Source organism: Coloeus monedula (assembly GCF_965178545.1).
Source record: "Coloeus monedula genome assembly, chromosome: 8".
Lineage (NCBI taxonomy): Eukaryota > Metazoa > Chordata > Aves > Passeriformes > Corvidae > Coloeus > Coloeus monedula.
In genome coordinates, this window is record NC_138788.1 from 35019438 (window position 1) to 35163616 (window position 144179).

Below are 144179 nucleotides of genomic sequence, written 5' to 3' on the forward strand. Positions count from 1 at the left end.
CCACAGAGCCCAAGATGTTCAGGTTCCACGGCCACTACAGCTCACCAGCATCATAGCAGAGCTGAAAAAAGCTTTGTAATGTGCTATGGAAAGTTCTTACAGCAAAGGGAACCGTGGGCAGGTGAAGAAATAATCTTTTAGATCACCTGCACATGAATTTTCAGACATCACCTGTAGGTATCTGTGTCCTGCCTCCTCATGTTCTCAGCAGAAAAACAGAAAACAGAAGAATCATGCAGAGGCAAAAACTCTTTGTCAGGCTCTGGGTCTGTTTATCCAAAGTGTGATGAAATATCTTGATGTGGGTTTGCAGTTAGGGGAAATGGTTTTGTTCAGCTTCAGATACTGGGGTGAAAACTAAATCTTGAAATAAAATCTCCCAAATATTTTCTTAATATTTTTTTCCTGTGGCTGAACTAATAATATTTAAGAAAATAATAAGGGACCTCTGGCAAAAACCAGCTGGTAACATGCATATATATAAAATCTTCTACTAAAAGCTCAAGGGTGAGATTTTGATTTGACTGATGACCTGTGGTCCAAGGGGAATAATGTAATACATTCCCTTTGGATTCCTCTGGGAAGCAAAGGCACCACATGAGCCCAGGTTTAAGGATCCGCCATGCCCAGAAGGTGAGATAACTCCCATTTCTGAGCTGAGCTCACTTGTATATTGCAATATTCCGTTCATTCAGTCTGCAGATACAGACCTGCCTTGTGCATCTTAAAACTGATATTTGTCATTAGTCTAATAGCAAGGCAAGAGTTTCTATGTCTGAAGCCCCCAAAAATCCCAACAATTTGATTTGTCCTTTTGTGACATTTCCTTATCTGCGAGTCAGTCCTGAGTCCGTATTTGTTTCTCTGATAAGGAGCAGTAAAATCTATTCATCTTTATAAACACAAGGAGGCTGAGTTAGTATTTTAGGGAAAATTACTGAACTGCTCCAGAACTAAAGAATGCAGCTACTTTGCTTTTCTGGTGCTATAAAAGGCTCTGTGCCTTTTACACATTCTTCCTTCCAGAGTTTTAATAAGAAACAACTTTACTGACAGAGTAATGGCACAGAAACCCCACTCTAACTGATTGCTGAGCAGTAGCCATAGCAGTGATACCTTTTCATAAGCTTAACAGCCAAAATTCAGTGAATCTCAGCCCATGTGGCTGAGGTAGCTGGATATTATCAAATGTGAGGTGTCAGAAGATAAAGATGATTGAAAAGAACCGTAACAATCACTGGTGAAACCTGTAAACTCTTCAGCCAGGATCTTCAGTGGTAGTTTGATGCCCTAACTTTAATGGGAATTGGCAGTAAGATGTTCCATAGCAAAATGTAAGTTTTACAAAGAAAAGGAAATGAAGCGGAACTTTTAAAAAGCAGTACATAATTTAAAGCCTGGAAGAGATGCCTTATAATGAGAAACTTCACATTTGTTCTGCTTTACAAAGTGAAGATTGAGAGCCTCTTGTTTGCATCAAAAACATCTTTGCAAGTTGCAGAGATAATCAAGTTATCTTTAATCTATTCTATATTTTGAAAGGGGAGAAGTGACCTTACTGGGCTGTTCAGCTGGCAAGTCCATGGAAAGACCTGCAGAGCTTTTCTCCTGAGTCTGATGGCTGCTAATGACTCTGAGAAATGCACATATGAAACCTCCACAGAGCCGAGGAAGCACAAGCATTTCAGAACACTTGCACTGAGGTCCTTCATTCCTTTCCTATTGCCATCCCAAGTGCACTTTCTCCACTCAGGGCCTCTCTTTTATGCATCCCATCTCTCCCACCGGGCTGTGTTTCTCTGTCCAAAGGGACAGTATTTCTGAGGGTGTATCAGGATGATTTTACTAAGGATCTCAGGGAGTTTCATGGCTCTAGGCTGCTGTGTAAAAGAGCACAGTGTATCACCTCCCACTAAATATTCTTTTAAAAGTTGATAGAAATCTTTCTTCTTGAGCTAGAAAATGTGCTGCACTGCTTCTCAATCCCAGCTTGTCCAAACATTGTCCCTCCGGTATATATTGATCAGAGCTGGTATCCTGATCTCTTGACTGCTATCAGGGAAAAGATAAATCTTAAGATGGATCAAAGTATGATTGTAAACAGCATTTTTTTCTATCAAGGTGCCTCTTTTCTGGCTTGTGTAAACAATAAAACTGCTTATGTGTTGTAATTGATTGTAAGTAGAGCTGACTTGAACCATTCATGCTGTCTGAGTGATTAAAATTCTCCAGATGGATCCTCAAAATGCAAAGGTCATATAATTAGTCTCCCTTTAAGTGAGAAATTCTTTCTTCAGGGTCTATCTGCAAATAGAGTGGAGTACATAACATGGGTATCTCTGCAGAGTTCAGTTCAGTATCTTCATGCTGTAACACTTCCCAGGTGAGGAGAAAGGTCCAATTTAAAAGACATTTTATACTTAATAGTGAATGTCATATGAGCAGCAAGGACCTTTATTATGAAGTTTTTAAGTAACAAGCTTAACTTTTTATTCTGTGTTTTTAATCTCAGTTTCTCTCCTTTGGTCTGTATTAACTACAGATGCATTTGCTACAAGAAAATATGACTTTAGGAAGATGCCAGATTTTTATTTTGCTTATTATAAGTAATGGAAAGAAATAGTTGCTAAATTATTTAGATAATCTGGATTGCATTATTAATTGACTAATGAAATTATTTTGAAAATATAGAAAAGTCATTGTCCCTTCTGCTCTGTTTTTCCAAAAGCTTTTATTTTGATTAATTCACCAGATGCTGAATCTAAGTGTAAATCTAAACCACGAGTTTCATCTTGTATTTTCTGCCTCTGATGTATCTGTAGATGGTTGAAGTTTTTCTCATACCTAGGACACGTACACACACTCTAAAGCAGAACTTGAGTGCAGCTTTTCTAATAATGGACTTTATTTACATTCAGACCAGAAGAATAATTTTAGCTAATGTTTTCTGGGATGCAGAAGGGCTGAGAAATATTTAATTGACAAAATTTCCAGCAGAACTTTGGGATGATGTGTACAGCAGTGTAAACACAGGCAAAGTGATGACAAATGAAAGCTTAGCCTTTTGAGGTCTCATGGAAGGCCTGGATTAAGGGACTCTTCATTTAGTTTTGCACCACCTCAACATCCCTCACCACATTTTCCTTTTTCACTGTTGTCTTCTCCACTTTGTTACCTCACAAGTGACTCTTGCCTACCAAATCACTGTCTTTAAGTTTCCCTCTAAATGTTTTTAAATTCATTTCAAAACTCTAACTCTGGTGGGGTTGAATTCTACCTTAGATTCAATTCTAGATGCAGTTTTCTGTGGTCATGGAGGGAAGTCTTTATTTGGATGCTGAGGAGTGTCAATGGCAGATGTACAGCAGTGGTTACACTCTGGTTTTGGACTCCTTCAGGCAATTTTCTCTATAAATGCCAGGACTCTCACTGTGGCCAGAAAGGATTTTTTTACCTTCAGGAAGGCTCCATTAGGAGCTGAATTCCTTTAAATTATTGTCTCTTTTTACAGATGTCCTGCTTTATAACATGACTAATTCAATCTCGCTTAAATGTAAGAGTAACCTCATCCTAAAAGCTGAAAATCTTCCTCAAAACTGTCTTATGGTTTTAAAGGACCATACAATTTTAGCAAGGCTGTTCTATTAATAATTTACTGTTTCTCTCTTTTCTTTCAGAGTTATAGCCATTGTCTTCTTTATTTCCACCTTTTGTTTCTCTCTTTCTTTTGAGCTGTCTGGAAGAAGGAGGAAAGCTTGTAAGGTATTATTAAACCCCAGCTAGGGTTGTCTATCCTGGACAGACAGACTCAAATGTCAATGTCACCTTTCTAAATTTTGTTCAGTGGGAATTCTATAAAGAACTGAGTTTAAGACATCTGACCTTTTAGTCATTGTATTTAACAATACGGACATCTTTGTGCCTTTTAAAATGCACATGAAGCTTCTGGTGTTCAACAAGTATCCTAAATAAATATATATGAATTAAAAATGGAAATCAAAGAGAAAAAAGTGGTTGGCTTAATCCTTGAGAACTCAATTCCAGCATTTAACCAAGGATAAACTGACATGCCACCAAATGGAGAGAAATAAGGAACTTCTGGAAAATTGAAAAGTTTGGGGGAAGCCATAGCTAAAGATCCTTATAAGTAAAAAGTAAAGTTCTGATTTTTAAAGAAAATCTAAAATCTCTCCCTTGCTTTCAAAATGCATGTAAGAACATATCAGCTTCAATCAGCATTTAAGTCTAGGATTCCTTCCCAAAATAATCCATAATGTCCATTTTAAAGTAGAAATAAGTCTGTGCCAGTCAATGAATAGTAAAATCCTAAGGGGTTTTTCTGCGAGCTGGAGGTTTTCCCTCAGCCTAATTTCTTCTTTCGTTGACCTGTGAGACAGTTAAACATGGCTAAAGGAAAAGTGTGAGCCTGCCAAAGGGGATGGCAGGAGACAATCCATGAATGACAATACGGAAGAACTGTGTGTCCTCAGAAAGAGTTCCTGGCCCCAGCTGGACGATCCACAGGGAAACAGGGACATTTACAGCAAATCTTTGATCCTCACTGGTCATTCTCTTAAGCTGTCCCTTCTTCAAGAGTGCAAGGAAAGGAACAGGATGCTCTTCCCTCATTAATGAGCAAGAAGCTCCTCCAGGTGCCCGGAGGGATCAGCAGCTTCTCTCCCACCAGATACAGAACTGAAGAGTTTTCCAGACTCCAGCTGTCCCCACAGCTGATTTCCCAATTCCCCAGGTAGACACAAAGCAGATCCCCTGTGCCAGGGCTGCTCCTTCAGGCTGAGGGGTGAGCTGCCTTCTCCGCCACTTGGAAGAAAGGATTTGGTTTTCCCCCTTGCCCAGCTTTACATGCACAGTTTTACCTACACACCTCTCTGCTCGATCCTGGGAAGCAACAGAGTGTTGTTTCCAGCCAGTGGTCTGCACTAAATAAACCCTCTGCTGCCTCTGGAATATGCTGATAAATTTCAATCAATACTGAGCACGGAGTCTCCACTCCTCGATGGGAGCACGTTTTTCACGTGGCAGGCACATTGCTGAGGCTCCAGAGGCTGAATCCCTGTCTGATGGCCAACATCTGGGCCATCCTTTTTTACAGGCAAACATTCTGGGTCATCATAAACTGCACTAATCCCCCTTGTTGAAATTTGCATTTCTAAACCAAAGAGGGCTCGTGATGCATTGGTCCTGTCACATGTTGTGGTGTTTAACCAGGGGGTAATTAATTGGCTGACTTGCCATCCGTTAGGGCAGACAATTTAGATTTACCAGCAGAAACAAAGTATCCAACAGCCCTGCTGGGGTGGAAAGCATAGGGAATTCAGGGGATAAGAAGAAAAGAGCAAGGCTGAAGCAAAAATCAAATTAGCACTAAAACCCTCGTGCTGAAAATGGTGACAATTAGAAGGAGCAAATTGGGGAAAGGAAATTTTGTGCTTCAAGCAGGCAGAGCTGGGCACAAAGGCAGAGGAGTGGAGAAAAGAGCAATGTCCCTCACACCTTGTAATGGGTGTTCATGAGCTCCCTTCTTGTGAGGTCTGAAATGGGGGCCCAGTGGCTGGGCTGAGGGCTCCCCTGATCCCCCAGATATCCGTGGCTTGAAGACCCCCAAAAGGACACCGCTACGACCCCCAAAGTGGCTGTCACTGCTGAGCCATGTCATGGCAGCTGCACTGCCACAGCTGTGATGGGCAGAAATCTGGTCCAGTTGGTTTAAAGCACCCAAAACACAAAAACAAAAAGAAAGAAATTAAATAATCCCATTGCTCTGAACGCATTCCAGCAAAAAACACCAGCTGAGAGATCTTGTTTCTTGGAAAAAAAGCAAAAAATAGAAACACTTTGTTTTGAGCTCAGTTTCTCAGCCCACCTCTCCTCCTGCCCTGGCATGGAGCAATACTGCCCCTGCAGACTGCAGAGAAGTGAGAACCAGCACCTCTCTACATCCATCCCTCCATGCTGCTGTTACAGTTTCGGAGCAATTTCTACCCTGAAGGTAAATCCTGTCAGTCTGTCCATCAGCCCAGCCACATGGAAACAACTGCAGATTATTAAAAATATCATGAGCTCGCCAGCTTGGGGACCCAGCGGGCTCCGGGGACTCTCTGGAATCAGTGTGGAAGAAAACAGCAACTTTTGTCTAAGTGGCACAGCTTTTACAACATGCAGGGAACAGTTCTTTATATCTACTGTCAACCTTGTGCTGCTCCGGTCATCACTATCAGCCAGCTGTGCCATGGAACGCCATGGAATGCCATGGAACACCATGGAACGCCATGGAACGCCATGGAATGCCTCTCCCATGCCAAGGGACTGAGGTGTTGATCTGAGCCCTGATGATTTCCCCACAGGCACTCAGAGCAATTCCCAGATGTATGGTTTGCTCCTTCTTTCCCCCCCATGTGTCACAAAGCTGCAGAGTAGAACCAAGAAGGTTGTCTCACAACTTGTCCCACCGCAGGAACTTTGTGGAGATGACACTGAGGGAGGGGAGGGCTGTGTGTGCTGACATTATTGGGTTGAAAGATGCTTTGATGGGGTTTGGGAGGAAGGCTGGGATCTTACTGAAACTCATGGTGGGAAGGTGGGAATGATATAGAATTATATAAGCCATATTATTATATAGAGTTATATAATCACAGAGTGGTTTGAGTTGGAGAGGACATTAAAGCTCATCCAGTCCACCACCCCTGCCATGGGCAGGGACACCTTCTGCTGTCCCAGGGTGTTCCAACCCCCATGTCCAGCCTGGCCTTGGACACTGCCAGGGATCCAGGGGCAGCCACAGCTGCTCTGGGCACCCTGTGCCAGGGCCCCACCTCCCTCACAGGGAACAATTCCTTCCCAGTATCTCATCCATCCCTGCCCTTTTGCTGTGGGAAGCCATTCCCCCTTGTCCTGTCCCTCCAGGCCCTTGCCCAAACTCCCTCTTCAGCTCTTTTGGAGCTCCTTCAGGTGCTGGAAGGGGCTCTAAGGTGCTGGATGGGCCCTAGGGTCTCCATCTGAATTAATAAATAAGGGTTAGACAAAGTAATTTTCCAACTCTGCCTCCATTTTCTTCTCTGTCCCATCCTCTGGTTAAAATGCTTTAATTACAGAAGTCAGGATATTTTTCCACTTGGCAAATGAGGGGAAAATGGGTCAATCTCAGGGTCAGAAATGAGGGAAGGAATCCCAGCTGCCTTTTTGAAGAGTGCTGTGTTTGAACTGCAATCTCCTGCTTTCCCTGGCAATGAAAATCCCCCTCAGTAGATGGTGGCAAAGACTGCTGCTGAAAGAGGCTCAGTGAGATGCTGACTTCAATCTCTCTGCTGAACATTCATTCTTTTATGTAAAAAAAAAAAAAAAAACAACCAAAACGAGTGTGCTTTGAAACTGCTGAATGCGAATCCTTACCAACTTAGACTTTTACCCAGGTGAAACAGCGAGAAACTTTTCAGTCTGGTCATTGTTCTTTTGCCTGGGTGACTTGTCATCTGAATTTTTTTTTCTTCAGAAACATCAAAATCAAGTTCTTTTGGCCTGTCTGTACCTTATATTCTAATATAAATGCTTTACTGGAATGATAAGCTGGCAGAACTCTGTCTTGGGACACAGCCCATGCAGTCCACAAGCAGAGTTACCTTTACAGGCTTTGAGCCAATTGTAAAAAGAGAAAACTAAAAATATGTTATTGGAAACACCTATTTTTAATAAAAATCATATCTTAATTGAATAAGAGATTATTCATATGATTCCACTTCCAGAGGGGATCAAAAGCACATGTAAAAATTACAGAATTTTGATAAAATTGCCAAAGCCTGATGTTCACTGGCTTTATATATCCCTTTTTTAAAAAATCTGAAGAAAATTACTATGCAACAAAAATTTCCTCTTAGTTTAAGACGTAATTCAGGAAGTTATCGTGGATTGACTCTCAAAGTCGCCTTCCCTGAAAAATGTTTATTCCATATTTGGCTGGTTTTCACTCTTTGTCTCATTTCAGTCTCACAAAACCGAGAACACAAAGTTGAGGGACGTTGTTTGGGACTTGGACAAGAAAAACAGATGCAATAGAGTTTTTTGATCTGCTCCAGTTAGAAATGAAATGGATTGTTCTCTATTTTTTTTAATTAGTGTGTCTGAACAATTTTGACTTTTTGGGACAATACCAAGCCAGAGTTATTCAAAATGTTCCCAAGATCCAACAGAGTAATTCAAATTGGGGTGTCCTATTTACTGTTCTCTTGGAGGAGCTGGAATTTTCTGGCTGGTTTGACTTTTCTTTACCCTCCCAACTGAGTGGCAAAGGATGAGTCTGAAATGTGTCTGGCAGATCCCAACCAGGATGGGGACCCAAATATGCAGAGTAGGCAGCATTTAAAGGCAAAGATATCACAATTCAGCAGGAAAATGTCACCAGCAATTAATGGCAGAGCTTTTTCAATGGCACAGGGTGCCCAGAGAAGCTGTGGCTGCCCCTGGATCACTGGAAGTGTCCAAGGCCAGGCTGGACAGGCTTGGAACACCCTGGGACAGCAGAAGGTGTCCCTGCCCATGGCAGGGTGTGGAATGAGATCGGATTTAAGGACCCTCCCAACCCAAACCACTCTGTGAGTCTGTATCTAGAATTGTCAGAAAAGGAAGATACATTTTGTGTGGGAGTATCCCTGAATTCAAACACTCTTGGTGTGGATACGAAAACCCAGCGAATCAGTAACACCCCCAGAACACACTCAAGAGGATAAACTTTCTTTTCATGAAGATCCCTGTCCATACTTTAGAAGTTAAACCCATTGTGGCTTCATCACACAATATAAACCAAGGAAGGCAGAGAGTTTTTAAGTTAGAAAATGTGTTTTTCTTATCCCGATATTCTCAGGGTAAGGATTACCCTGGATCTGTTTGTTGTACTTTCTGCTCCACAGGCTGGTCTCTGGTGACTTACTGAGGAGTATGTCTTCTGAAATAAAAAGCTTTTTCTTTAAACAAACTGTGGCATGGCTTTTCATCCAGCTGACAAAACAAAACAGAGAACGTTTTCAGCAGTGTGTGGGACTGGGTTCGGGGGGCTTCTGTTTACATGCAAGAATTACTTGAGGCAATGAATCAAATTGCTGACAACTTGTGTTGTCAGGACCCTACAGTTTCTTTTTCTTTGTGTAATAATATTTACTCTCGAAGGACCTGCAACTACAGCCTCAAAATGTCAGTGTAACAGATAAATTTCACTTATGAGATACAACAGACACTTCCTTTTTTCCTTTACCATGAGGCTGTGGTTTCTGCTTCTGATAACTTTCCTCAGTTCTCCCCCTACATTCATTTTTCTCCACTAACTTCTGTAAGGTTATTCTTCATATTGATCAGCATGAAAAAAATGCACATTCTGAGGCAGAAATATTATTAAAAAGCTTTTGCAAATCTCAAACCCGGCTCATTTATTTTATTTAAATAAGAACAGATTTTTCTGAATTTGCTGCCATTTCTCGGTAATAGCCCATGGTGCATTAATAAAATGTGTTTTGTTGCTTGCAGTCACTGTAGGTTTTCCAGAGGTTATCCCAGTAATAAAAAGCCTGTTCCGATATGTTCTGTAAGTGAAATAAAGAAAAAAATAAGGTCAGCCCAGCAGAGAGGTTTCAGTGGCATTCCTCAATCTGTACAGGTTTGAATCCTGATCCTGGTTGGTTGCCCTAAAAAAGGAACCAAAACCTTCCTCAGTTTGACCCCTGCAGTCACTGAGGTGCCCAGCAGAAGATGTTGCTGCCTGTGGAGAACAAGCCCATGGTGTGACCCAGCTGTGGTGTTACAGTGCTGCAGTCAGTGACACGTGTTCCATTGATTTCATCTGGATTTTCATCAAAAAGAAGTAAAAATAGTCCAGTTTTTTGATTCCTGAGGAAAAAAATTAAGATGATTAACCTTAAACACTAATAAAAATGCTCATAAAAAAGTGCCATGTTGAGTCCAGGCAGGCTAAGCAAAGTCATTATGTCGCAACCAAGGAAACAAATTCAGTTTTAAAAATGGTAGAACCTGTGTTGTCATTAGTCCTATTATTGTTATCCCTGGAGGAAAGAGGGAATAAAAAGTTTAAAAGATCCTAGTATATTTCTTAATGTTTTCATGAGTCCTGAGTCACAGGTTTTTTTTTCCTGGGTTGGAGCTCTAATAAGAGGGTAATTTTCGAGTTGGCTGTGTGTCAGGAGTATAATCTTTATCCTGCTTTTTAGAACAATTAACACTGGGAAGGCTGTGATTGTGTTATGTGCTGTTCCACAGTAACTACTGCAGGAATTCCCAAAGACAGTATCCTCAAAACCCCACTGCTCTGTTTAACTAACTCATGTGCTATTTAACTAACTTAGAGTGAAACCATGTACTCAAAACTCAGGCCATTGTGGTTGTAGCTCTGGTTCTGAACAGTTGAAAACTTCAGGTACTTTATTTGCAGTTTTTTTGGATTTTGTGGCGATTTAAATAAACAATTTCTCAGTAATAAGGTCTCAGTCTGTAGCTCTGTCAAGCATGAGGCAGAGTGGGGTCAGGCCTTAAAGTGGTTTTCATTAGAGATTTCAGTTCAGATTTTAGATCTTAATTCTATTTTTTTTAATTAAAAAAATTGGATCAGTCACATAATACTCAGGCAACACCTTGGAAATCAGTGAAACTGGTCCTATATTCAACAGCAACACAAACTTCTGCTTCTGTGCTTGTTTCCAGCTGCAAAAGGAGTAGATCCACAGATCATTTTGTAGAGGGTTTTGCCAGTTCAACCATGAACCAGTGCAAGGAGACAGTAGATTTCAGGAGGATGTGTTGAAATGTTGATTTCTTCCTTTTCTTTAATGTGTATACTCTTGCTTTAATTTTTAAATCAAACTTTGAAACTTCTAACCAGACATTTGACTTTATTCCTTTTATTCTTCATGTAAGCCATGTTTTAGAAAAATGTATGGCATTTTATATAGAAAACACATGGAAATGTATATTCTGAAATTATATGTACCAGTACAAAGCCCAAAATAAGTGTAATATAATTGATTATGGGAATTAGTGTTAAAAGGGGAGGAGAAGTGGCAGAAAAAGGTTGGGATAAACAAGGAAAAGTTGAAGGAAATAAGAAGAGAAGGGCAGAAACACAACGAGCTGTATTATTTCCTTAGGGTATGGGAATATCCCCAAGCCTGGATCTCCAGCTGACACAGATCTGTGGCTGTACATTGATAGCAGCTCATCAGTGTCAACACAGATAATTCAGGATTTCCCTCCCAGACTCTCAGCACGTCCCTCACCACCTCCACCACCCTTCAGGAGGTTGCTTGAGGGACTGGGAATGAGCCTGTGACAGCAGGGAGCAACGATGAAAGTTAAGGATTGGGGTTTAATGGATTTAAGACCCCTGGCCAGTGCTGCTCCCTGGGGAGCTGTAAAGTCACTTATTTGTGTATTTGTCCCACTTGCTCTCTGAATGGTGTCCAACTCACATGATGGCACCTGGAACGCTGACAGCATCTCTCTGTACATTTCACTTCACCCATACAATCGCTATTCTACAAAATTCTTACCTGTTTCCTTCCAAACTATCAGAATCAGCCTCATTCTGCTTTGTTGAGCTTAGCAAAAGTAAAGAGAAAATTTTCTTGGAATAATGAACCAAAATAATATCATATTTTATAAAGGCAGTTCCAGTCCTGCCATCCAGGAAATGATAGCTTTATGTAACAGGGCAAGGGCTGGCTTTTGAGTAGAAACCATAATAAATGCATTAAATAAAACCATGTGGTGCTAATTGATTCAAGGCCTGCTCTATTTTCCTGTGCTGGCACTTCCTCCTCCTTTAGTTCAGCACAGATTTGGTATTTCCTGAGAGTCTCAGGTGTTAGAACAGAAAATGCATTTTTATTTGTACGGTGTTTGTCATGGTAAAAGCATAGAAATGTGATGGTTTAGGGTCAAAGTGTGAGCAGAATCTTGTGAAAATAGATGAATGCAAATGCTTGGCTTTCGAGGAACTCTACCTGAGTAACCAACTGACCTGCAGCAATAATGAGGCAAATAATGAGGTCAATAATGAGGTCAATAATGAGGCCAGTCGATGGAGTTTGTTCACGGCCTAGGCTTCCAATGTTTGCCTTGACCTGGCAGAGGGCTGGAGATCAGCCAGGCACCAGGAGAAACACCCAGCACTCCCAGGAGCCAGCCCAGAGAACCGCCCTGCACACACTGTGCCAGACACGGGACATTTTATTTCAACTCACCTGGTAATGAATATTTTCTTTAGAGCTCCGTCAGCTGAACTTATTTAATGTGTAAGAGTCTCAACTTTCTTTTAAAAAGAGGTTCATTTCTAGGCTATGTGGCTGAGAAGGCAAACATGAACATGAAGTGGGAAACAGGAAAATGCAAGTTTCGGAAAAAGCGCTAATGTTTTATTTTAATCTCACATTTCATGGGTGTGAACTTTGCATTTTTCAATATATGGCATTAGCAGCAGCTCGTGTTTTATAGAATTTTCTTTTTCATTTAATTAAGCCTGAATGATCTGAGAGTATAGAATTTTTCTTGTGACCAAACGGTTTTTAGAGATTTTCTTTTGTCTTGTAGACCAACCATGGTCCAAGAATGAAGAGCCTTGTGCAGGAGTGCTCAGTAAAACAGACATTTATTGGTACCTGTACAGAACAAATGTCCTACAGATGTTTTGGCTGAATCCCATCCTTTGTAGAATGGTGCAGAGCACAGCCCACCCCAGGCTACAGCTGGTGATGAGTGAGATGAGGAAAGAGGCAAACCTTGGGAGGCAGGAACTGATTCTTTGTCCTTATCAAGTGAACTCAGCTGTGATAAGTGCACATGTGGCCTGAAGGTGTTCCCCTCTGCTGATGGGCGATGATGTGCCATAACTGGCTCAACTGCACTGATATTATATCAGCTGTATCACCTTAGAAGGTGTCAAAGACTCCTGAAATGTCTGATCCACAACATTCCATCATCCAGGTGTCCATGATCCTCAACATGACATCATCCAGTTGAAGCTCCCTGCCCCAGGGGAGGTACCTGGGAGTTCCCCCATGCACCTGAGTGATATAAACCCAATAGAGGGGCCTGGGGCTTTCTGCTCACTGCTTCTTTGGGATTTCTCCTCTCCCCCTGATGGATCCAGACTGCAACTATTGCTTTGACCAAGATGTCTAAACTACAACAACCAAGTCTCATTGCAAGGCTTAGAGGGGGTGAGATCTTTCTACTCTTACCCTTTCCTTCTCTTTCTTCTACATTTTCTCAAGTGATATTTTTATGCTTTTATATTGTCATAGTCCTATGGATAACAACAACCAAAACAGCTCCATACATGTTTTCCTGGGCAACCCAATTTTTCTTCAGTAACCCCTCCATGTGTAATTTTACAAACATCGTTCAGTGTCATTTCACTCTAATCTGCCCCGAGGGCTCTATTAACAGAAACCTGGGTTATTCTTGGCTTTTGGGGTGGGGTAACAACCTTGTAGTTGGTAATGCCTCTCTCCCACTTTGTGTTAGCCCAACAAGCAGCACTGCAGGGCCCTGAGCAATGGAGGAATCTGACTCGTTTCAAGGATATTTGGGAAGGATGAAAAAGCACACGTAGGAATCAAAGCAGTGTGGAAGACCCTAAAGTACTTTAGCAATAGCAGCCCAAAGATTTCTTATTCCTTCCTTAAAGGCTTGAAACACATTTTGTAATTTTGGAAAATGACATTTTATGGAATCACAGAATGGTTTGGGTTGTCAGGGACATTAAAGTTTATCTTGTTCCAATCCCTCTGCCATGGACAGGGAAACCACCCACTGGATCAGGTGCTCAGGGTCCCGTTCAACCTGGCCTTGGACACTTCCAGGGATGGGGCATTATGTAACTGGGCTTTATCTCTAGACTGAAAAACCCTCACCACAAACAGTAACTTTTGTTTTATTTCCTTGTAAAGGAAAAACCTGTTATTTTCACTAGGGAGGTGAATGATGAGTACAGAGAGATCAAACCTTCTTTAACATTATTATGGTCTTTTACAATCTCCTCTTTATTATATGAGAGTGTCTTTATGGGAATTATAAAAGAGCCCTAGAACAGCAAACATTTCTTTCACTAATTTTCTTTAATAAGAAACTGGAAAAGACTGCTTGGGGTCATCTACTCACATCCCATAGGTTGCCATATCCCAAGGTTGCCATATAAATGGATGCTCAGTTCTGAAGGGTACCTAAAAACCCATCTGAGGTGATCTATCCCCTACAGCCTGCACCACTTATCCCAGAACACATTCAGGACCTCAACTCAAAGGTCTTGTTAAGAAGTACCCCAGAGAAAAAGAATGAATGATCTAGGAAATTCCCAGTTACTTTTGTTTCCTGCAAGAGCAGCAGTATTGCTGCTGGATAATACTCCCAAAGGTGTCTATAAATGTTCATAAATTTAAAGTAAATTCTTGAATTTTTCTTTTTTAATCTACTTTTCTTTTTTTCCCCCCAGACAAGCAATTTGTGATATCGCAGTCTTTTCTTATTTATGCATCTGAAAAGGCCTTGTAGATGAAACAACAAGATCCCAAGGCCATATGAAATTTTGATGAGGCATTTTCTTCCAGGGGTGAGAAGATTGAACATTTCACCTGAAAGTGCCTCTTTTACTGAAACTGGGCCACTCCAGCCCTTCAACTCACACAGCCAAGACAGCAGCCCACGCTTGGAGTTTGGATTTGCTGGTAAGAACAAATTCCTGGTGTGAGAAATACCCCTCCAGCAGCAGCCAAGGTCCTTTCCAGCCGCCAGCTGGCTCCCAGCAGGTATGCTGGATGCACATCTGTTTGCCCAGGACCTGCTGAGCTGTGACCTGCCCTGGGTGGAACAAGCACTGAAGAAAAGCCTCCCACAGCTGGGGCTGGCTGCTCCTGCAAGGCAGGGTTTGTGCATCCCACCCTCACACGTCGGTGGAGAAGAAAGAAGTGTCTTTTCACCAAAAGAAACAGCCAGAGGAGGCCCAGTGCTTCAGAGAACTTGTGTTGCTCTCTCCACGGGTGACTTTGGCGTTGTCCCACCCTCCCCTGCTGTCCCTGTGCAGCCATCCCATGTTCCCTGCAGTGCACAGCTGGGTTTGTCTGCAGGACGGGTGTCCCTGCTTATGGGAATGTGGTGGCACCATCTCTTGGGACTTGTGACATTCAGGCTTCAGCTCTGCTCTGCAAGGGTGAGTTTCATTTCATTTTCATGCTGGAACAAGGGAAAGCAGTTATTTTCCCAAATATATTTAATAAAATATAAAAATAAGATGGTAGATGCTGGGAATAGGTGCTGCTGCCCCTTACAGTCATATTCAAATTGACTTTAAACATGTAAAATTATTTCTAAACTGCAATGAACAGCACTACACGTACATTTTGGGCATCTACATTTCCTGTAGTGACTCAGCTAGAGGTACTATTCTTGAATAATATTCACAGGGCTTTGCATCTCAGTGTGTGCATTTTCCTTATCCTTAACACGGAGTAACTTTGAAAAATTGTAGTTCAGGGAAAAAAAATAAAAATTATACTTCAATATCCTTCCTAATGTGTTAGAGTGCATATGTTACATGGGCAGTGTCTCTGACCGTGGTGGGGGGTTGGAACTTAATGGTTTTTGAGGTCCCTTCCACTTTGGGATTCTGTGATTCCATAGAAAAGCTTTGGCACTATGCAAGTGTTTGCATCGACCTAACCTGCAAACATGAGCCCTTTGTGTTGCATCTGCTCATTAAAACTGGGCTGGTGTGGAAATGCTTCAAAGACAACCAGGAACCAGCCCAGCTTATTCTGGGAAGTTGTTTGAATGGCAGAGCAGAAAATCTGCAGCATGTGTGTGGAAATTGGTTGCTCTGGGGAAAAGCAGGATAAATATGTTAAGAAACCCAGGCCTGAATGGGGCTAAATAACAATGTGCATGTTTCAAAGTATGTAAAATAATTTTATACTTAAAAAAAAAAAATCAGTATTTTCTTGGTTCTTGGACTTAATGACAACCAGTTTTTGGCTACCCTCACAAAGCTTTGTGAACAGCTCCGTGTATCAAAACAATCTCAGGATATTGTTCAAGCTACTTATTCTAATCAGTTACATTCCTCATATCCCTTTTTGCCTTGTCCTTTTAAAGCAACCAGAAGACAAACACTGGGCTGGCTCCTTGCAGCAGAGGAATTTCTCCCCATGCCTGGATGCAAACCTGACCAAATCCTCTCCACTGTCCTTCAGTGTTCTCACCAGGAGCTACGTGTGGTAGGATGGGTGGCCTAAGTTACCTTTTTTTTTTCCCCCAGGCTATCTCATGAGACAAGGGACTTTTGGTGATATTTTACTCCCAGGGAAATATCAGTTTAGGTGTAAAGCCAAGCCAGCATTGCTGGTTTGCCAGCCTTGAGGGGAAGGCCAGGTGAGCCCAGGGCTGTCCTGTTAGAGGCTTCCTTGAGGTTTGAGGAGGATCTGGGATGGCAAGGTCCTTAACACCTTCTGAATCCCAAGGAAGTGGGGGATAGCTGCAAAATTATCTTCCTTTCCTTCAGGTTTGGTGACTACAGCCATGAGCTGGGTGTATTATTGTCTGTGGGAAAATCCTTGATGCAGCATTCTTGGAAGTAAAGAAAATACAGAAGACACAAAAAAAAAAATCTTTAAAAAGTAGTCCTTAGAGCAATAACAGATTTTTAAACACCCACAGGTGAAGGCCCTTCAAATTTTAAATACTTACAGTGTAAAATGTCTGATATATCTGCCAAGACAGCAGTGAACAGTGAGCAAACATCTTGTGGTAGCTGGTTCTCTTTGCAGCTGGAGTACCAAACCACTCTGGCACAAGCCTCAGTTTCTCTAAAATGAATCAGGTACCCTCACCAGGGCTGCTCTTGGAGCCTTCCATCCCTCTCTGCCCTGAGTTCTCCAGTTCTCCAGCATGTCAGTTCCTCAACTTAAGTGTTAAAATTCCTAATTTCCTGGCTCTGGCAGCAGCTAACTTCAGCAAACTCTGCCTCCTGCAGTGCTGGACACCTACAGCTTCTGCCTCGTGAGGTTTTACCATGCTCACACCATACACCTTTGCTAGCCCAAGTGCTTCGAACCTCCTGGCTTCAGAAACTCAGTGGTTTGATTGTTTGCTGAATTGTTCTCTTTCAAACACCTGCCTTAGCCCCTGCTGCGCTGCCTTCACCCCTCACCCCCCTGCTGTCTGTAATTCCACAGCAAGCTGGACCTCCTGGGATGTTCATTAAGTAATATTCACTGCTGTGGCACAGATAGAAGGAAAGGAAACTACTGAGAAGCAGCCCAATGTAAATGTATGAATTCAGTTCTCAAACACAGCGGCACAGAAGCTCAGGCATGGTTAGAATATCAGAACTGCTCTCCAGCACTGCCTGCTGAAGTGAAATGTTTTTAAATCCAGTTTCAGGAAGGCACATATTAACCATTGCAATAGGCCAGGCATCCTGCTCACTTGGTTTGGATTGGGAACAAGTGTTCCAGGATTCACTCTGGACTGTGTGACACAGCACTGTCAAGGACTGACTCATATTTGCCAGTTTGGTAGGTGTTATTTAAATTTTTTTCAGTCCAAGAAACTTTTTTCATGTGTTAATAGTACTACTGAAGCAAAGAAATGCTTCAGCAGTGCTTGGTTTGGTAATATCACCGTGAGGCACCAGAGCACTTAGCAAATGCTGTTAATGATTCCATGAATACTGAGCTGACTGCTGAGTGTGCCACTGTCACAGGAGGAATTTTCAGTGGGGATGAATTGTTCGTGTGTCCGTTTCCTGATACATCCTGATACAGGACAATCAAATATTGCACTGAAATGATAATCTCAGAGAAGCTGGGCTTACATTTGCCAGTCACAGCAAGGAAATGGGATTTTTATTTGGCACCTTCAAAATTGCATTGAGGTTTGAGAAGGGATTTGTGTTCAGCAGCGTGGAGCAGAGCAAAGTTCTCCCAGTCCTGGTCAGTTCATGCAGGAGAGAGAGTGGGATCATGATGCCAATGGCTCTGTGTGAGGAGCATCAATGCCATGAGGGTGGATTTGATGACCTTAAAGGTCTTTTCCAACACAATCAATTCCATGATTCTATACTGTGTGTCAATTGTACTCTCCCAGTGCTGTTTGTGTTATGTTTTGCATGAGTTGTCTTGAGTTACATATGAGTTATACTGGTTCTGTTATATTGTGTGTGTTTATGCTCCATAGCATGAGAACCTATTTCTCTCCACCACTTGGTGCAATTCTGGTGAAATCTCTGGGTTTTTTGCCCACCAGACATTCACTATCAGACACGTCCCTCCTTTTTCCCCCTTTTCCACCTTCCAGGTGTCCTTTGCTGCAGCTGCGCTGCAGGACCGGGAGCTGGGTCTGGCTGTGGCGCTGGATTTCCAGCTGCAGCTGCATTTCCAGCTATGCCCTGCCCTCTCGTGGCGTGCTGCCGGCCCAGCCGTGCTTATTTCTTGCTGCTCCTACACCAGAGGAAAATAAAAGATTGCCTGGTGACCCCTCAGAGCTGCAGCTGGAGGGCTGGGGTGGCAAAGTGCTGCACCCCACCTCTCTGCTCCCCACGTTGCCTCTGTCGGCAGCAGCACACCCCAGCACCTAAAATCAACGAGTTTTCCCCTAAACAGCCCAAAACGAAAGGCATGTTTTTGCCACCTGTTATACATCCTGCCCTTTTATGGATCCTCTCATCTAAAGCCTGCACTCAGGGACAGAGATACCTGAGAAATCTCTAATGCCAATCCTTTCCTCTTTTTTAGCCAGAAATGCAGCTTTTAGACTCCTTTTCAGACTCTTAATCCAGTCAAGCACCTTTTGTTCTTTTTTCAGACCTTCCTCTCAATAATTGTTCCATTCCCTTCCACAGGTTTGCTCCTTCCCAAGTTCAATGAAGCATTCAAGTCTTGTACAAGCCAGGCAGAGGAGGTGAGTAACCCACATTTCTATGGATCCCATCCCTGATGCTGAATTTAGACCTCTCAGTGCAACAAGCAACAAAAGCAAAGCCTGCAGTGGGCTCAGCTGATGCCTTTCCAGTCAAGCCACCATCCTTTCCCAGGTGATAGGATTACTTTGCTTTCCTAAGCCTTTTCATATGGTTAAAAAAATCCACCTTTTCATCTTACAGCCAGACATCCCTTTCTGCTTATTTGTCTTATTTCTCCTGGGGGTTTTGGCTCCCTTGCTTGGCTTTACTTTCTTCCATGCAATTTTGTGTCCTCAATTTGTTCTCAGCATTCCAGGACTTCACTAGACTCAGCTACAGGATTTCTTTCTTATTTTCCCCCTTTCTCCATCCCTTTCTGCAGCTGTTTTACCACATCTTTGCCTCCTTGCCCTGTAGGAGTGCCCAGCTTGTATTGATGGACAGAAGTTTCAACATTCTAGCGGAGGAAATAACGTGTGTAGAGCCAATTAACCACCCAGACAGTGCAGCAGCAGCAGCAGCCCCAAATCTTTGGTGTCTGAGACACACAATGTGTTCAACAATCAGGAGGTACTGGGTTTAGCTTCATCAAAAGCTGAACCCCAAGTTATTTGCAAGTCACCTGTGGCTTAAGTCTCTGTAGCCTAAATTAAATGAAGTTTTGGGAGCTGCTCTGGAGCTGTTCATCTACTGCAAAGCTCTGAGTACCAGCAGAACCCTTCTCTCTCTTCATTCCCATTCATTAGAAGAGGAAGAAATAATTTTCTTAGTGTGTGAGACAAACCCAGACTGAGGAAAGAATTGGAAATCTGCCCTGTTTTCCTTGAGGAAGGTGTCCTGTGCAGTTGCCTTGCAGTGCTAGCGCTGCCCTTTAGTGCAGTTTCACACAGTAACTGTTTCTTCAGTGACTCAACAGCAATTTGAAATCTCTTGAGTTGTATTTGCAGCTTTTTTTCAGTAGATCTTCCATGCCTGTCCAGCCCAGCTGAGGCACCATCACATCCACACCTGCTGGAAGGGGAAGTTTTTCACCCAGCAAAGGGATGTTCAGAAATGATGAGGGTGATGGAAAGCGCCTTTGCTCTGAACTGTGATGAAGTGATTACTGCTTGTGTCTCTTTCAGACCTTATTTTCTGCTAATTGTGACAATATATTCACAGCAGGCCTCGAATTTTAATGGCAGCTTCCAGCCTGGCAGCCCATTAAGCCCCTGCTATGCTGGCAATCATTTTGAGGGTCTTTCTATTGATGGAGGCTGTGCAGAGTTTTCACAGGAGCTGTGACTTAAAAGCATCTGTCCCCACCAGGACACGGATGAAATCAGCAGAGTGAACAGCTCCCAGCCTCAGCTGCTGGTGACATCTTTCCCTGGATGAGGTGGGGGTCAGTCTCTTCTCCCAAGTAACAAGGGACAGGACGAGAGGGAAAGGTCTCAAATTACAACAGGGGAGGTTTAGATTGGATATTAAGGAAAAATTCTTCATGGAAAGGGCTGTCCAGCCCTGGCACAGCTGCCCAGGGCAGTGGTGGAGTCCCCATCCCTGGAGGGATTTAAAAGCTGTGTCCATGTGCCACTTTGGGTCGTGGGTTAGTGGTGGCCTTGGCAGTGCTGAGATCTCTGACTCGATCTCAGAGGTCTTTCCTAACCTAAATGACTCCGTGATTCCCTCATGCTGAGGCTGTGCCAAGCCAGCACTTCTCCACACGCTCCCCAGCTCCTGAGCTGCACCGGAAATTTTATTCCTGTGATCATCTGAGAAGAAGTGGAAATTGTTTCGTCTTTCTGCACCTGCTTCTTATTTTTTCAAAGCAGGAAAAACCTGCGTGCATGGCTCAAAGCACTGCCGGGGTTGGCCACAAGATGGTAATGCAAGACAAGAATTCCTGTCGGGAACGATCTGCTCATGGAACCATGAGCGTGAACCATAGAATTGTTGAGGTTGGAAAAGACCTCTGAGATCTCAGATCGTCCCACAGCACTGCCAAGGCCACCACTAACCCATATCCCTAAGCTCCACATCCACAAGTCCTTTAAGTCCCTCCAGAGATGGTGGCTTCACTGCCCGGGGCAGCCTGTTCCATGCTTGACAACCCTTTCAGCGAAGAATTTTTTCATGATATCCAACCTGAACCTCCCCTGATGCAAATTGAGGCTGTCCCCTCTGGTCCTATCAAATTTCCCCTCAACTGTGTGAGGGGGATCAAGCAGGAATGACTTTTTATGACACTGTTGTGCCTTGTGTTTAAAAAAAGAGCATTTGGCTCAGTTGGAAAATGGATTAATTTCTTGGCAGAAAGATACATTCAGAACTGCAACAACTTCACCATTTATCCTCAGCTTGCTAGGCTGAGGCCCAGGGCCTGGGGCCTGGACTGAGCAGATAACAACACACCATTTTCCGTGTCAACCACTGCCTGTTTTCCTTCGCAGGAGATCCTTTGTTTTCATTGTACTTCTTCCAGACAGCCAAGATGCTTGGCCCAAACACTCAAGGTCTTACAGAAAACACATTTCACATTCTTCTGCAGTAGCAGCAAGAACATTTGGAAAGAGCCCTTTCCTCAGTGCCTTTGCTCTCAGGAAAGCTGCATCTTTGTCTGATTAGTTTTGTTCAGCAGAGATAAGAGCAGAAGAACAGTATGAGACATGGATTTTATGAGGTCTTTGCAAGGAGCTGCTGCTATGCCTTGGCACAAAACACAAAAAATTGAAACATATTGTCTTGATATGAATTCCAACTTCTTGGCACATTGCCCTTTTGGGGGTGTAGTTCACCTCAGTGCTACAGTGACTAATAACAATAAAATTGAATTTTTTCACAGCTAGAATTGACAGCAGAAAGGTAAGGGGAACTGGAACTTGGGTGAACTTGTCCTGGGTAGAGATTTGCTGTGAAGCCATGGAATGGCTGTGGCTGAAGGAGAGGGGCTCTGACACCCAGCACTGCAACAGCACTTGAGAAAACGCTGTTTTATTTCATTCAGAGTCACCAGATCAATTTTATTTTTCCAGCCTGAACCTAGAGAGTGATATCCTTACCTCCAAAACACCTTCTCGACAAATATTTGCTGCTGTTTGATTCCTAGTCATGCTACAACCCAACAACATAAGTTTGCAATGTGATAAAATCAGGAGATCCTCTTTTGGAGACATAAAAGCAGCCTTGTCGAAGACTTCACTTTCAGAAGGACCCCAGGCATAAACAAGAGTGCCTGAGCTGTTCAGTGCTCAAGTTAATGATAAGGACAGATGTATTAATTAATTCTTAGGACTGGTAAAATAATATCATTAGATCATGGCTGTAGCTGACAACTAAATGGAAATATTTGACCGTGGCAGGCCAGGTTAGAAAACATCTGTGTAGAGTTACCCTGACCACACAGTGTTGATTCCAAATCAAAGCACATCTGGGTGAAATTTTTGGTGTAAATAAGTTGTTGATGAAATTTTTTACATCTGCAAATGGTGGCAAATTCATTCTGATTTTCTGTTTCATGGTCCCATGACACTTTTTATTTGTACTGCTAAAATAGTCCATTCTCAGCTCTCCAACCATTTTTGGACTGTGAGCATTTCTGAACTAGAACTAATCTGTTCTGGTTGTTGAGAATACTTCAGTAAGTTATTTATATTAAGCTTTTCAAACCCCAGACTGAATCCTTTTTCAAGCAGCACATTACCAGTTCACAGAGAACCTAGAAATGGTCTTCTGTTGCAAAATATCTCACATGTTACCAATCATATTCCCATTTGAAATGTTCAGGATTCATCAAGTTTTCAGCATTAATTCTCAGCTTAGAGACACATAAAGTGAATAATATGTCCCTGTGGAAGGGAATAGGGAGAAGTTACTTTTAATATTTGTAAGTGTACTCGTGAGTCCATCAATAAAGCTGCATTGTGGGGTCCAGCATCAAGGTTGAAAGGACACATGAAGCTAATCAGAGAGGATTCTCTGGGGTTTTGATAGCTGTCAGCTGAACAGGAGCTTCTTTTGACTCACTCAACACACATTCAGGGAGGAAATGATCAATAGGCAGCATTTATATTTGTCTCTTAAAAAATCCCTCACTTAGGTGGGACTTCCACCTGCAGAAAGGCTCCAAATTATAGCTGACGGTGACCTAACCAGATGTGTTTGAAATCAAAGATTGAATTGCTGCACATCTATATAGAAATCCGACCATTTTAGTCAAACAAAACCTTTCAGGTATCTCAAAGTTTCTCCATAGCTTTCAATTTTTATTTTTTTTTTACTCAAGTCTGCCTATCTCGACCTCTTTAACCAGATGTAGATGTTTTTCCTGAAGAGCGAAACACGTAACATACACCTGTTCTGTAAGGTACTGAGCTTCCTGCCCATTTATGATTTTAATAACAAAATTTCATATGGCTTTTAAAATGCATATTCCTTCACAATGGAGAAGAGAAATCCTGTAGAATTTAGCAGAAATATCCATAAAAGCTCTCCATGGCCAGGAATGGACTTTTAATAAAGCCCATTCTCACTGGGAAAATGTGTGATATGAATAAATGATACATATTCATACTTACATGAACAAAATGAATTTGTTATGCTAAACACCAAATCAGCCTGTTTGGATCTCAGCTATCCATTCTTACCTGGATTATAAAATTTTCTTTTACAAGAACTGCGGCTAGGAAAGTCCATTTATCTTGAAGATATAAATTAGATTTGGAAATTTGTGTGAATGCACTTTATCTTTCTTTCAGATTTAAGGAAACACACTTAGTGGAGACCATTTGTAAATAGGCTGACAAAAAGAAACAGAATTTTAGGTTGAATTCAATTAAAAATTTTAATGACTAAATGACATTGATTGTTTGAAAAGAAAATGAGTGAATAACATATACTGAAAATGAGATTATAAGCGTAATTGTAGGAAACTGATGCTAACTCTGTGTTGCAGCATCTCAGAGAAGGTTAAACTTCAACACCCCTGTGGAAGAGTGTAAGACATCATCTTTGTCCTAATTCTTGTCCACTCCTTTGCAGGGGTGAAAGAAGTTGCAATAAACTGATTAAAGCAAGATGCTTTCCATTCTCCCAAGGAAAACGTGGTAGAGCTGTTGAGACATGTGCTGACTGAAGGTGAGGCTCTCAGCTCATCCATCGGCTGCTCTTTGGAATGGGGGAAAAAAAAATGTCAATATCCACACACAAAAATAGAATTTAAAAAAATAAAAACTCCTTTAAGCACTGTAGTTGTGGCACGAAATGTACACCTTATGTCCTCTTCCATAAAAAAGCATCATCAAAAAGAACTTGTGCCAGTTTTGTATTAAAAGGCCTATAGAAATCTCTTAAAATTGCCTTGGTGGTTGGCAGCATCGGGCCCAGGCTTCTGTCTTCAGGTCTTCGGGTGTTTGATGCAGGACTTTTGGTAATCAGAGCTTCTTGTTTCTCACTCAGAGGTCCTGTGGGAAAAGAGAATGTTATCTTCAAATATTTCCCAAAAAAATGCCCATCCTAAAGAAAATTAATGACTAAATTAGAAGGTTTGCCATGGGGAGAAAAATGTGATTTTTGTTAGCAGCCACGTTGTTTCAGAATATTGAAGGCAGGCTCAGATTAGTAAAATTAATCACTTCTGGTAAATTTGGAAATAATACATTTTCCTCTCCCCTTAATTAATCAGCTCTATAAAAAGCAGCATAAATCACTCTTAGAGGAAAAGACCTGTTTTCAGAAAAAAAATGATTGAAGAAAACTTCCCATCCGTTTTGGAGTTGCAGGTATTTTATGCTGCTATTTCGTTTCACAGTGTGAGTTGACAAATACCTGACAGAAACTCTGCAAGCTTCACTCAGCACTCAGGTAAGCCCTTGTTTTGTTTATTTTGGAGGCTGGCAGTGGGATCAAAGTGGACACAGGTGTAGTGATGCCCCCACTTTGGGAATAAATGTGCATCAGCAAGATAAAAACCTACAGAGTTTTCCAGCACAAACCATATTCAGGAAGCAGATGCCAAGCTTTTCATCTGTTCAGTCTGCTACATCCAAGCTTTCTCATCATCTAGACCAATCTTTGGACCAGACAGACAATTTTTCAGCCACATTTTCATTCTCTTGCTGCTGTCAAATCAACATTGGGCAACGTTTTGTCTGCCGGCGTTTCTCTGAGGATTAGCAACAGATGTCTCAATCAACACAGCAAAAACACAATTTCCCCCTTCTCCTTGGCTACAAGCACAACCTTTCATCATGCTCAGATTTAGGTTCTGGGCTAAAATTGTGTGGGGTACCTTTGCATCCCTGGAAGCCTGTGGCAAGCAGGCCCTGAGTGCCTTCAGAAGCAGGACTGCCTTCTGTATGAGAAGATAAATCCCTGCATTCTGAGTGGTCTGGAATTTTTTTTCTTTATATAATCTAAGATCTTCTAACACCAGGCATTTGAGAATTTAATTTTGCTTGACTCTAGGCAATGAGATTAATGCATCCTTCAAGCCAGATTCCTTTGCTTCTCTTTTTGTCTCTTAAAAAGGCAAAAACAACCTAAAAGAAGAAGGATAATAATGATTTTGCCTGCTTAAACCAGGCAGCAAGCACCTACCCAGATCCAGGAACTGGAACACCATGTGCATGGTGTACCTCATGTTTGATGCATGGTCCTCCAGGCGAAGAACAAGTATCTGATCTTTGTTAAAAACTGTCAGCCAGTCCAGGAGATACACAACGTAGAGCCCAACTTGTAACCTCACCTGTAAGCACAAAAAAATCCAAGTTAATTCACCCTTACAACACTTCTAGCTGTAAGAAAAACAGCACTCACCTCTATCATCTGGGCAAAATATCCCCAAAATGTGTTTTTGAGGAATGGCAAAAAGAAAATATGTGAACGTTTTGTATCTTCCTCTTGTTTTCAGAGCAGCCAAAGGAAATCTTTGCAAATGGCTTTTCTACAGGGGAGAGATGTCATTTGACCAAGGGCTGGGCTGTGCACTCGCTGCACCAGCCCCAGGTGTGTGTAAAAGCGTTGCACAGACACAGTTATCTGTAGAAGGATGCTCAGACACCTCACATCCAAGCTCCTCTGTGCTTGAGATGATCCAACCTTCACGGAGACGCTGAGGGCTCTTGGCTCCCAGATGAACAGCCATTCAAGGGAAGATGCTCAGTCTTTTCACGTTCCCAGTCCCTAGGGCTGCTTATTCCAGTTTGGTTTCACCTTGGGGACGTGGTTTAGGGCTGGGCTTGGCAGCGCTGCATTAAAACTTGGACTCAACGACCTTAAGGGTCTTTTCCAACCTAAATGATTCCATAACTATCAGCTGCACCAGGTCATGCTGCCACGAGCAGGACAAATATTCAGACTTGATATCAGGTATGAGATTTGGGTGCATTTTGCTGCATCCTTTGATTGCAATAATTAGGTTGAGATCTCAGCTGCAGCAGCGATGATGGTGCCTTGTCTGAGTACACAATGACAGAGCCAGACTCTGTCACACCAGAGAGGGGAAAGGCAGATTTTCAGTCTCTCCTGCCCTAATCTCTGGTTTTTTTCCCTCCTCAATTTTACATAACAAGTTGAAACATAAAAAGTGTAGCCTGGTGTTCTTAAAAAGTCCAGCCTCCAACTATGCTTATAAATATTTTTCTAAATCCCTTCAGGCTGAGAGGAACATGAATCCCAAGTCTTAAGCATCTTTCATAAAAGAGACTTAACATCTTCAGCTCACTTTGCCACAGAGCCAATGAAGTCAGACAACAGCCTCTTTTACCTCTGACACTGCCCCATGACCTACAGGGCTACCTAAATTCCTCTAAAAAAGCCATATTTTGAATTATTGCTGAATTATTATTATTATCCTGTGTGATTCTGATGTGTGTCTTTGCCTGATTATAACTTGAGTCTCCATATTTAGCAGGCTTCTTTATGGATGTGCTGCACCAGAATTTGGAACCTCTTATTTGATTAAGACATCAGGCTAAGATGGGATAATTCTGGAAGGGCAGCATCCCAGCCCTCAGTCAATGCCTCCTTCCACTCAGCACTGGGGCAAACTTGTGGTTTAATGTTTATTTTCTTACTCCAGGATCTTGTGAACAGTCTCTCCATCTCCCTTGTCCACTCCTTCAGGTGCTGGAAGGCCACAACTGGGAGCACCCTGGTCACTGTGCCTTTCTCTGGGTAATGTTCTTTCCACTGATTCCAAGTGCCAAACACCCCTTTCTTCACCATCAGCATCCAGCAGCAGCCACGATGCCCAGGGCACCTCTCTGGTTTGAGAAATACATTAACAAATAGCAAACCCATTTTTTTCCTGGCAGAGTCACAGAATTAGCAACCTAATGAGCTCACCAGGGACAGCAATCCTCACTTTTTCAACACACAGCAAACCACGAACACAACAGATTTAGCAACTTGGCTGAAGAAGAAGCTAAAAAGGGCCGTTGAGGAGCACAGTTGGCATGTGGGTTTTATTCAAACACCTGCTCGTGGCTCTATGGAAAGAGGCCTCCTCTGCTCATTTCCAAAAGCATCTTCTTCAGAGGGCTGCCGAAGACAACAAACGGAGATGGGTTCTGCACCCTGAGGATGAACGTAAGAGGAAAATCTTTCCTTCTGGTTCTCTCTCTGCCTTTCTCTGCCACACTGGAAGGAATACTTTTGTGTGAGCAGATGGCTGGAAAATTCAGTGATGCTGCCCAGCAGCAATTGGTGTCTGAGGGAGTCCTGGCAGCTGCAATCAGAGATCAGCAGCTCCAGTCTACCTGGTGAGTGAGAGCAGTATCCTGTTTGCTCTGCTGCTGCGGGGCTCCAGCCCGTGGAATACACTCTTGTACTGTTATTTTATCCACTGGATGAGGCAATAACTTTACCCCAGAGGCAAAGGAAGGAACTATTCCCTCTGAATCCTTTACAGCCTGAGCAAATAAAAGAGGATTGACTGGCAAACTGGCCAGATGTGATATTTCAAGTCAATCTCTTCCATATTATTCATATTATTCTCTGCCCTCAAGCAAAATCTGAAGTCAGTTCTATGCTAAAATTGTGAATTTTGGAATCCTAAGCCTGTAATAGTTATCCACTCCCCTGCCAGCAGTTTCTGTGTTTTCTTGTATCATTTTCTGGCACACACAAATAAAAAAAATTAAAAAATAAAATAAAATAAAATAAAAAAGAAAAAGGTTTTATCTAGCTATTGGTAGCCTTTTCTTACAAAAGAACACATAATTTATTCTGATTTTGAGGCAATTCGGTACTGCAAAGATCTTTGCCAGAGCTACTTTTTGGAGACATCTGCAAAAAGCATGCACATTAAATTGCAATTTTCACTAAATGCACTGTCCACGCACTTGCACAATAAGAAGGCTGTGTTATTCCTGTTGGCATTCATCAGGGAACAGGCTGAGGAGACAGGTGGGCCCCTACACCATCTTTTACATGTTTACACTTATATTTATGTCCTCCCCTTTACAAACGAAAAGGGACAACGTTTCGATTTCTCGCTGCTTCCTTGCACAGGATTTTGGTGTCTTCACAACCTTTCCCCCAGGTGAGAGCAGCCAGGAACCAAATGTGCCTGGAAATACCTACGGGCATGGCGTTGTTGAGGGTGTTGTTGTAGACACAGGCTCGCAGGGAGTAATCCAGCACACAGCCCTCAAACAGCTGCAGCGACTCCGCCACTTTTTCATGGAAATCCTCCGCGGATTTGTTGGCGCTGGCGAAGTACAGATAATCAGAGTACAACCTGTGGGGGAAAACGTGGCAGTGAGGGGCTGAGGGGGTGGAAGAGTGTGGATACAAAAATGCTGCTAGCGAGGATTTTCTTGCTGTTTTCTAAGCCCGTGAGAGACTTTTCTCTCTCACAGAAGAGGTAGCAGAGTGATGTAAACAACCAAACACCTGCAGCCTTGAAAAGTCTTGTTTATAGCACAGTAGAAAAATATTTTGACAGTGGATGTTTTAGGATTTTAGCCCATCACCCCAAGGGGAGGCTGATCCTTTGTCCAATTAGACTATGAAGGAAAAAGTCCATAAGAGAGTTTGTAAAATAATTAAATAGATCAATCTTGCTGCACAATTCCTGCTTGCTGGATCTTCTCCTCCTCCCTACAGCTGAGGGGCATGGTGATATACCCTAGGGCATTTTAATAGAAGAGCATTTATTTACCTGGAAATTCCAATCTGGAATTCCATACTGGACTCCAGGGAAAGGGGATGTGTGTGTAACAGCGTCCCACCCACAGCCTGCCGCCCAGAGACACTTTTTCCATTCATTTTAATGAGTTTTAGCTCCCAGCAAAACCCTCTCCAGGGAATTTTGAACAGCATTCCCACTTTCAAGGTCAGCATCCCTGGAGACCTGACCCTAGAAATTGTGGGTGCCAATGTTTTCTCCTGAAGGCAAATTTTTAGGCTTTAAATTCATGTTCTCTGTGAGCAATAGAACCGGTCTCAGGTGATGTTGGTGCCCCTCTGCACTTGGTGTTCCATGGACAGGAACAGTCCTTGCCTCTAAAGCTTAAAGCTGATTGTAGAAACTGTAACTTTAGGTGGGGTAGAAAGTGTAATTTTTATATGATTACCAAGCTGGCTACCATCATGAGTAAGAAAGAGTCTGGATTTCACACTCCTTTTACAGGAAGCTTCACCTCCAATCTTACATTGATTTTCCATCAAAAACTTCCCATTTACAGCATTCCACCCGTTGATTTTCTATTTTTTTTTTTTTTTCAAGATGAAGGAGGAGTTTCTCTAAGTTACAGAGGAGTATCCTCTCATTGCACACTTTTAGCACAAGTTTTTCAATTGCTTTAAATTACTTTAAAAATTTTATGTAAATTCAAGTCTCTTTGGGGGTGATGTGGTGAAAAAACCCAAAACCTACAGGCAAGGAAAATATGAATTTTAGCATTAGCCCCTGAAACCTTGACTGGGCTTTTGCAAGATGAACATGTTTTAAAAAGACAAAGGAAATACTCTGACATGGAATAAATATTGGATCTGCTGAACATGATATTTTAACTTCCATTTGTAATTAGGCTTAGAATGACCAGAATCACAACAATACCACAGGATTTTGTATCACTCGAGGAGTCACTTCCCCAAGTGTGTTTGCAGCACAGATTTGATGCCTCCACAGTACCCATCTCTTGACAAAATTCCAGAAATCCTACATATTTCTCAGCCTCTTCCAAAAACCCACAGGTGTCTAAGAAATGACCTAAAAACACCAATCTATTTAGGTCTTGCTTATTACTCTGTACTTTTGTATTGCACTTACTTTATTTATCCTTTAACTTCCCTAGATTTCTGTGGGCACTTAAAAATACCTCATTTGGAAAGTTTAGGCCTTAATCCAGCAAAGCACTTAAGCACAGGAATAGCCCCTCTGCACTCATTATTTATGTCAGTGTTTTGCAAGAACAGGATTTTAATTCCCATGTGAAACAAATGAAGACTCCAGTCATTTAATAAAAAAGAAGAAAGGGAACAGCTGAAGGACCAAGCCTGCTGAGTTCACCTAAATTAGACACACAATAGCATCTCCTGCTTGCAGGAAATGTGGATATCAGCACTCAGCTTGTCCCAGGGATGGTGGGACTGACTGGTGAAAGGTTTCTTCCTGCGGAAAATCAGCCAGCAGGCATCAGGTACAGCATGGGCCAGGCTGAAGTGTCATTAAAAAGGTTTAATATGACTGCTTAGTGTTTCTAACCATACATCAAAAGAAATGCATCATTTTTAAGGCTTGTTGGCATCTTATGAAAAACGACATTCTTGAAGACAAGTTCTCCCTCTGCAGGGCAGTTGAGATTTTCTTTCCATTTTTCTTTCTTTTTTTTTTTTTTTCCCCCCATGTGTTTTTAATTCTGGGGACATCTGCCTTTGCTGATTAGGATTTCAGCTGTTCTGGCTGCTTGAAGTCCTGCCCTTCAACCTCTGTCCATTCTGATGAAATAATGGCACCGGTTGACAGCCATCACAAAAATTATGTCATTCAAATATTCCCTGCTGGGGGTAGCCCAGACCCTGTGCAGGTTAGATCAGAGCCTGTCCCAGCTCCATGCCCTCCTGGCTACTCCAAGGAACCTGTCCCACTGCCTGGCATCACCAGTGGATGCCTGAGCTGTCCCTTCTGCTTTTGGTCCTGCAGCTCAGATGAGCCATCAGGAATGAAAGGAACTGTAAACAAAAAGGAACCAATTTGTCACAAACACAGTAAGGGAGATGAAGCTGACTTTTTCTGTCACCCCTGATAAGGCTGGCAGAGAGTACATCCCCATTACAGAGGGTGGTTAAGGCAATCAGGGAGTTTGTCACTAATTTACATGAGGAAGCCACTTCAGGCGCTCTCTCACATAAAATTACCATCTGTTAACTCCTGGGGTCAGGAGATGCCAGTGAAGTTGAGAGCTGCATTTCCTGACACAGGAGCTGGGAAGCGTCTCCCAGCCCTGCTCGCACCACAGCCACGTCCTGCTAGCAGGGGAGCTCCTAGGGGTGCACCATCCCAGCTCTGGAAGCTGCTGGGCAGTGGGTACAGGCTGCCTGCACAAGCACCACGGGTCTGCTCTTCTCCCAGAGCCACCAGAGCCTGGTGCCCACCATCATCTGCACCCCACCATCATCTGCACCCCCACCATCATCTACAATCCCAGCATCATCTGCAATTCCAGCATCGTCTGCACCCCCACCATCATCTGCATCCCCTTCCTTCCCTGAGTTTTGCTGGGGCTCTGCCCTTGGGCACTGACCTTGCCAGAGATATCCTGAATATCCCTATGGAGCTACAGTGAGAAGGAATCACATCCCCTCAGTCTGATCCTTGTGGACTCTACCTCCACCCTGTCCACCCTCCCCATTACCCTCATCATTTTTATCCTTCCTCAGAGAACATAATGGAAAGAAATGTCCCAGAAATATGGAGGAAGACTGGAGAGAAGTGAAATGCAAGTGGAAAGCTGCACATTCCTGTCTCTCCACAGCCATTCAAAACAGCCCATACCTTGGCAAAAGCCAAGCCCTTTCCCTACAAACAAAGTCAGGAACACCAAGGATGAACTCCCGTAGCTGTTGGCTGTGCAAGCTACAAATGCCCATTGAAACTTTACACGAGGGTCTCACCAAGCACTTTCCAGATTTAAAGATGTTTATATCCTTTGCTGACTCTGGAGCTATTTAATCATTATTAATCATTATTATTTAATCAGTTGGAACTGCAAACCCCATGAAAATATACATTTTTCTACCTAAATGAAATGAAGCATTTCCCAGGACCACTTCTGCTGAGGTCTGACCACTTCTGCAGTGCCCTCCTAATCTAGCGAGCCCTGCTGAAAACCAAGGCATATTAGCTCATGTGATTGCATTTGATTGCATTTGGAAACCTATAAATTCTTTTTTTTAGAGTAGCTCAGGTGTTCAGGCATGGCACTCATGGCATTCACCCTCACATGCTTCTCTTTAAAACATTATCACAGTTACCTGTGCCAAAATACACAGAATAAAACCCCTCTTACCACAACCAAGTAGCTCTCCAACACCACATGAATATTTACTTGCATCCAACAGAGTGAGAACTAATAATATTATTTATAACAAGAAAATTTTCTGTCTCACCTTTCTACAGGGTCCCTCAGCATGATGATAAGTTTGGCATTTGGCTGGAAGGCATGGATAAAATCCTGGATTAGGAAGGGAGGTTCTCCTTCAGTACTGTTGTCATAGAAGAAAATCCAAGCGTTGTTGTCCCACATTGTCGAGGCACTGGCCTCCCCTGGAAATGAGAGGCATCTCTGCTGGTAACTCATTCAACTCTTCATGTTGGAGTGGAAATTGGCTGAATTTTAAATTGCTATGGACAGATCAAAATTGACTCCAAGAATTTCAATACACCTTAGCTCTTGCAAACTGATCTGGATAAAGTTCCCAGAGCTGCAGCAATCCCAGTGCCCTGTGCTTTTGGGAAGGCAGGGATGGTTAAGGCAGGTTTTGTGCAATTCCACCTGAAATATTACTGTCCATAAGCACACTACTTCCTGCTGGTGGTTAACACATGCAAATAGATTTGAGCTGGAATGGACTGCTCAGGGTTTTATCACATTCTGTAGTGAAAAATCAAGGAATCACAGAATGATCTGGGCTGGAAGGAACATTAATGATCATCTTGTTGCCACCCTTGCCATGGGCAGGGACACTTTCCACTAGGCCAGGTGGCTCCAAGCCCCATCCAACCTGGCCCTGAGGAGGCAGGAGTTTGTCCCTGCTGAAGCCTTGCAGTGCTCTTCGTAGCACCCACGGGTTGGCCTTAATGTTCCCAATCTCAGAGGAGCAGCTTGTTAACAAATTGTACCATTTCCCACAGAAAAGTGTGGAAACTACCACCCCTGCTGATCAACAGTGTGGAAAACATAATCAGGAGAAGCAGTGAGCACATAAGAAATATTTTAAAAGCAGCTGAGTTGTGTCATTGAGGATTGAAATATTTTTTATGCAATTATTCATGTAGAAGAAGTCAAGTATTTACTAATAGACAAAAGGTTTACAGAATAAATAGCACACTTTGGTAAAATACCAGATTCTGGTGTCTTTCATGACTGAAGAAGCTCACTCTGAATGCAATGCTACAGGGAGAAATATAATCAGTAAAAATCTCTGCCAGAGTGAGTATATGATGGTTCAGCTGCTAAATAAATGATCTCATGTTTTGAATTTTGTAACCTTCTCTGTCTTTTTAAGTAATACTGGCATTTATGTGGCACGGTACTGTTTAATAAAACATATATAGAAGCTTTTTGGGGACTTACACTCTCTGACAGTCTATGAAAGCTAATTCTTGCTAATGAGGTTTTTCAAATCAAAGGGAAGGAGATTAAAAAAATAATAATGTTGTAGGCTTATAGACTTGTACATTATTTCCCTATTTTTTCTTCTTTCCTCTTCTGGGAAAGTCCAATAAAGATTTAAAAGACGGACAAAACACAACATGAGAAAGGTACTGGCTCCAAACTTCAGCTGAACATAATGTGATTCATTAACAAAGTCTGGGAGTTGTTAGAAAACACATTAATCTTCTGTCACGTTCGTTTTGCCTCTTTTCAGGAGGAGATCAGGTCCATTGGCTATAGCTGGGTGTCCACAGCAGCTCCGCTCTTCCATTCTAAATTAATTAGCCAAAGCACTGCCTAATCACCAGCAGGCTTTGAGTTGTCAATTAAAACTCAATTAGCCCAGCTCCCACGCTGGGTGAGGCAGAAACACAAAGGATTAAACAGAGGCCAGGAGCTGAGGCAGCCCTGCCACAGAAACCTCTCCTGAGCTGCCGGGACGTGGGGAAATGCAAAGGGGTACAAGCCCTTGCAGACAGGGCTTTACAGGAGAGGGCACTCCAGGGATGGGAGCAACCTTGGGAAGTCACTGCTCCATCTCTGTGGCAGGCACAGCTGGGCTGAGAGAGCTCCCTCAGAAATGTTTTCCTAAATCATGCCAAGGTAATTAAAGTCTATGTCCTCACCGAGCCACCTACTCCTCTCTGGACTAGGCATGATCACCCTTCACAGTCCTCTGCTCTGTTCCCTGATCACATTTAATGTTCTGTTGGATTTATCCCAATTAACGTGGTCAAACCTGTGAACACCTCCCTACACTTCTGCAATGTAAATTACAAAAAAATCAGTGCATTTGCATGTAAGTGGGTGGATTCTCTGAACATCAGAGCCCACATTCCACAGAAATTGTGACAGCTGGATCAGCTGCCACCACCCAAAATCTGCAGGCAGGACCCAAACCAGGGAAAATCCCAGAATCAGAAAGGTTGGGAAAGACCTCCAAGATTGTCAAGTCCAACCCAAGATCACAGGCACACAACCAAATCATGCTAGAGCATTAACAGGGCTCAAGGTGCTGCTCCAGTGCAGTCAGCCCAGCATAATCTGGGCTCAAGAGGGTAAATCTTCCCACAAGGTGACTGTCACAAATTTAATGAGGGGAAAAAAAAGAAAATATATATATGTATATATGTATGTGAAAAAATAATAATCATTCTGGTCCCTGCTGATTTTTATAATTTTAATTTCCTGAAGCAGCCAAACAAAAATATTCCTGACAATTTGACAGTTTAGTTTTATTTTATAATAGAGATTTAATACCTGCAAAGAGAAAAAACCATACTAAACATGAGATAAATTAATCACCGACAATTAATTATGTTTAATTACTCCAGTGCAACTGAGTAATTTTTTTGGTATGGACTTAAAGAACATATGAATTATTAAATTGCCTAAAGAATGGACATATAACCTCCTTATTCAGTCATTAATGGATTAACATCATATTGTGTTTTCGCAAGCCATTCCTCTGAATTTATCATATTAATGATCCCACACAAACAACTCCTGCTCAGAATGCCTCAGGCTGGATCAGCCCTGTCCTCTCTGGCTCATCTCTAAGCAGATGTTGGGGTTGGATTTTTTTTGGAAAATGCAGTTATTACCCACTAGGTTTAATATCCGAAGAAGCTTAACTTTTCAAAATAATATAACATGATGAACTACTGAAATATTTACACTTTTAATTTGATTTTTCTTTGCAGTCATCTGAAATAAGAAAAGGAAGATTATGAGCAAACCTGATATTCATACAGATTCGTTTTAGGCTAGATGGCTTTGTTTTGTTTTTTACCAAGGTCATAAAAGACTGCCTTAATGAGTATAATCATTCAAGACTTTTCCTGTAAACTTAATAAGAAAACCCAGCAGAACCTTAATGAAACAAGAAATGAGACCACCGGAAAAAGAAACACAAAGTGAACTCTACAAAAAGCTGCAACAGGAGGTAAGTAATCAAAGATGTACGTTGCAATTAGATTAGTGAATTTAATTAGCATAAGCACTTCACCCATGAAAGGACAGGAGATATTATTGTAAGTAGCAGGCAAATCTGCAGATGTCCTTGACAGCAACATTTCTTAAGAATCCCATCTTGCAGATGCTGCTCAGTGTTGCAGATGTTTAATAAAGTGAATGATGGATTTAAACAGGGGCTGGGGAAGTTTTGAACAAATGTGACTCAGCCAAGGCTCTGGTTTAACCAAGCTAAGGCATCAGCACCATCTCATCCAGACAGCAATAGGTTAAAATTTTTAAACCAAACCCCCAGTAATTCTGAGGGCAGGAAGCAAAAATCTTGTCTCTATTTTCTGTAGAATTGTGGCTTCAAGCCTCCTTGAAAAGTCTCTTTTTGACAGGGAACTGTCACTTGCACAACTACTTTTTGCATGGAATGTGTCTGGTTTCCCTGGGAAGTTCTGAGGTGACAGAGTTACGCTTGTAATACTCCCATCCCCTCAGTTTTCTGGTTTTAGCAGACAGCAAAAGCAGAATTTAGAAGTTTGTGATGTTCCTCATGGGCACTATAAACCTGTACACCACGGACCAGAGGGGATGAGCCCAGCGGATTGACCACTGTGTGTCATGGAAAGCAACTCAGGGATCCCTCCCTAGAGCCCAGTGCTAACCATGGACTTCCATAAAGTACAATAAAACAGCACTTCTAGACCATTTTTAGTAGTAATTAGGTAATTTAATTTTAATACCAATTCATTATATCAATATCTTCTGTTGGAGGTTGAGGAGAGCCACTGAGAGCTTTCCTTATCGTGTCTCCCATCAGCTCCAGGATTTTTCCAGTACCCAGTGTGTGTCATTACAACACAGTTTTGTGTTATCCCAGACACACTGCTCCAGCATTTGGAACTGAAGCCACAATCCCAGCACTACAGGCAATCCCCTCATAATTGTACTTAAAGTGGATGTGGCACCTGGGGACGCGGGTTAGGGGTGACCTTGGAAGTGCTGTGGGGCAATGGATAGACTTGATGATCTTAGAGGGTTTTTCCAACCTAAATGATTCTATGAAAACAAAAGGAAAACTGGGTTTCAAGGAGTTGCCAAGGTCATTCTCATTCTTGCAAGCAGAACCCCACATTAATTAAATGCTGATGTTCATCAGATATACAGCACTTGCTCAGGAATTTTCTAAAGATAATCACAGCTTCTTAACAAAGCAGGAAACCACCCTCCAGGGAAAGAAAGCCAAGAGCTTCCAGGCGCACCAGGGAAAAACAACGCCAGGGGCTCAGTGCTGAGAACAAGTCACAAAATCCCCCTCTGGCCCCCCAGCTCTGAGTGCTGCCCATGTGGAGCTACAGGGATGTTTTGGGGCTGCGTTTGCCCTACCAATGATGATGTTGTTCCTCCTGCCACGCTCCTTCCCCTCGTCACTCTGCAGCACACTCTGGATCTGATGTGCTGCCAAGTCGAACAGATCCAGGTAATCTTCCACAGGGTAGCGGTCGTGAAATCCGTCCCTCAGCCGGATGATTCCTGAAAGAGCAGCAAAAAGAGAGAATCAGAAACAGCTATTATAATAACAACAGAGCAAGACTGACCATGGTGCAAACCAAGGTGATTTCGTAGATGAGGCTGGCCCCAAGCCAGCCAACATCAGCACGAGATCCGACAGACGAAGTGCAACCCTCAGATAAAAGTGCCAATAATGAAGTGGCTGAGATCTGAGATCTGAGTTACTGAATGATTACACCATAAACTCACAGTGATAGGAAATATTTTAAGCGCTCTGTTTTGTACTCCCTGCATGAATGAGCTTGGATTTATTTTCTTCTAAATTTAGCTGTTGGAAAGAACATAGAAGATAAGATTCTACTTCCATTTGCACCCATGTAAATTGAAGTAATATTGGACTCCCACTAGATTTACTGTTCTGAGATTGAGCACAGGCTCTGATGCCAAATATGCAAATCAATACACACTGGGAAATCATTCATGGGTTTTTTTTTTTCCTTTCACAGGTATGCAAATAACGCTCCACAGTAGTATCTCATTTTTCTCCTCTCCTTCCCTCCACTCTGGGGTGAGTTCAGTATCACCTTCCCCCTGCATTTCTCAGCATCTTGAGCCACATCCTGTGATTTTTATACTCCTTTTCCCACTCCTGTTTCCAAATCTAGTCTCACTTCTCCATTTGCTATACATGCTCCCCACACAGGACTTCTCAGCTCTCCCTTTCTTGTTCCCACAAGGCCAATAATTATCAATTATGTGAGAGGAAAGCTCAGCAAGGGAGTTCTTTTGTCCATTGCCTCTGATTTTCCCCTTTAGGAAAGTGGGATTTAATGAGGGTAGAAGAAAGTTCAACAGCGTATTTTGACTTGTTTTGAGGGGGAAAAAAAAGTGCAAGCGTGGTGCTACAGACAGCCTTGGTTTGTTACCACCCCACTCCTGGGAACAGAAACAGTGGCAAGGAGCCAGGAGAGAGAGACAGTCAAGCTGAGACAAAGTCCTGTGGAGCATCAACCATCCCAGCAGAAGGGGAAAGGAGTGATTTGTGAAATGGGGCCTCCCCAGAGGGCTGTTTAACTTCAGCTGAAATTAGTCAGTCTCATAAAAATCCATTGAATCAGAGGATGTCATTGAACAAAGAGATTTTCTTGTCCAGCTTGTGTTAGAAACCTAACCAAGTTAATAGCCAGGAGCATAGGAGTCATAGCCACTCGCTGGCTGTCCCAATTTCACTTGTGAGTGTATTTGTCATATTCTCTGTTTTTCTTTTTTTAATTTTAAATAGTAACCATTAGATAATGCACTTTTAAGGCAGAATTAAAGGACTGAGCCACCAGGAATAAACTTGGTCTTTCATTCTCAGTGGCAGACAGCTGAGATGATCGGAAGGTCATCCCTACAGATCCCCCTCCCATGAGACCACGAGCTCTGCAATCTTTCCTCATTCTCCAGCTTTACAAAACAACTTCAAAAAAACCTGAATTATGCAAAGAATGTTCTCTTCAAGGATCAGCACTTGGTCCCCAGTGGCTGACCACAAGACTGTGCAAGTGGAGGGGTTGTGAATGCCAGCACAGAGATAGGAATTCACCCTTGTTCTCAAGTTAGATGCACTCCAGCCTGATTTTTTGCATTCTTCTGCCTGTTTGGAAGGTCGGGTTCAGAGCTTTAGTGAGCCCAGTCTTGCTGAAGTGAGGTTGGGTGCATTACCTCCTCCAACATTCATTCCAAACATTTATGCTGAGGTTAATATAAGTGGAGAGAACTACTTGGTGAAAAACATTTTAGCTTAAGGTATCAGTTGGGTTCAGCCTTTGCTGCCAACTCTCCCGTGGAACACAAAATCCTCCACAGATTTTGCTGCCAGTCCCTCGTTTTCATCACTCTACTTGAATATGAGAGAAAGTCGTCGCTGCCCCATCCCTGGAAGTGTCCAAGGCCAGGTTGGACAGGGCTTGGAGCAACCTGAGATAGTGGAAGGTGTCCCTGCCCATGGCAGGTAGAACAAGATGATTAAGGTCCCTTCCAACCCAAACCATTCCATGTTTTGTCTTCAGTCAGCTACTGAGACGAACAAGTCCCTTTTCATGGGTCTTCAAGGGACACCACAATGCTTCTCTTCTTTGACTTGATTTCATTCCTCAGTTCACACTGGTGCCTCCAGTGTTTCTTAAACCAGACGAAATTATCTCAAAAGCACAGCTGTATTTTCATCACATTGCTTTAAACCTTAGCTTACAAAAAAGGATTTAGAAAATGTCTAAAATATTTATCTTGGCAATGTTCTTATGGCATTTGTGAAGGAAGAAAATTGAAAATTTAACAGCAAAATCATGAAATCCCATCTCTGTGGCCAAAAGCACCTCACCAAGCAGCGAGGAACAAAATCCTGTCTGCAGGAGCTCAAAGGTTCTTCTGGGATCCAGGGCATGGGAAAACAAGATGGAAATGACAGGACCGCATGCAGGAGAAATGAAGAATTTGAGGTATGATCTCAAAATAAAGAACAGAAGCAGCACTGCAGGTGTCCCAATGCCTCAGAAAGTGTCCTTCCTTGCCTTTAGCCACAGCAATTCACTATTTTCCCATTCCAAGGAAGCTCAGAAAGGCACCAAAAGAAAGTAGTGATCAAAGTCCTCATCTACCCCCCAGTGCCAGGTCTGTCCCGTTCCAATGGCTGTGTCTGCCATAAAGCAACAGCAAATGAGAAACAGAAATTAAGATGTCACTAAAATAAGCAAAATCTTCTTCTTGGAAACAGTAAAATCACTGAAAAGTCTTTGATCTTTGACGCCAAAGTCATAAAAAAGGAGGGCACGCCAACACTTAACAAAGCCAGACCCAAGAGCTGGAAAATCCAGTGCCTGGGTGGAATAGAGAAGGCACAACACTCATCCACACATAGAGGGGAGCAGTTAGGAAATTAAAATGGGTCTTCTGCAGCTCATCTAATCTCTAACCACAAGACTGGCCTTCCTCAGCATCCAGAGAAGAGAGATAAGGAGAAAAACACTTCAGATGCATGAAATTCTGTGCTCAGCCCCACTGCCCTGAGGCCCTTTGGAGGTGCAATCATGAGGTGTGGATGCCTTTACTCCAGCTGGCCACAGCCCCAGCTATTCAAGTCTGCCTTCACAGATGGAAATATTGATATCATCCAGGAAAAGTATCAAAATATGTGCAGGGCCCTCAGTGTGAGAGAGATTCCTCATGCAGAGCATCTCTACTGTTCAGTGATGGCCAGAGCTGTGACATTAAAGAAGCTCCTGCTACAGTGGTATTTATTGAACTATAAGGACTGAAATTTTAAATAGTGACCCATCATTTATTGATGTGAGAAAGGCTTTACAGAATTTTCCAATACAAAACTATCACTGCTACTCTTCAACTCCCCCAAGAAAAACTAATTCGTTTCTCTCCTTGCCTTTACAAATTCTTAAGGTGGGTTTTATCGGCCCTTTTTGTTTTTTCTTAGATTTTCCAAACCACTGCAAATGAACCAAATGAAATGTGCGTTTTCTCAAGAGGTTTAACCCAAAACATCATTGAACAAAAGCAGGTTGAGCATCCACCACGAGGATTTCTCAAAACTATCTGTTTCGGTGGTTCCTGGGTAATCCAGTACAGAGCAAATCCATTAATTTCATCCCAGACACGTAGAAAATTTTAGGAGACACAACTTGCCTGGATAGCAGAGGACATTTTCACTCACCAAAGCGTTTCCTTGTCCACCAGTGGGGCTCCTTGATGGCCGAGAAGCGAACGTCGGGGTGCAGCCTGAGGCGGTCGTACAGGTCCGTGGTGCCACACTTGGGCTGCCCGATGATGTAGAAGTGTGGGAGGCAGCGCAGGCGGTAGTGTTTGTCCTTGTAGTGGTACAAGTGGTTCCAAAATACCTTCCTGAGGTAATCAAATATGATCCGAAAGCGCTTGGAGTACAGTGCATAGGAGTTGGTTGCGTAAGGATCCGTGGTTGTGTTTCCGCGGTACTCTTCATACCAACAAGGGTTCTTGCTATTTGGAAGGAATTTGTTAGGAATTACTGAAAACATCTGCAACATAAAGAACAACAATTTCAGTCAAGGCATCAAGCAATCAACAGTTATTATTTCTTACTTAGCACGGTGAGAGAACAGAAACTTTACCTGGACATCTTTACTTACAAAGTTTACCCCATTTTTTGCTTCTGATGACACCAGAACCAAATCCTGTACAACCCATTGGACTGGGAGAGGAGTATTTAGAAATCCTTTTATTTTAAGGCCAGAAAGGGCCTTAATAATCCCCCAACTTCCCTGCAACCCCAGGAAATTATTTTTAAAGTCAAACACCCAATACTCAAAGCAAATTACCTTCCAGTTGCTAACTCTGAAATACAAGGTTTGCAATGATTTTCAGGAAGGCACCCTGGCAAGCAGTTATTAGAAAGGCTCTTTTCTTATTTATCATTTCAGGTGACAGGTAAATCTAAGTCACAATGATTTTGCATGAGACAAGGTAAAAGTTCAGTAATGTGGTACAGCTATCAGAGGGCTGCCTGATTTTTTGCTTCAGGTGTCAAGACCATTTACAGAACCCATCCATCGTGCCCGTGACTCAGAGGGATGTGATCTACAATGGCAACTTCTCAGCTGCTGTGAATCAGGAGACTCTAGATGGTGTAAATCACTTTATGAACATCCCAGCAGTTGCACTTTTTTATATCTAGGCAAAAGATTGATCCAAAAGCCTTGAAACAAGGATGTAAGAAGCAGTTTAAGACACGCCTCAATTCATACTTACATGTGGCTCTTGCTTCCTCAGCTCTTCTAAATCAGGGCGCTGCCTCGTTATAAACTCTATCTTTGAAGTAATGGTGTCAATAATTAATTTAATGCTTGGATAATCCTTTACATATGAAATATTCATTTTTGAAGGCTGGTAATGGTCTTTCATGTCACTAAGGCTTTCATTGTCCATTAAGCTGGGATTGCTAGCAAAAGCTCCATAATGGAAGGGAGATGGGATCAGCAACAGGCCATGCTTGGCTCCAGTCAGTATGTAGGATACCATCACCAGAGTCATTATGATCAACCCAAACATCAGACTGCAGAGCTTCCCCTTCCTCAGGCAGAACAATCCATTCCAGCTCTCACAGTGATCAGTCCTCACTTCCAGAACCGCGAGCCACTTCATCTGCTTGCTGTCGGTGTACAAAGGGATTTTATTTTCTCCTCTGCACACAGGACACTTCTGGTTATTGTGATCAGGTCCACGGCATCTGAAACACTGTCTGTGCAAGTCATTTGGTAATAAATGTATGCAGCAATTAATGCAATACCTCATATTACTACGGTTAAACTCCTAGATCAATGAGCCGAGCACAGCCATAAAAATGTTTCTGAAGAATATGAGTCATCTTCTCTAAGTCTGAAATTATTTCATTCCTGGAGTGATTCTACGACTACTCAGCAATGCAAAAGGACAGGTTCAAAACAGAATAAAAAGTGACATGTGTCACAGAGAGAAAAAGAAACCCCAACCACCACCAACACACAAAAATAGATGTACTCTGGATGTGGTTCCCAAGAATTTGGCTCAGTAAGAGGAATGTGGCGAAGTAAGGATCAGCTACAAGACTGGTTCAAGTTTTTCCCATTGAACAAAATGAGAAGGAAGAAATATTGTTACGTAGTGTGAAAATATGCAAAAAATAGAAATAACTCATTGTCCTCTGCTTTGTGCTGCAATAGGCAAATATGGGTAAAAATGTCCAGAATTCCTTAAAATGAGCAGGTTCCAAACCACACTACTGCTGCTGGAAGCTTCATCTTCCCACAGGTGACTCCAAAGAGATGCATTGTCCACCCTAGGGAAACAAAAACCAGATGTTTCTATACACCCAGACATCATATCCACATCACCCACAGCCACAGCAAAGCACAACCTACCACGAGTCATTTCCCAATTCTATTTGAAAGATGCCTGCTGTTGCCAAGTCTGTTCATTACAGCATTCAGGATATTAAACCCAGGAAACATTTGGCTCCAGGTTCACAGTGAGCTGCCCTTGCTTTCCCATCACCCATCTGCTCACACCAATGACTGGTTGCTACCACAGGTAACACTACACAACCCCCCTCAGCTGCTCACTGACCCACCCAACAGATCTTAATCTGCTCTTGAAATATGGGAGCATTTCTGGACAGTATCCAGTGACACAGGTTTAAATAATTACACTCTGTCTGCTCGTGGGGATCTTAAATTAACTGTTCTAAAGTGGGGTAGGACCCTGCTTGAGACAGGGATAAAATAACAGTTTCCTTTCAAACACAGGAGATAAAAAGCCAAACAAAAAAAAAACAAAAGCCACAAGTAAAACTTTCAGCAAGCTGAAGGGATTAAAAAACAGACACAAGGAAATGCTAATGACAGGATCTCAGGTTTCTGGACCAAATGATGGGTCCTCTTATTACTCACCAAATCAGAGAACTATAATCATTACTATTATGAATCCCACAATTTGACTATTTTGCCTTTAGCTCTATCAACACCTATTTTAAATGCTTAAGAAACACTGCTATAATTCTAGATAATAACTCCTTCTTCATTCCTACAAAAGCATCCTGATCAAATGGGGCAGTCACTTCAGATCCTGCATTTATCCTCATCCTTCTGGCTGCATTTTTGTATGAGACAAAGTGCTTTTGTAAAAATTATTTGAATTCTGATGTTTCTCCCACTGAACAGTCACGTATTGGAGGATTTCTGCAATCAGAGCAAGTAGGCTGTGTCTCAGGGACTCAAGAACAATTAGATAAATATTGAACAAAAGTATTTGCAAAATACTGTCCTTCCCCCCAAAAAAGTTCATTTCCTTAATGAGTTTATTCTCTAAGTTAGATGAGGCAGACAGAAATCTCAGCTTAATCATTACTAACTATATTTAAACCAAAGGGAAAGAAATTAGTGCAAGACTTCTCAAAGAGACCAGTCTTAAAAACTTCCCTAAGGAGCAGAGCTGCGATGATTTTGACAGAAGTTTGAACAACTAGAGAGATTAAATCAGATTCATATTTCATATTAAACTTAGAAAGTTTATTCTTTCTTATGCATAAAATATCCCCCCAGTAAATGTCCAGAAGAAAAAGAGGAACTATGGAAAGGAGCCAAGACTGGAAAGACCGTGATGGTTGTCCAAACACCACCAATGGTGGTGAGAGGGAGGACAAGGAAGGGAAGTCCTGACAAGAATATTTCAGGCAGCAATAACCCCTGACCAAACATTTTGGAAGAGGAAACCAAGGGGGCTGGAGACAGAAGCAGTGTCAGGGCAGATTCAGGCAGCATCCACAGAGGTAATAGAGAAAGTAATGAAAACAGAGATATCTCAAAAAAATACGGGAAAAAAAAAGAGAGAATGGAGATGAGGGCCTTCATCACAAAAGATAAAAAAGGAAGGTGAAAAAAGCCCCTCTCAAAAAAGAAGCATGAAGAAGAAACTACAGGTTAAAGCAGTACCTAGAAAAGATCTGGTAACCAAAAGCCACCCTACAGCATCTCTTCAATTAAAGTGATCATGTTCTACACTTTTGTTTTTATGTAATCCTTCTACCCCAAACTCCTCCTCTTTGACATCCCCCTCAGTACCCTCCCAGACCTCTGCTCCCAACTCCTTGCTGTTTATTTTCAGACACCAGTCCCTATGCACTGGCTATTTAGAATACAGAAAAAATCCAATTTATCTTCCAGTCCTCTTCTAACAGGGATCTGCAACCTTCTCAGTGACAGTGACTGAACAGATTTATCTGAGATAGCTTTATGGAATCAATTCCAGGTTTGTGTATTTGACATCAATTCTCAAGCTTTTAAAAAGAGCAATCAGAAATACATTAATGAATACAGACCACAGGACCTTAGAAAAACCACATAACCATCTCTGTCCTATTCTATGTCCATTTTTGTGTTAAAAAAATGGACTGGAATTTACTGAACCCTGCCCAGGATCAGACACTTCTCATGAAAATCTGCTACAAATACTACAAAGTCTAGGAAAAACCATGTTAACTACATCTTTGACAGGTGAAGAAAATGGTTTATCAGGAAGTTGATGCAAGGGTAAAAAAAATAGAAATATGTTTAGGCTACAGTAAAACTGAGATCTTAATCACACCAATCATGAGGGGAAATTTAAAGTTCCACCAGCGATCATAACTCTGCCAGCTCATGCACAAGCACTGCATCAGGCTGCTTAATTAGATAATCAGTTTGATGACCTATCACAGGACAATGACAGATCACTCAGCTAATAGAATAGAGACATTAATCTCATTTTTTTAATAACTGCTGGTTGCCAACATGCCATTTTACATGATTTTCCACTGTCATGTTCACAAAATTAAAAAATTGAATTGTAATAAACACATAAAAGTCGGGATGTAATTCCCTAGTGCCACTCCCTTCTCTTTCCCAAGAAGTTTTTAATAGAAGTTCATTCCCCAACCTTTCACCATGGCATGAATGGTGCTCACCAGCAGGGCAGGATCTTCCCCCAGCCCTCATTTCCCTCATTCACCCCATGAAACCGAGACATCTACACCATCTTTTTCTTGTTCCTTCCATCCAACATTCCCAGCAGCCACAACCACAGCCACCAACACACGTCACCTCTTTGTATTCCACTCCTGAGAGCAGAAGGATGTGGATTGCAGGCAGAGGGAAGGTTATGAGGCTTGAGCTGGTAATAAACCATGTGTGTCCCCTTATATTTTAGCTGCAAAGCTGCTGGCTGTACACTGGCAGAAAATTACTCTCTTTACACAACAAGCAGTGTCTTTGTATATTGAATAATGTAGCATGTAATTTCCCCTTGTTGGAGGGAGCAGTGAATTATTTATGATCACGTCTATACTGCATTTGTCTGCTGTACATTAACGAGTGGCAGCCCTAACCACAGAGCAGAAATCAACAGCAACCTCTGCAAGCTCCTTGGCCAAAAGTAAACTGTCCTCATAAAAATAAGGATCTCTGGGAATAGCCTAAGGAGGAAAGATGGATATACAAGATGACACACAGCTGAAGGGGGGGTGGGGGGGAGGAAAAGCTCTCTAAGATTTCAATATATTCCCCCTGAAGGCAGGGGGACTTTGCATCACTGCTCCAAACTGAAGGAGGCTCAAGCTAACAAAGGTATTTATATGCAACAGAAAACTTAATAGCAAACAGGTGAGAGCTTTTAATGCCAGTTTCTCCAAGCAATTCCTGCACGAGAGGAGGGGCTGTTGAGTGCTCAGGATGCAGGAGAGATCTCAATGACACCAGTCAGGTAACACTGGAAGGAACCACAAAAGCAAACAGCAAAAGTCTGAGCTGCCTGCTCGAGCCTCACACCAAAGCACTGTAATTACAGCATCCACCAGGCCCTAATCATCTCATAAACAGGGTAAAAAGAGACATTCCCCCAAAAAGAAAACATGCAGGATTTTTCATCATTCACATGGTTTTGTTGGCTGTATAGAAAATATTTGAAATTACGTATTTTTCCTGTTAAATAAACATTTCATAAAATTCCTCCCTTTCCTCTTTAAGGGTTGTAAGAGAAGACTACAACCAAAATGGCTACAGAATCCCAGAATCATGGAATTATTGAGGTTGGAAAAGCACTCCAAGATCATTGAGGCCAAGGAATAACTGAGCACTGCCAAGGCCACCACTGACCCACGTCCCCAAGTGCCACATCTACACAGCTTTTACATCCCTCCAGTGATGGTGACTTCACCACTGCCCTGGGCAGCTCAACAACACTTTTGATGAAGAAATTTTCCCTAATATCCAACCTAAACCTCCACTGATGCAACTTGAGGCCATTTCTTCTTGTCCTAAATCTTGTACCTGGGGAGAAGAGACCAACAGGTTATAGAAACTGATTACTTTCATATGCTCACTCATGTAGCTAAAATTCTCCTCCTCTATCAATAAGATAAAACAGATTGAACAGATTTTACACACATATATACCTATGTGTTTTCCAGGTCACCAGTTCCTTAGTATTTAATATGCTTTCCTTTTTTTCGAAACTCTTTAAAATAAGGATGAATCAAACTTTTGCTGGTGCTCTTCAGGCTAAATTTTTAGCAGCCTTCTAATCACAGTCAGCTTCTCCTCCCACCACAAGAAAGGGTGACACCCTGTTAACATCTTTATGAACACATTTCAGGTACACCAGGAACACATTTCTCACCCTGGGGTATAAATGCTCCCCTGGTTTATGTCAGTGGAGCTACAGTGCTTTGTTTCCTGCCTTCACACGATATAATTGAAGATTTCAGGTAAATCAGTCCTGTTGGGCAGCTCACAGCCTAAAACATGGATGTCTAAGGCAAGTGAGAAAATAATCCACCAGCTCTCAGGTTAGATGGGATGAAGCCTAACTGAAAAGCTACAGATGCTATAAAATTAAGGATAAACACTTTTATCCAGAAAAAAAACCAAACAAAAGATTAGGCAAAAGATAATACTGCTGAATCACCTGGCCAGTAACATCACATTGCTTCTAATTTAATACATCTAATGCCGTTCTTAGAGTAACAGCTATGTTGTTTTATCCATCGTCTCCTAATTGTTTCCACTTATCTGGATAAATATTCCCACTGCCTAAGTGCCTTCCCTGCCAAATCAGGAAGGTTTGTTTCAATCAACTTCTCAGCTTGCACTGCTGATGTTTTTTGAAATCTCAGAGCAAAGCTGATCCCATGCCTTCCATGAACACTCCAGAAATGAACTTCCCCACGGAAATGTTTCCCTCTGAAGAGCTCCTGTGAAGATGAGGCTGTCATTAGTCACAAAGAGATGTAGGTCTGGAAGTGAAAGGCTGCCCACAGTTGGACGATGATGAACTTTCCATGACTCACATCAAGAGGAATGGAGACATGAAAGGGCAAAGCGAGGCTGCTGGAGTGAAATCCTCACAACATTTTCATATGGAAGGAGAAAACCCAACAATATTTAGTGGCAGTGCAGCACAACCATGTCACTCCTTTTCCATTCCTCCATCACCCAGTGCAACACTGTCCCTGTGCAGCATCAATTCTTCAGCCCAGGCAGGATAAATTTATGACCTTTGGACATAAAAAACCTGCAAAACTTCACAATTACAGATTTTTTTTTTTAGCTATTGAGCTTACTGGAAATGGTTAGAATTGAAGACTACAGGCAGCACACAAACAACCCGAAGTATTTGTACAAGTGTAGTGAAGTATTTGTACAGCAGGAGGAAGTTCATCCTGTTAGTGGGCAGGTTGTACCATTTCAGTAAAAAAATCCCCAGAGAATTAATAAAACTTAACTAAATTTTAAAAGAAAGAAAGTGATATGAGGAAATGAGAGAGATAATCGTAGATTTTCTCTGTCCTGCTCATTGGACACATTTGGCTCCTCAAGTTAACATTTTTGGAAATAAACTTTGCCTGAACTCACGTCTATTTACCTCAGAGAAATCAGAAAGATGCCAGAAAGATGATATGTCAATAAAAAGAGGATCATGAGTCACTGACCTCTGCAAACTTCTGGCGAGAAAAAGAAAAGAGAAAAAAACCCAAACCAAAACAATAAAAACAAGCAAAAACCAATTGCAGTGATTTAGAAAAGCCACAGGACTCATTACAAAGCTCAGCAACCTCCTGCAGACTGAAGTTATGTAAAGCTCCTTTATTTACTCAAACCCCCTAATTTTTAAAGAATCAATAAATTCAACTCCAAAGACTGTATAAACCCATGCAACCATTTTCAAGGCAATCAGTTGGAAAACAGGTACACCCTAAATGCAAGAATAGGTGGCCACAGCCCATGGTTGCACACTCAACCTGGTGAACAACTGCTGAACACTTGTTTAAGTCTAAAATGTTCTTTAAAGAGCCCATTTCATGGCCTTGTAAAGCCAAAGAAAACCTCCTGAATCACCACTGAATCAGCAAACTCGCCTAAAAAACAAGTGTTTTTTTTCTCAGAATCTAATCCAAACATTATCTGCTCCTTCCTCATCCATACACTTCCAAATAAAATGCGAGAATGGAAAAAATTACATGTTCCACATGCAAAAAAACCAGCAAAGTCCCCTAAAAACAGTCGTAGTTTCAATCGCATCAGGATGACTCCTATTATTTGGGCTGCAATGCTCAGGAAATAGTTACTGAGTTTGAATCACCACTCAATTAGGGCATAAACACTGCCTGAATAAACAGGTTCTTGGAAGCAAGGGAAAAAGAGAGGGATTGGGAGGGAGAGCTGCCTGGCCTGGATCAGTGACAGCAGGGTCATGCACTCCCCCAGAAACCTGTTATTACACCTGAAGGCTTGTGTGAGTTCCTGGAAATGACCAAGCTCCAGTTCCTTGCACTCCTAACATGCCACAGCCACATGTTCTGATGTGTTATTGTTTGGTCTGCGTGAGAATGTGAAAATAATAAAACTTGATAGTACCCATTTTTAAATTAAAGCATTTTTCAGAAGGAAAAAAAGCGCCACTAATGATATTTAATGACTTCAGTGCTCTCTCTTTCTATTTTATCTGATTTAAATCAGTCTAAAACAGATTCATCGTTTATTATTTGGGCAGAATAAAAAATGCAGACAGGAGAACAAAACAGAACAAAACAGAACAAAAGTCAGCCATTACTCCAGAAATACAGGTCCAAAAACCCTGGAAATAAAAAAGCACCACCAGCAGCCACCCAGCCTGTGGCAGCACATGCCTGGAGCTCCTGTGCCAGGGCAGAGCTCCCATCGATGTGTTTAAATCTTCCCTGTTGTACAAACATGGAGCAAAGTGCTGTTCTCATACACTTCTGAGGATGTTTGGAGCAGAATTTTGCCTGCAGTACACTCTGGCTTCTCAACTCCTGATCAAAACTTGCTGCCTACAATGTGCAACAGCTCCAGCAATTCATCTTTTCCCTTCCCTTAGTTCCTATTCATCTCACATAGTGCCTTGCTACAGAATCACTGACAGGTTTATATTGAATATGAAAGAGTTGCACACTGTAGGAAAAAAACTGTGTCTTTGCATAAATTACTCCAGTGCATTTCTTCTCACAAAAAGCCACTTTAATCCACTTTCAGAGATCATTCTGCATGGTCAAAGTTTAGCATCTGTATTTTCAATCCTCACAGTAACTGTGAGCAACCTCCCAAGAGACCCCACATGGTCCTGGGGGTCATTCCATGGAAACGAGGATAAACCAATGCACCCATCCTGTGGGGCTCACAGATTCCTTTCCCAAAAATCTGGAGCCAGATTAGAAAGTTCTGGCATTCAGCACACATCCAGAAATTGCATCTATTTAACAAAAACCAGCCAGTCCCTCATTAAAATGATCGATTCACTAAGAGCCAGAATAAAGTACTGATGCTATCAGGAGTTAATTTTTACCCCTTCTTAAAAAAAATGCATCTACTTAAATGCCCAGACAGCCACCAATGCCAAAATAGGATAAAGACAGATGCTGAAGGTTAAATAATTCATGCAGTGATTTAATATCAGTGAGAATCACTCGGTCTAAATTTGCCCTATGTACTTTCTTTTCTTATATGGAAAAAGGAGAAATAAGCAAAGAGCTCCCTGGGAAGGCACAGGGATCACCTGAAATACAACTTCAGGTGCAGAAAGTGAATGTGCTGAGGCCGGTCTTGCCACAAATATTTTAATTGCATTTTTAATAAGACCAAACAGCTGCTGAGGTTTCATTCCCAAAACAGGGTATCACGATAATTTACAATAACAGCAATTCTTACCTGCCTGCTCTTTCAAGGAATACATCCCACTCTCAGCCCACAAATCAGCCAAATTCCTGTTCTACAAGCGAGTGCAACAGGGAACCACGGAGCACGAAGGCTGAATCTGTTATGAAGCTCTTTCACTGCAGTTATTTTTATCGAACAAATTGAAGAGGTTTGGGGGTTGGCAAGAGGGAAAAAAATATCATCTCTAAATACAGCTCTCATACGCCCTGCAGTCAGGCTGCAATCAGAAATAAATAAGTGTTTATCTTCAGAAAACGCCCGAGGCAAAGAATTGGTCTGGTATTGACAGAGCTCACGTCTCAAACGCGGCTGTTTTGTAGTTAACCTGGTTCTTTCTGTCCTCTGTGAATTGTGTTTGATTTCAGGCTCCCAAGGCTGCTTCATTGACTCTGGAAAGATACTGCTGCAATTACTCAAACAGCTCTTCTGGAGCAACTTACTTGATAGAGATACAAGGTTTTCCCTCGATGCAGAGCTCAGTTAGGTGAGGACAGCACAGTGATTTCATCACTCTACCTGAACAAGAGAAAAAGTTGTGGATTCCCCATCCCTGGAAGTGTTCAGGGCCAGGTTGGACGGGGCTTGGTGCAAGCTGGGATAGTGGAAGAACCTCACTGTGCTAAAGAGAATAAAGCTTTGCTTTCAGTGTGCCAGCTGACTCTTACTCAAGGGAGAGGTGGAGAGCTGGTGTAGCACAGTTGGATTTGCAGGAAAGGATCTTTCAGTGCTGAAGGGTTATTTTAAGCCCAGCTCTTTGTCTCTTGCATTGATTACTGGTCCAGAACCAGCACGTGGTGGAAAAATGTTCCGAGAGTATTTCCAACGTCCTGCCAAGCATTTTCAGCCTTGACATGCTGCAAAACAGTGGGCATAACTCACAGTTATGAGTTACTCTGATTACCATCCTGTTCCTTTTACACATTTGATTTTCCTTGATTTTAGCAGCTGCTACCTCAGGTTGATTTAAAGCAAGGAACATATTCTATCCACCATCTGATCTCTAATAATTTCTGCCACTTTGCAAGGGGTATGCAGCACAAATTGCTAAATCTTGTGGGTTGTGAGAGATCAGCTGCTAATTTAAGGCTGCTTTTGAGGGATGAATAACATTGTATGGAATAAATAGAATTTGCATCACGTAATGCCTTCGGTGCCTGTTTATCTCATCCTGTGGTAAAATGGTTTTGTATGCAATGATGCAACCAAATGGTATCTACTAGAATTCATCTGATACACCTTCACACTTCATATGTAAGCAGTTTTTCTCAAAGGGGATCAGTCTACTTTAGGCTTAACTTTGCTTTGAACACAATACAGTTATGGCAATTCTAGAGCAATGTAAATGCTCGCAGCTGCTCATTTGATTTTTAGTGGCTGAGAAGGGATTTTCCTCCACCCCCAGGCTGAATTTTCTCCATAAACTTTACTATCTTAACAGAGTCATCTGAATTCTTTTCTTTGTGACTCATATATGGTACCTTCTCTGCGAGACATGCCTTGAAATGGATGGAAAAACATATCTCATCTGTACATAAGTACCATGTAAGTGCTTTTTCATGAATAGGGCATTTCATCTTTCATCTAGTGCTGAGTGGGTGAAAGGAAACATACACAGCTGCATCCTGAAAAGACAAACTCAGCATTAGAGTCTGTCATTAAAGTTTCTTGTAAATTCAAACAAAAATTACTCAACTCAAACTATTCATTGATGCCAAATCACAACTGGGGCTTTGTTTCAGTACTTTTAAAAAAACCTAACTCTGTTCCAAGCTTGGTAGTAACTTCTCTAAATGTTCAACAACTTTAATTCTTTAAGCAATGACACATCAGATGAACCTCAGCCCGTTAACCAAGAAACCACACGTTTATTACAAGGTGAAGCAGACTCAGAGTCCAAAGTGGAAAACCCAAGAAAGCTCTAAGCATTCTCAAGAAATTTCTAATTAGTGATCTCTAAAATATCACCAGACAAAATTCTTGCAGGTAACTGCTGGCTACACCTAATTAAGCAAAACCTTTTTGATGTAATGTCATTATACTGCTTCCAGCTTCTGAGAAAAGCATTTATTCTGCATAAGTCAAGCAACATTTACTTCCAAAGTGTCCTGCCACTATTCCTAAGTGTTTCATCAAAGGCTTGGGCTGCATCACTCACTCCTCTCTAGTCTGTGCTCTTTGACTACACAAAAGTGCAGTAAGATTTTATTAAACAGTTTACAAGATCCCACCATTCTGAAGACATTTCTGCAGCTCTACACCCCGGGCTTTGTGGCCTATTGAGGTAGGTGTGGTTGGCAGAGCACACACTTGGTGTGGAACCTGATGCCACTTGATAATGGATTAAACACTCATGATTGTCCTCTCCTATCTTCATGTCACCACATCTAAAGAACAACACTTCTGTCACAAGCTTCAAGGAACTCAAAATCTTAACTTACTGATTTCCACTAGTGGAAGAGAGAGGATGTGCTGCACTCTGTCACTAGCCTCTCAAAAACATCACAGCTGTGGATGCTGTTCTCGTAACACAGCAAAATCCAGCCCAGCAATCTTGCAACTGCACAAAGAGCCCAGTTTACAACAGTCATAACAAAAGGGAAAAATTCCATGCTGTGTATGGAGCCCAGTGAGTAGACACTGTAATATCCAGGGCAATGACAAGAAAGTCTGTTCCTCAGCCACTGAACCATTGAGTCCCTTGACTTGGCTCTCTATTCCTGCAGGTTTCTCTCGTGTTTGGCTTCAGTATGTTTGTTTTCCACTCGGAAAGAGCACAACCACAAATACCTTTTCAGGCCTTACACTGCACTTAGCTGGCCTGCAGATTGTAAACAAACAAGATAAAAATCTGAGAGTGTTCTTTACTGAATCTCCCTGAAAAGAAACCAAGGGGAAAAAGAAATTTAAAAAGCAAACCAAAACCCCAACTCTGCATAATGATGAATGTACCAAGAGAAATTTGGCATGCACTCCCTCACACCCTGCCTCTTCTGCAACATTTTCTTCAATATAAAGACAACATTTAGCTTAGCAAACTACATGGTCTTTATTTGTGGGCAGAGGAAACCCAAGGCAAGCGCTCCAAGAGACTTTTTTTTTTTTTTTTCCAATGGATATGTTAATTACTTAACTTCTGTTATTGGGAAACTGTCCCAAACTAACCTTCCACTCTCCCTCTGCTTCAGCTGCAGACGGGTCAAAATTCACTTTTTAAGGTTTTGCAGTAAGAAATTGAGAAGACAAAGCCCACCCTTAATGGAGCTCTGAGATGGCACAAATGCCCTATTCAGATCCTTACTGATCCCTACCTGGACAGCTTTTGGGAGCTACACAAGGATGTCTGGGGGTCTCAGATCTGCTCTGTGGGACAGAGCATCTCCTGACACAGCCCAGAGAACAGAGTTCTAAGGAGAAAGGGAGCACAACTGCTCCCAAATGCTCTGCTCCAGCCAGAAAGCTCTCGCGCCCGTGAAAAATCCCCGTGTCCCTGGAGGCAGCAGAGCACGAAAGTGAACAGTGGGAGGTAAAATGAAGTTTTATTTTTAAACAGCAGTGCTTGTTGATGTATTTGGTTCCAGACAAATAGAGGAGGACACAGAGTCACTGCAGGACGTTGAAGCTGAAATGGCACCAGCGCGAGTTCTGAGCTCAGGTTCCGCCGCTTTTACTGAGGCAAATCACACAAGGAATCTGAAGTGACACAAATCCCATCAACTGCAGTTGGCAGCCAGATTTTCAAGAACAGATGCATGACTGTTAATGATAACCCAAAAAGCTCAGTTTCTAATGCAGAAAGACTGAAACTCTGTTAACGTTATAAAGCTCTGCAGAGAACTGGAAGCATCTCCAGAACACACCCCACAAAATACTTCACAGGAACTTACAAACTCCAACTTTAGCAGAATTAACATATCTAACAAAAAAAATCACCAGCAAAATTGCCTCCCAAGTTTTGAAATGCATTTCCATCTGTTAAATTTCTCTGTTGCTGATGGTGTTTACCTTGAGTCAAAGAGATGAATCTTTGATTTCATGAGATTAATGTAATAACTTGGTTTAGGCTGTTAATGCATTCAAAGCTCTCAGACACACAAGAGACTAAGACGGCATCAAGAGCCTACAGATACATTTGGATGGTATGTTTTTAATGTGAAATAGATTAGAAATTCCTTAATCTATTTCTGCAGCAAGGACTACACTGAAATAAAAGCTTCCTTAGGCTGGAAGAGGTGGCTTCCAAGCCCATTTATTCCTTCTAAGCACTGCTATATAACCTAAATAATAACACTAAGGAAAACCCCTAAAGCCTTGTCAGATATGTGAGGACTTGAGCTTTCGAGGAATGCAATGTTCATTTCTCAAAAGTGACACCTGGCCCCAAGAAAGCAATGTTAAATAAAATATGCCTATTATATGCAAAAAACTGAATAGAAAAAGGCTGTATTGGTCAGCAGAAGAGCTCAGTCCAGTTGGTGCATCAAGGTGCAAGAGGCAACGCTTCTCTTGGTGCCTCAGACCCAGAGAAATGTGAAAAACAAGTCTGTCCTCAGCTGTCCTATCAGTAATGCTAGTGAGTTATTTTTCAGTGGGCACCGAACGGAGTTGTGTGGGTTTGGGAATGAGCCATTGTAGAAGCTGCCCTGCCTCAGTGTCTTTAACACTTTCCACCCTCAAGAACAGTGTTTAAAAAGCACAGTAGTGCCACCACAAGCTGTATCGATCTTTGTCTCCTGCAAAGATCACTCCACGCCCATAACTAAAGACAGCAACGTGCAACAAAATGCCAAGAAATGCCACGTATTCCATCAAAGCTTTGGGAATGTGACTCAGCAGCTGGGCTGGAGCAGTTTTGGCACTGCAGCCCCTCCACCCTGCCTTTTGTCTTCCTCAGGAGAGGTCCAAAGAGCAGCACTGCCCACACCCCACCAGCTGTGGTGCCCACACCCCACCAGCTCTGCTTGCCTTGGCTTTGACAGCAACAGCTCCAGCATCAATTCAGCAGCCTGATCAGAGAATTGTTAAAATTGGAAAAGACCCATAAGATCACTGAGGCCAACCATCAACCTAAAGCTGCCACCTTCACCTCTAAACCATGATCACCACTTCAGCACTGTCACCCGGCTGGGCGAGCCCTCCTGAGTCTGGGCGAGGAGGCTGCCAGCCAAAATTGGTTGTTTTGGTTGAGTTTTTGCATCATAAGCTGCTGTGGTGCTCCTGCCATGAAAAACTCCACCCTTTGGCAAAATAATTGTCCCACGAGCTCATCTCTCTGCTCCTGCTGTCAAGGGGGAGTTGGCATCTCGAGTGTGGTGATCCCCTGGTGCATCTCCTCTGTGCTTCAGGAGGAGCAGCTCCTGGTCTGCAGAACTCCAGACCAGAGTCCACAAGGGAAGGCAGCCAGGGATGGGCTCTCTGGCCCTCCTGGACGAAAATGAAAGGTTGGACGGGGCTTGGAGCAACCTGGCATAGTGGAAGGTGTCCCTGCCCACAGCAGGGGCTGGAATGGGATGAGCTTTAATGTCCCTTCCGAACCAAACCATTCTGTGACTCTCCAATTTTCCCATGTGAATAACCAAGTCTTGCTCCTTCTACAGCAGTTATTTCACCGGGATATGAAAAATTAGACATTCTAGAACACTGTCCTAGGTGCAGGAGAGAAATATTCTAAGTCTCACCACTCACTGATCATTTGATTTAATTTGCAGTTTTTCCTGCATGTGTAAATCCTGGAAAATGCCTTCAGCATCCAAACCATTTATAATCAAAGTACTTACTGCAGAATAATCTATAAACTCAAAAAATGTCACAGTTCTTCTCATCAAGTGAAAAAATAAATTATATGCTGATAACACTCCTCAGTTTCTTTATTGCATGGCTCAGTGGTTTAAATTATACTTTGAGAAGAATAGCAAATCAGAATGAAACCTTACCACTACATGGGTTTCCTTCCTTTGCATATGAAAACTTGCACTTGATGTTATTCTTACTATTCCCCCTGCAGATTACTTGTGTAGGGCCAACAAAACTGATCTGAAACACACAAAAGGTTTTATCCAAACATGGACGTTTAAATACAACGTGAATTATCTTATCAGTGGTTTTGCAGAGAAGCTTCTGCCCAAGAGGAAAACTAATTAAATGGGAAAATGCAGTTGTAACCATTCATGCCATACACAGGAGCCTCAGGCCAGAATGCACTCAAATGTATCTTGGGGTTTGGTTATGGTCCATAAAGGGTGGGTAACTCCCAGCATGAGACCTTGGAGGGCTTCTCAAAGGTGCTTCTCCATTTCTGGGTGACAAAATGACAGAGTTCTGGCATGTGCCACCTGCAATATCACATGGAATAAAATGGTAGAAGTCCAAGCAAAATCTAGATCTCCTAACTCACTGTCCAGAATCCCATTACATGGGAATTGAGGGATTTTGAATGAAATTCAGATTTGTGTTACACAAGACAGAAGGCCACCAGCAATCCAATTTCTAAATAACCTATCTAAGGCAGACAGCACTGACTCTGACTTTCCCCCAGTAACCATATTAACCAGAATGAATTTCAGTCTTTCATAAGCTCAACAGACAGAGAAAGTGAATTTTCCAAGCTTCCCAAGCTGCACCCGTGCTCCCCATCCCAGAGCTGTGCCAGAATCTCCCTGCACAATAGTGGCAGGGAGCACTTTTTGGGGCCAAAGCTGGCAGATGGCACTTTTGGGAGCAATGGTGCAAGACCTGCAGTAGGAAATGAAACCCTCCCTGTCATAAACAACTCCCAGTTAAGAACTGGAGCCCTCATTAATATAATTGGTTTCATACGAGGTGCTAAAACACTGATTTGGTGCATTTAGAAGCCAACACTTTCTATCGGTTGAGGAGTGTTTTGCTCACATCTCTTTTGGCTCAAGCACAGAAGAAAAAGGGAGAGGAAAGTGTGTCACGTAGTCTGCCTCCAGCTGGAGAATGCCATGCTGGAGTACATTTTTCACCTCAGATGAAAAATGAAGGCAGGTAGCCTTTCAGCACAGCTGCTCCTGAGGACTGAAATGGAAAATTATTTGGAGAGAGAGCAACTCTCACATCATTCACTCAGAGCTGTGGATTTACATCCTCCAACCTGCATGAGATCCACAGAGTGAGTATGACTCCATCCCAAGCTGAAATCTGAGGGAGAAGACATATTTAAAATGTAAAAACAAACTACAGTACTACCACTGGGGGAAAAAAATCACTAATCATTACCCTTCAGGGAATTACTCAATTTTCAGTCTTCCTGCTTCAAGCCCAGAAAATTAAATTTCCCCTTTTTAATGGTGCTGCCATTGAGTACAGGCCAAAAAATGAAAGAGCAGAAGGGTTGTGTTACCACAGAGTGGGAAGAGGGTCTGTGCCTCTCAATTTGGCATCTCTGGTAATGGGAGGGAACACCCTCAGTGGAACAGCAGGACACACCCAGGACAAGGAGCCCTTTGTTCACTCTCACTGGTGAGGAATTGTCAGCTCATCCTGCTCCCTGACACTGGCCATGCCCATCCGAATTGGAAAATCCAGCTTTGCATTGGGTCCCAAGTGTTGTTTTTCCCCTTTAGAGACACCTCTCCATCTACCTTTGCTCCACTTCTCCTTGAAGCCTTTAAACCCTGAGGATGAACTGCACCACTTTAGAAGCAGATCTCTGATTTCAGAATTATTCCTTTCTCTCTCCACAACTACTTCCACCTCCTGCATGACTTTGAAACTCCTCTCACTGCTTTTAACTTGGCTGAAGATGAATATCTGTGTGATCCATTGGCTGAAGTGTCTTTGATGACAGAACAGCTCACAACAATAAAACCATCCTTTCTTAAAGCGTACTCTCCTCCTTCTGGAAATGGAGTCAGCCTATTAATTATTTTCTTAAAGACTGAATCTCAAAATGGCACTGCTGACATTTAAGGCTCGTAAAAAATGCAAGTCTGTCTGATCTGTGAGAAATGAGTTTATACGATCTATTTAAGATGAAAATATTTATCAAGGAAGACAGTTGCCAATTAGGAACACAAACAGAAACAAAGCCACTTACAGCAAGTTGCCCTTTTTTCTTTTTAATCTTTTCCGTGCCAAGAGCATGCTCATACCCAGAACAGTGGTGCACAAAATAAGTGACATCTGGTGGCTTCATACTGTAATAGAATAAGGCACCCCATTTCAGTGCTGTTAACTAAATCCGTGTTTAAATTTACTGCTTCTTAGCAAAGCTTTTTAAATGTTTTATTTATTTATTTTCACACAGATACTTCTGAGACCCCTGGGCATCACAGTCCCTCTTGCAGGGTGACAACTGCTGTTATCCAATTAAAGTGAGATTGTCATACTCACATCAGGAAAAACACAGCTCCATGAAGGAATTTGGAAGGCATAGGAAAAGAGCACTAAGATGTAGCTGGGCAGCACCAGTGAGAATCACATGGAGCCAGGCTAAAGGAAAAGGCTGTGCAGAATTTGGTGAAGGAAATCCTTCACCTGCCCCAATTATTCACATGCTCAAAGTAATTAATATCAACTCAGGTCTCTCTGAATTGTTTTTCATTGGATTTTAATTAAACCCAAAAGAAACAGCTGCATTTTTCATTCTGAGCTTAGCAGCACCCTGGCAGCTAAAACTTTTACAAATTTGAAACAGCTTTTCCCCTTTTCGTGCTTTATTGATCCTCAGCAATGGCCACATCTAATCCAGCCAAGCATCCTGCACCTAAACCTGCACTCCAGACATAAAGCAATTACAACTCCCCTTCGAACTCCTCCAGCCAGAAATACACTTCTCTTTTAGAAAGCCATAAGCCTCTCCTGGATAATTAATAGAAGTACTGTCAGCCAGCCTCAATTAAAATTACAAAACTGCTGGCACTGCAATATCAAGGCTTGCAACACCAATTTCTGCAGTAATAAGTATTTATGGGGGGAAAAAAATCTGTAAGCACTATGTAACAGAAATGAGATGAAAGATAAACAGACTCTAAATATTTATCAGCAGAGGAAGTTCAAAAATATCCCAGCAAAAAATGGAGCGGATGGCAGCTAAATCCAGACCATTGAGGGTTCCTCGAAGGATGTGCAAGGAGGAACTTCATTTTCAGCTTGACATGGCTAAATCAAATTAATTCCTTCCTCCTATTCAACTGCTGCATGGAAACCCCTGGTGCCAAGAGGACAAAGCTAAAAATGTCCCCAAACCCATGCCTGAATTCTGCACTTGCACACCACAGCAGGGCAATACTTTTAAATAAAGAGTGGGACTTTGGGGCTTTTCCATCACTTTTAGGCGCTAAATGTCCTCAAGAGGAATGTCCACCTGCACGGCTGGCTTCCCTCAGCACTGCAAGGGGGCTCCACATCTGCAGGATCTCCATGAAAAGGGGCCTCTGGGATAGCACAGCTACTGATGGATTATTTCAAAGAGAAATATTATTTCCTGCTCACATTCCCTCCTCCCTACCAGACATTATCTTCACCTTAAGACCTCCTGGCTGAGCTAAATAACACATGCACAGAAAAGCACAGCTGAATGGCTTTGGCTCCAGCCACTCGTCAAGAAGAAAACTTTTAAAGATCCCATTTCAATTTATTTTTTGAAATCCTGGCATGCTGAAGTCAGCAGGAAGACATTTCGTTGACTTTAATGAAGCCAGAGGTTCATCCAGAGAATTGCTGTTTGGAATGAGTATAGCATTTATATTATCTCATTTGAAACCCTCCAAGTTTTTTGTTAAATGCAACTTAATGATATTTGCTATTTTGGAATTATTTCCTATCTTTCAAAACACAGAAAGGAGGGTGTTAAAATTCTGCAGTGTAAAATGCTTAGTGATGATGGATGGGATACTCTTGTTTCAGTAACAGGCACATTTTTAATGCATAAATATTAATTGTCATAAAGTGCCTGTACATTCTGCAGTTTTGGAAAGCTTTAGATTGTAGGAATTTTCATAGTCCAAAAAAAAATACTGTTGGTATTTACATGTTTATTTGTATTTTCAGGGCACATTTTTAGGGCTTTTTTTTTTTTTTTCATTTATTATCTGATGTACCAGCACAGCAAGACAAAAAAAAATGGAAAACTGGAGAGATGACTACACCCACTTAATGAGTATCATTACAGGAAAACACCATCAAAACTCAGCAGAGGCTTTTTATGCATTCCCCTGTATTACACCAAAATGAGTTATTGCAACATTCTGACTCTGATAGCAAACCACCAGAATGCTCAATTTTTACAGCTGTAGCAGAAATGAGCAGCAGGTGAGCAGAACCCATCTGAGAGAGTTATTGACCCCAGTAAAAGCTGCTCCCTGACAAGCTCTGGAGGGTTACCCAGCCTTTCCAGCCTTGCCACACACCTTGGGGAGCAGAGGGCTCTGAATTGCTCCAAACAGCTGGAAAACTGTTCCCACTCCCACAAGATTCTGGTCCCACCCAAACCCAAAAGGTGAATTACTCCTGATCTAGCTTAATGCAAGATAAATCCACATGGGATTTCCATGGATACCAATCTAGATTGCATTTACTCTGCTGTGTATTTTTCATTTTGCTGATCTCTCAGCAATGCTCAAAAATCTACTCTGAAGGGTTAAAAACTTCACCATTTAAAATCACCTGATGCCAGACAAATTATTATTTCTTCTTTCCTCAATGAGAGGATGAGCTTAGATTCCACTCCTCCCTTCTGCTCGCTTCTCACATCTCATTTCTTGTTGGAACTGCTTTAAAGATGGTATAAATAGCTTTACAAAGTAATTCTATTACTAAATGTCAAGTGCAATAGTAGCTTCATTCTGATTTATCCTTATCTGATCCTCAGGCAAGTTAATCCTCAACCTGAGAAACTGTTTTCAGAGCTTTATAATTGATGAAACTTTTCATCTAAATTATTTACTTTACGAACGGCTCCGATGAGTTGCTCAGGGCATAAAGCTGTAGTACTCAATGCTGGAGTGCTCAGGAACATGGTTTTGTCTTTTTAAGTTAAGAGCCCATCACTGCATCTCGTGCTGCAGTTTCTATTGGCAGTCTTTAATGCACAGCAGGGTTTTTATCTGAATTTTTATCGCTTGCAATAGATGCAGTTACAACCCAGATGTCACAGTGTTATCCCAGCCTGGAGCTCTGGGGAGACACAAAGCAGGCAGAGAATCCCTGATGCTGAAGGTGTGAATCTCACAATGTGGACCAGTATTCCTTCCCTGGAATCAGCTGGGCACAGGCTCAAAACCTGATGGACACGTTCAAAACCTGCCCCTCTTCCATTGCAACAGCAGCACCCAAAATCCTTTCCAGAAGTGGCCCCAGGAAATATCCTCAGGCCTCAGCAATCAAAGGATGAGCTGTACAGCAGCAGCCCTAAAAATGCACTAAGAAGGGGTGGAAGGCAAGAGCAGGAGCCCAACCAGCAGCCTAACAGAGTGAAATACATCTGTAAAATGATGAACTTGAAAATTTGAGATTCATTATCCATTTAATTTACTTAACATTACCAGTATCTATTTAACATTAGCTAATATCCACAGAGCTAAGAAAAAAGACAAATTACAACTAAAAAGTAACCAAAATCAAAGAGGCTGGGAAGGAGTATTAGATAAGGTATTTGATGGGCTTGCAAGGAAGTGTTGGTTTTAAGAGCTGCTAAAGAATTTTCAAGAGATGAAGCTCCCCTGTGAGGAGCTGGGCCTGCAGGCAAACCCATCTCATTATGTTCTCCTAATAAACTATTAAACCATCCTTCTCCATTTCCTCCTATTTCCAGCTTTTCACCGACAAACCTCCTGGCTGCACCAGTCAAAGAATCCTTTTTCTTTGGATTAATAAATTCTGGCACTCAGATCATTATATCCCAGTTTAGGCACAGCAAGGCTAACACTGGGCTCTTACATTTCCTCCGAATTATGGGCCAAACCATCCAGAATTCTAATTTCTGCACCTCTTTTCCTGAGGTGTCTCCTATTTGTTGGTATCTCACTACTCATTTGGAGCCAGTTATAAAGCACTTTAATTAAATGCTTTTTCTCCACACTGTTCCAAGACCTGAAATTGGGCAAACCATCCAATACTACAAGCTCACATCCACGTGCAGCCCACCCTCAGAGCACTCTTTCAACACTGCCAGGTTTCTTCCATCTCCTAAGCACACATGCTGCACATAAATCTTTATTTTTCTCGCTTTGTACCTTGCAGAGGTTTTCATTTTTCAAAGCAGTCTTATCTTGTTTCCTCTGTATGACTTTGAACTTTACATTTTATCTTCACTCCTGTCTGACCTCAGAGTTCTCCCGAGCTGAAACTCACCTGGAACTCAATGAGTTATTTGAAAGGAATGACCTTCCCTCTATTCCATGCAATCCTGAGAAGTTACCAGTCTAACTTCATCTTGTCATATTTAAGCCCAACACCAATAAATGCAAAACCAAAATACAACATAATAGCACAAAAAGCCTTTTTCACTCTCATCAGTTTTTCTAATTTTACGGTGAGATAGCAGGGTGCATTCACCCACACTGAAAATCAAGGTTTTTCTACAGGAAAAAAATATCTCCTCATGAAACTTATTTTTTCCTACTGGAAGGCGTGAAGAAAATGGAAAATGTCAGTTTGAGTATTTTGCTATTTAGCTACAGATCTGCACCTTTTACAGTGAGGAACGACCCTCCTTAGATACAGATTTGGCATAAACCCCCATTTATTTATAAAATGCTGTGCTTATTTGGTGAGTAAATGATAGCATAGTAAGTTTTAGAATATTAAGTGTGTACTTTGTACTGCTTGGTGTATAAACAAATAAAAGCTCGTGTTGCTTCCCTGCCACTCCATCCCACCGTTTCTCCACAGGACTGGGCTCATTTCCAAGGAAACTCATGGCACAGGAGGCAGCCACGTGCCCTCCACCATCCCCAACACTGCAGGGGCTGTGGCTGCTTTCAGCAAACCAACAGGGGAAGGTTCACACCACCAGCAGCTCCAAAAATGTGTCTGGAGCTTACGTGGGCTACCTCACTTCTGGCAAAATCAGAAGGAAATCAGCAGCCAGCTGCTGAGATTTGGGAAACGAGTGTTTCAGGCAGCTCAGGCTCTTGTAGGAGTTTGAGGAAGGTGGATCTGGGAATGAGAAGAGGCAGGGCAATAGGTTGGGGTTGGAGGGTTCATGCAGGAGAGGTGCTCCAGGCCAGAGCAATCAGAGGGCTGGAGCATCAATCCTGTGAGGAAAGGCTGAGAGAGGGGGTGCTCAGCACAGAGAAGAGAAGGTTCCAGGGAGATCTCAGAGCCCCTTCCAGGGCCTAAAGGGGCTCCAGGAGAGCTGGAGAGGGACTTGGGACAAGAGATGGAGGGACAGGACAAGAGGAATGGCTTCAAACTGACAGAGGGCAGGGATAGACATGATATTGGGAAGGAATTGTTCCCTGGCAGGGTGGGCAGGCCCTGGCACAGGGTGCCCAGAGCAGCTGGGGCTGCCCCTGGATCCCTGGCAGTGCCCAAGGCCAGGTTGGACACTGGGGCTTGGAGCAGCCTGGGACAGTGGAAGGTGTCCCTGCCCATGGCAGGAGATGGAATAGGATGAGCTTCAAGTTCCCTTCCCGAACAAACCAGTCTGAGATTCTGTCTTGTGACCTCTGGTGTGCTGCCACCAGAGGGGACAGAGGCCATGAGTCAGAGTGTGCCATGTCTCTCATTCCTGCTCACATTCACCACCTCATCAGGTCTCTCATCACCACCACAGCTGCCTTGTCACTGCCATCAGCCACCAGTGCCCATCAGGAAAACATTTCTCCTTCTGTTTCTTCTTGCAAGGCATCACCTGCTTATCTTCCCTCAGAGGACGCTCCTTAAAGCTAAAGCTTACAAGCCACATCCAACAGCTGCTGGAAACCAGGTGTAACATAAATTAATAAATATTCCATGGAAAAGCTACATTAACTGCTTGCCCCTGAAGTGCTGTTTAGTGGCATGTCAGGCACAGCTGTGTAATCAATGGATTACAGTGCTCCCATTACAAGGCTCTCCACCTCCTCGGGGGCTTCCCTGTCTCCCTCGCCTGTAAAAACCCAATCCAGGCACCAGGACAGAATTGTAATCATGTCTTTGAGACTGGGAAACACAACCCAACAGGCCGTGGGGAAGAACACAACACGTTTTCTGCCAGGTACGTGGGCAGCCACATGAGTTTTTGAAAGGATGGGTCTGCAAAGCGATAGATCATTAGTTCATTTCAGTGAAATTGCAGTGTTAGTGGAGAGATGGGCGCAATTCGAGATAAGAACTCGCAGGAGCTTGCAGATCCCTTCCCCTGAACAGCTGTATTTAGACTCCAGATCTGACACCACACTTGGTCAGCAAGAAAAACAGGGCACTTCACTAAGAAACATAAATAAATAAGAAATACTAATTTGTGGGGGGAAGCGGTGAAGAAAATGCTCTCTTATTGGAAATCTACCATGTTTTTCCACAGCACTTTGGATTCTTCCAGCTGAGCAGCATAACTCCAGCCAAGGAGTATGGTGGGAATTTAGAATTACCCCTCCCTGTGTGAGATATGGAGAGAAAAAAGGCTTAAAGAGGAAAATGAAAGTCCAAAGACAGCAATTCAGGAGCCTGGTTCAAACCAGGGCACAGCTTCTGCAAACCCTCTGAGGTGTTAGAAACAGTGTTCCACATCGGGCAAGTGCCCAGAGTAGCACTGAATGATTTAAGAGCACATTTCCTTGAAGTTTATGATGGTGGAATACACATTAACTGTAGGGGTAATTAGGAGGGAGAGGGAGTACATCGGTATCTGTTTGTGTCTTGGCTTTTCTTCATCTAAGTGATGCATCTGCACTGGAAGAGAAGCCCAGCTGGGTGTTCCAAGTTCCTAAATCCACATGTCATTCAGGTGAGATCAGCCCTCTGCTGCCAGCTCACCTCTGGGGAAACTGTGTCAGCACCCGGAGGTGACAGAAGGCTGAGTTACAACCGTGAGATTTTGCTCCACGGACATACAAGGAAGCACTCAGTGTAGGAAAAGTAGTTTATAATAGGAAGGATTCCCTTCAGCAGAGGAATTCCGTAAGAAATCCTTATTGGCCAGCAATAGCTCATCAACTTGGGCAGAGTTTGCTGCCATCCCCCAAACCATTTGATCTTAAATATAAACCAAGGCTTTGAGAGCTGCTTTAGTACCAGGCCACACCTTAAAAACATGTTCAGCAACACTGAAATCACCTGGGCTACCAACAAAAGCTTTGACCACTGAAACTCCCCGTTCTCACAGAGCTCCTGCCACAGGCTGCTTAAAATAATGTTAAAATATAACACAAGCAGTACCTTATTTGCATCTCTGTGATTATGCCTACATGATCCTGTCCTTGTTAATGCTGCTAGTGGATTACACACCTTCATCCTTCCCCTTCAACCACATGAAATAATTCAAATATGAGAGTCTGCTTCACCCTTCTCATTTATATGATTTTCAGATACCTGCTTTTAATTTAGCAATGAAGATAAAATCCATTACTGCCTTGCACTGCATTAGTGGAATTAAGTGTTTTGCAATGTAAATCTCCACTGTTGCATCGTGTTCCTGTTACAAACCACCAAATAAAACACTCTGAATTTGAGATTAGTCCTCCTATGGCAAAATCTGAGCCACAAAACTGTTTTGTTACTGATTTCAGAACTGCACGGTGGCTGCACTCACAGACACAGGATCTAAGTGCTATTAAAAAAAAAAGGAAAGAAAGAAGGTAGTTTCACTACTAAATCTTCATACAAGTAGTTTCCTCCTTTCTGCATTCAAATTGATTTTCTTTCTTTAGGCATGTGAAGAGCCAGATGAATCCTTTGACTCAATGCCCAAGAGTGAAATGGCACCAGCAGCAGCAGCAGTAGAGAAGCTCTCAGGGCACGAGACGTGTGACAACATTTTAATCACTGACAAAAAGAGGCTTCAAGGCAGCTACTCTGTCAGTGTTTGCTGGCTTTAAGTGAGATTTACTGTTGATGAGTGAGTGCATATGTGTGTGAGTATATAAAACACATATACGTATATAAACAGCACAGATATAAATATATATGTACAGTTCATGTACATTTGGGGACTTTTGTTGATGGAAATTTCCCTCTTTGCCAGAGATTGAGCAGTCCCCAGTCAGTATTAAGTGCAGTGCTGTTCAATCAGGTGTTTGTGTATCCAAATGAGCGCATACAATTTTCAGTTAAACCTTAAAAATATTTACTTTTCATGAACAGTTCCAGCAAACTTTGAGATTTAATCTGTGATATGCTCAGCTGGCCATCTGCTCTTTTTTTTTTTTTTTAGTCTCAAAATACAAAAGAACATGTTTGTTCTACAGGAGATGATGATGACGATGATGGGTTTTTGGTCTGTCTAACAATGCAAGAAGTGAAACCATTCTGATGTCATACACGAGGAAGTCAATGTGAAGGGGACTTTAGGCCATAGAATGATATAACAAGTAAAATTAAATTTAAAAAAAATTTCCAAATCTAAGAGTTTGGTGGGCGTTTAGATGCACCATCCGAGCAATACTCTCAGATATCCTATTAACCTACAAATCTGTCTGTGCCTAAGATAGTCAGATCACTGCAGAGTACGGCTGTAGTATTACAATGAAGCAGCAGAGGAAAATTAAAAAAAAAAAAAAAAAAAAGAGAGAGAGAGAAGAAAAAGAGAAGCCCACATACGAGACCGCCAAAGTTCAGCTGGTGAATTGTTGCTTAACAGACTCTGACCGTAATAACCCGTCACTGAACCTTGCCTGCATTCTCAGCAGCTATGAAGCTATTTTTAACAGCCAACAGCTTGCATTTAAGAAATACCCCTCTTCACCCAAAAATATCCACAGTGAATGGCAACATCCATGCCCGGCTCCATCCCAGGTGGGATGCGCCGCCGGGATTGAATGGCTCTTTCAGGAAAGCCCCTTTACAAGTGTCTGCTCTCCCAAACCCCGACCCCAGCGCCATCCGCGGCTGCGGGGACCTGCCCAGCTCGGGCAGTGACAGCATCTGCGCTACCTTTGTCCCCGCGGGGTCCCCCGGAGCACGGACCGGCTCCGGGGCGCGTTCCCCCCGCCGTGCCCCGCTCCTGCCGCGGCTGCGGGGGATGCTGCTCCCGGGGAGCGCCCGGGGTGCCCCAGCCCGCCGGGGAGCGGGGACAGTCCTGTGTCCCCCGGCTGCCCCCGGCTGGAGCCCCGCGTCCCCCGAGCCCAGCCGTGCCCAGCGCTGCCCCCGGGGCTGCTGCTGCCCAACTTCGCGCAAAGTCCCGCCGCCTCCAAACTTGGGGAGCCGCGGCCTGGGCACCCCCCGCCTTCCCGCAGCGCCCGTCCCATTCCATCCCATCCCATCCCATCCCACCCCATCCGCCTCCATCCCATCTCATCCCATCCCTGCGCTCCTACCTCCGCCGGCTCGGCTCGGCTCTGCCCCGCGCCCGCCGCCTCCGCCGGCTCTGCCCTGCGGGAGGGGGGCGGAGGACCAGGAGGAGGAGGAGGAGGAGGAGGAGGAGGAAGGGGGAGGGAGGGAGCAGCCCCGCCGCTCGCCGGCCGCGCTGCGCAGCCCGGGAGGCGGAGTGCTGCCGCTCGGCTCTGCCCCGCGGCTCCCCGGGGCGGGGGTCCCCCCGGGGCTGCGGGTGCCGGGATGGGGTGCGAGCCGAGCGGTCCCGCTGCGGGGGATGCGCCGCGGAACCCGCCGGGGGGGGTGCGGGGCATCCCCCGGGCATCCCCCGGGCATCCCGGGCCCCAAGAACCGCCAGCGGCAGCGCCGGGGGATGGATCGAGAGCATCGGGAAGGAGACGGGCCCCTCCTGAGCCCCCCCGACAGGAATTCGGGCTGTCCCGAGAGAGCGGCGTGCGGGTGGCACCGGCATCCCGAATCCGGGCGTGCAGGCAAAGGTCAGCCCGAGGAGACTCAGGCTCGGATCTGCCAAGGCTCCGAGGCTGGAGCGAGTCCGACCTTCCCTGCTGCACACCTGGCAGGCTGCAGGCAGCATCCACTGCCCTGCTCCGGACTTGGAATGGAATGGCAACAGCACAAATGTGGCTAAGAAGCCAAAATCTTCTGCTCAGTGAACACAAGGCTCATTCTCAAACAAGACATCCTACCAGAATATACATATATACATAGTGAATATACATCAAAACTGTTAAACTGACAGAGGGCAAGCTGAGATTAAATTTTAGGAAGAAATTGTTCCCTGGGAGGGTGGGCAGGCCCTGGCACAGGGTGCCCAGAGAAGCTGTGGCTGCCCCTGGATCCCTGGCAGTGTCCAAGGCCAGGGTGGACAGGGCTTGGAGCAGCCTGGAATAGTGGAAGGTGTCCCTGCCCATGGCAGGAGGGTTGCAACAAGATAGTCTTTAAGGTCCCTCCCAACCCAAAGTGTTCTATGATTCCATGACGATAAATATATGTTTAAAGGTATAGTCTGGTTATTAAGTCTGTGATATCCACCCATCCCTTCTGAGGTGCAGCACATGCCATTTCCCTCCAAGGTTTAATGCAACACTTGCAAAGCCAATGGGATCAAAAGGAAAACTCTTCATATTTCCCTCCTTACACTGTTAAACTTAAATCCATGTGTTTAATACTCGGCAGTATTATTTCTAAGAGTTTGAAGCGATGAAGCGTGAGCCGAACATGAAAGAACAGTGAATTCTCTATTTTAGTACTTCCTTTCGTGATCAAGCCCATCTTTGGTTTTAACTTTCAGAAGCATCTAAAACTCACACAGCTCTGTGGGAATCTGCTTTGCAGAGAAACCATATGCACCTTAATAGTAAAATGCAAAGCAGAAGTTTACAAATTACACAGCTCTGATTGGGAGCCAAACAGATTAAAGATTTCAAGTGGGTGATTGTGCACCTGTAAGACTGCATAAAAATTTAAAAAAGATTTTAAAAGCCACACATGCACACATTTCCCACAGAACCATGTATGTATCTCTGTTCAGATCACATCTGATTCTCACCTGTCTTTTAAATTAAAAAAACACCCATAATAAAGACCCTGATGAGGTGAAACCTGTGATTTATAAAATACTCACACATATTCAGTGTTTCTGTTCTGAGTTAAATATGCTGCCCTCCAAGGCCCTTGTTGGCCTCGTGGGATGCTCTGAATAGCAATTATCCTTAGCCAGATTTCTGTGTAATTACACTCCCTTCCTTTTTCTGTATTTTTAAATAACAAAAAATCAAAGAAGCCGTCATGAAAACAAGATCTTCATTCCCTGGGGAAGTCTCTGTTTACATTATTCCTCACCAAGCAGCAGCTGGAGTAGAAATCTTGGTGGTGTTTTCCACACGTGGTAGCTCAAACTTCCAGGTGCTCCATAAAGGTTGAGACTGCCCATCTCACAGACACTTACAGACTGTCTTCAGTGTTACCTGGAGAGACAGGGAGGAAAATGCAGACTTTAATGGTGTAATAAATACCTCTCCAGGAACCATGTTACCAGGAAAAATCACAGAATCCCAGAATGGTTTGGGCTGGAAGGGCCCTTAAAGCTCATCCAGTGCCACCCCTGCCATGGGTAGGGAACACCTTCCACTGTCCCAGGCTGCTCCAAGCCCTGTCCAACCTGGCCTTGGACACTGCCAGGGATCCAGGGGCAGCCACAGCTTCTTTGGGCACTCTGTGCCAGGGCCTCCCCACCCTCCCAGGGAAGAATTTTTTCTAGTATCCCATCCAGCCCTGCCCTCTGTCAGTTTGAAGCCATTCCCCCTTGTCCTGTCACTACATGCCCTTGTAATGATTGCCAGAGGAAGAAAAATCAGAATAAACAGCCTAAAAATCTAAAAGCTAAGATTGGCCTTTAATTCTCATGATTCAGAGTTCAAAGAGGGAGGAAATGAAGAAGTTTCAATATAGAAATTAGAGTAGAGCTACCTCTGACTAGATTGGTATTCATAAAAAGAAAGGTCCTGACCTCCACCTCTGTAAATCTGATTTCTGCTGGTTGCCATGCTTACTCTGCAACACACGAAGAATCATCCCACTTTTGAAACAAGTTTGTACATATTTCTTAGCTCTGAGCAGGCTTATGTGGTGAAAAAGATGGGAGAGTCCTTCAGCAGTGTTGAAAAGCAGGCACACAATTAGTAGTGCAGACGTGTGAATTTAAAAGGTGAATTTTTAACCATGTGAGTCCTTTCTCCTTGCTGCTGGCTGTGGTTTGGGGCAGAAATCTGGTGGACAGGTCCAGTGGCTGGGTTTACCAGCAGCAGAGCTGTGCATTTACAGGCAGATTTAACTCTGGGATAAATAAATCAGATTGTGTCCTCAGAGCACCGCTGTAATGGAATGCTAATCCCGGGAAACGGGCTGCTTTTCCTCCACGTGCCTATTCCAGCATCAGCGGCTCTGGGTTATTCTCACAGAGAGGGCTTAGAAATGCAGATGTTTCTGTTTTGTGCTTCCTCTCTCCCAAACTCATAAAGTAGAGGAAGGAGTTCATTGCCCGCAAGGGCCGAGGAGAATTTTGCTTCCCACTCTGGCTGCTTTTGGGGAGCCCTTTTCCCATGACCTCCATCACCAGGCAGTGCTGCCCAAAGCCCTTCTCAAGGGATGTTGCTGCAGGGTGCCAGCACAAAGTAATATCCTTATGTCAAATCCTAATTCCACCAGAAACGGACGTGGGCAGTGACAGGAAAGGACCAAAACTTCCCCAAAACCTCTCTGTCCCCCTTGTGCCACGAGCTGCCAGGAGAAAAGGGACCTGCCACGTTCCCCAAGGGAGCTGCCTGAGCCAGCACGTTCAGGACCCCCCTATTTCAGGGAAAACAGAGGGGTGGCTGGAGCTGGAAGCAAATAACATCCTGGGCGGGACCTGTAAATCCAGCCGGGAGTTTCCGTGCAATGAGCCTGGAAAACCACCAGGTGATACGGCTGTTGTACTTAACAGCTTTAGGACTCAGCGCTGAGCCGCTCCGCCGAGCAGAGCCGAGCTCAGCCCAGTTCCAGGCAGATTTCCCATCCCGCTGGATGCACGGCTGCTGTCTGACACAGGCAGGGCCTGGGATGTGCAACCACAGCCCTCCGGCACCCCCAGAGATTATTTCAGCACTTCTCCGAGGCTGGGAGTTGGTGCTGTGAGAAAATTGCAGGAAGATTTGCTATTCTTAGTTGTCTGTTCTCCCATTAAAATATTGGTGTAATCTCACCGGAATTAATGGAATGTGTATATTTTAAAGAAATGCATTATTACTCTCATTTTGCCCCCGGTATCCTGGCAACAGGCACATTCACATCACTAATTTCATATCTTGTACATCCTTCAGCTCTGAGTAAAGGGTAGATCAACCTTCAGATATTCGGAATGCCTTTTTTTGCTGTTTTCCCAACTTGGGTTGGGAATTATTCTTCTTGGCATGCACATTCCTGGAATGCCTCTGGGAATTCATGCTCGGCCTTTAATTGAAGACAATGCCTTTGTCCCTGGAACAGGCAAAAATTAACACTGAAACTTGATTAGGTAAATGTGGCAGAATTTGGTTTCCCACAAATGGTCTGTTAGATTTTAATGATCGCAGCCAAGAGCCAGCTGCCTTTTGCTTGATGCCATCCTTTCATCCTGAGCTGTGTCCTTCAGCACCCTAAAGAGTCCCTTTCATTGGTGATCTCTGTGCCCTCCAAGTATATTTTGAAGGGTATCATTCCCCTCTTAGTCATCATTTAGCCAAGCGATGCATATTAAGTTCCTTTAATCTTCACTCATAACTCAGTCTCTTCCGACCTTTAATCATTTTTATGACTCTTCTTATGAATTTCTTCCAATTTGTCTGCATCTCTCTGGCAATGAGGCACCCAGGATTTACTGCCTTGTTTTAGATGTGCTCTCCCTGCAGCAACTCAGAAGATGTTACCTCCTGCTACTTTTACCCACCACTGATTTAACAATATGCGGGAGTTGTGAGGTAGCCGGGAATCAATTAAAATGGAATTTAAATGGTTCAGTGCTCAGAATTGCCGTAATTCTTTTGTGGCATCGCGCGCAACGAGAAGCCTTGGAGCCTGTGCAAGCCTGCTGCTTCTGGGAGCACGTGACTGCAGCTCCTGGGGCAGGCAAAGCCTTGAAACCTGCTGCACGCACAGCTCTGTGAGTCTCTGAAGGGGTTTGAAGGACGAGTGATGATCCAGAAGACAAATGGAGATGGGTTCATTTTGGCACCAGGAACAGCTCACGTGTGCTGCTGGCCTGAGGGGTCCACCCTGCTCCTCCTGGAGCTCTCAGACAGGTGACAGCCCCCAAGGGCTCATCACAGCAGCGGCAAAACTGGGGGAGGCAGCAGCCAAGAGCTTGACATTAGGTTGCTTCAAGCTCTGTTTAAATGGTTTGCTTTAATAAAAAATTCTAAAAAAAAGTCTTTAGGAATCTGTAATGCATTTTGAGCTTTGATTAATGAAGAGTTTGAGATAGCTGAGCGGCAAACTAAATGATGAAAGATGCTCTGAGACCTCTCAGATCTGCTAAAATGATCAGATGGCTTCTCTGTCCCCATCATGTGTGGTCTTGATTCAAGGCATGCACTGGAGTCAACAGGATCTCTGCTCCTGGTTCCTCTTTTCCCATCTGAACAGCCCTGTGGTTTCACATTGCTCTGGTGGATAAGGAGGGAAGGCTGTTACCTCTGGAGGTGTTTAGTTCCTCTTGCAGAACAATTTTTCCCTCTCTGTCCCATACACAAACTGTGGCTCTCCAGATCTCTTTTGTGTTGCCACTGCTGGTCTCTGAGCCACGGGCAGGGAATTGAAGGTCACTGGGCCTTCACATGCATACTCCAGCGCCCTGAGTTTTCACTTTCATGTCATTTGTTACTCCTCCTCCAGCTCCTGAATTCAAAATGAAGCGTTTAAAATTTGATCAGGGATGTGTTCTAACGAGTGCTTGGATTATATGTGTGCCTTGTTTCCTTAAGTGATTTTTACCATTCTCTCTACCTCCAGAAAAAACAGATAAACTGCATTTTATAGGCTCTTTTCTCCACATACCCCAGTCTTTCCTCTTTCCCATCTGTTGCTCTTCATTCATGAAGCTCCTCACAAACCCCAGCCTTCAAGTGGAGCTCAAGAATTAATAAAACAGCTTGTGGTATGAAGCACATTTACATACAAGTTGTGTGTAAGCTCATATGGATCTTGCCTTAAAAATTATTTACATTCTGGACAAACATCTCATAATGTTGGACAAAACAAAACAAAACAAAACAAAACAAAACAAGACTGTTTCTTTTAGCCATAATATGTAAATATTTTAAGTACCAAGGCTGATTTGTTACTGCTGAGTTTGTGGGATCTATTTGTATGGTCTGTGCTATCCTGCTTTTCTCCTTCAGGAGCAGAGGATGGGCCCTGCCCCTGTACAACTGCAAAAGGATGAATTTCCAAGCCTGCTTTTGCTATATTAGCATTCATTTTAGATACACAAATAAAGTAATTTGACTTGTTAGACGTTCTATGAAAAACACCAAGATAGACCAACTGTCTTTACCTTCAAAGATATGAAAACCATTATTAAAAAGATCAATCACATAACCTCCTTGCTGACATAATGATAAATGTTTCCTGCGAGTGTTATTCTATCTTCTAATTTCAGAAAAATTAATATACCTTCTTTCTGCCTTTTTTTTTTCTTTTTGCTAGCTCAGGCCTTGTTACAAAGCCATTTTAATTTGCAGTCATTCTTCCAGTGCACCTGCAATGATAGAGCTGATAAACACTTTCTTAGATGATAATTTTTAACGACTACCACAATTGCAAACCGAATTTTGGCTTTAGGAAGAATGCCAGAGATGGCAGAAAACTCAGAGACTGAACAAGCAGAAGAAATATCATGGGAGGGATGCATTTCATACGTAGATTATGTTGAGCAATTTGGTCTAGTGGAAGGTGTTGGGGGTTGGAGTGAGATGAGCTTTAAGGTCCCTTCCAACCCCAAACATTCTGTGGTTCTGTGATTATCTATTCTTACTGCATTTTATTTTCCTGATAAGTTTCTACTCATACAGTTAAAACACTGCCGTGCTTGAATCCATCCAAAAGCCCTCGGTTTCTCCTTTTTCCCAGTGCCTAAAAGCTGAAACAGTGGGTTTCTGCACACTGCTGATATCTTGCTGAATCAGGCAGTTTGGGGCAAAGCCAATTCCTGTGACTCCTGTGGTCTTGCATGAGGAATTGCTTCTGTTGGAGAAGCGTTGACCATTTAATATACGGTGCTCATGACTCACCATATATTCCCAGAGCACTTGGAGGTATTTCCATGCTGTCTCTGTATTTTTACAACTTAAACATATTCCCCTGGAGATTTATGCAGCTTTACATTCTTTTCTCTCATACACACTTCCAGGAGTTTTATGGGGGAGCAGAGAGGGAGCCTAACCAGCGCAGGCAGCTCGCTTAATTTAGCACAGTCCTGTCCTTTCCAGTTCACCCACCTGCAAAATGGGAATAATAATAAGCACTTAAGGGAGAATATTCAGATGTCTAGCTTGAGACCTTTAATGTTCGTCTCTCCAGAGGCTCCGCAGAGAGAAACAGCTTCTAATTCAGGTGCTTTGACTGGGCTTCTAATGGAGCTTGCTCCTCTTCTGGCAGTCAGGGAGACCAAGTTCTCAGCTCCAGCACCCCTCCATCAGGCATGGAGTGACATGCCAAAAGCCAGACACTGTGAACATCCTTTTTCATGCCTCATCCTGCAACCATTTTCACGCTCAGCTTCCTGCTGTGGAGCAATATCTGATTAACTCAGTGGTTTTCCACATCTGCAAAGTGGAGTGGGCTGTGGGATGAAGACCATGCAGAGCCCCAGTGATCACTGAGGGTGAACAAATGAGCATCTCAACAGCACTTTGTGCATGTTAAACCCAGTGAAAGCACTATTAATTATCAATATGGCCAGTCATTAGTATTCATTAGGGCTTAGAATAAACTACTGAGACTCAAAGCTTCCCGTTGCAATCTCTGGGTTGCAACTGTGTGACATTGAGCAAATCACCTCTCTTGTCCTCATTTTTCCTGTCATTAGGACCTCTGCATCATCCCAGAGTGTGATGTGAACCTTAATAAGGCTTGAAAAGGGCTTTGAGAACTTGTGGTGAAAAGGGAAATATTAATGTCAAGCATTGCTGTAACAGCAGATGAGACGGAGCGAGAGCCTCATCCCGATCCAAAGGGCTCAGGGTGGTGCCATGGAGCACTTGAATGGCTTGTGAATCCTGCCCAGGAATACTGAGCACAGAGAGGCACACCGAGCCAGTTCTGCTCACAGGCAGAGCCAAGAAGCACCACCAGGGAGTTGAGATTTGGAAAACCCATCCCTCTCTCGCTTTTCTTCTGGTTGCACAGGCAAGCTGCCCATTGGTACGCACAAATAGATATTTGGGGTTCTAAACACCCACTCCTGGACACAGAAATGTAGTTTGGGACCGTGTTTAGCATGGAAAGATTGGCACAGAAATCAATCTTTATTTCAGAAAATCTTCTTTTCAGTGTTTAGCCTTGGTGTTGATTATATGAATTAGATCCCTGTTACAAATGAGCCTCATGTCCCAGAAACTAATGTTCTGTGCTCAAAGCAAGACTTTCTGCATTTCATCATCATTCTGTTCCTTAACGATTCAGTTTTCCTGGCAATGATGAGAAATGTTTATTTCCCTGGAGTATTTTTTGGATGGTAAAATTACGGTGTTATTTGTGGGCAGTGGATGCTGCATTAACCCACCAGGGCTGCATTGCTGTCTTTAATCACTGTTTGGAGACCTGGCCACCTTCCTTCACACCTCTGGTTTCCATGGCACCCTTTGGCCACTTGTAATCTGTTCAATCCACTTTTATGCTGGAGGCAGTGGCTGCCAGCTTCTGCCTGCTCGGAGGCACACGAGCAAGACAAAGTGACAAAGTGACAGTGAGATAAACACTACTGAGAGGCCTTAGTCTGCATTTTGAGGACTGCTGTAAATCAGAGTGATGGAGAGAGACAGATTAGTGATGCCAGCATAGAGAGGTGAATGTGCATGCTGGGATCTACATATTCCTGTGAAATGCATCTACATTTCATTTATGCCCAGTGATAGGAACATTGTCATCATGTTGTGGAAAAGAAGGATATGTTGACAGCATGGTCAGGCTCTTGCACAGTTCCTCAGGCTCTGCAGGAGTCATTGATGGAGTTAGTGCAGGTTCCTACAGTGCTACAGCCACATTTTCTTATTTCCATCTCCAGTTAGAAGCAGAGCAATACGTTATTCTACGTGATCATATACAAGAAATTCTTCATTTCGTGTGTCTTGTAACTTCTGTCACCAGGTGTTGGCTGACACTCTCCATCCTGTTCCAAAATCCAGCTGCCTTGCCCAAGCTGAAAATCCAAACCCAAACACCTGAGATGAGTTACATACCCACACATACATTTGGTGTTTGAGGTAATGGCACTGTCAGCTAAAGCAAAATCTCGGTGAATTTGACCCCCACCAAAGAATTTCATTTAAGAAAGTTACATCAATGCAAAGTCAGGCCTGAAATCTGCCATCTGCCAAACCAGGGAACCCTAAAGTTAAATTCACCATTGGAGCCAATGCTTGGCTGCTCTGCAGTTACCATCTGTAGTTTTTTACATTGCTGTTTATTCTGTTAAATTTATGCCTTAGTGTGTAAAAATGTCTCCAGACTGTGAAAGCAAATGAGCAATGTGACAGGGCTCAGCCCAGTAAAGACAATAACTTTGACATTATCAGATTTTTCAGACTTGAAAATCTCAAGGCTTAACCTCACGTAAACCCTTGGTTTTACAGTTTGAGATCTGCTTAGTACTGGAAGTCTTGCAATACTCATTCTCTCTGCCTGCACTCCCAGCACACTGGAATTTCCTCTCGTTGCACTAACACAGAGCTCTTTGCTCAGAACTGATTATTCTCTCTGCTGCAGAACATACAACCACTGCTATCAGTGGCTCCTATTTGAGATTTTAGGCCAACACAGGTGAAAAAAAGCCATGCAAAAAGCTTTGGTTCTCAGCTCCATGTGCTCCCAATCTCAAATTCAGCCTACATATGAACAGAGAAGGATGTTTGGGAAATGTACAGGCCTGCAAAAACCATCATGTTTGATGATTTACTCCCAGGGGGCTTTTTCTTTAATGCAAAGGGATGCAATGTAAAAAGGAGCAAACTTCCCTGTGGTTGATTCATTCAGCTTTTTGTATGAGAAGATGCAGAACTGCCTAGAACGGCAATGTAGCCCCATTGCTTTTTTTTTTTCCTCTTCTGGTTCAAAAAAGAAATGTCAGTCTGACCCATCTGCTGGAATCTGAGCAGAGCCCCAAAAGACCCACACACAGGCTGGAAGACAAGTGCCCATATGGTGTCTGCATGCATTCATTGCAGAGCTGGTAGGCAGCAGAAATACCTCAGGGAAGAATTGGGGATGAGAAGATATTTTTAATAAACCAGACTGCAGTGATCTATAATGGGAAATAATCACCGAGCCTTTTCCACAAATACCTAAATTTCTGTCTCCCCTACTTTCCCTTCCAGTGCTGGCGGAGAAAAAACTGAAAAGAAAGGTTTCTTGTACTGTAAAACACTTCAAAAATTTCCCAGATACAGGTGTTCTACTCTATCAAGGTTACTGTTAATGTTATTAATATTCATTTTCATTTACACCACCTCAAAGCCATTAATGTGATAAGAATGTTATTATCTTTATAGCAATAAGTATTTATTAAAAGCATGTACAGTGAAAATTGGTAATAAGATGAAGCAATGCAAAGCAGAATGCAATGAATCCCTTAGGAAGAATAATAAAGATTTCTGGCTCTTTTTATTCCTCCCAACAACTTCAGGGTAGAAAAAAAATAAAAGCAAGATAGCAATGCAGGCTCGAAGTCGCTTATCAGAATTTGCAAGGGCTTTGAGTGTTTATCCTCACTAAGAGTTGGAGGGATCCATTTCTGGAAAATTATTGTTGTCTGCCCTTTTAGCAAGAAACTGTCTTGATGTTTTTGTTTAATTAAACTGCCGCTGTCAATTACTGCCTGCAAATAACACAAAGTATTGCCCAATGAACTTGGGAGGGCACTCAGCAGCCACCGGGCTGTTGTGAGCTCCCTCTGCACTCCCTGAACATCTACTGGAGGTGGGAGGTGATAAAATTCCCCATTTCTGTCCTTTTCCTGCTTCCTTCAAGGAAATAAAAATAACCCATCATTGTTGTGGCCCCACTGATTGAAACATCAGCGCTTCCATCACAAGCTGAAGTATTTGCTTCAGTCCCCAAGGGTTCACATTTGCTGAGCCTTTCCTGTTGTCCTGGCAAGGGCTTCTTCCCAGGGGGTGCAGCGGGATGCTCCACACCAACTTCCACTCATCCCCTGGACCTCTGCCCTGGCCAAATCGGGCACTCCTCTTCCTCTCCCTCCTGGCACATCCCTCCATTTCCAGTTTCACAACCTAGCTTTATTTCTGCTCCTTTTCTCTTTTCTTTTTTTGCCAGGAGAAATTGTGGTTGGCTTTATGCTCCGCGCTGACCCCGGCTGCCGGGCCGGCAGCTCCATGAAGGTAGAGCATTCCCAAACCACAGGAACACAGAGAGCCAGCCCTTCCTCCGTACTCTGTGTTCCCTGCAGCTCTGCTGGACACTTCCTCAGGCAACAAGGAATCTCACCACTGGCTGCAGCTGAGGCTGGCAAGTGCTGCTGCCTGAAGAAATGACAATCTATTTTTTTCCTTTTCAACTGCTCACCAGCTGAGCAAAGGCTCCCGGTGCTTTCTGCTTTGGGGAGCTGAAAAGGTGACCTCTGATGAACTTTCTGTGCCAACAACCCCTTACATTCACTGTGCTGTACCCAAGGACCACAGCCAAGTTATTGACTGCTCCAAAAGTCCTTTCCCTTATTCAAAATCTCCCTCTTTTCATCCCAGTGCTGAGCCGAAAAAGTGACAGGACAAGTGTTGCTGACATGTATGGTCTTAATTGAACTGCATGCAATTCTGACCAAAGTATCAGAATTCCAGGAAGATACAACCAGAAAAGTTCCATCACCAAGTCTGGGGGTTTTTTTGGACTGGAACTTCCCACAAGAAACTGTTTTCAGTGGAGTCGAAGGCACTGTGCTTTTTCCACGAAAAAGATTGCTCCCCCTCAGATTTGAATGTTGAGGATAACTGACTGTGGGGAGGATTTTCCATTGTGTACATTCAATATAATCTCTACCTGGGCTCCAGACTTTACTTTCAAGTTGTACAGAGATAAGAAACACCCCATGAGTAGAGTGTAATATTAATTAGGTTCAGTTTCCCTCCTGTCTGGTTGGCCCAGCACAGTTCACTGATTTTATTTGTGGATAGATTGGAGATAAGTTCACATACTTATAACCCCCCTGCCATGGGCAGGGACACCTTTCACTACCCCAGGCTGCTCCAAGCCACATCCAGCCTGGCCTTGAATGCTTCCAGGGATCCAGGGGCAGCCACAACTTCTCTGGGCACCCTGTGCCAGGGCCTCCCCACCCTCACAGAGAATTCCTTTCTATGAATGTGGTAAAACAGAGGTGAAAAATCACGGCTAAAGTGACGCATTTATTGCATGTCCCAGATGCCTTCACTTTTTCCTTTCTATTTGAATTCTCTCTTCCCTCAATGTTACAGCTTTAGCTTTGATCCATCCCAGCAGAATCAACAATCTTTTGTAAAATGTTCTTTTCAGTCCAAGTCCTTTCTGTGATAACAAAAAAACAGTACAAAAAGAAGATTTGGATTATATTTATGTGTGACTAGACTATTGATCTCACAGCCCGGGAAATGAAAAATGAGATGAAATGTGATTTTTAAATCCGACCAGGAGGAGGGAATCGGGGTGAAGCCAAGCACAAGTCAGGGAGAAGTGTGATTCTACAAAGAATCCACCTCAGAAAATCAACTTTCAGTGTTTGTATAACACAAATTCAGCTACTTGTACTCATTGGGGACCTGATTTCCTCAGGGGAATATTTTCAGCCTTTTAATTTACCTTACTCCCATTACCTACACATTATGGAGAGACAGTGAACGCACTCTGGTGTGCAAGAAAAGATTCCTGTCTTGAACACCTCCATTCCTACCTCTCCTTCACTAAAACCCAGCTTTGATCCCACTTGTTTGACTGAGGACTTTCCTCCGGAGATGGTGGAGGACTCAGCACGGGTCCTTCTCTGAACTTCAGTTTTTCTGTGGTGAAGAAAACGTGCTTATTCCTGTCACAAGGTCCTTGTGTCCCACCTCCAGCTGCTCAGGCTGCTCCTCATTTCCACCAGGACTTGGCTCTACACAGCAATCATGAGGCAAACTGGGCTGAAGGGACCTGTCTGACAGCGAGCTGGGAGTTTTTTTCTTCCTTTTTCTACTGTAAAGCATTCTTCCTTCCCCAGCCTACCCTAGAGAATCTAATTAGTGGCCTAATTACCACCCCCATACTATGCCCTGGCTGACCTTTGCTGGCTGTGTTCTCAGCCTGCCTTCCCTTGTCAATACACTTTTGGGCCGTAGGTCTGCGGGGTCTGCGCTGCTTCCTCTGCGCACCACGACGTCACCACGCTCCACTCAATGCTTATTTTTATTCCCCACTCCAACAAAATTGAACTGTGAAAGCACTGTAAATTTTCAGCCTCGAGAGGCTCTTCATTAAGCAACAAATAACTCTCTGCACCTAGTTGATATTACCCTCCTGTTGGCTGTTTGTCACGCAGCACTACCCCCCCGCTCAGCCGGCTGTGGCCGTTCCACTCGGCTGACAGAGCTGCTGCTGGCCAAAAAAATGCACATTACAGCCTGTTTGCTGAGCCTCTGACTTCAATATAGAAGCAACAGCATCATTTTTATCCTTATTTGGCTCAAAGGTTCATGCTATCTCGCTGTTCTTATCAGCTAACAGCGGGCAGTGTTTCACGGGCCTGGATCCCGGTGCTGTCCTACAGGAATGGCTTTTTATGGCTCCAACCCCACTGCTGCTGCTAATGGTGCTTCCACACAAAGAGGTGCTGTCCAAAACAAGGAGCTGCATTTAATGCCTCCATGCTCTGTCCCTGACACTGCCCCACCAGGGCGCCTCGGCAGCCCAGCTGCCCCCCAGTCTTGGGAACAGTGTGGGCTCCCACCCCTCTGCAAATCCTGCCTTGCCCCAGGGTTAAGCGGTGTCTCAGCTCCCTGATAGGTGAGTTGGTAATTTTCAAGCCACAGTGCATCTAAAAGCCAAGCACCACCCTGGGAAGGAGGTCATAAAACAAATATTCCTTTCCTGCTGAAATGCATTATTAAAGCCTCCACCCCATAAATCCCAAGTAGATAACACTCTCCGTGGCACCTTGTAAAATAAGCAATTTTCTGCTACTGAGGAAACAAATTCTTCTTCTCATTCCTATCTAAACTCCACCAACACGGTGACAGACACAACACTGCATCTGAGCTGGGTTTTGACAGCCTCATACATTTCTAACTCTGTCAGCAAGAATAAATGTTGGAGGCTTTTCACTTTAAAGAGCTCTGGAGCAAAATGGACTTTCTGGGACCCGCTTCACCCTTTGTGTCTACCAGCCATAAAGTTTCCCACCGTTTCCAGCATTGCTTCATTGCAAGGCTGAGGTAGAATTGAAGTGCTGAGATCAAATCAAATTCCTTCAGAGAAGAAGTAAGGCTGGGAGTAGAAAGATAGACATCGTAGATTCCCAAAAATTTGGTTTTTCACCCCAGAACATATCAGGATGAAGCTCACCATGTATCACACCCTCTGGGTGCTGCTGGGGCAGAAACAGGGAATATCTGGGACTGTATCCAGCAGTCCTTGCTAAGGCAGACATGGAGCAACACTTGGACCAGGCTGGTTCTGCAGCAGCGACAAATGAATTTGGAGTCCATTTTCTAGTTTCCTGATGGATCTGTCAGTGTCTCATTTCAATAAGATGTTATCTCCATTTTTTCTTTGGATTTGTTTGGGTTTTTTCAACAATAACACCACAATACTGCTACTCAATGCTGCATCAGCAAATGATAATGTTTTATTCCAGTTTAGAACAAGAAGAGATTAAGAAATTCCAGCAGTCACCTACAAAATGCAACTGCTGTTTTCCAAATAGCTCTAATCAGCTACCAAGGACACTGTCCTGTTTTCATCCATTGTGGACCATGCAGGTTTACAGGTTTCTTTCTTGTATGGAAGGTCTATGGGATCATTCATTTCAGAAACTTATGTAATGTCTTATGTTCATTTCTAGAGCAATCAGGGGAGTTAACTTAGTAGTTCATTGCTATTTTTCTGCTCTCTAGTGCACAGAGTGTATTTCCTGTGTCCAATATCAACAGACCTTACCAAGGTCCATATGTGGCCACAGATTTTAAATACAGACTTTTCCTTTTTCTTTTATTCTTTTAAAGTCGAAGCTAAATTCAAGAAATTTTTATCTACATCATCATATATTTAGGGATCAGCCTGAAGCCAAACTAAATTCTTTTCATATTATGAGTGAAAAAATGGCTTGTTCTCCTGCTCAGCACAGATCACTCAGCATAAATCCCTTGTGTTAAAGCCCCTGCTCCTCATTACCAATACAGTATTCCCGATAAGAAGGAAAATTTCCTTTTCCTCCTCATCCTCACAGTTCACTTAAGATGCAGCCTGTGCTTTGAAAAACATTTCTATTCCAATATTTAACAAGTGGATAGGTGTTGAAGCAGGGTCCTGTAGGGGTGGAAAGGGCTGGACTGGAGCAAAATTATACTGGGATATGGGGCAAATTCACAGGCACCTCCAAGTCCATCCTACCCTTGAGAGAGCTGCTGAAACATTTGAGGAAGATCCTCCTGGAGGTGATGTGCCCACTGAGGTGGGTGATAAGCAGTTTATCACAGGTCCATGCAAAGAGAACCTTTAGCCATGGCTCTGAGGGAGGAACATGAAGGTGACAAGGACACTGAGTGACCACTTAGAGCAAGACACTGAAGTATTCCAGGACTCATGATTGACCACTCTCCAGTGGTGCTTTCCCTCTGATAAAACTTGTTCCAAGCTGCTTTCCTCATGTCTGAGGAGGAAACCCAGCACCCATGCCCATGAGAAAGAACCCACGGTGTCACTCAATCCTACCATGAAAGCCAGTTAAAATTCCTTCATAGGGAAACCAACTTTGGGTTGGGTTTGTTTTGGGGTTGGTTTTTTTCTTTTTTTTTTTTTTTTTCAGTCTGCTATTATAAATAATAGCAAGGAAAAAATAAAGTTTTTAATTTGTGCAAATGCCTTGACAAAGTTGTCCTTCATCCTTGTGTAAATATTGCTCCTGTAACCCTGCCAAGGAATGGCCTTGAGTGTCTGCAGCCAAAAAAAATCAGACCTGCTCCTATCTGAGCCCATGAGACCTACATATAACTCATGTTTGTGGCTGGTATTCCAGCTCTTCAAAAACTGCCTCTGAGCCTTTCCTGGCTGGGAATCCAGGCTGCTGTTCCCTAACTTCTGTGTACCATTTCAGGAGCAGTGATGGCAAATTTTGCAAGGAAAAATACTTCTATTAGACAAACTGGAAAAGCTGGAGAGAAAGGCCAAGGTCTCAAACAAGGAATTCCTTTCCAAACATTCAGACTTGCATGCCTGGATGCTTATCTGTCCTTTCAGAGTAATCCAATAAAAGATAAACTTTCTCCTCCTAAAAGCCTTTACTCCACTTAAACCCTAGACCATTGTGGCTGAAATTCCATGGCTAGCTCCAAAGATGATGGTGGAGATAAGCAGTAGGGAATCTGTTTATCTAAAGAGGGATACATTTGTACAGAATGAACAGAAATGTCATAGCTCTATTGCATAATCTGGCTGTGCTCCTTATTTCAGTTCCTCCAGAGGCTGGAGCCTGCACTCAGGTGGGGAGGGGAGAGTCACTCCAGGCAAGATCCGTGTGGAGGTAGTGCCTGTAGGATGTGTCTCAGCTCTGAAGCTTCCATTGGGTCTCTAGCTCCCATACCTCATTTGATAGGAAAAGCTGGCCATGAGGCACAAGGCTTCTCCCAGTGCCTCTGGAAACTGGAGGGTTCCGTCACTCTCATGGAAAGGGATGTGAGAATGAACACAGGTTACACACTTTCCAAGAACACAGGCTGCAGCTTGCAAACCTGCAGGTGTTTTATGGCACTGACATTTCATAACCCGTGAGCTTGCAGATTTGGAGACAAAACTACAAATGGAGTTCAATTTAAAAATCCTGGAGGGTGAGATCCTTGATTTTGATGAAGTGTCCAGACTAAACCTTTCATTCCAAGAAAGCTCTCACATACATTCCAACCAAAAATTCCTAAATCTGCATGTAGGGCAAAGTGCTGAAGAACCACCTACTGCTCTCTTGAAAAAGAGAATCAGCTCCTCTTATACCAGGACAAGAGGGAATGGCTGTAAAATGCCAGAGGGCAGGGTTAGATGGGATTTTGGGAAGGAATTGTTCCCTGTGAGGGTGGGCAGGCCCTGGCACAGGGTGCCCAGAGCAGCTGGGGCTGCCCCTGGATCCCTGGCAGTGTCCAAGGCCAGGCTGGACAGGGCTTGGAACAGCTTGGGACAGCAGAAGGTGTCTCTACCCATGGCAGGAGATGGGACTGGATGAGCTTTAAGGTCCCTTCCTGCCCAAAACATCCTGGAATTCTACTCTATGATTATTCACTACTTTTAGGGCTGTTTTCAAAACTTCATTTATGTGTGTACCTTCCCCTACAAAACCCCCAGCACTGAGACAGCAGTTCTCTTCACCCAAATGGTTCTATGTATGTTCTACACAGTTCTTTGCCATTGAGGCATTTGCTAAAAAACTGCTATAATTTTAGTAAAAAAGCTGTGCTGGCAAGCTTTAAGTGTGGGAAAGGCCTTAACTCCAAGTTATCAGTAGACATCACTGTGGCCAACCAATTGAAATAGTTAAATTATTCTGGGTTTTAAGGTCAGGAAATACTGAAACTGTAGCAGGAAAGCATATTTTACATAATGCAGAATCTCAGTCCTGAACCAAAACACTGAGAACAGCCTGGAGGAGATCAGCACCTTTCATCCAGTTCCAAGAGAGTCTGGAAACATTCACATTTAAATTTGCCAACCACCCTTTAACCTTTTCTCCCTTTTCTTTCCATCTACTGTGGTCTCTCCACATGCACCTCCTTCCTGTTTATTGGGTATTTTTCTATTAATACAAGAGGGGGAGACCACTTTGAGGACCTCCCCAGGCTCAGCCTCTTTAGGGTCCTCTTTAGGATCCTTTCCCTCCATGGCTGCTCAGTTCAAAGGGAAATCAATGGTCAAAAACACGTACCTGGGCATGAAAACCTTTCTCTTCAAAACAAAGGGGTATCTGCCACAGCTGTGGGTCACAGAAAACCTGGGGAAGGGGAAAGTTATCCTTTCAGAGTGCTTCCCAAATGGAAAAAAAACCCCAAGAATATAAGCAATAGATTCTTGACAATTGCATGGCATTCGCTGTCTCCAAATATTTAATTTTCATTTTTTAAAAGTGCCTAATTCTCTTAATGAAACTATTACACCCTGAGTACCCTGGCTTAAAATTAGAAAATCAGAAGAAAGTGAAGGGTAAAAGTTGGTCTTGTCTTTTACTGTGTTACAGGTGAATGCAGAGGGTACCACAACCACAGAGAAACAGCCAGGTTGGGACAGCAGCTCTGCCCCATCTTCCTCCCCTGGTACCACCAGAGCCAGTAACTGCTCTGAGCATAGGAAACACACTGTCAAGCAGCACAGAAAATTGACCAAATTCTGATTTTCTCCATTAAGTGTGCTCTGCCAGGCTAACAGAAGTAAAAATTCATTAAAAAGTGGCGCAGCATTGGAGTGCTGAGCTGTACATGAATGCACAAGAGGCATCATTTTGAGAAAGAGATTCCATCTCCTACATGGCCCCTGCTCTCAGACAATCACCTTTTCAAGCATGCTGATGTTGTTGCTCTCCTTAATACATTTTAATTCCACTCTTAATGTTTTTGCATGCTCATGGTGCATAGCCAGGGACATTGCTCTGAAGAACCATTCCCTGGGAAAGGGTGCAAGAAGCCAAAGCAGTGACAGGAGGGGGAGTGTGGTTTCCTTGTAGAATCAAGGAAAATATAATGATGCCACACAGCGTGTAATTACCACGGCTCCCTCTTTGTGCTGCTTGTCTCTGTGGGCTGCATTCCTCCAGCAGGTAGAGAAGCAAGAGAAGAGAAGGGGGAAGGGGAGGAAAGGGCTCTGACACTGCCACCTTTCCCCATCAGCTGGAAGCCTGTGAGCTCAGTGACAAGAGCAGCACGTTCAGAGACCTGTGGGGCTGGACTTGGAGGGAGATGGGAAAGTTCAGCCCTGTTTTGTTACCTCTCCCTGTGGGACCAGGGCAAACGCTTGGCTTCAGAAGTGCTGGGAGAAGTAGCCAGAGCCAAAAACACCATCCATCCATCCATCCATCCATCCATCCATCCATCCATCCATCCCTCCTTCCATCCATCCATCATCCATCCATCTCTTCATCCATCCATCATCCATCCCTCCATCTATCCATCCATCATCCACCCACCCCTCCATCCATCCCTCCATCCATCCATCATGCATCCATCCCTCCATCCATCCATCATGCATCCATCATCCATCCATCCCTCCATCCATCCATCATCCATCCATCCCTCCATCCATCCATCCATCCATCCATCCATCCATCCATCCATCCATCCCTTCATCCATCCATCCATCCATCCCCCCCTCCATCCATCCCTCCATCCATCCATCCATCCATCCACCCCTCCATCCATCCCTCCATCCATCCATCCCTCCATCCATCCATCCATCCATCCATCCATCCATCATCCATCCATCCATCATCCATCCCTCCATCCATCCATCCATCATCCATCCCTCCATCCATCCATCATCCATCCATCCATCCATCCATCCATCCCTCCATCCATCCATCCATCCATCCATCCATCCCTCCATCCATCCATCCATCCATCCATCCCTCCATCCATCCATCCATCCATCCATCATCCATCCATCCCTCCATTCATCCCTCCATCCATCCATCATCCATCCATCCATCCATCCATCCATCATCCATCCCTCCATCCATCCATCATCCATCCATCCATCCATCCATCATCCATCCTTCCATCCATCCATCCATCCATCCCTCCATCCATCCATCCATCCATCCATCCATCCATCCATCCATCCATCCATCATCCTTCCATCCTGCCAGAGTGACATTCCCAGGAGGGGACCAGCACACAGAGCAGAGCAAGGAAGTGCTTTCAGAGAGGGCCCTTCCCACTGCAGCTGATTTGGGATGCAGAAGGAAAGCAGCCCCTGTCTCCCCCAAACAGACACTGGGAGGTCACTCCCAGGTCAGCACAGCCTTGTTTGCAGAGGAGCAAAATGCACCCTCTGCCAGCCTACCTATAATTAAAGACCTGCAGTTTCCTACATATGTATTCTTAAAACATCTGTAAGCATAATTACAGCAACCACTTAAACAGCTGAATACGAGGCGGGCGTTCTTTTTCACTGGGAGATTGCTTTTAATGACTCTGTGTACAGCAGAGTTTGCAGATGAGGGCAGAAGTGCACCCAATTATCTCTCTGCTGACACTTATTGCACTTCAACTCACATTTTCAGGCTTTTTTGTTTGCTTCATGAGGACTCCCATTCCTCTTATGCTCAGTTCTCCCTGCAGCACATTAAAAATTAAGGATCCAGCCCCAAACCTGAGCTCTGGTTATCCAATTACCCTCAGAAGATGCTGTAGAGCTCAGGCCCATTTCCTTATGTCTTCCCTCTTCACTTTGACGTGTGTTGATAGCACTCTTTTGTGAGCTGAGGGGTAGATTTTGCAGGAATTTGGCCAAAACACAGGCTGTGATGCCAGTAGCATGGTAAAGGGTGTTTAGGAGGGGACTGAAGGTAATTCCTGGCCGTGTTACAGCTCCTGTGTCCACAGTGTCCAGCTTTCTCCAAGACTCTTGGTAAGGCAGAGGTGTGGGGAACTATTTGATGTGTGAAACACAGTTCTCACTTAGGGGATTTTTCAGCCTGGAAAAAGAGATTAAGGAACCAAATTAAGAGTGTCTAAAAATCTGTGCTGTTTTCCAGGGACTTTACTTTTGAGTGTTTTCATTTTCTCTTTCCTGCTTGCCTGAAGAGTCACCCATCTTCAGCTTTCAGCCCAAATAAAAACACTGGAAAGATCTATCGGGTAAACTGGGTGATGCCACAAGGGTGGGAGTGTCTTTGTTGTGCAAGGCACTGCAAGGTTTGAAAGTAAAAAGCAGAACTGTGGAGGCTCACACCATACACAAAATCTGCAACTTTTTTTTTTTTTTAGCATGGTATGCAGGCAGAAGGAGAAAAGCAGCTGCCTAAATAAAGAACTGGCTTACAAAGAAAACATTTTATGAACAAGTTGCTGTCTTGCAGCAAGAGGTCAAACGTGGGTCAAGGAAGAACATACAGAGGGACTTAAAAGTCAGAGATCATAGAACCATAGAATATCCTGAGTTGGAAGGGACAGAAAAGGATCATGGGGTCCTAGCCCTGCACAGGGAGGAATGGATGTTGATGGGATTGGAAGTGGAGAAGGACAAATCAAGATATCAGTGCTTGCAAAAAGCCAGATAGGAATACCCAGAGAGGTCAGAAGAGGAGGACACGGAGGAGGAAAAAGCTCACAGCTTGTGGGGCTCCTTCCCTCCTGTTTACCTGCGAGGTGGTGAGTGCTGGGGAATGAAACACTGGTGCTGCTGCTTTCCAAACACAGGAGCACATCCCAGTGCAGGAGCTTTGGGTTGGATTTGTTTGGGTTTTGTCTCTCTTGATAACATCATTCCATAGCAGATGATCCCGGCTGACTGCACACGCTCCCTGGGATGAGTCCTCTCTTGCGTGACCCTTCCTGTGTCACGGCTGGATTCCCCTCACCACAGGCACCAATTGCACAATCCTGACCGTATTTTCCAGCCCATTTAAAAGCAGCCCATGTCCAGCTGGTTTATTCCTGTCACAAATATGACCTGTGGAGCTCACAGATGACGTAGCTCCCACTTCCTCAGTGACGCACAGACCGCTTTCCCCATCTCCCATCAGCAGACCGAGCCACCGGCTCTGTTTGGAGAAAGGGATATGCCAGAGCCATCTCCACCAGGAGAAGACATGCTTGGAATGGGCCATGAGAAATCCCCCAAAGGCCTCCCTGCAGCTTGAAATTTGTCTGGGAAAATTCCATGGAGGCAGAGCCAAGGGACGAGGAGGCAGAGCCCAAGGGACCACTGCTCTCGCAGCGCGTGCTCTGAGTTGTGTTTGCTTTGTCCCCATCCACCAAAGCCTAAAACGTATTTTAAAAATTCATTTCTTCCCTGAAGTTTTGGGTGCCAGAATTGCATCCTCATAGTCCCATATTTCTACACAGACTTCCAAGAAGTAAATAAAAGTGCATTTTAATTCGCTGGAAGATTTGGACCGTCAGAAATGACACTCACCTGTGTCTGATGCTCAGCTGTATTTCAGTGTGTTCTTCTGATCAATGGAATAGAAACAGACTGGTTTTGTACTAATTAAATTGAGAGGCATTTTAACCCAATTAACATTTGCCTGTCAGACCAGTGAGTGCTAGAAAGCACATACATTCCTCCAAATAACTGTAGCTGCACTTTGTGTGGGTTCTGCTTGGAGGAAGGTGGTTATGAAGACAAGTCTTCATCTTATGGCGACAAGCCAAGTATTTTAAAAGAAGATATTAAATATTGTGTAAATAAGACACACCTAATGTTTCACTGAATTCCTGCAGGATCTGAGTTTGTTGTGATTCAAACTAAAGCAAAACAGAATTTTGCAAAAGAAACTAAAGTATTTCTTCCTCTCCTACTATAATTAGAGGTAGAAGCTATTTTTAAAGCAGCTTTTCTTTTTACTAAGTCATTAAAATGAATTTGCCCTGAAAACATTTCTCTATGTCAAGTGGCCCTAATAAAACAGGATATTCTACAGCTATGAGTCCAGTTCCTGCTCACTGGGAAGAAGTTTAACAGTTTCAGCACAGGGATGGGTTTCATGTGGTCTGGATGTGCTTCTGTGCCTAATTTTTGTCATCCTGTGTGACCTTAGATAAGGCAGTCTCTGAAACTCAGCCACGCTCTGTGAAAAATGAAGATAACTCTCTCCTCCTTCACAGGGAAGAGATGAGCTTTAACCAAGCAGAGTGAGTAGATATCAGCTTGAAAAACAGCAAAGAAATAGCAGTGACTTCTTTCCAAGGATCTAAAGAGAACATCCTTTGCAGACGCTTTTTCTTCCACGAGCCACAGTTTTAAAGGCCTTTCCACTACCATTGAAAATCACCTTGGTTTGACTTGCCTGGTTCTGTTCAGCTTTATATGAAGAAATATTTAGCACCCATCAGTCTTTCCCAGCTACCTTTGATGTGGGAGCTGCAGCCATCCAGAGGGTTGCTGCCTGCATTCTGATATAGCAGCAGAAATGCTCAGTTTTACTGGGAATCTGGGGACTTCATCATTAGACAAGACAATATTAGAAAATTAGATATATTTAGGTCTAAGGCTTTTGTCCTTTGGTCCATCCTCATTGGTGTCACCTGATAAAACCCTGACTCTTTGGGTTAAGCAATGGGATGGGTGTGATGGCCTCGGCAGGGGGTTGGAATGAGATGAGCTTTAGGTCCCTCCCAACCCAAACCATTCTGTGGTTCTGTGATACCAGGAGCAGCTAAATTCAGATTTGAGTCAGTTTTTCTTAGGCATGGCTCTCAGATGGGCTTTGCTAGCATCTTTGCAGAAATCTAGGTAGGGATGTCTTTAAAAGTGAAGCAGAAGAATGAGAACTAATTGGGAACAATTGTTTGAGGATGCTGCTCTATCAAGGGTAGCTGTAGCTGCAAGAGATTTGTTTGTTATTGTACAACAGTTTGTTACAAAATCACCCCTCCTGTTACAAAACTACCCTACCCAAAATTATGACAAATTTACTCTAGATAACTTTGAGCAGATGCGCAAACTGCTCAGTAGAACATTTTATACGATAAATAAATCAGTGTGGACCATGAATTACAAATGTTATCAGAAAGGAAATCATATCACAATACGTGATACTGCAGTGAACCATTGGATTATCTTAGCCCAGTAAATTATTCCAGCTGGGAAGTGATTAATAGAGCTCACAGATTTGGAGATCAGCTACATCAGTGCTGGCTGGTCAGAGGGTGAGCTCTGACACCAGCTGCCCCTGGGCAGGATGTAACTGATTCCCCCAGCAATCAGATAACACAATAAAGATTTGAACCTGGTAACCTCTCTCCTTTTGGCAGAGTTGCAGTCATTCCTCTTCCTGACTGCTCCAGAGAGATTTTATCCGTGACCACACATTTCACATTAAGTATTGGCAGTTATTGGATTAGAGCAGTGCAGTAGGAAAGGTCACACACGGAGTGGACTCCAAGCAGCTCAGGCTTTGTTGTGTGTCCACATCAGGAGGGATAATCAGATAATCACCCTGAGTGCTGGTTTGCCACTGATTTCTGTCCGAGCACTTCAGATATCTGTGCAGCTTAGTGCAGTGTTCTAGTGCTCTTGAGAAAGCATTTCAATAAGCCCTTTCTCTGAAGTTCACCTAATATTTCCATGCAATTTTCCTTTGGGTGAAATATTCTGTGGCTGCAGAGATTTTCTTGGAAAGCCAAAGGGGAAAGTAAATTTAATTTGACTGTTTCTTAGTTACCTAACCTTTCATATTCTGTGGCATTGGGATTTTCCAATAGTCTAGAATCTTAATTAGTTTCTTCTCTCACACTTCTCTCTTTTCTTTCTCAATCTTCCTACAGTCTCTTCAGTTGCTTCCTGAGGACTGGAACTGAGATCCGCAAAAAAGCCCCAAATCAAATGGGGTTATTTCTTCAGATGGGGTAACTCATGGTGTCATTGCTGACTTTATTCCTGTCCAGTCCCAAAGTTAAATGAAAAATACTGAAAATTCAGTTGAAAAACTGCAAGTATCATGGTTTTTCCATGTGTTTCCTTTCAAATTCTTTGATGGGCAGAAATGGCCTGTACACTTGCTTCCCATAATGATTGTTATTATAGAAACAGATCAAAAGGACCGGGTTTTTTATTTGTACCTTTGTGTGCATAATCACTTTTCATGTACTCCACTTTCTGTTGTAGCTGGGACTTAAACTCTACAGAGGGTAAAATTCATTAATTTTTCACTTAACTGTGCCTTTTATCTTGCTGGTTTTCAGAAGCTCTTTGCTCCTTCCTGAGATAGTTTCTTCCTATGAATCAGAATTTTTTTTTTTAACCATCTTAGAAATTAAACTCCAGTTCCAACTCTAGACAGTTTTATTTCATATGCTAAACTCTCACAATCAAAGGCAGAATCTCTGCTGAACAGGTTTGGGAACATCTGGCTCTTTTCTTTTGACTTTTGAGGCTAATTATCTCAGAGCAGCTTGGGGTTGGTAAGTATGAAATTCAGCTGGCTGGCCACAGCAGTTTTGGAGAGTTTGGGCTTTGGTTTTGTTTTTCTCCCCCTTTGTAACTGTTTTCTCCACAGCCTTAAATCATGCTGAAATGGAAAGAGCACAAATATGTACCCAGGGAGCATGTGCTGGCACTTGGAGACACCACCACAGGAATTTCTTGCTGTGTGTTACAAGAACCGGACAATCTGTGCTGAAACCAGGGACCGTGGAGGGCTTGGGAATTGGGAACAGCAATGGAAAAGCTGCTCTCACAAGGAGACTCTGCCACTGAGGCAGTCCACACAGTCCAGGGATAGGTGTTAACCTAGGGCTGGGAACCTCCTGCTGCTGCCAACAATGGTGATTGAGTGTATCTGCTCCAGGGGTCTGCCCTGTGCTGGGTGGAGCATCCAGGGTGGTCCAGCATCTGTCACATCTTCCTTCTGCACCCATGGTGGTCAGGGGATCCTGGAAAAAACAGGCCTGACCCATGCTTGGGTCTTTGACTATGTCACCCAAGCCCAGCTGTGTAGAGAGTGGTCACAGAGATCTCACCCTCTCTGGTTTTCCCACCCTGTCCATAAAGATGAGGGCAAGGAGCTCCCTGACCAGAGTATTCTAAAAGCCTGTGCCAGTGAGACAGCACAGTTAGAGCTATGGATGGGCAGCGAGGCACAAAAGGAGGTAGAAACAAATTCCTTTATTAAACTGGGGGGAGGATGCCAGGGTCCCCAGTTTCACCTGCTCTAATCTTTGTTAGGGGAGCCTTGCTTCACTTCAGCTTTTTTTTTTTTTTTTTTTGAGGATAGATGCTCTGCTTGGCAGCACTGGTCCCAGAAAATTCAAAGAGAATGGATTGAAAATATGTCAGCTTGGGAGAGACCAGACTTTTTTCCCCCCAAAAGGAGCAGAAGTGCTGAAGGAACTGAGATTCTTCCTTTGTCATCTACAGAGAGTCCCACCCAGCCCCAGCATCAAACTCACACCCCAGCCTCTCCTTCTCCCCTCGGCTTTCTGTCTGCCAGGTAGTGTCTCACACAAATTGCCACACTGAGGAAGGAAAAAAGGGAAACAACAACAATGAATCACAGCAAACCAACCAATCTTTCCATCCAGCTTGGAAAGCCTGATGGAAGAGACTGATGTTGTTTCTGTTTTCAGACAGGAGTGCAGATGTGAAGGTGAGGAGCAGGTGAGAGGGAATGTTCAGGTGATGGGAAGGAAATCCTGAAGGAGGAAAGGATTTGCTCCCTGTGTGCAATCCAAATAATGTGGTAGATGGAGGGTTAGTCAGGACAGGGGGTTTCCAATTTCAGCAAGGTTTTCCAGAAATAAGTCCATATCTTGGGCACAGGCACATGCCAGACACACTCTAGGCAACAGACTTCTTGATTTATATATCCCAAATTGTAACCTGGGAACCAGAAAGGGCTTCCTGCCATGGAAACAAAAAATACTAAATTCCAGTAAAGAAAGAACTTAGTTGAAAAACCAGGTTTTTTTGTAAATGACAGATGGGGCTTGGTTGTAAAGGGTGAGGGGAGCCATCCATTAAGACAACTTCTCTTGCTGAATTCCATGTTTTAATTATGCAAATTCACTCAGACATCACAGCATAAATGCAATCTACAGGAGGAACAATTATATCTTTACTATTTTCCCAATGTTCACCATTGCTCTTGAAAACACTAAAAAGCCTGAGTCAGAAGCACTTCACAGGAGTGCAGAGTTAGGCAGAATGAGAGGACACAGGATGCTGGTGGCATCCAGCACATTAAGGCATCGTGTCACCTTCAGCTTGCCCATGGAATGTGCTCTCCTGGTGGCAGATGGCACTGGAGCACACACCCACCAAGTTTTTAACCCCAGGAAGTCACTGGCAGCGTTGTGTGATGCCATCCACACCTTCTGAGTGACTCTGGAGAGCCTTCAGTGATTTTTCTAAGCTCAGAGTATTGTGGAGACTCGTCAGGCTCCTCTAAGGAGGGGTCAGATGGCTTTGCCACATCTCCAGAGGTGCAGTTCCCAGGCACTGTTCCCAGCCTGGGAGCAGGAGTCACAGCTCCTTCACCCCTCCCTCTCCCCAGCACGCTCTCTCAGACTCCAGAGGCATCCTCCTGTTTCTACAGAACATCATTCCAAGCTGGAACATGCTTCCCTGGGGTCTACATCAAAGCCTCCCACTCACCCACACAGCACACATGGCTCTCCTGCTGGTCCTGCTGCTGCCCAGAGAGCTCTCCCCCAAGAGCTGCTGCTCCAGAGGGAGGGAAAGCTTCCAGAGGGGTTTAGCCATCAGGACATCTGTTTTCCTGTGGTCCCTTTCCCATTCCAAGCCCCACAGGCACCCTGTGCTCTGTGTCTGCACAGCCAAGCTCAGAGGAGGCTGAAGAATAACAGACAGGAGACCTGTGGGGCTCCAAAACACTTCAGTGTCCTTCCCAAATGATGATCACTGGGGTTTCTGCTGTGAAATAATTTCCAAAGTCAGGTGTCTCAAGTCAGAGGATTCTCAAAGTTTGGCTATAGGCCTCTAAGAGGACTCGAGTCAATAAAAGAAATCACTGCTCACTGTATGAAAATACAAATACCAATTTAGCCCATGAGCAAGCCCTTGAAATCCTATGGGAAATACTTATTTAAGATCTCATTGCCTCCTCCTTTCATCATTTCAGCCCCTTACAATGCTAATTTCATAAGACCATCATCAGTATTGCCACAGGGGATCTGCTTAGCAAACAAAGCAATGCTCTGTCACTGTTTGCCCCTTGCCACTGCCCCAAATTTTCCACAAAAAGTCGAGGAGGGCAGTGCAAGTGAGCACTGATCCATCAGAGCTGCAGGATGAGCGTAAAGGAAAATCAGCCCAGTGGTTCACATATTGCAGCTGAAGCCTGTGGCTTACCCAGCTCAGCTACTCAGGTACCACAGAGAAATCAGGAGATTAAAGACCAAGAACGAAATGATAATTTTCTCTAAAAATCATCTGGGCATAACCAGAAGAATTATCTGAGTGGAAGGGTAGGATAAGATCAAATGGGTATGTGTATATATTTATTATATATATATATGTGCCTTGAATACATTTGAGTGTGGAATTAGAAGGTCTCTAATCACTACACTGAATTTTAGAAACCCTCCATCAAACATAGTGCTGGGAGAAGGAACCTAAGCTGTTTTAAGATGGATCTTGGCAGCTTTCTGGGTGGGATTTGGTAACAGAACAGAAGGAATCTTAAATTAGAAATTAAAGGTTTTGAAAGATGGTTTTGCCCACAAGGACATGAAAGGCTATTTGCCGAGTAGTTGTCAATGAATTTTGATTGAACCATATTTAGGCTATTAAATAATTCTGTTCTTCTGAGCTCAGGTTGCTTGAAAGGCCACGAGAACCTTTTGATTGGAGGGGGTTTTCTCGTGTTCCTACAAATCAGCAGAGCCTGGTCCCACTCTGAGCTGGGATATTTGGAGAGGTGTGATGCCACCCCCACTTGGATTCAGGAATATTTTCAGGATGCAGATGGCGTGGATGGTCAAAGGTATGAAACCATCAGCTCTCAGCTCAGGAGGGAGCATCCCTCCAGCTGCACCTGGCAGGGAATGCCTGGGAGTGAGGGAGGGATGCCCCCCCTGCACATCAAAGGGGCATCTCACACCTCACTTCCCACCTCTTGCTGGAATCTGGCCGTGCCCCCTTCCTTTGGCATGTTGGGGTTTTAGTGGCTTTAAGGTTTTTCTCTACTGACCATTCAGATCGATTTCACAGGGCCTTAAAATGCTCACAGAAAATGCAATTTCCAGTTCCTCTACGTTCCACTGCAAGTGAAATTGCTTGCAGCACACTGGCCAATGAAAGACAGATTTTGTTTAATTATACCAATTTTATGATGCATTTTATGTAAAAAAGTCCCTCATTTTTATTTGGCATGCACCATTTACTGTTACACTGATCTTGCAAGAAATAAGCAGAGTTTGCAAGACCTCAGAATTTTAATTGTCTGTTTTTCTATAATCAGGACTATCCCAAATAATTAAAAATCCAGGGACAAAAGATACAAAAAAATGAAGGAATATCACATTGTAAAACAAAATAAAATAAAATAAATAAAATAAAATAAAATAAAATAAAATAAAATAAATAAAATAAAATAAAATAAAATAAAATAAAATAAAATAAAATAAAGTACCAGCAGATATTTTAGCTGTAATTTGCTCTTTTTCCTTTGGAGCTATTAGTCTCTGCAAAGCTGAACCATCATGCTAATAAGTTTCTGGGAGAGGACGTGGCAAATCTGACATGAAAAAGGCTGCAGGATCATTTGCCTACCAAAAGGAAAAAAAAACCTTTTAAAAAAGGGTGCTTAAAATAATTTGTTTTTAAAAAAAGCCACAGGAAAGTCAGACCTGCCCTCAATGAGGTTTGACTGAAATCTATTTATGGAATTTCCATAAGATTTTGTTCGGGTTGCAGAAATTTCATGGCAGGGAGTTACTGCTCCTTTCAAATTCCAGCCTTCTTAACAATCCCAAGTTATTAAACTTCCAGAAGGAACAGGCTTTCACTTATTTTTACATCTTGCACTCTTTGAGCTTGACAAAGATGAAACCATAAGGAAAATTACAAACTGCAGGTATAAAACTCGCCGACATCACTAAAGCATTATATTTTTATAAGATAAAATATAATTGGGACATTTATTCTTTTCTAGGATCTTAAATTGCCTACAGATATTTTTTGTTTTGTTTTGTTTAATATAAAAGGAAATTAAGTTGTACCTTGAGTAAAAAAGCATTTGGCTGTGGGACAGAACACAGTCAGTGTTAGGAGATCAACATTTAGAGTAGAAGGAGAGTATTAATTATCCTGCCATTGAAAAAACTTGTTTTGAAAACCCAGTATGGAAACAACTGATCTTGAGGAGCATCAAAGGAACCAGGAAAATATGAAAATAATTAAAATTTTGATGAGCATAACCGGGAATTTTGCATTTTTCTGCTTTAATTTGTATTTAATCCATTTACTCTGAAAGGCTCCTTCATGTGGTCTTCCTGCCAACTTCAATCTCTTAATGCAACTCCTACAACTACTTTATTGCTTTCATTTCAGGGCCATATGAAACCCAGTGATCTGAGCCCTTTAAGATTTATAGGTGTCTTCCTAGAAGTCTTCAGAGATGTGCATTTTTTGGTAAAATATTAAACAGTTGTCACTTCCAGTAAAATGATTTGTGCTTCCAGAGTATATTTCAATTTTCACAACAGAGGCTTATTTTGGCTCTTGAGTTTTGAATACAACATGCCAGAAACCCTGTGTTTTCATAATACTAATTAAAAAAAACATACATTTTAAACATTTTTCAGCAACCGACTGTGAAATGTTGAAGGAATCTGTTAACATATTGATTGCTTTGAGCAGTGCTTTAAATTAGCTTTCTGTTCCTCTCCATATGGTTTTCCATTAAATTTAAATAAATTAAAGTTCAATTATCTGGAAGAGAGGTACAGAGTCCTCCCCAGGTTGATGGATGAATTACCACTCAACCCTCCCTGCCAGGAATTCATCAGGACGCTGCCTTTGGGTATTGTGGACCTTACACCTTCTCTTTCAGGCAAGATTTCAGCACAGGTGCCAAGCACACCTTCAGAAATAGCCCTGAAACTGGAAATTTCTTTCTCTCTGCACTATTATGTGAGTCATGCCTCTGAGGAAAAAAAGAATCAAAAACCAAACCCAGAAGTTCATCAGCTGGAGAGGCTCCGTGTTGGCAACCACAACAGGTTCCAGCCTGCAGAGATGCAGCAGACATAAACAGGAGGATATGGCACAGATGGCGTCTTTCCTTCTGAAAAATTAAAAAATAAAATAAAATTTAGCTTGTATCTGTCTTTTGCATGCTCAGCATGCAGAGGAGGGGGAAGAAGGGAGAACAGCATCCTAAGTATTCACACAGTTGGGCCAAAATCAATTTATTCCTGTCCAGTGGAGGTTTGGAGAATCCCAAACTGGTTTGGGTTGGAGGGACCTCAAAGCCCATCCAGTGCCACCTCCTGCCATGGGCAGGAACACCTTCCACTGTCCCAGGCTGCTCCAAGCCCTGTCCAACCTGGCCTTGGACACTGCCAGGGATCCAGGGGCAGCCCCAGCTGCTCTGGACACCCTGTGCCAGGGCCTCACCTCACTGTCAGAAACTTCTTCCTTATATCTAATTTAATCAGTCCTCTTTTAGGTTAAAAAGTGGAAGTATAGTAACTTAAAAGAAAATAAAAGTATATGTGGAGAAGGTGTTTTGTGAGCGCTTCAGGACATCTGGAGGACACAGAGTGAGCCTGGGATGTTCTCTTTCAAAACTTGGTCTGTCCCCTCTTTGGCCCACATTCTTCCCCATCCACCCGGGTCCAGTCCATGGCAGAACCACCCTGGCTCCAGCCTGAAGGAATTGTGAGGAGCTGTTTGAGCTTGTGGAGAAAGACAGAAACACCACTCAGGATCTGCTGCTCTCATTCTCATTTTCTCTCTTATGCAGGAGAGCATAAAACATCCATCTTAGACCTTCTGTCAGTAGCAGAGATGATCCCAGAAGGCAAAACCTCCTCATTATAGTCTGTGCCTCGAAAATCTCACCTCAGATAAAATTGCAGCTGTGAAGGGCATTATCAGAACCAAGAATAACTCAATGGAAACGTGATCTGTGAGAAACACTGCCCCGAGGAGCTGGGGAACAAACCCTGCTTGCAGCAGACTGGGCACCCAGGGTGGTGGTGAGCCCTGAGGCTGCTGGGGTGGCTATTGGGACATGCTGGGATGGAGCTGGGCCATGCTGGGATGGAGCTGGGCCACACTGCCTACTTCGTGTAATAGGAAAGGGCAAGCTAGAAGGGCTTGGCTCTCTTTTGAAATGATGAGAAAAGCCACAAAAATAGCAGCAAAACAGGCCTGGCAGTAATTTTAACTTAGTGGTTACCTCTGTGGTATAGCTCTGTGGTTATATAAAATAAAAAGGAGAAAATGGGATTTTTACACACTCTTCTGTACCTGTGGAACAACGGGAGTGAGGCACATTCTCCCTGTACGGAGATTTTGTAGACACAGTCACACCCCTACTGCTCACATCTGGCCTATCGCTCCATTTTGTACAAATCACGGTGTATCAACCCTTTGTATGAGCACAGTGACATTCCTGAGGGCACACAGAGGTGCAGTCTCCTCACCCCCACACTCATGAAATGTCCATTTCCCTCTTCCCCCTGCCTAAATTGGGACCCTCAAAAACTTCCCTCACCTCCACCTCCTCGAGCCTCACCTCCAGTGGCCCCAGCCTGGTTGCTCCTTTCACTGAGCGTGCCATTCATCCCCACCAGCCACTAACCCGCTCTACTGTGTGAAAATACATTAAATGACTGAATTATTTGTTTTCAAACAACTTGCTGTGCAATCGCTCGTTTGACAGGAGCCCTCGGTGCCTTGCAATTTGCTCTGCACACGTGGCAGCTCCCAGGGAGCCCTCAGCAGACAGGGGTCAGGGAACAAAACACCCCTTTTAGTGAGCCTTGGCATGTTCCCCCCCAAAAAAACAACCATAGAGGCTCTTGTCTATTGTGTCAGGGCTCTGGAGTTGAGTAAGAGGGAAATTATTCATAGTAATGGCCCCATCCACTTGATGCTCTCCTTTTTTTTAAAATTCCCAGAGTATGCATTTGTTTGAAGAGATAAGACAATCCGAGAGGTTTAAGCTGGTCTTTATAGGACTATTAAATCTCCCTATAGCACCATAAAAATTAATAAAATCAACTGCTGCTCTTCTACCAAAAAATAAACAGACCTGGTATTAAGGGGTTGTTTTTTTCAAGGTTCTGTTGCTGCTGCTGTTCCTGTACCAACAGGTACAAATGTTTTTTGTTCCCTGGGATCTGCCTCACTTGCAGGAATGGAGGAAAATGAGATAAATGACACTCAGCTTGGCCAAAACAGAGCTTTGCTATGTCTGTGGCACAACTGCTTCTGTGGAAGGTGTCCCTTCTCATGGCAGGAGACGGAACAAGATGAGCTTTAAGGTCCCTTCCAACCTAAACCATTCTGGGATTCTGTCCATCACAGCTACACAGATTTAAGTTGTGAAGGTGATTTATTCCGCTGAAATCAATGAGGTCTTAATGTCAAAGAATCTTTCTTCAGCTGGGTTCACTCTTGTTCCCAAATATCCCTATTCCCTGCTTCTCTTGTGCCACGCAGCTCTATTTAAATTGGGTGGATGGCTGTGTGGAGATGGATGCTGCTCTTCTTGTGTACACCTGAAAATGAAATTTTCCATTCCTGTAATGTAGTGCTTAAAACCTAACTCAGTCATACAAAAACAGCTCGGAGGTAAGAGCTGCCTAAATCATGCATTGAAAATTCCTCATTACATTAGTGGGGGAAAAAAATCCTTTCACGTTACCTCTCTCAAGCTGCTTTAATCACTTTAAATCACTTTAAATGACTGTTATCAGTCATTTCATTTCCCATCCTCCACTGAAACCTTACTGCTTTCTACTTCTGAGATGTTTTCAACCTGTACTTGGAACAGAACTTACTCCCTCCAGTGTAATTTTCATTTTAACCTTCCCTCAATGGCCTAGAAATAATAGATTGCTAAGATTGCTTTAATAGATTGGAAACTTAAACCTTGTAGAGATAACCACCTGGATGATGTTACGACTCAATGGTAAGGCAAAGAATAACAAACCTTAAAAGTGACTGAACTAAGACTTATGTTTTAAGGCTGCTGCAATGCCGGGCATTGTTATGGCTCTGTAATTAAATAACATTCCCTGGTGTTATGGTTCCACTGCTATTCAAAATCCTCTGCTCTGGAGTTGCTTTCTTTAGTGGTAACTCAGAGGGAAGTGATTACTGATGGTGGAAAACAAATATTTTTAATATTCCCCCATTGTCTTCTCAACGGTCTTTTCTTCCCTGTGGTCTTCTTAAAGCGCTTGGGTGCTCTCTCCATGAATTTCTGGACACTGGAGGAGCTTTCAGCTGAAATCTCCAGGTTAATTATTTGCTTTCATCATTTGGGGTGGTGAATGTAAACCACGGCAACCTGGTTAAAAATCCTGGCAGCCCAGGGAACAACCAGAAAGTCTTTGTGAGTGGTGGAAGCAATGGGGCTTTTCTCGCCTTTGTTGTATCCAAAAGTTTTTTATGGGATGTTTTCTGGAGAATTGCTGGTTTTAATTTATAACATCTCATGTGACCAGGTGCCCACCCCTGCTGTCTATGGTAGGATCTTAGGAAGCTGATTGATTTTCACAGAATCCCAGACTGGTTTGTGTTGGAAGGAACCTTAGAGCCCATCCAGTGCCCACCCCTGCCATGGGCAGGGACACCTTCCACTGTCCCAGGCTGCTCCAAGCCCCATCCAACCTGGCCTTGGGCATGGGATGGGCCATCCACAGCCTCTCTGGGCAACACGATGGCCTTCCAATGGGTTCTTTGTGGTGCAAAATACCTTCTAAAAATACTTGGTAATTCCAGGGCTTGTGCTGAGAACTTGTGGTGTTCAAACATTCCCTCAGTGTGTGATTTTCACTGCTGCAACCAACAGCTACAAAGGGCCAGCAACAGCTTCCCATACTCAGCACATAAATACAGAGTATTTATCTCCAAGCCATTTATTTTTAGCCCACTTTTCTCAAATTCTAGCAGGGAGATGCTGCATTGTGCTCCCTGTGCTTTCCTTATTTATCAGGCCTGGAATCACAGAAAATATGGCTTCATTCAGTTTGTGTCCTCCTCCCATGTAAATGTTTTAGCATAAATAGACTGAAGTTTCTCTCCATTACCATGCAATATCTATGACAAACTCTTCCCAAGATTTTTCATCTCCATCAGCAGTTTTCAAATGTCGCTTTCCAACTCAGGGAAACAGCATTGGTCTAAAGAGAATTAAAGAAAGAAGTACACTTAATTTTAAATATATTTGCTTCAGGTTTTTCAAGAATCTACAAATTTGAGGTCAGTAGCGACTGTTTCTTCCAAACTTCCTCCCTGACACAAGATCAACAAACAACATTGCACTAATTAATCTCAAAGGAACTACCTGGGAAGCACAAACCAGTTGTGCACAGCTTTTAAAGCAATCACACTCATACCAGAACTGTTGTTTATCAGGGCGTGTTCCCACTTTCCCAGAGCTGTTCTCCATAGACCTCAAGTGCAAAAAAATGTTCTCACTGCCATATTTGTTAATTTTGCTCACAAAAAGGAACCCGGGTGAGGTTTTTTTTCCTGACCCTGCAAGAGTCAGCAACCAGTGTAGGATGACTGAGAGCTGGGGCTTCCCAATCCCATCGGGATCCCATGCCATGGGTGCTTCCCGGGATTCTGAGCAGCTGCAGGGCTCACCCACGCAGGTGGGGATACAGCAGCTCCCCAGCAAATACTTGGGATGACTCAAATCAGCTTCCAAAACAAGCTGCTGTTGTGGGTTGACCTCGTCAGAAATAAACTCTGAGTGAGTGCGTTATGGATGTACCACGTGGCATTAACTCACCACAGATGTGACAGCAGGATGGGGATTCTGCAGTGAGTTTTCTGCACTCTGGATATTCTGAAGTTAATCAAAATGTCACCGAGATATTAATAGTGTGAATCACTCTTTTTTGAAGGTACTTTCAGTTTGGTGGGCTCAAATCCTTCCCTGTGCCACTGGATCCTGTTTGGGATTGGAGCTCACCAGACCGCTGGGCTGCTGTGGTGCGTCCAGGCATGGGCCCAAAAACCAGTCCTTGTGCCAACTCATCTTCCAGGCTGGAGAACAGCTGCCAACGCTTCTGGTGGTGGAAATGCTCCCCAGTTGTAAATTACAGAATCCCAGCAATCAGCACAGACAGATATGATGACATCTGCTTGACAAATCCAACGCGCCGGGTATCTCCTGCTTGACAACTTTACAAATGCTTTTGCAGCCTGCGATAATGGAAGGCTGTCAGTTAAAACTCTCCCACGTCTCTCACTCACATCAAATACTTGACTTTATCATCAATAATAGGGAGTTAATTACTGTTCTGATATGATCTACTCCAGAGTTGCCCCAGAAATGTCACAGTTATTAAACTGATTGCCCTGGCTTGCCTCTACTCCTTGTAACATTTATTTTAACCTGGTCCTTAGCACACAAAAATCTAGCAGCAGTGTAAGTAGACTCTCCAGTAAGTAAACTCTAGTTCAAGTAAGAAAAAATGATGTCTTGGAGCAGGATCCACCCACACGCTGAGTTGATCTTGAAATACCATTCTCATCAAGTTCTGGCACGATGCAAGTCCCGGTACGATAGTTGCAGGATATCAGGCAGCAAGGCTACACAAACATTGGCAAGACTTCTCTTTTTCCTTCCACTCTGTTCACCTCAGACATAAAACTCGATGCTTCTCAGGCTGCAGTGGAATATTGGAAACACGGAGAAGGTAACCTCCCATTGCACCGCTCAGCCAGAGGAGAGAGGTGGAAGGGTTTCCTCTCTCATCTCCACTCTCCTGCTCCCTCCTCAGCTCCAGGGAATGCTGACCTGCTGCAGAGGCTGTTTTAAGGAGCCACAGAGGTCTGACATCAGTGGAATGTGCATCACCCAGTGACAGCACGTCAACCCCGCTGGGGATGAGCTGTGCTCCCTCTAAACGCAGCGAGAACCTGGACAGTGAGGGCAGAGAGCAAAATTCAGTCTGGACCTGGAGCTGTGGATTGTGGGCTCATTGGGAAACCTGACACTAATTCCCACCTTGGATCTGCTGGCCCCTTTTGAGAAGTGCTGCTCTGTTGCTCAGCTTGGCCTAACTCCACCAATGCCCAGAGGAACCCTGCAATGCCGTGGGTGATCACAACGTTCCATCCCCATGATGTCATTTTTGGAAGTTGGAACTGGATGATCTTTAAAGTCCCTTCCAACCCAAGCCTGTCTATGACTCTGATTTTACAAGACGCAAGATTTTCTTTTGAGAAAAGAGCCTGGTTTGCATTTGAGAGGGCTGGCAGCAATGGAGCTATTGATCTTCCTTCCCTAAATACATTGTTCTTGTGATTTAAATGAAATATGTGAACTGCATTCAAAAGACTTCTCTGCTTCTACAGTGTGTCAAAGCTTGCCCTCGTACGTCAGTGGATGTTAAATCATCATATTCTCATTTATATGTAAACTCCAAGATGTTGATGGAGTCAAGTACTGTTATGTGTGTGTGTTTGAGGATCTAATTTCATGTTGTGTATTATTTTATAGTTATCAGGCTGAGCTCTGCTGACTTGATTCTACTGCCTTCAAAAGAGAGCAGTGGAAGAATGGGTTTTGCAGTTGTTTGATGGGTGGAATTAAAATGTCCTGCCCAAACCAAAACTGCATATGGGCTATTTGTAAACATTTGCCTCGTTTACTTCCAATAACAATGTAGCCTGTTTTTTATACAGGAAATTCTTTCAGAGCAAAAACCAACACACATTTTTATTGCAATGTTGGGTTTGAAATCAGCTGAGCTTTGTTCCCAAACAAGCAAATCTGTAGGTAATTTGATTTAAAATTAGCAAGCAATGAACCTGGTTTTTTGATCAGAACTATTTTTGCGTGGGTGATCCAGCCATGCAGACAAGCAGTGATTGGTCTTCAAGTCTGTTCTTGCAGGGGCAGTAAACACTCATCCTACCCACAGGGGTGAGCCAAATCAGCTGAAGACTTGTGAAATGCAACCTTTTCCCATCATTTGGTGGTTCAAGAAGCCTGGGAAGTTTTGTTTCTCTGTCCAGAGGCAGAAAGCAGAGCTCTCACAGGTGCCACAAGACAGGGCAGTGCCAGGGGGATCCTACACACCTGGATTTGCTTCTGGGTACACACTTATTATGAGGCACATCCCTGACCAAGACACTTTGTACCCACAAAAACCAGCAAAAAGAGGAGGAAAACCTTTGGCTGGGATGTAAATCAGAGATTCATCTCTTTTCTCCACTGATTTTTTCCCAAATTTTCTACGCAGAGCTACAGCTTTTCTGCTAACCCTTCTTTCTTTCTGTCTTTGGGTTGGAATCAGTGCCTGGTACACAGGGTGGGAACTGATCCACAAAGGCGAAAGCTGCTGGGGATCTTCACAGATCAAATCCCCAAAAGCTCTCAGTGTTTTGGTTTAAAGCTCTACAAAACTCTTTGTGGGTCCATTTTATCACCTGGAGAAGAATATGTGAGTGCAGAATTAACAGCTCTTGCACTTAATTTGTCAGAGGCGCAGATGCAGCTTCACCACCAGTGCTTCAGTGCTCCATGTCACGACTTCAAGGGCCAGGCCAGGAGCTGTTGGTGATTTATGTCACTGGGGCTGCCTCAAGCAATAAGATTTGGATAGCTCCCAGCACCTGTGTGGGTGAGGAGTCAGGGACTGAGGAGCTTCTTTCCCTGCCTACACAGATTTAAAGACGGAAGGCTAATTTTGTGACACCACATTCCGGTGGTGGATTTTTATATAATCTCATTTTTCAACTGAGATGGAAAGCCCTCCTCTTCAGATAAATCCACTTCAGTTAAGTGAAGCTGGAAGCCTTTCTCTTCTCCCTGATTTTAATACCTCTAATTTATCAGTTGTAGATTTGTATCTAAGTCCCCCTGTAGCTTCTCTATGGTCCAGACAAAATTTAAATGTTGAAAACTTGCTGCATGCTGTCTTTCAAAAGAACAGATTTTAGCTTAGAAGATTTGGGGTTTGGATGTTTAAAACATGATTCTTTCTTATTTTGAAGACAACATGTCTGGCTTGTGGAGACTCCCACCTCTTTCTGGGTTGCTTGCTCTGGGACAGCCGGAGGATGTGAGCGGCTGCCACGCACAGTGAGTGTGAAAAACATGCACAATCCTTTTGTCTTCTTGGTGAGTCATTCCAGCCTTCTTGTCTCTCCCTTCCTGTATCCCAGAAAAATAGGAGAAGGCTGGGTTCCAACCAGACAAGCAGCAGCCAGTGCTGGTAATGACAGGGCAGGTAGGCAGGCTCAGCATGTCCATGGTCATGTGTGTGTCAGGTTAGGAAACGGGACCCGCTGAAATCGAGCACAGGAAAGAGGGAAAAGATCTTGAGATCTCAAAGTGAGGGCTGGGATTCCCCATCCAGAAGTGGTTAGCAAAGAAAATGTAATTGCAAGTTGAAACGCTCTTGGTTTTGCTGCTGTTTATAGCAGCCTAAGTTCTGGATGTTTGTTTTAAGATGCTGTCCCTGTGGCAGGGAACGATTAATCCATTCCAGTTGCTGTGGATAAGGAGCTGTTGTCAAAGCCAGAAATGCTGTGCAATCCTGTCAGAGACTGAAATATTATAGTTTATGACTTAAACATTTTCTTGAAGGACTTCTAAAACTGTATTACAAAAGCTGCAGAGAAGACTGCCACACCCTGAATGGGGTCCTGACTGAGGCCTGACACTGCTCGCTGATGAAGATAAGATAAAGTAACAACTCAGGGCTGGGGACATTCACAAAGCACAGGCTTAACACCTCCAAAGTGGAGACCACAGCCCCAGGGCTATCAGCTGCCAGGCTCGAACAGACCCTCCACCAAAGGGTGGAGGGAGGAGCGGCTTTGGGTATCTTGGAAAAGCCTCTGGTCAGAGGTGCAGTGACCACCCATCCTCCAACTGTGCAGAGGAGCCCAGCTGAGGGGCCCTCACCGAGGGGGGGAAGCTTATCCACAGCAGAAGGGGGTGACATGGCCCAGCACAGGGGCCCCCCAAAGGATCCCCAGACCCTGCACCAGAGCACCAGAGATGATGCAACAGACCCTGAGTGTTGCAAGAGACAGTGTCAAGCCAGCCCCTGCAAGGGAGACACGTGGGCGTTCCCACCTGGCCCACAGCGTGTATTAATCCATGGAATTCTGCACTCTTTGGCGTGTGGTGGCATGGCATAGCATGTGGTGGTGTGGCCATGGCAGTGACCAGGGACCCTCACCAGCAGCAGACCGGATGGAGGGGAGCAACGAGACGTCGTTGGGACCCTCGGATGGGTGATTTGCTTCCACCTAACCCCTGTCACCTCTCCCTGTTCCCCCACCCCCCACGCACACTTCTGTTTCTTTCTTTCTTTCTTTCCTCTTTCCTTCTCTTTGCCTCTCTACTATTAAATAAAGCACATCAATTTTTTGGAATCAACATTTAATCTCGTTTGGTTTTAATCTCGTTTCTGGGAATATTTTGAACCTTCCAAGTTCTTTCTGGTTTATGCACAGAGACTGAGCTTTCTTTGCTTTTCTGGGTTTAAACCGGATCGTAACAAATCCCCACAGTGCTTCTGGGTTTGCTGGAGGAACATCTCCAACACCAGCCAAGCCAGTTTTCACATCCTGTTCATAGTTATCCTATCCATGTTCATCTTTTTCCACAGAATCACAGAATCATGGAGTAGTTTGGGTTGGAAGGGACATGAAAGCCCAACGAGTTCCAATCTTCCTTTAGACCAGGCCCCATGGGATTTCTTCCTTGATGGGTTCTTGGGATCTCCAGGTGCATAAATGTTTTACCTCAGCCTCCACAGTGGCTGCCAAAAGTGGTTCCTGGTGGTGGCACAGGGTCCCACAGGGGTGGCACTGGCACAGGGCAAGGCTGGGAGTACCTGGGGAGGGAAAAAGTCCTGCCTCCACCTGAGATAAGGCAGTGCCAGTGATTTCACAGCCTCTGGAGGGATTTAAAAGATGTGTGGATGTGAGGACATGGGCTGGCAGTGGCCTTGGCAGTGCTGGGTTAATCGTTCACAATGATCCCAGAGGTCTTTCCCAAACAACTCCCTGATTGTGCACAGACTTTTCAGAACTGTCACCACACTGAATGATGTTGTGAATGCCTGTGGGAAGCAGCTCTCTTGCTCATGCACCCTTCAGTGGGTTTTATGCTTTCTGCTGCTCCTGAACAATTCTTCGCACAGCACATCACATCTTCTGTACCCCACCTTGGGCAATGTCAGCCCATGCTATCCCTCATGTTAATTCTCCTCACTCAGCAGCAAGCCCAGGTGTTGGATCACACCCAACTTTTGCTACATTTCTCTCTTTTTCAACCTTTCTGAACCCCCCAGCTCATTCAAAAGGCATTATTTTTAAGTATGGCCATTTTACACTTGTAAATGCTTGTAGAAATGCTGCTTCCCGGAGTTTGATATTTTGTTTTTGAATCTGCGGCCCAGTATCAGATTCCCTCAGCTGAACCACCCCCCAGCTTCTTATTCAGGGTGACTCCACAACCTGAAGTGTTTTCTAAAGGCTGATTACTCTCCTGGTTTATTTTGTTGACATGGATAGAATTTCCTGCCTTGCTAATGAGAGTCTTTGACTCAGTCCACTTGGGCTACAGTAATCCCAGGTAAAAACCAAACCAAAACAAAAACAGCCAAGAAGAATTAAGCAGTTAGGGGAGACTGTGAGTGAATAACACAATTCTGAAGCAAATCCACCTCCTGAGCCCTGCCCCTTGGCTTTATGTGCATAGGGATGAGCTGACACAGGAGGTGCATCTCTACTGAAGTGCGTGACTGCTCCTCCACGCAGCTTCAAACAGAAACCCCACTTTTCCCTCATACAACTCAAACCTGCATCTGCTGGTTTGGCACTGATCCTCATTTGTACTCCCACCTTTCTGGAGACAGCAGGGCTGGGAGCTGTGCTCACCCCCAAGCAGGGCTCCACGCTTCTGAGTTCTCCACCAAGACTTGAACTTTCCCACGCGGGACCTCAAAACTTTCCCCTCTCCATTCATCAGCTCTTCATCTGCAGAGGGAATCAGCTGACTACAAATTGAATTAAAAAAAAAAAAATAAGTCACTTTCAGGTTACTCACAGAGAGAAACAAAGCTGAGAAATGACAAGTTACTGGAGGGAATTTGTCAAAAAGGAAACATCTTCCTGTTTTCTCGGCTCTCCGACATCACTGGGAGATGGGATCTTACATCTCTAATTGGCCATAACTTTTTCTTCTTGTAGAAAATGGGGTATTTAATTCAATGCTCATTTTTTTCCCTGAAAATCTTCTTAGGGACATAGAAATGGATGTTAATGTATGCAAGTCCATTACTGAGTATGGTAATGAAGAAGTTGTGGCCAATGGTGAAGCTTAGATTAAGCACGCTTCAGAAAACAAACACAACTCCTCCAGAATTCCTATTCAACATTGGTAATGGAATAAAACTCCTAATAAAGTGTTTTCCCCGAGAAGTAATAAATTCTGGAAACATGACTGTATTTACTTAGACCTTTTGTAATGAAAACGTTTTTCTCAGGCAGGAAAACTGCTCTTTATGGGAAAATTCAGTAAATACAATTATGCAACTGTTTTCCTGAGGATTTTACAAACCTGTGCTGCTGCAAATGCTCAGCAGACCAGTCCAGCAGAGCCCAGTGCATGTGGAACTCAGAGAAAACATTTCTCAAGCATTGAAAACACATATGTACTTTTCTCTTTCTGTATCTCATTTATAAAATCAAAAACTCCCCCAAACCCTCAGTAGAGATCTGAAAAAACCTGATTCATTTTTCACCTGAAGCGACTTTGTTCATGCAATAAATCTTCTGAAATGAAATGCAACAAATACCCACTTGCAACTTCTTGAGAAATGCTTTTTCTTAAAAGCATTAAAAATAAAAATGCCATTATTTATTTATTTATTTATTTGTGGGAAGGGAAATAAATGGATTCAAATTTATGATTTAATCTAGGAAATATGCATCAAGTATCATTAGGATTGATTTTTTTTAAGTAGATGCTGACCACACAAATGCTGTTATTGCCAATGGAATTAACAGGGAGCTCACACACACCCCAGAGCTGATGTGAGATGTTTCACTGGTGTGTGTTGGAGTCACACTTTAACTGAAATGCTCACTGCTAAGTTTCAGTGGGTTTTTACTCCCATTTTTACATCCCCTGGGGTGTTTCAGGAGGCTCAGGAGGCACAAATCACCCCAGCCCACCCTCACAAGGATGCTCAGGCAACTCTGCTTGGTCTCGAAGCAGTGCTGAGTTTTGCTCAGGGAAATGCCAATCTTTCCGTGTTTCTTGGGATAACAGGAGCCCTCCCAGTGCTCCCAGTGCTGGATTCCCTGCTGTGCTCTGGCCAGGGATGCTGAGCAGCACACACAGAGCTGACAGCTCTGCCTCAAGCCAAGTTTAGGGCTGCATTGCATTACCAGCACTGTGCAAAGCAGCTGGAGAGCACCAGCGGCTTTGATCCCAAACTATAGAAGAAATCCTGATTATTGAGCTGCTGTGATCCCAGGCGATCAGATATTGCTGCAAATGCAAAAGAAAGCACCTCTCAAGGAGGCTCTGCCCTTCCTCCTCCAGCACAGAACGAGTTTCAGAGGAATCAAAGCTCAGCAATCGCATTTGCACAGCAAATAAAAGGAGCAGCCCCCTTGGCTGTCCTGTCAGCTCCAAAGGCTTGGCGGGATTTGTCACTACATCCCTGAGCTCCAGGCCACAAAAGCAGGGGATCAAAGCTCAGGCAATCTGGGAAGGCATCAGCCCTGGCTGCCAGGACTCAGAGGGTGGGGTTTGGAAGGGCTCTGAGGCTGTGACAGCCAAGGAGTGATGCTGGAGCCCCCCTACACTCCTTACTGGGAGCTCTGGGTGCAGCTGCTGTCACCTGTCCCATGGTTTCGATCCATTCAACCCCAAAAGCACATTTTAAATGAGAATAAACAACGTGGCAAATGACATCTCTGTAGGATGTGCTGCTTGTATTTCCCCTGGTAAGTTTGTGCTTCACCACATCATAAAAAAAAAATGAGGGGAAAGAGTTACTTGGGTTTTGTGGCTTTTGGATAGGTAAGTTTTAAAATATTACACAAACATTAAATCATTTTGTTTGGGTTTTCTAGTGCAAAACCAAAGCCAAATAAGATAAATCAAGAGCAAATACTTTCTGGGGCAAAGATGGGCTGGAATGGTGATACACAGTGTAACTCCTGTTAAAACTTTGTCTGACAACATGGTTTCCATGTTTTATACCTCTGCTTGCATCTCTGAGAGTTAATTCATTTCCTAACAATGTTCAAAGAGGAAGTTTCAGCTCCTAAGGCAATTTGGAATAAGTTTGGCAAAAAGTATCTGCATTACTTAAGGATGATGCTTTTACTCCAAAAACAAAATACCTTTATTTCTCTCCCCAATAACTAATTATCCAGGTGGTGACAATGCCAGACAAGAAAGTTACCTCTAAACATGTTGGAAGATGCATCAGTTAAAGTAGTGTAATGGAAAGATTTTATAAAGTACACTCCAGATCATCTGCATTCACAAAGACAAGAGGCTCATTTCTATTCTCCTAACTCTGTAATTTCTCATGTTTCATTAAGCTTTAATCAGGAGACTTAAGTCTTATTCTAGCTCAAATTAGTTTTAGCAGAATATGAAGTACAAGTACTGCTAGTTTATAATAGCTTATATGCCCTCAATCCTACTGAAGGAATTGTTGCATTTCCTTCTCAACCAGCCTAAAAAGAGCAAAGGCCTAAGGAGAGCCTCAGGCTGGAGTCACCCAAGTGCAAAGCAGCCAGGGCAACTCTCAGCATCAATTTCATCAGATCATCAGATTTTTTCTGTCTCTGACACATGATCATTCAGAGAACCCCAAAAGCCCTCATTGATTTTGAAAGATTATCACAAATCAGGTTTTAAATTTTAATATTTTTAATTAATACTCTGAGGAAGGGAGGGAATTTAACGGGCACAAGGGAGAAAACAGGCGTAATTTGGAAATGTATGAACCAGTGAAGCAGGAAAGCTAAAAAATTGTTCCAGATGAGAAGAAATGAATGAAGGAAAGAACTTTCTCTGTCAGCCATGGCAAGGCTGTTAGGAGGCCTACAGGGAAAAAATGAGACAAATGCTGAGACAAAGGGAACCAGAGAGACCTGGTCTGTCTCAGGTCCCTGTAAACAGGGACTGTCCCCTCTCCTGAAGTGTTTCCTTCAATGTTGAATTAGCAGAGAAGAAATTCAAGGTGCTGTGGATAGAGGTTCACGGGGTGCCCCTTTGAATCCAGCTGGGTTTGTGGCAGGCAGCATCCCCAGCATCACCCCCTCCAATTCCCTGGGTGCTGCAAAGCTGGAATTCAAGGTCAGGCCCACAGCTTGGCCGAGAGGGGGATATACCTCAGCAGAAGAAAGAAGCAACCTTTCAGCTTCAAAATCTGCACTTGAATCAGTTTATTAATCCCACAGTGCAAATCAGAGGAGAGGGGAGGCGGGGAAGACGTGAGGAATTCACAGAGTCCAGGACAAAAATAGCATTATTAAACATTTCATTTCTTTTTTGGACATTTTCCCAATGACTTTTAAATCTCCCTAGGCTTATAGAGAAAGAAAAAAAAGAGGTTTATATCCTTTATGTGCAGGTTTTAGAAGACAACCTTGTACAGCGGTGCTGTAGGGAAGGACTGCAGCTTCAGCAGTCCCACCCTTGTGTCTGGGACCTCAGCACCAGCTGATGAATCTTGTCTGCAGCCCCCAAAACCAGAGCACAGGTGAGCCTCCAGTTAGTCCTGCAAAATAAAGGAAGAGAGAAATGCCACTCAAAAATAATCCTAAAGGGACTGGGTGGGGGTGAGGATTATGGCAGCTTTAAACAAAAGTTAGAATGAAATGAAAGATTATACAGTTCTTTTGTTCTTCAGGAGGAAATGTGCTTGTGTAGCACTTTTCCCCAAACTTTGACAGCCCCAGCAGAGAATATGAGAAATATATGCAATTTTTCTTCCATTAAAAAAACCTCTGCCATTAAACGTGCATTACTTGACAACCTAAAATTCAGTACCTGATTTTCATAGTCCCACTTTATCTCTGTGCCTGCCAAGTGTAAATTAACTTCTGTTTGTCTCTTTCACTGAAATACAGCTAGCCCCGCTTGCTCTTGTGTTGTAAAATCCAGTTATTCCTTAGAAAAACACACATAAAACAGGGCAGGAAAGGAATAAAGTGACTGGGGTGTATGCTGGTAGCAGGGCAAAGTGAAAGCACAACTTTTGCAAAAGAAGCTTTGCTGGAAAGATTAATTATTATTGGAATCAGTTTCAGATTCAGCAAGACAGGTTTTCATAGACATTCTGGCAAATCCCCTTAAATCTGGATTCCATAACTATGGAAGAGATGGAAGGGGTGGCTGAAATAGGATAGGATGATAACAGGAATGGGAGCCAGCTCCCAAACCAGATTTGTGCATAATCAGCTCAGGGGATTGAAGCCTGGGAAAGCTTTTAAAGGCTCATGTGATCCTAAATGGCTGAGGTGAAAATGTAAGTATATATGTCCACAAAATAGAGAGTTTATTTCAATAGCTACCTTGGAAATGCAGTGAGTCTGGCAGACCTGAACTGCAGAGGGCTGGTAATGGACTGGAGGGTCTTTTATTTATAGATCTGCTCTGGTTTAAATCCAGTTCAAGCCATCAGCAGCTAAAAGCTGGGTATTTTCCTATGGCCTGCAGGAACTCTGTCCAAGGCTGTGGAGCTGCAGGAGCTCCCAGCCCATGGAAATCCTCCAGGGACAGGAGCTGGTGGGGAGAGAGCACAGGATTGCTGGAGAAATCCCAGAAGAGGCAAACCCAGACAGCGGGATTGGGGCACAACCTCCAGCAGAAACCATTTTCCTGGGAGAGTGGATGGTTTTGAACCCTGCCCATCCACTCCAGGTGCTTTTCCTGCAGGATGCCCAAATCCTGCCCCTGCAGGGAGTGAGACATTCCTAGAGTACCCAACATTTAGCTCAAGGTGCTGTTTGCACAGTTAAATAAACACAGCCCTGAGGATGTGGTTTAACACAGGAATGGGTCAGTGGTAGCCCTGTCCTCTGGCCTGTCTGGCACTGCCACAGGCTGGAGCTGAGCTGGTGCAAGGCACCTCCTTGGAAGACCACAATCCTCCAGAGGTCATGGCTCACCCAAATCACTCTGTCAGACAGCTGAGAGCAAAGACAAAAAAAGAGCAAAGTTAAATCTGTACTTGGCAAAAAAACAAAAAAAGCAAAAAAGAAAAGAGTTTCTCTCTTGATAACCAGGAGCCAAATAATTGCATGAGAAGGCTGAGAAATGCAGACCCAAGCAAATGGCACTGGATGGGAGGAGCAATGTGAAGAATATTAAACACTGACTGCCCATCACCATCCCTGGAAGTGTTCCAAAGCCATGTGGATGTGGCACTTGGGACATGGTTTACTGGTGGCCTTGGCAGTGCTGGGGGAACAGCTGGACTCGATGATCTTAGAGGGCTTTTCCAACCTAAGTGATTCTGTGAGAGTTTAGGCACCCAGGCCAGTGCTGGTGGGAGTGCATCATAACTTGCTTTCCAAACACACAGGAAGAGTGATGGAAAGATTGGGATCTAAGGTCAGGTGAGGCGACCAGAGGGGACACAGGAGAGCTGAGCAGACAATTCCTTTCCTAACACCAGCTCAGGGCTGGAGCAACAAGAGGCAATTGATCCCATTTGGGGCAATTGATCCCATTCGGGGCAATTCCAGGGCAAAAAAAAGGACTGTACCAGCTACTCAGCCATCAAATATTGAATGGGGTGAGGAGGACTTGGATTTAGAGTGGAGAACTGTGAAAAGGCTGGAGTGTGTGTCAGTGGGGAGGATGGTGCAGGGTGTGTTCTTTTACACCGCCCCGCAGATCCAGGGCTGCCACCCAGCCATGCAGATATCCCACAATTTACAGTTTACAGCAGGATTTCTGATAGACTGAGAAAAAATGCTCTTGAGTATTGCAAAGTGAGTAAATCATCCTGCCTGCACTCAGCTCTCATCTATTTTGAAGATATCAGCTCTTCCCTAACCATGGGGGAAGGATGAGAAAGGAGGCAGGGGCAGAAGGAAGAGGTGGGGAAGGGGGACAGCAAGGGCAGAGAGAGGTGACCAGACACCCAGACAGCTTTGGCTCCCTCAGAACAAATCCCTGCTGTGGGCAGAGCTGACCAGACTGTCTAGGCACTGTATATATAGGATGGAGCAGGAGTTTGCAATTACATTCCATTTCTGTGGTTTACATATAGCAGTGCTTTATAAGCCAGCACACATCAAGGCTGAGCCTTTCACTGAGCTTTTTCCAGGGAGTGGGGTTCTTATCTCCTCTTAGGAAACGAAAACATGGGCAAATTTGCTTTTCCAGGTTGAAGAAACCACAGAAATGTGAAGGCCATTTTATAAATAACATCATGCACCGAATTCCACTATTCCTTTTTACTTTTACTCATGGCTCAGCTGCATGAAGTGTTTCTTATTGGAACAAATCTGCCTTTATTTTTTTATTTTAAAAAAAGCCACCAAAGCAGATTTATAGCAATTCTTCCTATCAATAAACAAACTAGTTGGAGCTCCTGACTCTCAGTTTTGTCCCAACCAGGCATAGGGATCACCTCATTTGTGGCCACATGGTTTGAATTAGAGCTGATCTATTAGAGGAGCTGAGCTGAGCTCCCACCCTGCCTGATGCCCACAAGTATCACCTCCTGCTCCTACTCTGAGGGCATGGAAGTTACAGCAGAAAAAACAGGATGGTTCATTAATAAGGGCTTTCTCAGCCCATGCCAATTGCAACTAGAATGTTCCTATTTTCAAAGGATACAAAACGTTTCCTAGCAAGGCTGGAAAACCAAACTCATGGTAATTCTTCAGAGTGGAAAAGACTTGCAGCTTGAATCAACAAGAAAAGGTGAGAATATTGCCTTCACTCCAGTAATGCCACCAACTCCAGTTGCATCCATCTCTCAGCAGAAGAATGTTGCTTTCATATTAAAAATAAGAAAAAAATACAAATTGCAGACAGGAGCCACAAGTGGAGATGAGCATTTCAGTCTTAAACCCATCCCAACCTGGAGCTGCAGACAGAGCTACCTTCAATTATTTGCATGGTATTTTAATCACAATTTTTCAAGCAAAGCACACGGAACTCTGTGATGTGTTACAGAGCAAGAGCTTCTGCATGCTACAGCTTTTCCAGGAAAACAGTTCAATTAATTTCAGCAGGGAAATGAATGGTAAATTCCACCTTAAATGAAATGTACAGAGACCTTTCTGTGCAAGGTGTGAAATGAAATACAAGTGAAAACACAGAAAATTGGTTGCAAGACCCAGACAATAGAAAAGATAACAGAGATGCCCGGGCAGCTTGGCCTGGCTTTTCAGCCACAAGCAGCAATTTAGGCAGAAGATTTGGACTGCTTGGTTTGAGACCCGTCAGGATGTGTGACTTGAGGCTGTTTGAACACACGGGCCAGCATTTGTCAGCCTATTGACAGTTTATTGACCCCAACACTTTATTGCTCTTTCCTAAAACACGGTGCCATTTCCTAGTTCAGGAAGAGACCACGAGCAGAATTCAGCCAGACCCAACCAAACCCCAAGGAGATGGCAGGGCTTTTAATTCACCCCAGAGGCCACGGGAATGAGGATTTATCCTGCTGAGAACCAGAGTCAGCGTTGAGCAACAGGCTGGCTGAGACCACAGTGCTTTGCATAAAATGTAGACAAAAATAAAACTCTCCAGCAAACAAAAGCTGTGCTCACATGTCATTTGTGCTCTTCTTCAGATGCAAGAACCCTGGCAAGCCAAGAAGTGAGCAAGTCAGTCATTTTTCCAGGCATTTAAAAGAGTTACAAGTGGGGTTTCCCATCCTTTAGCTTCCGTCACGTTTCTCTGTGCTTTCCATAGGTGAAGGATGCCTGGTGCTGCCAATAACTTGCTTAACATGGAAACTTTCCTCCCTTCTTTCTGAACATCAAACATGGACTTCAGAGGCTTCATGGTCATTTTGAGGGAAAGAACTGCAAGTGCTGAAAGAAATGCAACCATTTTCCCAAGTAATTGCAGCCAAATGAGCAGAAGTGAATGAGAATCCAGCAAAGGCAATTCAGAGTGGTAGAGAAGGGAACTGTACACTGAGAGCCTGTTCACAAAAGCCTGTAGAGAGGAATGAAAGCCTTCATTAAAGAACAGTTCAACTCAGGTGTGCCATAAACTGGTACTCAGGAAAGTGTCATACCAGAAAACAATGTTAAAAATCAACAGAAAGGCCAGTAAAGCAGAAATATTATATTGGTAAAAAATGCTACCAAAGGGTTCTGTAGCCTAAACCACTAAGTTAAAGCTAAAATTGCACCTCTGAAGATCATTAGGTTTTGGATAAAAAAAGGAGGTAGAGGTGTGTTTAAAAATATGGTTAATTCTCAAGAACCGTGGGATTTTTGCACAGGAATAGAAAAGCATAAATGAAGCACCAGGGTACAATGTACTCATCATCAGATGAATATGGAAATAAAAAATAACTGATAAAATGTGTCAAATCTGCCAAAGGATTCAGGCTAGGGGAGATCCATATGGATGAATCCAGACATAATGGAACTGCAGTGCAGATGTCTCCATGCTACAGGCGAAGGGTACAGTTTAACGCTTCCTTAATAATGATGCTACCTGCAACTGTGTTTTTTTGATAATCCCACCTCAAAACAGGCCAAGAACAGTTTGATTTTCCCAGACAAGAAATCCTGGAGAGGACTCTGTCCTCCACTGACCATCTCTCCTCCAGGCAGGACCTTGGGTATTCCAGATTAGAGAAAACACTGATGCCAGATGTTCTCATCCCAACAGTCTGGGAGGAAAATGGAGCAGAGGCAGTTTAAGTACTTTTCAAATAACACTAATAATATCTTCGCTTCTTCACAGCAGCTTTTCAAAGCATGAAATGTCACCAACTCCAATTTTGTATAACAAAAAGCTGAGAACTAAGCTTCCTAATTCAGGCAGAATTATATCACAGGGTAGAAAAGCTCTGATCTTACATGAAACACTATGAAAGCTGCACCAGAGCCAGATCCTAACAGGTGCACAGGAATTTCCAGGCCTCTGGCAGGAGGAAATGCACTTTGCATACCTGATGGCTGTGGGGAGCTCAAGGATGCAGCAACTGGAGAAGTTGTGGCTCAGCCTTTTGAGAGAGCGACTCATAAGAACTGGAACAATTAGAGCTCATCCTTTCTGGAAGGGTAGCCAGCAGGTACAACCTGCAGTGGTAGAGCCTGAAAACAAATTGGAAGGAGCTGACAGCAGCAGCTGTAGGGATGGAAGTGGCTTTTCAGAGAATTTTAGAATATGCAGAGCTCCTGGAAGGGAGCTGAAGACGTGCTGGGAATTGCTCTGTGCTGCTGGGAGATTTGTGCACAGAAAAGACAGTCTGGAGCTGTGAGAAACCTGCAGATGGGCTCCGTTCCACTCACCTTGCAGCCTGAGCAACCCAAAACCTAACATTCCAGCTAGTTAATCCCTGAAATCCACCTCCTAATTCTCCCCCAGCATGTCTGTCCCTCAGGCAGAAGTTGGCAGGGTTCTGCTATCTTTATAGTGAACCACAGCAAAGCCTTAAGTTTAAAGAATCCTGGAATGGTTTGTGTTGGGAGGGACATTAAAGCTCATACAGTGCCAACCCTGCCATGGGCAGGGACACCTTCCACTGTCCCAGGCTGCTCCAAGCCCTGTCCAACCTGGCCTTGGGCACTGCCAGGGATCCAGGGGCAGCCACAGCTTCTCTGGGCCTCGCACCCTCCAAGTAAAGGAAAGGTTCAGCACTCCTAGACTGGGGAATCACCAAAATCTAGGTCTGAATGTGTCCATGTGAACCTTAAAGCTCCAGGTCATCATAGATTTTTTGGCCAAAAGCCTGATGCAATTGGTTATTTTAAAAAGTCAGATTTGAAGAGAAGGGAAATGATGAGCAAGGCAGTAAATCCCTAAAAACCTGACTGGGGAGAGAAGGATTTGGGTCATGGATATCCAGTGACAATGGGGAGGGTGAGGAAGGAAAAGTGACAGGAAGCCAGAATGAGAGTGAACAGGGGGTGTGGATTATCAAAGGGACTGGGAACAGAGCAGGGACTGGGAACAGAGCAGGGACTGTGTGGGAGTGCCAGAGAGCCCACAAAAAGCAGCTGAGGACATGAAAGCACAAGAACAACCAGGACTGGACTTGCTGCTCTTTCAATTTGATGTTTTCCTGCCCAAACACATCAAAGATGCTCCAGAGGAGACAAGGGGAGGGAAGGATCACACTCATATTACTTTTGGACAGATGGAGAACTCCGTTACCAAAAATCTGAAGTCCAAGAAGAACAAAAACTTTTGAAGGTTGTGCACAATAAGCCTCAAGTGAAGTGGAGGCACTAATGCCAGAGCCCCTGCAGCTGTGACCCTCCACTGGCACCCCATCAGGATCAGGGCCAGCTCTGTCCCCAGGGACACCAGCTCCAGGGGTAGCCTTTGGATAGTGCTGAGTATCCCTTGGAAAGCGTTGGCACAAATGCCACAGACTGAGGATCCTGAAGTCTCACAGCTGCAGGTTTCCTTCACCTCTAGATCTACAATTATTTGAGATAAATCACTTCTGCTGGTGCTGGATTTGCTCTCAGGCCACTTTAACATTGCAGAGCTGTTCCTAAGCTGTGCTGGGGCATGGGGGGATTTCAACATGTACAGATTCACACTAATTTTTCATCGGAATTACCCCGAGCTGCCAGCTAACAGGAACACTGCCTCAGAGAGAGCAGTTGTGAGAATTGTTTTAGCACAACATTGGGTGTTTTATGTGTGGTGCCAACTCCTTTTGCAATAAATCAGAGCTGCCCAGCACATGGCTCTCAGGAGGTATAAAACCACCTGAGAAAAAGTGTTCTGGCCACTTGCCTGCGCTGTAATTCCTTCCAAGGGTGCATGCCCCCAAGTCAGACACGCAGGATGAGATGCAGACCCCTGTGAGGGGCCTCTGCAGGAAGGGCCAAGAGCAACACTCTTCCCTAGAGCTCATAAATGGGATGAGCCAAACCTGTTAAATAGCATGGAAAGACTCCCAGGGATTTTAATGGGTTTCATGCAATTCCACTGGATGCAAAGACCCTCTTTGTTCCTGAAAGGGTTGTCTGTCCTAAGGCAGCACACTGGGAGAATGCAGAAGAAGCAGCCCAGGAAAATTAAATTCAATTAACCATTTCATTTTAGTATTGGCATTTACACAGTTCATTGATTACCTGGCTGTGCAGACTCCTCCAATTACTTAAAAATATAAAATGCTCCCAATCCAGGTGTTCTTTGCCAAGTGCAGGAAAGAAGGGGCAAACAGGCCACTCCAGCAAGACCAGCACTTCACAGTTTATAGCAGGAAAATGTGGACAGAGGGGCTGATTTATCCTCATTCTTGCAAATCCTATTTTTCAATTGTCCACTGGGGCTATTCACAGGAAAACTCCCTGGGATAACAATACCCTGGCACCTCCCCTGCCTCAGTACATATTTTCCCTCCGACCACATCACCTGCAAGGTCAGCTCTTGTGAAATCTTGCCCAATAGAATGCTATATCCTCATCAAGGAGGTGATTTAAAACCAAAAGAGTTGTGATTTAGCAAGGGCCAGCCTTAGGGTTTTGTGGGAACATGTCGTCTTGAGTCATGACTCTCCTTTTGTTGAGGAGGAAAATTTATTTTTAAAACTGTGCATTGTTAAAAGCAGATCCAGTGTCACATTAGTTTCTGTCAAAAAAAAAGAAGAAAAAAGCCTGGTTTTAGCAGATGGTTCTTATGGTTGTCAGACTACCCTGTTATGAAAATAAAGTTTTGAAGAGTTTGGTTTTCCTTTCCGGTGCTTTTCTGCTGGCTAAGAAAAGAAACATCCACTGAGTCCCAGCCTATTTAGCCCTCAGGAATTATAAATATAATTTCAAAAGGTTTTACAATTGATTTTTGCCTTATTCCCTTCCGAATTTTGTGTTACATGCCGTAAATGCATTAAGAAGAGAAAGCAATTCTTTCTTTTAATGCCCTTCTTTGCAACTGAAGGAACAAAAATATTACCCAAAGTTTCCTTCTGTCTATGACCATACCAAAGAGAGGTGTAAAAGGTTAATTAGAGGGAAAAAAACCAACCTTCTATTAGAAAGATTTAAAAAGCAGCTTCAAGTGACTGCACAGCACAAAGGTAGAAATAATTTGCTGGTGGTTTGGTTTTCTTTAATGCTGTGTCCTGCAGCTCTCACAGGACACCTCAGGGAACTTTCCATTCCTCTGGCTCCTGCACCTCGTGGTTCCTAGAGCTGAGCACACACAGGACATGCACACCACGGCTGATAACACAGCAGAGGTGCATTCCAGGCCGTGCCAGCACACCTGGATGCTCGGCTGAGCAGCCTTTGTAGTGCAGCACAGCATGAAATGGCCAATTTGTCCTCCCTGTCCACGCTGCAGCAAGGTGTGAAATCCTAAAGGGGAGAGGCAGCTCTCACATTTGCCTTTGGGATTTGCTGGTGAGCCAGGAGAGCAGCAGTGCTGGAAAATCTCTGCTTGGGAAGCCTGACATGAATGACAGAATCATGGGATGGTTTGGGTTGGAAGAGACTCAAAGCCCATCCAGTGCCAACCCTGCCATGGGCAGGGACACCTCCCACTGTCCCAGGCTGCTCCAAGCCCTGTCCAGCCTGGCCTTGGGCACTGCCAGGGATCCAGGGGCAGCCACAGCTGCTCTGGGCACCCTGTGCCAGGGCCTGCCCACCCTCCCAGGGAACAATTCCTTCCCAATATCCCACCTATCCCTGCCCTCTGGCAGTGTGAAGCTGTTCCCCCTTGTCCTGTCACTCCAGGCCCTTGTCCAGGAGTCCCTGAGCCATCTCATGAAAGGCAATGACAATTGGCCATGAAGCTCAGCAAGGTCCAGCCAAGGTACAAAAGTGCCTCAACTTCACGAGACATTCTCCCAGCCCCACTGACCCTGCTCTGGTGGATTTCTCCCATCTAAGCTAATTTTCTTAGCCCTCACAATTCCTTCTCTGTGGGAAGACATCAGAGCCCAGAAAGCAACTTTTTTGTGGATTTGTGAAAGATAAGGACACTGCAGGGTTGTGGTGGGACATCCTGGGAAATTAAGAAGAGCAGGAGAGCAGCACAGAAAAGCTGCTTCCCCTTTCTTCCTTCCCATTGTGGTCTCTGAAGGGCAGCCCAAGGAAAAAGCCTGGCAGAATTTTCAGGCCGGGAAGGCAAAAGTGAGATCCATGCTCCAGCCATAAATTGAATTCCAAGCGTTAAAGCAAATGGAAGTGGCATTTTGTGAGTTCAGAAGCAGGCATGAAAATTACTGTGGGTGTTTCAAGGGGTGTTTGCAGAAATTGTTATGGAAAAATCTCACATGTGGTTGGAATTACCCAGGGAATGGTTTTCTACTAAGGAAATAAAATCAATCACGGGTGGGGTGAACCAAATATTTTGTTGCAAGATCAGCGACCAGGATTCAGAATTTGCTGCCCTTTCACAACTGCAGTTGCACGAAGCTGCCACAAAACATCTTCTCCTGGCTTTTAGGAAAGTTATGGGCAAAGAGCAGGCTTGAGCTTTCCCAGCAGCTCCCGAGGAAGGTGGCTCTGGGAAGGTTACAGAGAGTTTATTCTTCGATTACGGTGGCTCTGCATGGCTCTCGTGTGTGTTTCAGTGGAGTTATTCAGGGCTACACTTGTAACACAATCCCACCCATTCTGAGGGGATAAATGCACGTTTTGAAGTTATTTTAGGTAAAAAAGAAACAGGCTGGACTGCCTTAAATAACTCCTGACCTGTAATTATGAGCTAAGAGCTGCTGCATACAATGTAAAGGAAACCTCAGGATGACAGGAGTGGAAATCATGCCTTTTAACTGAGGCACAGACACATTTCTTGGAGCACACGTCCTCAGGCACAGCCCCTGCATGCCATGGATGCATTTACTCTGCTGCTGGAGCAGATGGAAAGATTAAATCTGCTACATGCTCACTGCCAGGCTGCAAGGGAAGCCTGATCACAGCATTTCTTGGGCCATAAAAGCTGAAGGACGATGGTGGCAAATGTAAATGGGAGCAGGCCAGGCTTTGCCTGCCCTTCCTGCTGGCACAGCCCCAGTGTGGCTCTGCAGGGCATCCCCAGTGCCCAGGGAAGGCTCACCCAGGTGGGCACTGGGCTGTCACCCACCCCAAATCTGGGATGGAAGAGAAAGGAGACATGTCCAGACGAGGCCACCAGGTTGATCAGAGGGGTGGAGAACTTCTCCTGTGAGGCAAGGCTGAGAGATTTGGGATTGTTCAGCCTGGAGAAGAAGAGGCTTCAGAATGACAAAACTGAGGGTTTCCAGTACCTGGAGGAGCTGACAAGAAAGATAGAGAGATACTTTGGACAAGGGCCTGGAGTGACAGCACAAGGGGGAATGGATTCACACTGCCAGAGGGCAGGGATAGGTGGGATATTGGGAAGGAATTGTTCCCTGGGAGGGTGGGCAGGCCCTGGCACAGGGTGCCCAGAGCAGCTGTGGCTGCCCCTGGATCCCTGGCAGTGTCCAAGGCCAGGCTGGACATTGGGGCTTGGAGCAGCCTGGGACAGTGGAAGGTGTCCCTGCCCATGGCAAGGGAGTTGGAACTGGATGATCTTTAAAGTCCCTTCCAACCAAACCATTCCATGATTCTATGACCCAAGAAAGACCAAATGCAAAAGCAGTAAAGAGTAATGTAGATTAGATTCAGCAGAATGACATAACAGGGTGTTAGGAAAAAGGGGATTTCAACCATTTATTTGATCACCCATGAGATTACCTGAAGAACTAGAGAACAGTTATGAACATGTCAATCAAAAATGAATAAAAATGCAATAATTTAGGAGCACAACTGTTTGAGGCACTAGTTGCAAATGGCATTTCATGGATTAAATAAATTGTGCTTCAGTGGCAAGGATGGGACACCAAACTTCAGCAGGTATTCAAGGACAGCACATGTTTCTGAAGCAGCTGCTACAGCTCACAATACCAGCCTGATTCTCTTCCCACTGAAATCCCAAGGCAGGCCTAGGACTCACTAATGGTTTATTATTTATTGGTTTATGTTTCATTAACTGAAATATTCTGAGCATTGCACAGGGTTGGCAAACATAATAAAGCTAGCATCAGTTTCTGATTCTGCCACTGAGCTGGTAATGGATTTGGCATAAATAATTTAAACTTTCTGGCTGGTTTCTCTATACTCAAAGTAGAAGTTTGTTGCTTTTTTTTTAAATAAAATGTTTTGATATCTAATAGCAAACACACTACATTAAAAGTAAATATTTTATCACCATACTGTCATACCAGATAGTCTGTCCCATTTACATGCTACAGATGTTATACAGGGGAGTGATAACAACCCCTATAAAACCATGGGAAGTTGATCCATAAGTGCTGTGAGACACCTGAGCATTAAAAGAACAGATTTTTCTGGAATAGCTGAGCTTTCTGCTAGTACAGGTTAAAAAAAAAAAAAAAAAAAAAAAAAAGAAAGAAAGAAAAAGGAAAAAGAAGGAAAACAAAGCTTTAAATCTTATAAAATGGTAATTGTGCATAGAGAACAAACAAGGCCTTGCAGCTTTAGCAGTTAACCATGACTGTGTGCTGGACATGTGTGTTTTTCATTATTGGCCAACACTTTGTTAAACACGAGCAGACCCGAATGTACACGTGCTTTACATTACATCTGCACAAGGAGACCCTTCCCACAGCCAGCACCACTTTCCAAATCCCAAATGATGACTGTTCTGAAGAGGCCTTGCTTGGAACACCCCTCATGTGTTTCATGGCACACACATTAAAAATCCAGGATCAAACTGCTGGTTTTTCACTTGTGATTGCAGAACTCAGAGCACCAACAAGCCTGGCCAGGCTGAACCTTGCACTGCAATCCCACAGCCCACATGATGGAAATTAGGCAGCCCCACAGAAAAATGCCTGTCCTGGCTGGCTAGCATAAAAAAGATAAACTGATTTTAAATAGTACAACAGCAATTAGCAAGGCTAACAAGGATTTCCATGTGGGATATCACTAAGCACAGGAAAGCATTACATGGACTGGGGGGGAAGAAGGACAGGGGAGCTCTGCTACCTCAGGACCACCATCCATGGTGGGAGTGGGATATAAACCAGAGCAGCAGGATTCAGGAGTTAATGTCACATGAAAGAGATGGGGAATTAGGGCAGAGAAACATTTGAGTACATTTTGTTGCTGTTAAAGCTGATGGTCAACCCTGTTGATGTTATCCAGAGAGATGGCAGATACCCCATCCCTGGAAGTGTCCAAGGCCAGGTTGGACTGAGCTCTGAACAACCTGGGATAGTGGAAGGTGTCCCTGCCCACCTGGGACAGGTGGAATGAGATGGTCTTTAAGGTCCCTTCCATCCCAAACCATTCTGTGATTTTATCATTTTATGTTTGGCTCTTTCAAGGTCAGGCCAGACTTGGAATGCAAGTGTAACATGAGCCACCAGAACATCTGCTGTGGGGTATTTCCAGACCATCCTGGAACAAGAAATACCCGAATCGTGTGAGAAAACCGATTCTCACAAAATCTTCAGGCAAAAGTTGCCAACAAGCTTAGCTAAGCATGATAGCTACAGCTCAGATGAGAGAGCCAGGTCCTCGCTGCATCACCTGGCACCCTTCCACTGAAGTAAATGGAGTTCTGCTGATCTGGCTCTGTACCTGGGAAGGGCTGCCAGCAGACAAGCTGATGTGACACATCAGTGTTAGAAAGGAGGGGGAAGAAAAATCTGTTAGGTAATATAAAAAAATTGTGGGTTTGGTGTTTCTCGACCTTGTAAAACTCATGAGGTAATTCAAAGGGAAGCACAGCTCCTGTTTATGAGTGACCCAACAGATCCTTTCCTGGCCAAAGTACTCAGCCAGGACATTTCATGTGGAAAGAGCTCTTAGGTGCTCCCTGGTTTCTACAGGGCAAAGGTGGGGATTTCTGCTCTATGCTGGTAAAAATTCCCACTTGGGCAACGAGGTAGAGTGAAGAGTGACACAGGCTGCTGGATTTTGCTGCCTCCTTAGAGCAGAGAGAAATGCAGAAAAAACCCCTTACATTCTGGTGGCCTAAGATTTTCCTACATGCCCCCAGTGTTTTCTGCTGGGTTTAGGTGTCAAATGGGGATGAACCACAGGTAAATTCCAGGTAAAGGGACTAGAGTTCATCTGCACCTGAGCATCAGGGCTCAGTCCTGACAGGAGTGCATGGAGTCCTAAAATAAACTGGTTTGGAAGGGACCTTAAAGCTCACCCAGTTCCACCCCTGCCATGGGCAGGAACACCTTCCACTACCCCAGGTTGCTCCAAACTCCTTCATCCTGGCCTTGGACACTTCCAGGGATGATTGTTACAATGCCAGGAGTTATTCCAGTGGCTTTCAGGTTGGCCTTACTTCTGAGCTTGAAGGTACATTGCCGTCTGAAAATCAGAGCTGGATTTGGGGAGACATAGCTAAAAAATATCTGTATTTGTCAAAAATCCTTCCTGTCATTTCACGTTAATCCCAGCTAGTTTGGCATATTTCAATTTTTTTTTAATATTTGATAGCAAATTTCTTCCCAGACGCCTGTGCCCACACTACCATTAGATCTACACCTCATGCCTTTGACTTGATTACTGTTTCTGGTGGAGTCTGCAGCAAGTCAGAGCTGAGTCCTGAGCAGCTCATGCTGGCAGCCTGATGAAATCAGGAAAAAATGTAGCTCTTGTTTATTGAGGAAGCAAAGCTGCTTCCATAAATAAGAAGGAGGCACAAAAGAGAAGCAAAGATGAAATAGCACTCTGAGGGAGGCATTTCAATCATTTTAGAGGGATTTCAGTGCAAAATGGCAAGAGGAAAAGAGGTTCCTTCTCTAAAAAGACAAATTTTATGTTTTTAATATTCTCAAAACACTTCAAATCTTACTGGAGAAAGGATTATTAGGGGCAACCTCAGCTTTAAATGAGGAGCCAGCCTCCTTTCTTTGGGAATGGAATTATTTCCAAAGGAATTACATTTTAAAATGGGGGGGGGGGGGGGGGAATGACACACAAATTTCTGGGACAAGAATTGACCTTAGAAGCTGCTCCCAGCTCTTGCCATCTGGGGTGGGAGCTTCCACCCCAACACCTGCAGCCAAGGCTGCACCTGCTCTGCTGGAGCTGCTCCTGCAGAGCTCTCAGGGAGCATTCAAATGACTCGTCAGACCTCTCCTGTCTCCTTCGGGGATGATTAAAAACAAAAAAACAAACCAAAACAACAACAATAAAAGAGACAAAAAAACCCCCAACAACAGAACATGATAAAACAGAAAAAAAAAATGCTAAAAATACTGAACTTGGCTGCCATCTGACATCAGCCTCCTACACAATCCTGGGAGGTCGCTCAGCCTGCACATCCCTCTTTCCTTCCTTTGATTAGCCAAGATACAATTTCCTTAATTTTGTTACGAGCACTTTGTGAAAGTGATGGAAAATAAAGCTGGCCCGAGAGGATGGAGATGCAAGCAACCTCCTCCTGCTTTTCCATGGCTCCCTTCCTCCCTGCCCTTCTCATCAGCACCTTGCACACCTTCCCACCAGAAGCCCCATCCTGACAATAATCACACCATGACCGCCTGTTGCAGACACATCTTTGCTGCAGCTTGCTCAGTGGAACACAGGAATGCTTTCATGCCTGTCCAAGCTGACTGCTGTTAAAGAAAAGGAAGGGCTGGATTTTCAGCATCCAGAGATGTTTGCAAGCAAAGTCACATCAGCAGAGCAGCACAGAGGAAAACTCCCAGTTTATGTGACCAGAGCCCACAGGCAGAGCCATGCTGGTCTAAGTCAGGGACTTGATCTCCTGTCCAGGCTGTAGAAATCAGCTCCTTGGCAGCCAGTGGATCTCTGGGATGAAATGCATCACAGGTCCTTAGTTAAGAAAAATTAAATTTCATTGAGAGCATTGTTGGAGGTCTCACTTTAATATAATTTGTAAGTGTTCCAATGAAATCCTCAGCCTTTGGGCAAATCTTGCTCATAATCCCCCATCATTGATCAGTTTAAGCAAGCCCCAAATGGCAAACTGTCCCACTCCCTTGTTAATGGAGAGGCGTCTCCTCTCATCTGCTGGCTCTGAAATAACAATGAATGCAGCATCCTTAGGCTTGCCAAATGCACTTTAAATACCAGCTTTATGTCATAAATAGGCTTTTTCGAAAAGCAGAACTCAATAGTCTGACAAAAATGGAAGAGAATTGCAGCATATCTAGAGAAATTGCAGCTCAGTCCCAAAATTTCAATCTGACTTCCCTTTTTGAGGGTTTTGGAATGAGAGTTTTTGCTGAGGCATGGCCCAGCAAGAGAACTGATTGTGAACTTCACACGGGGGGGGGGGGGGGGGGGGGTGAACAAAACAAGAAAGAAATTATTAATCTGGCTCTCAAAAGTCAGGGCTTCAACATCCACATCCACTGCTGGCACTTCCCAGCCTTCAAGGAGAAAAGCTCCTTAATGGCTCGCCGTGGTCTGGGCAAGGAGCCTGGGCTGTGAATGCAATCTGTGCCCTATTCCCTTGGAGGATCCATCATCCCCAAGGGCACCACAAACAGCCCCAAAGGCTCAGGGAAGTGAAGGGAATTCCAGCAGCTGCCAGGGAAGGCCAGTGCCCCATTTGCTGCCATTAGGCAAATGCATCACAGCAGCCCCATCCCTGCCTGGCTCCCAAGTGACGGGGGGTTTATTGCTCCTCCAGGCTCCATCCACAGCCATTACTGCAGCAAAATCAAATATAATCACATTTACGTGGGATTGTCAACCATCAGTAAGAAACCGTTCAGTCTCCACTCCCAGACATCAGCTTCCTCCCAGTCTGCCATCCCACTCTGCAGCCCATGGCTGACTGGCACATCCTCCCCTTTGTCTGCAGCCATTCACAGAAAACTTCAAAGAAATCCTTCGTAAAAGCTCCTCCTGGCTGTCCTGCCCTGCTGCTCTCCCAGGGGGGCACAGGATGACAGCAATTGAAGGTTTCCTTCCTCTGTGCTGTGTTGCTGATCACCTCGGCACCATTAATCACCAGTCTGGGTACCACGAGGCACTGGACCAGCACAACAGCACAGATTGAGGATTTGTGGCTTCTGTCAGCGGTACAAATATTGCAGAAGGAATTACAGCAGCTCTGGGGTAATCGCAGGCCTTTCTTCAGATGCTGAAAGCATTTATAGACTTCTCCCTCAGAGCAGAGTTATGAATGGCTGTGCATAGTTAGGCTAATGCTTGGGAAAAATCCAATACCTGCTGAAGTCCTCGCTTAGGGAGAGCGGAAAGATCTTGTCTACAAGCTCTGTGCTGTGAAGCACGACTCGGATTGCACCCATGCATTGCTTCTGCTCTTTCCTTTCCCCCCTTGTGCAGATCTCCTCATCAGGAGGACCAAACCAAGAAGATTTATCCAACCCCTAACACTTAACAAACACTGTACTGCAACAACTCAGATCTGGGGCTCTCTAGGAAGTTTAACCAATTCTTTATATGACCCAGGGGACTGGAAATGCTTCACTCACCCTCCCTTTTACGTGTGCCCCTGCCCAGCTCCCTGCAAGGCACTGCCCTGGGTGGTCAGTGCCCCGTGTCCCCTCCGTCCCCGTGGGAGAGGATGGGGTTGCACACAAAGGTAGCTCTGCTGCCCAGGTTGTTTTCTCAAGCGGTGAATGCACTCTTTCACAAACAGCCTTGTCGTGTCACTGACCTTTTCATGCACTACATGAGTAGGCCTCATGTTCACCAACCCCCACAGAAGATGGGGCAATAAAATCTTATTTCCCCAGGAAATGGTATCACTTGCATATCTTAATGAAAATGCTGTGGTTTGTTGTTTTACACTGCGCTGCGAGCACCCAGATCAAAGAATTAACACAAGATCCAAGATCAGATCTAGCTTTGCAAGCAAGCCATGTAGTCTTTGTCTTTGATATGCAAACAAAGAATCATTAAATAAATTTGATTGTATCAAGCTAGTAAGAGGCTTCAAATACAGATTGAGCAACCACTAGCTAGCTGGAGATAAGCATTTTGTTAAAGCAACACTAAAAAGATAAATAAATTTCAACCTAGAACTTTGGAATTCATTCAGATGCAGATCAGAAAGCCTCAGCAGTTGTGTGAGTCAGTATTTTGTCTCCAGACATGTTACTTTAGGAAACTGTGGGGGTTAAGGTGAAGCTGAAGAGATTATTTTTCATATCAGCAATAAGTTTTATTGTTGCAGAATATGATTATTTGTGGGTGGACAGTGCTCAGCTCCACTGGCTTCATCTTATACAGAGGAAAAGGTTTGAGACAAGTATGCACAGCATGTGTCAGCTTCCCTTTTTGTAACCTCTTGGCCTTTTGGAGGAAACTTATAGAATACCATGAGTTCAGCTGATACCTAGATACTTAGAAAAGAGGATTTATTGTAAGGAAAATAAAAATATAACTCCTGCTCAGTGGCCGTAGTGTGTCAGGAGAAAAAGGAAGTTTCTCTATCAGTGACTGAACAAAAGCTGCTTTGAGCTCCAAGTTATTTCTGCATTTCCACTTTGGAATATTACCATTGGCCATGGATGAAAGCAAGAGTGCTGGAGTACTCCTACGAGTAAGTAATTGCAGCCTGCTGGTGCCAGGGATGCCTTCTCCTGAACACCTCCCATCAGAGCACAGCTGGAGCAGGTCACAGGGACCCACAGAGCTGTCCCCAAGTGTCCCCATCATCCACCCCTGAGCAGAATTTGCACCCCAAATGTGGGAACTCCAGAGTTTAAAACCTTCTCCCACTTCCGAGTTCGCAACCCCTCCAGGCAGAGCAGCTCCCAGAACAGCTGGCAGCTCTCCAGGTTCAGGATCATTCCAGAGGCAGAGGTGAACCTTCCCCCCAGGCTGGTACCCAGCCAAGGGATGTGCCAGGCTGTTGTTGCATTTATCCAGCATCCCAGGAGCTTTGCCCAGGAAGCTGCAGGTACAAGGATTAGTGGATTAAAGAGAAATAGGGGCACCTTAAACCCACTCAAAGTAGGATTTTTTTTCAGGGCATTTGCAACAAATCAGAAGAGTTTTATATTAAGTCTCTGGAATAAAAGAGTGTTCAGACACTGCAGCCACACAGGCTACCACGCAGTTGAGGCTGTAATCTATGGAAGTTTTTATTTTTAAAGGCACAAACAAGCTTTTACTGTTTCAAAAGGGAGATATGGAGAAGAGAGAGACTGTCACCATGATGTGGCAACCCATTCTGCTCTGAGATTTTTATACACAAAAGCCACCAGAGCTCAGATGATGATTTGCAAGAAATCTGTACCTGCCTCTGTGGCTGGACCCCGCACATAACAGAGCAGAAAAGGCGAGTTCATCCCAGGCCAGGGGCCACAGAATGCCCAGCTATTCCCCCAGGCCAAGGCAGGAAGAGGCCAGGGTGGTACAGGCTCCAAGGACACACAGAAGCAAAGCCTATTTGAGAAAATCACGCCCTCTCCAAGCCCCCTCCCATCCCAAGCGCCGCAGGAACCATCGAGTGCTGTTTTCCCTGCGAAGACTGAGGTAACAGTATTTCTTCTTAACACAGCTCTTTATTGCACACAGTACTTAGGAGCCTCAACTGCTCCTTCTGCACAGCTGGAGAGAAAACACACATTGGCTCAGGAATATGTGTTGTGAGCGGCCCACGAGCAGCAGGCAGAACCCAGGGCTTTGCCACCACTTTGTGCTTAATGAGCTTTGGAAAAAATATCAGTGGCAGGAGCGAGGTAGAGAATTCATCAAACCCAATCCAGCCAAATACGCATTTACACTCTTAGTGCAATACATTATGGGAGAGGCTGCACGCTCCTGTTAATGGCCATATCATCACCAGTCCAGAATTAATGTTCATGCCAGCAGCATTAATTACCTTCACTTTGATTTCTCCCAGGGATCAGGCTTCAGCAGCACTGAAGCCCTGCAGTCCCTCCTTACAGCACAATTTTCTCAAGCCCAGGAAAAACTGTGATAATCAATATTGATTGATTGCTGCGCTCAGTCCCACTGCTGCTTCTAAATCACAAAAAGCACTTCATCAGATAATGTATCTGTTTAAATTTACCAAAGAAGAGGCAGTTACACCTCAGCTTCAGGGGCCAGACATGCAAGAGCGCATCGACAACTCCTGAAATAGATGGAAATAATTAAATGCCTGAAAAACACAATGCAAACAGGAGTGCTGACACAGATTTGACACTGCTGGCTGAGCAGCAAGCTGGGGAGCAGGGATTAAACTTCCTTCAAACAGCTGGACTTGTGCCTGCCCCACCATCCATGGCCCTGAGCCAGCTCCCAGCTGTGGGTGCAGGGGCTTCTGGAAGAAGAGGCAGCAGATTTGTCTTCTTGAGCTGTTAATTAGCACAGGCGTGATGTGGGTTTAAAAGCCCTTCCTACCTGAGACGTGGCATAAATCCCTCATTCCCCACCTCCCATGAAAGGTCCCTAAACAAATAAACCTCAGGGATGAAACAAGCCCATGAGTCCGGATAAATATTCCAGGAGGAACAAGTGGGAGCAGAGCAGCTCCTGAATCCCACCTGGATTTCAGTCTCCCACTTATCTGTTCAATAGCGATAAAGCTCAGCAATAGAAACTTAGGCATAAAGCAGAATTTCCTCACAGAAATTAAGGCAATCACAGGTGAGGGGACAGGAATCAGCAGGACCCACGGTCATTTCCTTGTGGGCACCCGACCCCAGGCATTAGTGACACCTCAAAAATAAAATCAAAGTTCCCAAGACATGCACAAAGCTGTGTATGTGTTGCACTTAGAGTAAAATATTCATTTCTGTTGATTTCCATTGAAAAGTAGCCCCAGAAATCCACCCAACCTTTGAAAATTATGGGAAAGCTTGTTCTATACAGACATAAAGACTGTCAGGCTCTGTTGTCAGGATATTTCGAGAAATAAAAAAAAAAAAATAATCCAAAATTACCCCTGAAGACCATTTTCCAGCAACGTTATCCTAAAATCTGCCATTCTGTATAATCAGGATGGTGGTCAAGCGTGCTGAAAAGAGGAGTTCAAATTTATAGCACCCACGTGCAATATGGGCTCATCAAAAAGTATTAAATCACTGCTCAGAAAAATAAATACAGTTCCTAACACCCATGCAAGACCACACTTGAAAAGTACTTTATTAACAAAATGTAAAATGGGTTAAAAAATAAAAAAAAATTAAGCCTGCCTACTTTCCCTTGGCAATTTCCTCTAAATTTGATTGTAACTTGGGAAAGATAAATAGCACTTACTTCATCAGCAAACAAGCATTTTCTGTGGCAGCCAGGGAAGCTGCCTGTGCTCAGCTGGGCTGCATCCATAGATCTTCCCTGAAATCCGGGGAGCTCCCCAGCCCACAGTCCTGGGAGCTGCACTTTCAAGGGCATAAACTTGACACCACATAAATATTATGTGCTTTTCTTACACTTTGCAGCTCAGAATTGATTCACTCTCGAGCACAGTTTTGGGGCTGAATGTAACATAACTCATCTCTAGCTGGCATTTTCTCTGTGAATAACATGCCAAGCATCCCTTCACCCAGGGATGAAGCCTCCAAGAAAATAACAACACATCTTTTTCCTGCTCACACCACCAAAACCATACTTGGGATTTGCTCTCGGGCTTTGTCCATTCCAACAAAGTAGTTTTACCAGTTCCTTGCCCTCTTCTCTCAGTTTTGTTTTCACCAGAAATTCTGTGCATAATCTGAGCTTGGATGAAAATGCAGACTTGACAAAAATACCATTTTTGACCATCCAAACCAAAGGTCACTTCCTACCAGTCTCTGAAAGAACAGGCAAATCCTTTGATATTTCTTAATAACTGGTTGTACAGTTAAAATCTGAAACTAGAAATTTATTGTTTGTCAACTGATCAGCCTGGTTGGCTTAAAAAAAAAAAAAAAATCCTTATTTACAACATAAAGCAGACTTCAGGTTACCCTGGAAGCAGACAAGTCCCATAAACACCAGCAAGATGTCAGTGGGATAACACAACGTTGCCAGGGAATTTATTCCTCTAACAGTTTTCAAATCACATCCACGGATTCCAACAACATTCCAGGACAGTACCTCCACACAGAGAGTTTGCTACACCTCCCTGGTCTTCCACATTTGCCAGCATTTAACTGATTCTGAAATTTAGCCTCTCCAAAAGCAGTCTCACTTGTTTGGGGAATAGGGTGAGGGTTAGGGTTAGGGTTAGAGAAAGTGCAGGAGTTTCTCAGAGCTTGGGTGTAGCCTGAAGGACACATTCTGCTGGAAGGTGTTCTTGGATAAGTGTTGATATTTCTCCACCAAGACTCCCTATTTCACACTAAACCACGTTTCAATAACTCTGGTCTTTAACATTTTGAGTTACTTTCAAAGTGATGCTCATCAAAACATTTTAGGTTCAGGTTTCTTATGTTCACCATATTCCTAAAGGATCATTCTGTGTGGACACAGCTCCCAGAATTGCTCTCCTCTGATTCTTGTCTAATTTTCTCAGCTGATGTCTTCCAAATCCCCACAAATCCCCTACTCCAGTGTGGACTACCACATATGGCAATATGGATTTACTGCAGGCTGTGCAAGTCCTCCCCACACACCTTTTCCAGGATATTTTACTGCTCTGTGTGAGTGGTTCCCCTCACTGCGACAGAGCTGCTCACACAGAGGTATGGGAGCTGCTAGATGAACTCAGAATCCATGCTGGCAACTTCTTAGAAATGATGCACTTTAATTTTGCATCACTTACGGGATGAGCAAAAGTTCTTTCATGAGGGATTCTGGCCCTGAGTGTTCTCCAAGGGGCAGTGAGATAACTGCGATCCTTCACAGATTTCACAAGAGGGTCCCTCTAAGAAGTCATCTGCAACTTCTTTTCCCATCCCTTTTCACTCCTACCCCTCCCTTTTATCTGGAATAGCTTCCTCTTTTATCAAGGAAATTCCCCCTGGTCTTTCAGAGATTTCTTGGGCGAGAGTGCCAACTCAACAACCCCGAAATGAGAGTTGCCTCCTCCACCTTCAGGGATGGTGGAAACTCTAAACACACTGTCAAACAGCAAAGGTCAGCCTGCTTTTAAAAATGTCATTTTTAATGCCTTAAATGAGGTAAGAATTGTAGAAGTTCATCTACAGATGCACAATCAAGTCCCTATTCTACAGCTACCTATATTATAAAGGTCATAGCCTGCAGAGTATTTTTTTTTTTTTTGCTGTTTGGCTTTGCTTCCTCCTAAGGGATCAATAAAGTAACTCATATTTCCTTCCTATTTTAACTGTGTTGTTGAGAGTATCTTATCCTAGGCATCGAACTGCTGGCACTACCTTTTTTATTGCCTATAACCTTTAAAAGAATAGATAATTCAAACACCACCTCGAAAACAAGCGGCAATAAAATGCAACAGCAGAAGAACAGCACAGACTAAAACTTCCAGCAGAGTCTCCTTCATCAAGACTCTTCATGAACTTTCTTCTCTCTCCACACCATTAAGTTCAGAAGCAGAACATCCTATCCCAGCCCATGACTGGTTTGGTATCACCACCACACGAGTTTGGTGATGCTGACTTGCTCAGTGCAGGGGAGAATTGGAGAAGCCAAGATCATCTTGTTGGAGGTGATGCAGACCTCACATCTCCATTTTCAACACTGAGTCTGCTGCAGGAACACCTTGATGGCATTAATTTTCTCCCCTTCCTAGCCTGACTCTGCGCACAGACATCAAGCAGCCAGAAAATCAGGGAAAAAGGGTGTCACAGAGTAAGCCTACTGCTGAAGCAGAAATTTACTTTAATCCCATTCCCAACGATGACTCATGTTCTTCAGAGGAACTTGAAAGTCAAGGTTCTCCCCTTCAAAGTCCTTGTCTTCCTGCAGCACTAGTCTCAGTGATTTTCCATGTAAACAGGGAAGTTTTAATTACATAATGGGTGTTTCTGCTGTTTTCACAAGAATTCCTTTATTCAGAGGCAATGCTTAAAGGAAGCTGTTCATCTTCAAAGGTCAGGTTGTTGAATAAGGTGAGTTATAGTTCAGAGCAACTGCAGGAACGTGGAAGTACATTTTAATTAAGTGTTATAATCCATAACTCCAGGAAATGCTTGACCTCCCTCAACCCTGGCCAGACTCAAGATGGGACCAGGTAGGGCTCATTGGGGTCTTTAAAAAGCTGTGGATAAACCCACTCAAGGAAAGGTTTTGCAAATGAAAGGAGGCACAAGGTGCAAATTAATGGACTGTGATGGCCTAAAGAACAACTAAGGAACAGAATAAGAAACCAATCTTCTGCTAGAGTCTGGTGGAGCTGCTTCAGTCCCCTGGGATGACAATGAACACTGACAGCCACCCCAAGAGGAAAAAAGCATCAACATCTGTGAAGGACACTAAGTAAGGTAGGCTAGCTCTAGAGAAAATCAGGGGGAGCAAGTAGACAACAAAAAACCCTGAAATTTACTGGAGTTCAAGGTAAGTTCCCTTTATAACACAAATATTTGGTGCATGTTACTGGCTTTTCTGTTGTAGAAAAACAAAAATCATGTTGGCTTTGCGGTAGGCAGTTAATGAAACTCCTCAGTGCCTGGCAGCATTAATAACAGAAAAGGGTGTCATACCTTAAAATGAAGTCTAATCAGGCCTGACACCATAGATTGTTTACCTCTGACCTTCCCACAGCCAAAATCCTTTTAAAGACATGAAGAGGCTTTGGCTCATTAGAATAAGCAGCAGCAGCTCAGCTTAAACTGTTTTGCTTGAGAAAGTTGATAAATGACTGTTGTCATGAAAGGTGGAGAAGAGGGAATGTGGGCAGCAGTGCCAGGGTACTGGGGAAGGTGAGTCAAACCTTTCAAGAGAGGGGATCTCCACTATTTTACACTCCTGGGGGAGACAATCCTTGGCCACAGTGATTCAACAGTGAATCAAAGCGAGCTGAGATTTTATCTGGCTGTTCACATCAGGTACTGAGTCCTTTCTTTCTGTGAGTCTGGCAAAGCTTTGGGCTCCTCTGTTTTGGGTGCTGAGCATGGTCCCACCTGGCCTTGCACTGCAGGTGAATGGAGTGGGAATGATCACACAGCTAAAAAAGTGGGAGCATTTTTAGGATCTGTGGTCTGTTCAGCTGAGGAAAGGCTGTCAGGACAGATATTGGCAAAGAGGTAAAAGCAATAGCAAAGAGGGAGGGAATAAATGCTTATGCCAAGAGGATAAAGAGCAATAAACATAAAGGATGCAGTAAACATAAAGGATACAGCAGAAGAGCCAAGTTAAGTATCAAGAAAAGTCCAATAAAAAGAACAGTTAATCACTGGAAGGAGTTTATCCTTGGAATGCCGGTGGGAGAGCACCAGCTGAGATGTGAGGCTGTTCCTTCTGGGGCTCAGGGCTGACCGAAGCTCATGGAACAGTTTGGGTGGGAAGGGACCCCCAAAAATCATCCATCCAACCCCTCTGCAAAGAGCAGGGACAATGCCTGCTGGTTAATGTAACCCCACAGCAAGGATAGGAATGCTCAAATTGCCATCTTGCTTGGGGACTCAGTTTCTGGGTGGGTTGATGCCACCTCACACCTTCACATTGTATTTTATTAAAGCTCCCTTTCCATGGAGTCTCCCTGCAGAGGACGAGCTCACCAGTTCTCCAGCTCCTTTCCAGACCCATTTGCTGCACACTGTGAGAAATGAGACAACTCTTAAAAAGATTAATTTATTGAAAACAGAAAAATTGAAAAATTACAGAAATCAGAAAAATATAAAAATTTGGGATCCTATGGCTCAGTAGATGGTATGCCCCAGGAGCGCAGGGATTTGAGATCTTCTGGCTGAGACAGCACTAGCCCTCAGGTAGAGAAAAAGAACTTGCAGGGCTGGGTTGACTTAAAAAAAATTACTAAAAGCCCCTTAAAAGGGGTAAGGCTTTTAATGCCCAGCACCGACGTCTCCCACAGCTGGTCTGGAGAGAGCAAAAGGGGAAAAGAGAAGAGGGCCCGCCTCTCGGCTTCGTCCTTTTTATAGTTTTTGCTCCGCCCATAGCCCACCCACAGCCCGCCCCTTCGGTCCAAGGCGATTGGTGCTTTCCCTTTGATGGATCATCTCTGTCCACCAATGGCTCATCGTTGTCAAGGGGGGTGGTATCAGTTAGAGATAAGGGAATACAATACCTTCATTAAAATTCAGGTATTCAGGTTGCCATGGGACTTGCCTGCAGAGTAATGGCTCTGTAGCTAAAAATAGCTGCTGGCTATTAAGACTGGGTGGGGTTTTGGCCTTGGAATGCAAGTCCAACACATCTCAAAACACTTGTAAAAGTATACAGTAAGCACAGGAAAGGTAACTCTTATGGTGTACCAGTGGTTTGAAGCTTGAAAAGGGGCAAGTTTGTGATTTTTAACTGGGAAAATTTTAACTGGGAAGGGTGCAACTCTATTAATAAACTTTAAACAAATGGAAACACTGATAATGGAACTGGATTTTTGTACCTGGGCTGATGGGTTAATTGTAAAATTCAATTTAAAAATAATTAACTCAAAATTAATTACTTAAAGCACTTAATATGCAAAGACCAAGCACAAATAGGGATTTCATGTATGACAACACCACATCCACGATCTACCAGTCCCTGTTGTTCTCTGGCATGGCTGGCAGGGGAAGCGTTCCCTGCGTGCCCTGCCCCAGCAGCTGCTGCGGCTGGGTGAGGGATGCCCACAGTGTCTCCCAGCCTGCCCAGAGCTGCTGCTGGCACCATCCCAGGTGCAGGAAGAGCCAGCTGGTGCCTGCTTTTGGCTGGCAGAGCGAGAGAACTTCTGTCATCTCCACCGCCACAAAAAACTCTGACTTTTCCCCTGCATGCAGGCAGGTGAAGGAATCTCACACGTCTCAGCTGGGGCTCAGTGATTTCATGAGTGCTCTTCTGTCCCATCAGCCAGGGGCTCTCTGCTAATGAAAGCCCTTACCCTGGAAACCTGGAGAAGCCCAGGAAGTGCAGCTGAGTTGCAAACCCTAACTGAAGTGGGTGCATTTCCTATAGCAAAGCTAAAAACATGTCAGGATTTCAGGCTGCTCGTTGTAGGCAGCTGCTAACTACAGGCTCAGGTGGTAGGTTTTTTCCACCGAGTCTCTGCTTAATTCCCACAATTTAAAACAGGTTGTTACAATGACAAGCATTAGACTGTTTCAGGAAATAGTTGCTACCTGGGCAGTGTGTAACAAGTATAACACCTTTAACTGTAAAACTTCCGAAGAGAAGTGTTTTAAGTGTAGGGATTGAGAGGAGACTCGGCACTCACTTCTTTTTGCCTCATGAAAACTAAAAATGTGCCACCTTTTTTTGTGCTATGGCCCGCTGCAGAAAACTTCAAAACTCTGGCTTTAGTCCAGCCTTTTTGCTAGGATGGGTTGTGGCTTGTAGTTTCAGTCATAAACAAAAGTCTAAAAAGTCTCCCAGCTGTAAAATTGTCTATTCAACACTGCAGGATTTTCATGGCTAAGTGCCCTGAGTGCATCAAAATGCCAAATAATGCTGATTTGAACTGTGCATGCAGATCATTTTACTCCTCTTGACAGTCCCCAAACAAAAAATAAATAGCTGATGATTTCAGTGTTGTTGATACTCAGAACTTCAGAAACCAAGATGAAAAAAATACATGAGCTCTTTAGAAATCAGAATCACAGAAAGCACCTGCTCCAGAAACACATAATCAAAGGAGGCAGAGATGCTCCTGGAAGCTTCCCACAACACTTGTGGCTCTGTCCTTATGGCTCTTGTGAGTCATTTTACAAATTCTTTGCCACATTATCCCATTCTCTGAAGGGAAAGTGTTTACTTATGTTAATTAACAGCACAGAGGGATAAAGTTAAATATCAGCAGAGCTGTCTTCATCTTCCTGGTGGCTGAAGAATGCTGCAGCCTGTAGACTGGAATGCTGTAAATGAAACCAGTTTTTCAGTGTGGTCCAGAGCCTCAGCTTCAATGCAGGCATGCTCGGAAGGGAAGGATGTGTAAATCTCCCCTTCTTGTGCCACTGCAGCACCAGAGAAATCTGGGAAACTTTTAATTTAGAAAGCAGGTGTCCATGCACTTATGTGTGACGTACACTGCTTTAGGAAAAAAAAAATTGTGTTGTGTGATGCTGCTAGTTTGAGAAAATTCATCTATTGTTTAATGAAAAGTTAAGAAATGTTGTTCAAAGAGGGCAGCTCGAGAAATGTGTGTATTTAGTGCTTTTCTGATGGTTATGTTTGTGCTGAATCAGTGGCTGACTTATGAGGAGCAACCTGGCACAGGTATGGCAATAGCTCAGCTAATTTAATGTACGGCACCGATGAAGCTTTAAAAAGATGAGAATAATGATATCTCTGAGGCCTTTGGGCTCCCCAGATGATTTCCTGCTTGGTGGCACCATCTCTCCTCATCACAGGTGGCTTTTGCTGCCCACAGGTGTCACCTGGTGAACGAGGCAGAGGCGAGGGGGCACTGTCACTTTTGCACCACCAAAGGCAACATTAAGTTCCTTATTCCTCCTCAGTGTAGTTGTGAGACTTTCTCACATGGCAGTGAGTTTGGGTGGGTAATCAATAATTCACATGCACAATTTCTTCTTGCCTTGTGTATCATGTGCTGAAATTAATCATTAATTTTCATTTGCAGCTGCCTCAATAAGTTAATGACATCACCCTTATTATAAACAGCAAATTTCTTTTCAATAGCCAGGCTCTGAAAACCAATTTTTCATTAGTATAATTGACAAAAGCTCTACTGTACTTGTCAGCATATGTCCAGAAATTATATGGAAGTGAGTGTACTGTTTAAATAATTTGCATTCTAGTGTGAAAGGTTTAAAATTATGGATGCATGGAACATCTATATTTACAACAAATAAAAAGCTAAAAATGAGGTGAACTACAGTGTCCAAATCTGTGAGGGAACTGATCTGAGTTGTGGCCACTGCAGCAGGTTTTTCTATAACAGAAAACCCTTTTCCTACTAATTTCTGGAAGAGATGAATGGGGATTTTTTTTTTTCTGCTCATAAAATACAACTTCATGTTGTCAGACTTGGCTGCAGTTGGTTTTGACGTGGATTTCCTTACTCTAAGGAAATGGTACAGTTTAATCTCATCTAGACTATAGCTTTTATTTGAAGATTTTTCAGTGAGGGAATCTAAAGCCAGCTCAGTTCACAATTATTACATTGTTCCTTTTAGGACAGGGGTCCAACCAGATGTGCTGTACTGCAGCACAGGGCAGCCCTCCCCAAAGCCATTAACTTCCCAATCCTTTTCCATCTGCCAACAAACTGTCTTTGCTTTTTTGCTTTGGTTTCCTTTGATTGTTTGTGTTGTCCAAATGAACGTTCGGATGCTGTTCTCGCAATTTTTTGCATTAAAATATCAATGGAAATCCCTTTGTCTGCACGTGGCTGATTTCCCAGCACAGTTCTCCTCCAGCCTTTCCCCCAAAGGAGGAGTTTCTTTTCTACCAACAGCCATAAACGCCAGTGGGATGAGGAGTTCCAGCTCTTTCCATTCACTGCAATAAACCTTTTTAGCATCAGTGTGATGGATCTGTTCCATCATCCCCAAGGACAATGGGGAATGTGGAATTCAGGGGAACTAGCATTAGACAATTTTGCAAAGTTTTCTCTGTAACATGAGTTCTCTGATGCCATTCCAATTTTTAAATATATTCCAAAGGGAGACTATATGATCTACCAGAACATGAACAATAAGTGAATCTCTTATGGCACAAATGAGGAGAACTTGGATGCAGCGGGCTCTGCAAGCATTTGCAGATGGTTTCATCCTACTGATTTTTGGTTTTAAATAATCAGCTCAAAATATAACTTATGAAGTTAATTTCAAGAGTAGGCTGGGGTCTCAAGTTCCAGAGTGATCTAAGGAGAAAGTATTTCTTAATGGCCACAGAACTCTTAGTGTGAAAATTTCAAAAAAATAAATTAAGAGTCCTGCTTTCAGTTAGCTAGAGAGGATTTTAAAGTCCATTTTGGACTTGGCTTCTTTTCCTGAATTTCTAATTTTTTGTTTTACATATTGGGTAAACATGTAAAATGAATTTTGTGGTGGTCTTGAATTCCTCATGTATTTGCTGATGATGAGTGTTTGTATCACGCTTAGATTGTACAAATCTCCTGCTCCAGGGCTTCTCTTGCTTACAGGAGGGAAAACAAACTTTCCCCCACTTGACTTTTGTTTTGAGAGGGTGATGGAAGCAGCAGACACTCCTTTCTCTGCAGAATTACCAGAAGAAGAGGTACAAGCTGTGCTGAAGCTCCTGATGTTTGAGTCTGAGTGGTTAGTGTGTTGTTGATGGTGGAATTACTCATCAGGAACTCTGAGCCTCTTCCTCACTCTGAGCTTTGCAGGGTCACTGCGTCCAGCTGCAGGGAACCTGCACATCCAACAGCCCTTGGAGGCTTAGAAACGCTTGGTCTGAGCTGGGTTCACATTCCCTGTGCCCCTGTGTCATAATTGCTGAGCTCTGGGAGTTCTTGGCACTCTCCAGAGAGCAAAGCCTCTGTTGGTAATTTTTCAGCGAAGCATTAAAAGATCTGTTTAAAGATCTGTTATAAACCAAGCTGTGTGTTTGTCCATTTTCACTTTACCGGCCAGCAGTGTGTAATAATACTTCAGGATGAAAGATGATAACTTCACAGACACAAACAAGTTGGAGCAATAAATGCATTAGTCAAGCACTTTGCTGAGGTGCATGAGGGTTTCT

At 43.8% G+C, this 144179-nt stretch overlaps 1 protein-coding gene across 2 annotated transcripts; it reads right to left on the reverse strand.

The window, feature by feature from the left end:
• Positions 1–23849: 23849 nt before the first annotated feature.
• CHST15 (carbohydrate sulfotransferase 15) lies at positions 23850–68541 on the reverse strand. 2 transcript variants are annotated; one of them, XM_082285857.1, is made up of 9 exons: positions 68495–68537; positions 59134–59233; positions 42085–43150; positions 41015–41354; positions 37180–37326; positions 32564–32720; positions 28532–28688; positions 25544–25691; positions 23850–24408 (listed from the first exon to the last, which is right to left on the reverse strand). In XM_082285857.1, exons 3-9 carry the CDS (start codon positions 42625–42627, stop codon positions 24218–24220), a joined length of 1683 nt encoding a protein of 560 aa, XP_082141983.1. In that variant the 5' UTR covers positions 42628–43150; positions 59134–59233; positions 68495–68537; the 3' UTR covers positions 23850–24217. The 2 variants fall into 2 exon arrangements, with proteins under 2 accessions (XP_082141983.1, XP_082141982.1); XM_082285856.1 differs by lacking the exon at positions 59134–59233 and having other exon boundaries at positions 68495–68541.
• Positions 68542–144179: the final 75638 nt, after the last annotated feature.

What these genes read in the sequence shown, in the direction of transcription:
- CHST15 (XM_082285856.1), bottom strand. Translation starts at nt 42,627, where the DNA reads ATGAGGTATTGCATTAATTGCTGCATACATTTATTACCAAATGACTTG. An exon ending in CTGAGGGACCCTGTAGAAAG is followed by an intron (nt 28,689 to 32,563) that starts GTGAGACAGAAA and finishes TTTCCCCCACAG; the next exon opens with GTTGTACTCTGATTATCTGT. An exon ending in CCCTCAACAACGCCATGCCC is followed by an intron (nt 25,692 to 28,531) that starts GTAGGTATTTCC and finishes TTGTGCTTACAG; the next exon opens with GTGAGGTTACAAGTTGGGCT.